The 142,736-nt window shown below is 51.8% G+C and overlaps 2 protein-coding genes across 2 annotated transcripts; both read right to left on the minus strand.

Annotated features, from left to right (window-relative positions):
- Window positions 1–3,131: 3,131 nt before the first annotated feature.
- ATP6V1B1 (ATPase H+ transporting V1 subunit B1) lies at window positions 3,132–79,834 on the minus strand. Its single transcript, XM_077814713.1, has 14 exons — window positions 79,726–79,834; window positions 47,884–47,939; window positions 35,360–35,458; window positions 28,834–28,927; window positions 20,333–20,410; window positions 17,452–17,591; window positions 11,504–11,605; window positions 10,303–10,400; window positions 8,740–8,863; window positions 6,302–6,452; window positions 5,156–5,238; window positions 4,593–4,697; window positions 4,005–4,134; window positions 3,132–3,298 (listed from the first exon to the last, which is right to left on the minus strand). The coding sequence occupies exons 1-14, from the start codon at window positions 79,832–79,834 to the stop codon at window positions 3,132–3,134; spliced, it is 1,536 nt and encodes a 511-aa protein (XP_077670839.1).
- Window positions 79,835–91,256: 11,422 nt separating this feature from the next.
- On the minus strand, window positions 91,257–141,897 carry VAX2 (ventral anterior homeobox 2). The gene is made up of 3 exons (XM_077814714.1): window positions 141,609–141,897; window positions 126,935–127,122; window positions 91,257–91,739 (listed from the first exon to the last, which is right to left on the minus strand). Exons 1-3 carry the CDS (start codon window positions 141,895–141,897, stop codon window positions 91,257–91,259), a joined length of 960 nt encoding a protein of 319 aa, XP_077670840.1.
- Window positions 141,898–142,736: the final 839 nt, after the last annotated feature.

The raw sequence follows: 142,736 nt of genomic DNA on the forward strand, positions 1-142,736 counted from the left end.
GTGGTCAGAGGCAGGGCCAGAGCAAAGGGTCGCAGCCGGAGTCAGGAATCGGGGCAGACGGCCAGAGCCAGGTTAACTACAGGGGAACAAGGCGGGGCAGGGTTGGAACAGGGCAGGCACAGGCTCTGGGCGAGTGCTTTGAGCAGCCACTGACCTGCCGCTGCTGGGCTCAAGAGCCGGTCTGCTGCCTCTTCCCACCAGGCGGGAGGTGCACCCGTCAGGCAGCCGACGCCAGGCCAGCTGTGCTCATCAGGTAGCCCGGAGGCTGGCTCTGCCGCAGGCCCTGGCGACGGGCACCTCACTCATTAGTGCTGGGCTTGATTTCATCAGAAGTCCACAGCAGGCGAGCGGCCTGCGGAGACCATGCTCCATCCAGCCCCTGAGCCGGCTCCCCTGGAAGTAGTCTGTGTGCCGATGCCTCCCTGCATCAGGTTATAGGTGCTGAGTTATTTGCAGAGCATAAAGTCTTAGGCCAACCTGTCAGGAGCTGTACGGTGCCCGCGTCCTCCTCCGGGCCAGGTGGCGTGGGCTTCTCCGCCACTCAGCTCCCAGGCCCACAGGCCCCCCGAATCGCAGCAGCCCAGACAGCATCTGCAAGCCCCGCATGGACCGACAGTGATCTCAGAAGCATCCCAGTCTAAGCACTGAACTGTCCTTGGGCTGGGACATATCGTGTGGCGCTGCAAGGGCAGGTGGGCCAGGGAGTATCTGGTCCCGGCTGTGTCTGGGGAGAGGCCAGCAGTGGGAAATTTGCTGATGGTTTTGTGCTGAAGAAGTCCAGTGTTTATAGGAAAGTCTCCGCCACTCAGATCCAGGGCCCTGCAAAGTCCTCTTGGTGGAAGGGGCTCGGGTCTGAGATGTTCCCTCATGCACTGCTCACACCGCCAGCTTCCCACGGGAGCAGGACTCCACATGGAAAGGGCCCACACAGTGGCATGTAGCCTCAGGCAATGATCCTATCACCCATCGGCAGTAGGTGTTCTCCCCCCACGTGCCACACCGTGCTTCTCTAACACCACAGCGTTCGTTCCTTTGCCCAGGAACCGGCCAGTGCGCCAGGTCAGGGTGGACACAAATGGCCAGGGCATCCCCAAGTTCTAGTGTGACTCCAGAGCAGCCAGCGCCAGCAGCTTTTGGAGCCCGGTTTCCTCTCCTTCGCTTCTGCTGTCACTCGGCAGGACTCTAGAGAGCAGGACGGGCTGGTGCGGCCTTGTTCCGACCCACTCCTGCTGCCAGGCCGTGGCTCTGCCCAGCAATTGCTGAGGCATCATGGCCTTCAGGCTAGGACCTGATGTGGTTAACCCTGGGCGGATGCGCTGCGGTCAGTTGGAAAGTGGTGTTGTGGGGTTAGCTGGTGAGAGCTGACCACCCGGGCAGGACGGCGCTTTTTGAAGACCCCCTAACGGCTGGGGGCCTCTCACGTCCCACAATTAAAGAGCCAGAGACGGATTTTTCCCCCTCGCATTTTTTTTACTGAAGGTTAATTATCCGCTCACCGTTGCGGGTCCTGGCCCATGGTCCATTGTAAATAGCGATGTCTGGTCAGGCCTGGAGCCGGTGAGGCCAGGGGGAGCGAACCGGGATTCCTGGCCTGGGGCACGGGGTGGGAAGCGATCTCGTTCCATGAGGAGGACACCTGGCAGGACTGTGCGGTACAACGGGCTGCTTTGCTACGGCTTAAGGCCAAGTGGGGACAGGGGCTGTGGCCATGTGGGGAAGACTGGAGCCAGAAGCGCAGGGAGGAAAGCCCAGGAGGGAGGGACCCAGGCACCCCAGGGCAGGGATGGGAGACACTCTAGGGCTCTTTTGGGGTATTGATTTGGACCTCGTTGCCCGAAAAGACCTTTGGTTTCCAATAAAAACAACCCCGCAGAGGAAGTGGAATTTTGAGGGGTGTTCTTCCTCCTTCTCTAATGTGGGATCCCCCCTCTTTTAACCCATTCCCTTCCCCAAAGAGCCCAGGCTGCTCCAGCCACCAGGCAGCCTGGGGGGGGGGGCAGTAAAACGACTATCCCAGATGGGAGTGGGGGGCACTCGGCCTGCCTGGGTTTGGGGGAGCAGCGCGATCAGCGTGCTGCCCTGACACACACCTCACCCCAGGCTCCGTGGGAGAAAGGCTTGGATCTCTGCCTCTGGCAAGAGAGGGCTGGATGGGGGCAGGGAACCGACACACGGGGGGTTGGGGGGGGATGGATAGTGGTGAAGAGGCATCAGTGCTGGGCTTAATCTGCTTCAGGGAAGGGGCTGCAAAGGTGGGATTGGTCTGGCCAATGCACTCTCCTAGCCCTGCCTTCCTGGCGAAACATAAGCCAGAGGGATGCAGCCCAGAGCTCCCTCCATCCCATCATCCCCAGTGCCTCCTCCCCACTGCCCTGGCTAGCTACGGATCAGAGGCTGCGGTGTGAAGCAGAGGGTCTCCAGGAGTTGGCAGAGCTTCCTTTGCACCACTCAGCCTCCTGCCGTCCCCGAGCAGAGGGAGCACTGCTGGGCAGGCAGCTAAGTTCCCAGCCTCTCTATCTCCGCGGCCTCTCCTGGGAGAGGGGACCTGGGACATGGCTTCGTTGTTAGCATAGGGACTGGTCATCTCACAGGGCCTCTGTTCCCCAGCAGCAGCTGCTGCTCTGTGCACTTGCTGTGGCTGCTGTGACGGGGCAGACAAACCCTGCCCCAGACAGGAAGGGGTTAAAGAGGGAATCTTTCATTTGCCGCATTTTTTGGCTTTGGCTTAAGGGACCTTGTCACCCCACAAAGGGTTGAAGGCTTTCCAGTCGCTGGGCCAGAGGACCAGTCACCTTTACAGCCAGAGCAGGCCGAAAATTGCCATGGGGAAACTGAGGCAGAGCTGTAGCATCACTACCTCCAGCCACAAGGGGGTGCGCTGGGACAGCACCTCTGGGACAGCATCACAGAAGCATGACAGAGCACAGAGCACACTAGCTGCCGGCTGTGTAAATATCACGCAGCCCCCCCCCAGCCGCAGAGCCACCCGGGAACTGCCTGGGAAAGTGCCATCTCAGCAGTACGAGGGGCTGTTCCGTTACATAAATACACCCGCCGAGGGGCCCAGAGGGGGTGACAGGAGCTGGTAACTAGGCTCCGAGCGAGGGGCTGGCCTGGAGCGGAGCAGGTGGTTACAGGGCGGTGTCGTGGTGCTGCGGGCCTGGCGCTTTGGCCTCCCGCGGGTAGTACTCGGCCAGGATGCTCTCGGGGATCCGCTTTAGCAGCTCCTTCGGGAAGATGCGGAGCAGCTGCCAGCCGATGTCCAGCGATTCGAAGATGGTTCTGTTCTCGTAGGGGCCTGGCGAGCGGGACAGAGGCGCGTTGGGAGACTGTGGAGACGGGCTGCAGACACCTGGGGCCCAAGGGTGGACACCTACACCACGCCCCAGGTGTCTGCACCCCAGCACCCTACGCTGGTCTGGAGAACGGCTAGAGATACATGAACCCCAGGACAGTCTAAAGGGCTAAAGAGCCTCACACCCCACCAAACTCTAGAAAATGGCCAGGGACACCCATGGCCCAGGAGAGACTTGAGAACAGGCAGGGCTCCTGGGAGGGGCTGGAGAACGTCAAGGAGACCCTGGGAGGGGCTGGAGAATGGTCAGGGGCCCCCAGAAGGGGCTGGAGAACAGCCAGAGGGCCCCAGGAGAGACTGGAGAATGGCCAGGAGGCCTCGAGGCGGGCTGGACAATGGGATTCTGGAGACTAGGGCTACAAAGTTTTTTGTGATAGGAGCTTTCAGCCCCTTCTGTCCTGAACTGGCTGTAGGCTGTGCCCTCAAAGCCCAACGTTGGCTCCACAGAGGGTACTTAGCACCACTCGTTTGCTGGCTCTCTGCGGAATGAGGGCACCGGGCCGCCCACAACGCCTGCCTGCGAGCCGCTAGCCTGTCCTCTGTAGCGAACACAGTGGCTTGCTTCAGCCGTGCCCTTCCCCGCCCTGCTGCAGACGTGTGGGCGCTGCGGGCCCACTGGGCGCGTGGATCTGGACGCTGGGCTCCTTACCCTGGGCGATGAACTGCTTCTCAAACTTCTGCAGGAACTCCAGGTACAGCAGGTCGTCTGCCGACAGCGCCTCCTCCCCGACCACGGCCTTCATGGCCTGCACGTCCTTGCCTATGGCGTAGCAGGCGTACTGGGGGTGCGACCGAAAGGATGGGCCGGTGAATGGGGTGCTGGAGAACTTGCAACAGGGGCGCGTGGGGAGAAATCCACTGAAGCCTGTGTGGTGCCCAGATACTACGGAGCTGGGCGCCATGTAAGATAGATTATCCCCCAGGCAGGGCTGTTATCTTCAATTTGCATGTAAAGGAACCGAGGCAGAGACTAGGTGACTGGTCCCAGGACACAGGGAGTCTGGGGCAGAGCAGGGAATTGATCTGAGTGTCCCAAGCTATCACCCTAACCACTGGGCCATGCTTCCTCTGGGGACATCAGCGCACTTAGCCCGGTTTACACCACTGGTGTAACTTGAGGGCAGCCTCCAGCTCTCCGTATGAAGGGGAAGGAGAGAGGGGTAGGGATGGAGAATCCCTCAGCAGGTGGGACTGATGTAGCAAATTATTCCTACCCCCGACCCATTGCAGCACTTACAAGCTGGTTGGACACGTCACCATGGTCTTTCCGGGTCATGCCCTCCCCGATGGCCGACTTCATCAGGCGGGACAGGGAGGGCAGCACGTTTATCGGGGGGTAGATCTGTGGCGGCAGAAAGCACACGAACACAACAGCCTTAGCATGCCCTGCGTGGAAGGCGTGTTAAGTGCCAGAGGGACACCCACTAGTGAACCCCCACAAGAAACTTCAGCAGGAGATGGGGATTGTGAGCCCCGTTTTACATACAGTGGCTGAGCGATTGGCCCAGGCTCACAGGAGCGGCCAGTGGCCCAGCTGGCATTAGACCGGCGGAGTTCCTGGCACCCAGGTCTGTGCCCTGGGCAGTAGATCTCGCCTCTCTGTATTATGTGCCCCCTCACTAGCCAGTCAGCACCCCAAATTCCCCAAAGCCACGGCTCCGTGAGCCCCTGCGGTTCCAGACTTGGGGTCATCTCCTTTGGCAGTGGCTTTCCCTGGCTGTGATCAGAGCCTGAGCCCTCTGCTCCACCGCGAGACACGGAGAGGGAAGGAAGGGCTCTCGGATTCAGGGGGTGGCGAACCTGTCTGTTATGGAGCTGTCTGTCCACGTAGACCTGCCCCTCCGTGATGAAGCCCGTCAAGTCGGGGATGGGGTGGGTGATGTCTGGGAAGGAAAAGACAGAGCCAATGGTAGCCTGGGAGGTCTGCAAACCAGCCAAGGGCCTTGGGCCAAATGAGCCCCCTCCGCAATGACCCCACCCTCTGACAGCTGGCATGGGACTTCACCTGGCCCAGGATGCCAGCCTATGCCCGGCCTGAGGAGCCAAAGGAATGGCTCATCATACAGAGGGAATTGCCATGGGCAGACCCTCACCCGCTCCCCCCAGAAGAGGGCAGACCCATCCTCCCCTGACGAGTCTCCGCCTGGAGCAGAGGGAGCACTCCACCTTCTGACAGCTCCCCCAGGGCGCCCCCCCATGCCACATTCGGGGACCATCCCCTCCCTCCCATGGGATGCTGATGGCTGGGGAGGGGGGTGCAGGCCGCAGCCTGCGTGATTCTGGCAGGCGAACAGGGGAACTTGTGGGACCTCAGGTAAGGAATTGGGAGGCAGGGACGGAGGTCATGCATGGGCGGCAGCTTCCCTCTTTCCATTTCCTGCTTCTCATGCGCCCGAGGGCCAGACGCTGCAAGGAGAGAAACAGCCGCAGTCTGGGTCCCCCAAAGGGCCCTGGGAGACCCGTGTGCGGCGTGCAGGAGCCAGTGAGCGGTGCTGCCCCCTGGTGGCTGGGCCACAGAGAGGATAAAGGATCTACCACTGCTAGCCGAAGAGAAGGGTGGCATCCATTAGCCCACAGCTGGTGTGTTGGGTGCTGAAGGAGGCCAGTTCTAGCCCTGCTCCCTGGGGGCCCAGCTGATTCCGACACCCCCACCTCTCTGCAGGGATCAAAACCAGCGTGGGGGAGAGCGTGGTTGGGTGTGGGCACACCAGCTTGCTGGGATCCCCCCCCAAACCCCCTCCCCATCGGGTGCATGGGCACAGCCGCCTGCTGAGATCCCTCCCCCCACCAGGTGTGGGTCATGGCCACCGGTTGGGATCCTGGCTGCTAATGCAGCATCAGCAAATCTCCGAGCAACGTGCTGATGCCCCCAGCAACCTCTGTGCCCTGACTGCCGTGGGGGCCATGGGCTGGCCCGCCGTGCGCCCTTTGCCCCACGCTGCTCACCGTCGTTGGGCATGGTTAGAATGGGGATCTGCGTGATGGAGCCGCTCCTCCCCTCCACGCGCCCGGCACGCTCATAGATGGTGGCCAGGTCGGTGTACATGTAGCCAGGGAAGCCCCTGCGGCCTGGCACCTCCTCCCTGGCTGCCGACACCTAAGGGGAAGAGCCAGGAGTGAGAGTTACTGCTGCAGGAGAGCTGCCATGGGGCCCACCCTCCTGGGATCCTCCGAGGGGCCCCGTGGGGAGGACCTGTCCCAGTTTTGCCCCACCACCACACTTTGGGTCTGTGATACGGAGCCGGATGCTCCCCCTGCCCGGCTGTCCCGTAGCTGCAGCGCCCCCCTCTGGTGGATCCCGGCTGAGGGAGCAGCGCCCCTCCTGTGCGATTCCGCCCCCAGGGCTGGTGAGCCTGCCCCCTCCAGCTCTCTGCCCAGTGGCACACTCCTGCTACACCTCGGATTGCATACCTGCCCCGCCTTTGGGTTCCCCCTGAGCTTAGTTCATCCCAGTTTCTTTCCACCCTCTCCCTTCTTCGGAGGGGACAACCCCTGCTGCCCTCCTCCCACTGCGACCCAGTGGGCTGGCCCCTTCCCCCAGCACCGGGTTCGCTCAGAACAGGGCAGAGCCCAGTGCTGGCCATTGTGTTTCTCCACGGCCAGCTCAGCCTGCGCTGGTCACCGTGAGCCCCCGCCACCGCTCGCTGGGGCTGGGTGCATGTGAATCGCTGGGTGCTCTGTTTTACAGGGTCAGATGAACGGCTCTGGGGCGAGAAGATGCCCTGGCAAAATAAAACCCAGCCCTTGAAGCTCAGCTCTGCCCCCGGGGAAGGGACACTGCCCTCACAGTGGAGACGGACGTTTCAAAGGACAGCAGGTCGCACCTTTGCCAGAAAGCTGCACTCTGCCCGAGCTTTGAAAAGCCTCCAGTCCCATCCATTCAGCGCGAGGATCCTGGTTGTGGGGCCCATGGAGCCCACTGACCCGGAGCCACGGTGTAACCCACATGCATGCCATTCCATTGGTGGGATGCCCCCTGGCAGGGTCACTGTGTGGGGACTGAACCCAGGGCCTCTGGTTGTAAAAGGATGGGGCCCGACTGCTTAAGCTATATGGCAAATTCCACCTTTTCTGTATGTTTATAATCTTCTTACTATAAGTTCCATTCTATGCATCCGATGAAGTGGGCTGTAGCCCTCGAAAGCTTATGCTCTAATAAATTTGTTAGTCTCTAAGGTGCCACAAGTCCTCCTCTTCTTTTTGCAGATAAACCCTGCTGATTCTCTCTGCATCTCACTCTGCCCCTCCTGCAGCCACATAGTAAAACTCCCCCAGGCTCTCCCCACCTGCAGCATCCTTCTCACCGGCCTCAACAAACGCTATCTTGTCCTGCTCAGGCCCATTCGGTGTCTGAGGCAAAGATCAGTCTCCCGGCCTGTCGCTTTGAGCCCCCCTTCCGCTTTGCTCCCCAGGCCCGTTCGCATCACACACAAGCTGCTTGTCTTCGCTTCTGAGGCTCCACTACCTCTCCTTTGCCATCATGCTGTCAGCGCTCAGCTCTGACGGGCGCACGACACCATCACCCGCCCCTCAAGTCTTCACCCCGGCCCCTTTGCGTTTCCCCCCGGCCGCCTCCTGTGCTTGGGAGGAGCTCCCCAGGAACACCCGCAGAGCGACCTGTTCTCCTTCAAACCCCGCCTGAAAACTCCCCTTTGCCACGATGCCTCCAAAAAACCTTGGCACTGCCTAGGACCCCTCGCAGCCAGCCAGGTGGTTTGCTCAGATTAGTGATCTCAAGGTTCAGGGCCCGAGGGAGGACACCCGACGGGAAACACAAATGTGGCCCCAGGACAGAGGCAAGCGTGAACTGGAGTCACTTTCCCCTTCCCCAACCCTCTGCAGTGCACGTTACCCTGCGGCCATTGGATGCCGGGTGCAGCTGGGGGGTGAGGCCCAAGGAGCCAGAAGGAAGGAGCGTAGCGAGGAAAGCGAGTCCCAGAAGGTTGTGGGAGAGAGTTGGCCACGTTCACCCCAACCTGCCAGCCCCTGGGGTGTACGTGACACCAGCCGAGCCTCCCGTGCATGCCAGGAGGTGGATGGGAGTGGCTCTAAGGGAGTGGACGGGAGCCTGACGCAGGCAAGGGAACGGGATCACGTCACCCCTGAAGTTTCCCGTTCGGGCCAGAGTCTCCACAGCATTTGTCTCCCATTTAGGAGGCCAAAGGAAGCAACTGGGTTTGATGAGGGCCTCAGCTCCCGGCAGCTCCCGCTGCTTGTTCACCTGCTTCAGTGGGAACTGCTGGGGGCTGATCGCCTGGGGACAATCTGGCCCTCCCCGGGCAGTGGGACCCAGTCCGGCCCGTTCACAGGTGCCTCCAGCCCTTGGGAAGGCTGTGGCCTGAGTCCAGCTGCGGCGTCAGGGTGGGAAGCGTCGCCGTACTGACCTCCCGCAGGGCCTCGGCGTAGGAGCTCATGTCGGTCAGGATCACCAGGACATGCTTCTCGCACTGGTAGGCCAGGAACTCGGCGGTGGTCAGCGCCAGGCGTGGGGTGATGATGCGCTCGATCCTGCGGGAGGAGATGGCCGTTAGCGGAGGCTGGTCTCGGACAGCTTCCCGCAGCGTCCCCTCAAAGCACGTACTCCGCAGCCATGCCGTTCCCCCGAGAGACCAGGTTACAAGGGGGCCAATCCCCGCTGGGCATCAGATGGCCCCGTTCCCGCTGACCTCGGAGTTCCCCATTCTCCAATGGCAAGCACCCCAACCCCGCGGATAGCATCGGCACACCCCCACGGGGAGCTGGAACGTCCCGGCTGCACCCCTGGGCCATGCAGATCGAGCCCAGAACCTCCTGCCCCCCAAAACCAGCCCCTCCCAACTGAGCTAGGAGACAACGCTCCCCTTGCTGGGAGCAGCAGCTGGCCTAGGATGTGTGGGGGAGCAGTTCTGAGTCTATCTCGCAGGGTGCAGCCGTGTGCACACACCAGCCCTTACGTTACACTCTCAGTAGGAACTGGGCCATCCCCTGGCCTGTGCACAGACATGGCAGGGGAACCTGCTCTGGGGTGAGCCATCCCTTGGACGCTTTCCCTCTCCTCCACTGGCCACCAAGCCGCATTGCAGAGTGTCCTGACCGCCCTACCCAGCCGGGGGGCATTGTGAAAGGGCTTGAAATCTGCAAGGGGCTGGGCAGCATCCACTCGAGCTGAAGTCAAGGGGAGCTGAGGTTGCTCCGCGCCTTGCAGGATTGGGCCCAAGCCTCTGCTCCTGCTCCCACTGGAGTCAATGCTAGATTGGCCCCTGAGCAGGACTGTGCCCCCGGCAGGAGGGGAGGCACCTTCTGGTTGTCAGTGGTTTCCTCCTGATGCAGGAGGAGGGCTGCCCAATGTGTAGCATCCACGTGGCATGCACCCAATGGAAAAGGAGTGTGAGCACCGCCCAAAGAGACGAGCTCCACCCCAGAGTGGCATTTGGGCCCGTAATGCAATGGGGGATTGGGCCTATTGACCTCTGTAGAATTACTCCAGAGATAACTAGGCCCAGTGGATCTGACCCTCCTCTCACTTACACCGGAGCAATTCCATCGACTTCCACAGAGTTACTCCAGCTTTACACCACCGTGAGGGAGATCAGAGCCAAGACAAGAATGTCTGTAGCCTCCCAGATCGCAGGTTTATTAATTGTTTGTATTACCATAGGGCCCAGGCGCCCCTGCCATAGACCAGAACCCTGTTGTGCTTGGCGCTGTATGGTTTAATTGCTATTCGGTGTATTACGGTAGTGCCCAGGAGTCCCAGCCATAGACAGAACCCCATTGCGCTAGGTGCTGTACAGTTTTATTGCTATTAGGTGTATTACGATAGTGCCCAGGAGCCTAGCCATGGACTGCACCCTGGTGCGCTAGGCGCTGCACACGTGCAGAACAAAAGGCAAGAGGCTGGGCGTGTTATGGTTAATGGGCCCTGATCTGGCGCAGTTCCCTTGATGACAGGCAGTGGCTGCACTCACGTGGGGTCATTGGCGAGGTTCAGGAAGAGGCACACGTTCTCCATGGAGCCGTTCTCCTCGAAGTCCGACTTGAAGAACCGGGCGGTTTCCATGTTCACCTGCCAATCACATCCAGCATGGGGTGGGGCTGAGCAACACAACAGTCCCCATTGTACAGATGGGGAAACTGAGGCCAGGGGAGGGCACTGACTCGCCCACAGTCCCACAGGGAGTCAGTGGCAGAGCAGGGACTAGAACCCAGGTGTCCTGAGTACCAGTCTCCGGTTCCCACCCCAGCCTCTTCAGTGTAACTTGGCTCTTTTAACTTCTTTCTGCTCTTACTCCTCTGGTCCCATGTCCCAGACCTTCCACCCTGGGGACGCAGCACGAGGGCCTGCCAGGATGGGGTAGGCTGCTGTAACACGGCGCACCTCGGGGCACTGGCCCGGCTGCAGGACACCACTCCGCGCGGCGCTGGGTATCCTGGCACCGTCTCCGGAGGAAGCAGCCTGTGCCAGGGGCAGGGAGCGGTGGGGGGCCCGGGAGCAGAGCAGGTTGCAAGGACACAGCTGTCCACCAGGGGGGAGCACAGTGCTGCTGATCTCGACCACCTGGCTCTTTACAGGGGGATTCTCCCTGTTCCCCGGGCCCAGCCCGAGGGGGCTGGGAGGCGGTTCCAGGGCTTAGCAATTTTCCCCACCAACCACTCGCTCTGCCTCGCCCTTCCAGCTGTCTCCAAGGAGCAGTTCCCTGGGACCAAAGCAGAACGTCGGATCCTCCCACGCTCGTGCTAATCCCCCAGTGCCTGGGCTGTCCCTGAACCCGCTGGCTTGGGCTCAGCCCCAAACTCTGGTCTGCAGGGATGCCCCTGCCCGAGGGCCCTGGTTCATCCCAATGCTCAGCCCCGGGGCCGTTCTGAAACCCAGACTCAGCCCCAAGCCTGAGCTCCCCAGATTTGTCCCCGAACCCAGCCCCAGCACCATGACTCTGACCCCCAGGTCCCGAGGCAAGGTCTGGACACCTTGCTCTGGGTTTGAGCCAAAGCCCTAGTCCAGGCTGCGCTCAGAACCTTGCTGCACGGGGCTGCAAGGGGCTCAGCTGGTGTCTCGGCAATCTCCAGCCCTCCGCCCCAGGACCTGCTGCCTGAGGCAAGGCCCTGCACGGAGCTGGGAGGCCTGCGCTGCCCCCGCCAGCAGCCTCCCCAGCTCCTGGCCGGACTCACCCCCATGGCTGCGAAGACGATGGCGAAGTTCTCTTCATGATAGTCCATCACATCCTTGGACTTTTTCACCAGGCCGGCCTGTCTACAGATCTGAGCGGCGATCTGCGGAGGGGAGAGACGCAGGGCTCAGACCCAGAGACGGGCACCTCAGCCCGGCCTCAGAGCCCGACGCCCGAGCCGCCAGCTCACTTGGGCTCTGGGTCCAGTTCTGCGGCCTGAGCCCCGTCTCAGATCTGGGGGGAGGAGGGGCGGTGCGTGCGAACTGCACGCTGGGGTAACTTCACTGAAGCCAACGCGTAACGCCGGTGAAGAATTTAGCTGACGGAGACTGGAGCTTGGTCAAACCACAGCAAATGCGGAGCCAGGGGGAACATGGGAACTGCCTCTGGGAGTATTTGAGGGATGTAACAGAAGAGGACCGAGTCACGGGATGTTGCTAAGCAGAGGAAAATGGAGGCTGAATCCTAATCTCCTCCCAACCACTGCCGTTCTCCATCACCGTGCATCCTGCCTGTCACTCAGGTGCAGAACCTGGGCCCCCTCTTTGGCTCGGCCGTCTCTCTGGGTCCCCCCTTCCAGCTACGTCTAACCCTGGCTGGTTCTTCCTGTGCCCCGTCTCTATGATGCGGCTGTTCCTGTCCCTCCGCTCAGCCAGAACTCCCATCACTGGGCGCCTTTTGATTGCTGCAACAGCCTTCTCGCTGGCCTGGCAATGGCAGCCGGCCCTGCTCAGCTCCACGCAGAGGCAAAGGGGGTTTGCCTAGCCTGGCACTGTGACCATGTCACCCCTCTCTTTGCCTCCCTCCACTGCCTCCCCCTTCTCTAGCTCAAACACCAGCTACTTGTTTTCACCGTCAAGGCCCCACATGGCCAATCCCCACCCTCCCTATCACCTCTCGCTCACTACTGAGATGTCGACGCTCGTCTCCAAACGGCCCTTGATGCCCATCACCAGCACTCACTTGCTACCTTTTCAGACAAGCCCCTTGGTGCTTCCTCCCCTGCTGCCCCACGTGCTGGGGAGGAGTTCCCCGTAAACAGCCCCGAACATCTCATCATCCTCCTTCTCTCCCCCGGCCCTGAAACTCTCCTTTGCAGCGATGCCTACAAAAAACAGGACGATGGCTCCGCTGCTGGTGCCTCTGAGGACATGACAAGAGGCAATGGGCTTAAATTGCAGCCAGGGCGGTTTAGGTTGGCCATTAGGAAAAACTTCCTGACTGTCAGGGTGGTGAAGCACTGGGTTAAATTGCCCAGGGAGGTTGTGGAATCTCCATCATTGGGGATTTTTAAGAGCAGGTCAGACAAACACCTGTCAGGGAGGGTCTAGATAATACTTAGTCCTGCCTTGAGTGCAGGGGATGGGACTAGATGACCTCTCGAGGGCCTTTCCAGTCCTACAATTCTATGATTGTATGCCACCATCTCTCTGTATCTGTCTGCTGTCTCTTGTCTTACACTGTGAGCTCTTCGGGGCAGGGACTGTGTTTCTCCAGCACCTGGCGCAGCGAAGGCCTGGCCCGTGACGAGGGTTTGCAGGCAGTACAAATAATAAATAACAGCAATAATAAAAATAATAATTATCCACAGGCCTGTGGGTGTCATGTGTCCTTCCCTGTGCCTGATCCACAAAGGGGACGAGTCACTGCCCCCTGCCTTCCCCTCCACGCCCCCCATCCACCATCACTGCCCCCTGCCTTCCTCTCCACCCCCTGCATCCACCATCACTGCCCCCTGCCTTCCCCCCACTCCCATCCTCCATATTCCCTAGTGAGATCTAGTAAGCCGCAGAAGAGGGATAGATGGGTGGGCTATTGAAACCGATGCTGGATGAAGCCCTGGAGAATGGAGGCCCCTAGAAGAGTATATTAACGTGGCCTGTCCCATCTCTAAAGCCTTGCTCCCTGTATTTAAACAGGTGTTACCAAAAAGGCAGGAACTCCAGCTAGAAATGCAGCTGAAAAGCTTTGGGAGCTGGTGCTGCAGGAGATGAGAGCCCTGCTCAGACCTGGCTGTGCCGTCTTCCCAACACGCCCTACCAGGTGGAACTGCGCTCCCCACCAAGCCGGCCCGGCTGACCTGACCTCGTTCAGGCCAGGGCTCAGGATGCTGCTTACCCATGAGATAGCCGGCAGCTTCGCCGATGCCCTACCCTGGTTTAATAATAATCATTCTGTTAACAGGGTGGGACCTTGCTGGGAACTGGTTGGTGTGTGAGGGGAAGGCAGGGGGCAGTGATGGAGAATGAAGGGAAAGCGGTGGACGTGTTATTCCTTGACTTTAGCAAAGCTTTTGACACGGTCTCCCACAGTATTCTTGCCAGCAAGTTAAAGAAGTATGGGCTGGATGAATGGACTATAAGGTGGATAGAAAGCTGGCTAGATCATTGGGCTCAACGGGTAGTGATCAATGGCTCCATGTCTAGTTGGCAGCCGGTATCAAGCGGAGTGCCCCGAGGGTCGGTCCTGGGGCCGGTTTTGTGCAATATCTTCATTAATGATCTGGAGGATGGCGTGGATTGCACTCTCAGCACGTTTGCAGAGGACACTAGACTGGGAGGAGAGGTAGATACGCTGGAGGGCAGGGATAGGATACAGAGGGCCCTAGACAAATTAGAGGATTGGGCCAAAAGAAATCTGATGAGGTTCAACAAGGACAAGTGCAGAGTCCTGCACTAAGGACGGAAGAACCCCATGCACCGCTACAGACTAGGGACCGAATGGCTCGGCAACAGTTCTGCAGAAAAGGATCTAGGGGTTACAGTGGACGAGCAGCTGGATATGAGTCAGCAGTGTGCCCTTGTTGCCAGGAAGGCTAAGGGCATTTTGGGCTGTATAAGTAGGGGCATTGCCAACAGATCGAGGGACGTGATCGTTCCCCTCTATTCGACATTGGTGAGGCCACATCTGGAGTACTGTGTCCAGTTTGGGGCCCCACACTACAAGGAGGATGTGGAAAAATTGAAAAGCATCCAGTGGAGGGCAACGAAAATAATTAGGGGACTGGAACACATGACTTATGAGGGGAGGCTGCAGGAACTGGGATTGTTTAGTCTGCAGAAGAGAAGAATGAGGGGGGATTTGATAGCTGCTTTCAACTACCTGAAAGGGGGTTCCAAAGAGGATGGATCTAGACTGTTCCCAGTGGTAGCAGATGACAGAATGAAGAGTAATGGTCTCAAGTTGCAGTGGGGGAGGTTTAGGTTGGATAGTAGGAAAAACTTTTTCACACGGAGGGTGGTGAAGCCCTGGAATGGGTTACCTAGGGAGGTGGTGGAATCTCCTTCCTTAGAAGTTTTTAAGGTCAGGCTTGACAAAGCCCTGACTGGGATTATTTAGTTGGGGATTGGTCCTGCTTTGAGCAGGGGGTTGGACTAGATGACCTCCTGAGGTCCCTTCCAACCCTGATAGTCTATATTCTAGGATGGGGGAAGAGGGGCAGTGACGGTGGGTGGGGAAGGACCTATAACTCGCCCTGTGATGAGAGTCCATGCTCTAACCTGATCCTTCCTGTAAGTACCTACCATGGGCATCCGCTCCCCTAACAGCCTTTAAATCCACTTCAAAATCACGGCAGGACCAGTTGGAGGCCTGGCTCTAACACAGGCACCCAGGCCTACCCGCGCCCCTTGGTCCCCCAAAAAGAGGGGCCGAGGAGGAGGCTATTTCCCTGCCCTCCTTTATCAGCCGGCTGTGCTCCTGGATCCCTCCCCACCTCTGGCTTGTGCTGCCGCAGCATCCATTGCACTGGACCCTGACTTTATTATATTAACTTTCGTCTGTCACTCCCGATCTGTCAGGCCGGGTTTTCCGTCCGATTGCCTCACTGTCTTGCTCTCTGGTGTGGCATGCGCTGCTGTTGTCAGAGGAGGAAGCGGATTGATTGCCTCTTGGGCCGCGGATCTCCGTTTCGTTGCCAAAGCGGCTGCACCTGTTGCATTTATAGATCGACCGGATATTTCGAGTTCATCAAAGTTCACGACCGAGGGGTTATGATCAGGGCTGATGCAGCTTGGCGTTGCGGCGCAAACTTCACTTGGCGTTTCTAGCGCAGTCCGGCTTCGCCGCTCACCGGCTTTCATGGTCTTGCTTGGTTCAGCACACAGGGCTGAGGAGTCAGTCCAGCCGCCACCCTGCCCTTCCAAACCCGGGGCTGGATTTGAGAGATTGGCCGATGAGTGCGGGCACCGGCGCCGGAGGTGCAGAGATACAAACAAAAATAACCACATCTTCCATCTTCCATGCGGACTCGCATAGATCCCAAGGCCAGAAGGGATGATCGTGATCATCTAGTCTGACCTCCTGTTTAGCCCAGGCCGGAGACCTGCCCCCCAGTAATCCCTAGAGCCGAGCTTTTAGACAAACCTTCTATCTTGATTTAAAATTTGTCAGCGACGGATAGTTCACCACGACACCTGGTAAATTGTTCCAATGGTTAATGACTCTCACTGCTAAAAATGCACACCTTATTTCCTGTCTGAATTTGCCTAGCTTCAGCTTCCAGCCACTGGATCATATCAGACCTTTGTTGGCGAGACTGAAGAGACAATTATCAAATATTTGTTCCCCATGTAGGTACTTATAGACTGTGATCAAGTCACCTTCAACCTTCTCTTTGTTCCATTAAATAGATTGAGCTCCTTGGGCCCATCACGAGAAGGCAGGTTTTCTAGTCCTTTCTTCATTCTCGTGACTCTTCTTTGAACCCTCTCCAATTCATCAACATCCTTCTTGAACTGTGGGCACCAGATCTGGACCCAGCATTCCAGCAGTGGTTACACTAGTGCCAAATACAGAGGTCAAATAACCTCTTTTACTTGAGATTCCCCTGTTTCTGCATCCCAGGATCACATTAGCCCCTTTGGCCTCAGCATCACACTGGGAGCTCCTGTTCAGCTGATTATCCACCACGATCCCCAAATCTTGTTCAGAGTCCCTGCTTCCCAGGATAGAGTCCCCCATCATGTAAGTACAGCCTAAATTATTTGTTCCTAGAGGTATATATTTGTGTGAACCAGGGGTCATCCAATTAAATTAACAGTCAACAGGTTTAAAAGCAATGTAAGGACGTACATCTTCACACAATGCACAGTCACCCCGCGGAACTCCCTGCCAGGGGATGTTGTGAAGGCCAAGGCTATAACTGGGCTCAAAAAAGAATTAGATAAATTCCTGGAGGATAGGTCTAATGAAAGGCAGTTCCTTTTACCCAAGAGTTGACAATCTAGACAGACAGGAGAGACAAGGGTGGAAGGGGAAGCCACTCGCTGGATGTCACCCAGCAGGTCGGAGCTGGGCCTAGAACCGAGGTCTCCTGAGTGCCAGGCCAGCGCCCTGCCTGCAGAACCAGAATGGCTGGCTGGTAGAAAGTGTTGCACTCCCAGGCTGTCGCCCTGACAAGGTGCCACACAGAACAGGCACCGCACTGGGCAGAGCCAGGGCAGGCTTCTCACCCGCACGGCTCTGCCCGGGTGTCCCGGCTCCGACTCAGGGGGACCTTCTCTAAGGTCTGGTTCGCTCTTCAGGGCTCACCCAGTTTTTGGCATCCCTGCTGAGGCTGCCAGAGGGGTGGGGGATTCCGTGGTGCTGGGGGGTTCTTGGGCCGGCCTGCTGGCAAAGGAGGCCTTGAGGTGCACCTCACCCGGACACCGCACAGCCAGTCAATGAGGGACAGCTGTTGGGAACAGCGAACTGGGCCAGCTAGGAACAGGGGAATCAAACTCCGGCCACCATTACCAATCTCCCGGGCCAGGCACCCCGCCCTGCAGGAAACGTCCATGGTTACCGGGGGCCCAGTGGTCCCAGCGCTTGCAATGCCACGAGAGCCCAACTTCCAGCCCCTCTGATGTTAGCATAAAGCAGCGATGCATCCACCCTCGCCCCATGTGCCCTGGCCGCCCCTGCTGCAGAAGGGGACGGGGAGGGATGGGCAGAGAGGTGAGGGCCTACCTCGTTGTGGGGGAGCCCGGCAGCAGAGAAGATGGGGATTTTCTGCCCCCTGGCGATGCTGTTCATGACGTCGATGGGCGAGATGCCAGTCTGGATCATCTCCTCGGGGTATATGCGACCATGAGGGTTGATAGGCTGACCTGAAACAAGAAGGCAGGAAGCGGTTGTTGCAGGGGTGCTCATGGACCTGGTTTGTTATTGTCGGGTCACTTAAAAGACCTGGATGGTTTCGTGGGGATAGGGAAATGAACGGTTAGATATGAAAAATACAAAAACCTCACACAGAGGGGGAAAATAGTCTAAATAGGGAGAGAGAGAGAAGAGCCCAGAAAGATGGGTGTCGTTCTGGGCCTGCTGACCTGGGCAATGCCCCTTTAAAATCTATAGGGCAGGGGTTGCATGGGGGTGATCAAGTGACTGAGCAGTCATCTCAGGTGTGCAGGAATCCAGATTCTTGTGGGGCAGCCTGCGTGTTATTACACAGGCATCACTTAGACACCCGTGTGTGAAAATGTGCCCCCTGGAGGTTGACATTGCTCCCCCTCAGACACATCCATGCAAATGTAACCACAGCTGGCAGAACACAGGTTCGGAGCTCCCCAGTGGCTGGGCCATATAGAAGTTTATGAGTCTGCTACCGCCTCTGAACTAACAGACTGGGCCCTTTAGATCAAGCAGTAGAGGCTTGTTCTTTTAGATCCAGGTTCAGTCCCCAGAGATGACCCACACAGTGGTGTCATTTCGACTGGGGGCCCATTGGGGGCTGTTCCACTGTGGGTTATGCTAGTGAAGTCAGTGGGAGCTGCAAGCACATAGCTGAGGGCAGTAAAGAGCTGGTTGTTGTTAGAGGGACATCGGCACAGTACAAATACATTGGCCAAGCCGTGTAGACCTCACTCAGCTTCACAGAGGGAGCTTTTACCTGAATAAAAGCTACGTAAGGGCTTCTGGATCTAACACCACCTTAGATTACGACAGCTGAAAGTAACGGAGAAACCTGACATACTGTTATGTTGAAATGTGCCAATGGTCACGGTCAGGGAGTCTATGCCCTGGTCTACACCAGGAAATTAGGTCGATGTAACTACACTTAGAGGTGTGAAAAATCCACACCCTAGAGCGACGTGGTTACACCAACCTACCCCCTGTTGTAGACAGCACTAGGTCGACGAGAGAACTCTCCTGTGGACCTAGCTACCGTCTCTCAGGGAGGTGGAGCACCCGCCAGTGGGAGACCCTCTCCCATTGGCATCGGTAGCAGCTTCCCTGAAGGCTACAGCAGCGCAGCTGCTGAATTTAAGTGCAGACAAGCCCCTAGATCCAAAGACAATCACGTACCTTGTTAAAGCCAGTGGTGCCGGGCTCTCCTTCTGACTCAACGGACGGAACAATCAAGCCCCTTTATATGTAGTAAAAACAGCTGCAACCGTGCAAGGCAACAGGCCGCATGGCAACATAGAGCTAACCCAGTTAGCTTCAAAGAGGTTTCGCTGATTGCAAAGGCAGAGGCTGGATATTCATAGAATCATAGGACTGGAAGGGCCCTCGAGTGGTCTTCTAGTTCAGTCCCCTGCACTCAGGGCAGGACGAAGGATTATCTAGAGTCAGACCATCCCTGACAGGTGTTTGTCTAACTTGCTCTTTAAAACCTCCAATGACTGAGATTCCACAACCTCCCTAGGCTGACTCTGATGAACTATTGATTGCGGGCTGTGGGTGCTGGAGACAGAGGGAGGAGCTGTGAGTGTCATGCAGAGAGGAAACAGAGGGACAAAGCTTCTTGGGCACAGAGCTGGCTGGAAGGGCAGACTTGGGGATTTCTGAGCAGGGGACCTGTTCCTGTTTGTTCCCACAGTGCTCTAAGAAGCAGGACTCTGCGTTCATTTTTTGTAAACAAACAACCCTTCACCGAAGAATATACCTGAGTCCAAGCTTCAATTTCTCATCGTCACTGAAACAGCCCAGGAGGACCCCAGATGTTGGCTAATCCCTGGGACTAAAGAGGCGACAGTATTCTTTGGAGCCTCATCTAACTCCCACTGGCCAGGAAGATCTCCCCACTGACTTCAGTTCCCTTCTTACCCTTCACTTGGTTTGGGCACTTAAAACAGCTTGGTCCATTTCATTGGTCCTTCTTGTCAGTCCCTAGTCAATTTCACCTGCAGAGTCTCATGCACAAGCCCAGTGCTGCAATGTTTGTATTGCAAACACCAAAGAACAATGGTTATTTGTTCACAAAAATAACTGTTCACATTGGAATTTATTACCTATTAACAAAAAAACCTTGGTAACTTGGTCAAATTCAAGCCCAGCAGCCTCTTGCTAACGTGATCTGAAACCTTTAGTGCTGGCTCACGTGGTCCAGGGACTAGGGCCTGGCCCCTGGTAGCCAGGAGACCTGGGTTCTTTGGATCTGCCACTGACTTGCTCTGTGATCTTGGTCGAGTCATTGCCCGTCTCTGTCTCAGTTTCCCCACCTGTCAAATTGGGATCTGCCTGCCCCCCTTTGCAAAGTGCAAACATAAGAACAGCCAGACTGGGCCAGACCAAAGGTCCATCTAGACCAGTATCCTATCTTCTGACACCAGCTGATGCCAGGTGCCCCAGAGGGAATGAACAGAACAGGGCAATTATTGAGTGATCCGTCCCCTGTCGTCCACTCCCAGCTTCTGGCAGTCAGAGGTTTAGGGACACCAGAGCATTGGGTTGCATCCCTGCCCATCTTGTCTAATAGCCATTGACGAACTTATCCTCCTTGGCCTCTCTGCTATGGCTGACAGCAAAAGGGCTGTCATCCCAACACACAGGAAGACATGGTCTCTGCCCCTTAGATCATGCGCACAACATCTCTTGCCATCTTAATTTCTTGTAATGGGCTTACCATTAATATCGAGAAAATCCTCGGCCATAACAGCTGGGCCTTTGTCAATGGGTTTTGCAGAACCGTTAAAAACCCGACCTGCAAATGGAAATAAACGTTATTTAATATTTTCACCAATGACCTCAAGGATAACAAAAAGAAAAGGAGGACCTGTGGCACCTTAGAGACTAACCAATTTATTTGAGCATGAGCTTTCGTGAGCGACAGCTCACTTCATCAGATGCATTCCAATGAAGTGAGCTGTAGCTCATGAAAGCTTATGCTCAAATAAATTGGTTAGTCTCTACGATGCCACAAGTACTCCATTTCTTTTTGAGGATAACAAAGCCATCACTGACAGAGTTTGCAGATGACACAAAGATTCGGGAAGCGGTAAATAATGCAGAGGACAGGTCAGTAATACAGAGAGAGCCGGACTGCTTGGTAACCTTGGCACAAGCTTGCCGGGGACACCCCCTCGGCCCTCTTGGGCTATGCACCCTTCATCGGAGAACTGCACAGGTTCCAGCTCTTGTTTCCTAGGCTCAGAAAAGCATTGAAACTTCAAGCTGCAGACCCAGCTAGTACACTTAACGTGGCTCCCATCCCCAGGTGGGACTTGCCCAGGGTCACACCAGAAGACCATAGCAGAGCAAAGAATCAAAGTGAGGTTTTCAGAGTCCCTAGCCCGCATCCTAACCACTGAGCCATCCTCCCTCTCACCCAGAGCCTGGGCTCTCCCCAGGGCTGGCTGAAAATGGAAGCCATTTTGCATGCAACACCTGCCCATCCTATGGACAGCGGTCAGCTGGTTGCTCAATGCCTGACCCACAACCCATTGAAATCAATGGGGGTCTTTCCTCCTATGTCGAAGGGCCCTAATGACCCAGGTGCTTTGTCTTACTTGACGTTTTCTTCAGCAGCTCACCCCTCCTCCCGCCTCTGCTTTTGCTTCGGTGATAAATTAAACAGCTGTGTGTCTAAGACAAATCGAGGCGCAGTGAATACCAAGGTTACTGACCTTTCATGGTCAGTGGCTCCCTCTTCCCAGCCCCATCTCGGTATTGATCTTTATCTGCTGTGACAAGGACAATGCTTTCCCTGGCCCTCTTAAAGGGCCGGAAGAGAGTCCTATAGGGCAACTGCTGGTGTACGGGGGAGAAAGGGCTGAAGTGGGGGGAGCAGTAACGCAGAGCTATCGATTCCCCAGTGCGGCAGGGGCTGATAACAGCTCTCTAATGGGGCTTCAGCTTGGGAGCGCCGGGAGAGTGTGCTCAGGAGAAAGAGGCGCAGAGTGCGAACGTTCACTCGCTACCTCGGGAGAGCACCTGGGGTTTAACCCCTGCATGCTGCGGGCACCTCGGGGCTGATGGGGCTTAGCTAGAGCGCCTCGTTCACTGGTCTAGAACTTAACGAGGGTCATGGAAGCCCAGGGGAAGGATGAGGAGGGTCACCCAACCTGACCCCTTGCTGGACTCCTCCCTGCACACCAACATGTAGCCCCCAGCAAGGTGGTTCTCCCCCCGCCAATCCAGGTCTCCCTCCGCTCCCTTGAATCTCCTCAGTCAAGCTGCTCCCACCACCATCTGCACCTTCTGGGAGGCTAAGCTTTTCCTGCCTTAGCCACAGCTCCTTGCCCCTTGGGTAGCTGTCTCTGGGGAGTGTACCCGTCTCTGGGGAGTGTACCCCTGCACCGTGTCGTTTCCCTGGCGGTGTGCATCCAAGGGGACAGCACAGGCCGTGGTCGTGTCTCAGTCTACACAGAGCCCTTCCTTCCCTCGAGTCCACAGCCTGAGCCCCCTGCCTCATCCCCCGGCCTTTGTGTCCCTTCTTTGTACGGTCTCTCATTTTCCTCTCTCCTTCCTGGACTCTCAGGATGAGCGAGGCCCTGTCCTGAGGCACTGACCTTGGCCTGGATCCTGGACTCTGCTGAGGCTGCCCTGCTCTGGTAGCGCAAAGCCACCGGAAACTTGGATCATCCAGTTCCCTGAGGACTTCCCCTCCGTATGGGAATCTCTGGGTGGCCAACGGCCAGTGCAGTGGCTGCTACACTGTTTCCCCTCCTGTCCCCCCACCCAGAATATGGGGGAGTGGCTTGGACACAGGGGGCATGTCTAGGATATCTCTTCATCAGATTGTCTATTGGAAGGGGGCCACTGGCAGCTGGAATAAGCTAGAGCAGCCTCGCAGCCAGGGGCTGGGTTTGGCACTCACTCACTGCAGGATCACGGAGCCACTCACGTTGCTTAATACCCCCCCAACCCTGACATGTGCCTAATCCAGCTCAGCCTGTCCAGAGAATCCAGACCCGAGGGCCCCAAATGGGCTGGCTCTGAGCTTCAGAGCAGCCCTGTAATGACCTTGGATTTACGTACAATTTCCCTGATCAGTTCGTCCCAGCAGAGCAGATTAGGGCTGAACCGGGTCCGTGTGGACCGCCTGGAGAGGTACACTGCCTGGACATACTTCACACTCTTTGCAGCACTCACAGGGACACCATCAGGATAAAAATAGTGGCCTACATTTTCAAAAGGGGCTAAGTGTTCTGGGTGCCCAGCTCCATGCACCTCAAAGAGGCCTGATTAGCAGAAAGGGCCACGCGCCCATCCTCTGGAAATCAGGGTCCTTTAAGGTGTCTCAACCTGGGCACCCAAAAGTTGAAGTCACTTTTGAAAATGGAGGCCAATACACAGCAGTAAAAGACACTTTCCTGTGTTACTAATAACAACCCGAGTCATCAATCCAGAAAGATATTTGGACAAATCACATTCACCTTTCAGCAAGGAGGCTGCTTGGCCGCTTTTTATCCTTCACTTCCGGTGAACAATGAAACCCACTTTCACTTTCTCTGTCTGATCACTTTCACGTCCTGATTTTCAGGTCTTGGCCCAAGGCTGTTGCACTTGGGTCTATCACACGGCAGGGGAAGGTTTGCATTTTTTAAACGAACCCCTCTCTCATTGAAAATGGTCGAGCTAATCCTTACTCCTGCCGTGTGTGCAGGGGATGGGACTCGATGGCCTCTCGAAGGCCCTTCCAGGCCTACAATTCTAGGATTCTATGAAAACCCTTGTAGCTCAGGCGATACGGGCTGGTGTTTATGGAACAGAATTAATGCAACTGTTTCAAATGAAAGAAAAACATGGCCAGTCATCAGTAGCAATGCTGCAGTTAACACTGAGAGGCACTAAATGGAGCTCAGGGGCCCACTGTGCTAGGCACTGTACATACAGAGGCAGATTAAGATTTATTGGGGTCCTGGGCACAAACAACATTTGGGCCAATCACACTCCCCTCACCACGGAGACCCGTCCCCTGCTCCTTCTTTTCCTAGGGTTGCCAACTTTCTAATTGCACAAAATAGAACACCCCTGCCCCGCCCCTTCTCTGAGTCCCCGCCCCCGCTCGCTCCATCCCCCCTCCCTCTGTCTCTTGCTCTCCCCCACCCTCACTCACTTTCACTGGGCTGGGGCAGGGAGTTGGGGTGTGGGAGGGGGTGAGGGCTCTGGCTGGGGGTGCGAGCTCTGGGGTGGGGCTGGGGATGAGGGGTTTGGGAGGGGGCTCCGGGCTGGGGCAGAGGGTTGGGGTACAGGGGAGGTGGTGCTGGCTTCGGGTGGGGGTGTGGACTCTGAGGTGGGGCAGGGGATGAGGGTTTGGCGTGCGGGAGGGGACTCCGGGCTGGGCAAGGGGGTTGGGGGGCGGGGTCCCAGCGGCGCTTACCGCGGTTCCCGGAAGTGGCCGCCAAGTCCCTGCAGCCCCTAGACACATAGGCGGCCAGGGAGGCTCTGTGCACTGCCCTCGTGCCCACAGGCACCGCCCCAGCAGCTGCCATTGGTCACGGTTCCCGGCCAATGGAAACTGCGGAGCCAGCCCTCAGGGTGGGGGCAGTGCATGGAGCCTCCCTAGCCGCCCATGCACCTAGGGGCCACAAGTACCTGGCAGCCACTTCCGGGAGCCGTGTAGAGCTAGGGCAGGCAGGGAGCCTGCCTTAGCCTCGGGCCCGCACTGCACCACCAGCCGGAGCTGCCAGGGTCCCTTTTCGACTGGGCGGATGCCCGGCAGCCCTACCTCTTCCCCGTGAGGTCCCACCCCTGGCCAGGCTGGAAGCTGGAGCTGAGCCCTGGGAAGAGCCACCCAGGGAGCCTGGGTTGCTGTGGGAAGCCCCGGACCTTCCACCTGCCATGGGCGGCGCACCCCAGGGGGCAGGGGCTGCTCTTGGGCACCCCGAACAGCTCTGGCTTCCAGCCTGGTCCGGGGGCAGGGCCTCGAGGGGCAAAGGAGGAGTGGGGGCGGGGCCTTGGGGGAAGAGGAGGAGCAGGGGCAGGGCCCCAAGGGAGGAGGTGGAGCAGGGGACGGGGCCGCAGTTCTGGCACCAGTCGCCCCGCCACTTCTACACAGGTTCCAACGCTCCTGCGAGGAACCCCAAATTGGCTGGGACCCCAGGCACGGGCCCCGTGTGTTAATCCGCCACTCTGTCCATACCATAGGTGCTGGAAGTAGGGGTGCTGCCACACCCCCTGGCTTGAAGTGGTTTCCATTATATACAGCATTTACAGATTGGCTCTCGGCACCCCCCGCTATACAAATTGTTCCAGCACCTCTGGTCCATACACGTGCTATGAGACAGTCTCTGCTCTGAAAAGTTGACATCTAGACAAGAAAAGAGAGGATTATTATGCCCAGTTTACAGATGGGGGGCTGAGGCATAGAAAAATTTTACCAGAGGTCACCCAGATAGTCTGTGACAAACTGGGAAGTTGAATTCACAGCTCCTGAGTCCCAGCCCAGTGTATTAACCATAAGACCAAGGGGGGCCTGGACTAACTCTAGGTACAGTCATGAAACATGCATAATAACCACAAGGCCTAATCTGCCCAGAATGCCCGTCTGCAATTGCACAGATTCTAAGGCCCGAAGGCACCACTGTTTTAGTCTGACCTCCTGCAGAGCACAGGCCCGAGAACTAATTCCTGTTTGAACCAGAGCAGAGCATTTAGAAAAAAAATCCCACCTGGATTTAAAAATTGACAGTGATGGAGAATCCACCACGACCCTTGGGAAGTTGATCCAGTGGTTAATTAACCTCAATGTTAAATCTCTGCACCTTATTTCCAGTCTGAATTTGTCTAGCTTCAATTTCCAGCCATTGGATCATGTTAGACCTTCCGCTGCTAGACTGAAGAGCCCATTTGCGAATTCTGTTCCCCCTGTACCCTGTAGGTACTTACAGACTGTGACCAAGTCACCCTTTCACCTTCTCTTTGTTAAACTAAATAGATTGAGCTCCTTGAATCTATCGCTATAAAGCAGGTTTTCTAATCCTCTAATCATTCTCGTGGCTCTTCTCTGAGCCCTCCCCAATATATCAACATTGTTCTTGAATTGTGGGCACCAGAACCGGACACAGGATTCCAGAAGCGGTCGCACCAGTGCCAAATACAGAGGTGAAATAACCTCCCCACTCCTACTCAATAATCCTGTTTAGTCATCCAAGGTTTGTATTAGCTCTTTTGGCACTGGGTGCTCATGTTCAGTTGATTAGCTAGCATGATCCCCAAGTCTATTTCAGAGTCACTGCTGGCCGGGATAGAGTCCCCCAGCCTGGAAGCACGGACCATCAAGTGCTAGAAAACGAATGGAAGGGAACACACCTGTATAAAACGAACACACCGCACATGGGCTTAGATGACTTTGGTGTCAGCTCTTGTTCCTGCGAGTCCCTAAGTGGTGTGCAGCAGGGAGTAGGTGTGGGCATCAATTAGGTTAAGCAGTGGGTGTAGCCTGCTGCAAGGAGCAGCAGGAAGCCTCCTGCACTCCTGTTCACGTCTTCACAAGGGACAAGTCAGGGGTGGAGAATGGGGGTGTCGGATCCCCACCATGCTAAGGAGATGCTTAGCTGCACATTCCAGTGTCACAGCAAGGCAGGGTCAGGTTTCCCCACCTACCCAGAACCTTCTGTGCACCAAAGCTCTGCACCTGGGCTGGGCACGATTAACTCTTTAGCGTCTCACTCTTTTCCCCTTCTTCCCACCTCACCAAAACCAAACCAAACCAAAGCCCAAACTCCCAGCTAGTATGAAAATATGACCTCCCCTCTGTGTCTCTGGGTAGCAGACACATCCTGGAAAGTGGCAAATATCCCAGCGCTGCCCCAGTGGGCAGGGAGAGGGGAGACAGAAGGTCTCCTAAAGTTTTCCAGCGAGATCAGAACAGATCCCTTAAGGAACCATCCACTGTCCAGTGATCACGTTACCCCAAGTTGCTGCACTGAAACCTGCCCCCTGCGTGGTGCTTTGCCCTTGACCATTGCCCTTTGAATACAGGTCAGTGGCCAGTTTTCCTATTGCAAGTCGACAGGAGAGTAAGATTGCATGAGACACTCTAGCAAATACTTAACTGACGTCCAGACAATGACACATCACATCTACTGAGTTCCCGACCCCCACTGATTTTGTCCCTGGGATTGGGTCTGCCCAGATCCATTCTTTACAACTCCCCAGTGCTGTTCTCACTGCTCACACCTCCATCGTTAGCCTCCAGGCGGTTACAGTATTGTTTTCCTCTTCACGTTTATTTTATTCCGTTACTAAGGATCAAAGTTAGATTTGCTGGATTGTCATTGCTCGGGCTCCTCTCTTGTGTAGCCAGTTTCATGCCAGTGAAAGGTGCTGCACTGGCAGAAGTTCTCGGGTTAGCCACAGACTGCGTACAGCAACGTACGCTTCCCCCCCACGGACCCTGTCCTACCCTAAAAAAGGCCCCGTCTACACTGGAGCTGGAGGTGTAAACTGCAACTCGGGCAGACGTACACGCAGCAAGGCCTCCCCAGCACAGACAGCGGCTCAGGGACACCCCTTCCGAGCTCCTAGGTACGCATTCAGGCAGCTAGCTCGAGGCTCTGTGGCCACACTTCTACGTTAGTAGGCTAGCTCAAGCTGGGTGGGAGGTGGGAATCACCTCTCCCAGCTGCAGTGTAGATGTCTCCAAAGAGGCCTGTGGCCAAGGGGATAGAGAACTGCAGTGGGAATCAGGTAGCCTTGGGCAAATTCCCCTTCCTGTACCTCTGTCTCCCTACCTTTATTTCTATTATGAGCTCTTTGGGGCAGAAGCGGTCTCTTACTATATTTATATACAGCGCCTTGCAGAATGGGGCCCGGATCTCACCTAGATTCACTGCTGCTGGTTCATTCACAGGAAAGGAGTTCAGGTTCTATACTTATTGCATCCTTGGTCACTCCTCTGAGAGAAAGGGGCCAATTATTTCCAACAAGGATGGTGCTATTTTATATATTTTTAAGATGCAGCCACCTATCATCCAGTAGGAACTAGACTGAGACCCAACAAACTCATTTGAAATAGGAGACAGGCCAATCATCAGATGGGTACCACCTTTAACTCACCTCCAAACCTAGACCAGATTTGAACTGGCCTGGAAACAAGAGACCCTGTAGCCCACCACCACTAAACCTTCCTGCCCTTTGCAGTCGTTAAACAATTTTACTGCCTTGTCTTCCTGTCTTGCCATTATTATTATTGCTGATTTCAATCCCTCCCTTGGCCTACTAGTGGGGCTGAGTTTTGTCTAGCGTTCCTGATCTATTCGCTCGAGACCAGCCAGAAGCAAAGCCCCAATTCCAACCCTGGGGAGCATCAGATTGCACTCTGCAGCTGGGCTGAACCAAACCCCAGGATCCAAACATCCTCAAACTTTGGTGGTTTAGAATCTGAATTTGAATAGGGATTTTTTAGCTGGTCCCTCTCTCTCTAATGCACCAGACACCTCCTCAATGTGAGATCAGATCCCAGCTCGTCACCTTGGGCCCACATGTGCCATCGGCAGAAGCCTGTTGGCAGTATTAATTCATTCTTGGGTTTTGTTGCCTTCCACTTTCCCCCAGCAGCCTCTATGGACGGTGTGACCTTCCCCATGTCTCCTCCCCCTCCCTTCTCCTATTCCATTACTGCTTTTAACCTCTGCTCGTGGGGCCGGTCCTGTATGGCACACACTGGCCTCTTCAGGAGCCTTTGGAATTTCCCTTTTCAGACTCACTGAGGGGTTCCCGTATCAAAAGTCACCCAGCAGCTGTTCAGCGGAGGCCAGGAGGCATTTCCAACAGCTCCAGGGGAATCGGACCAGCCTTTCAATCCATTTCCCAAAGCACTTGCTACTAGGGTGACCAGAGAGCAAGTGTGAAAAATCGGGACACTTTTTTCGGGACGGGAGCATAGTTGCATATACAAGACAAAGCCCGTAATATTGGGATGCTCCCGAAGGTATCAGGATGTCTGGTCCCCCTATCTGCAGCCCCTATCTCAGGGCAGGTGAAACAATGATAAATATTGACCAAAGGAAAGTGACTCTCTGTGCAGACAAATCAAACGTTGCAAATGTAAAATCAGCAGCAGGCTACAGGCTCTGGCAGCCCCTTGTTGCTGGCGCAGTAACTCGTTGCTGTTTATTTTTGCCACTGAGATCCGTGGATTGAGATGAATTCGCTCTCTGCTTGCTCTTATGGACCTACCTAGCATGTCCTCGGAAACAGGTGTGCGGAGGATGTCCCCGGTAAACTCGCAGGATGTCTTCTTGGCGTCGATCCCAGATGTTCCTTCAAACACCTGCACAGACCCGGGGACAGGAACCGAATTAGTGGCAATTAGTGGGGATTAACGGCAAATGGCTGGAGAGGGCCAGGCGGGTTCAAATGAACTGAGGGGAAGGGAATCTAGAAGATAATGTTATGTGATCTGCACTGTTTAAAAAGATGCACCAGACAGAGAGGGCGAGGGAGCCTGGGAAGGAAGGAAGGAAAGAAACTTTGGTATTAAGAAAACTTTCCACTTTTAGGACCTGATTGAAAGTCTGTCCACGGGAGTTTTCCCATTTACTTCAACGGGCTTGGGCTCAAACCCTTACTCCATAATGTAACTAGGTGCTGTGTGGATGTGTCTCAGCATGCCAGCTCTCTCGCTTGGCGTAGATGTGGAGCCTGTCCAATTGCCAGTGTATGGCCTCAATGCAGCAGCGCATGGATCTGGCGAACTGGAGCTCGCCTGGCTGGAGAGCACTAGATGCCACCCATCGGCATGGCTACGCCTCCATTTAAACCTACCATCTCCCTCATGTCTTACAGTGTAAAACCTCCGGGCTGCCGGACCACCCCAGTGAGATTTCTGTCCCTTTTCTGTACACTCACAGACGCGGCTGGCCTGGAGAACAATGGGGCTGTCGAACAGAGATGACTCTGTAATGCTGGTACATAATCAGTACTACGGTCGATTTTAAGTAGTGGCTGGTGATCTCGGCCAGCACGAGGGATTGAAGTGGGGCCCTCTAGAACTAAATACACAAATCTCTATGACATGGGCGAAAGAACCCACCTCTCCAGCTGCGATCCTGTGACAGATTCATCTCCTCCGTGGATCAAGTGCAGAGGGGGACAGGTCACCCACACTGACCAGTGGGTCACTGCTCCAGAAGGAGCCTGATCCGTAGCTACTGGTTTAGCTGATACCAGTGACGCTGGTCTGATTTACACCAACTCGGGACCTGCCCCCTAGATGTCCCTATGTAGACTCAAAAGCAGGTCACCTGTACATCCCCGCTCAGCGACCCTTCCTTCACCAAAGGACAGGGTAGCGCTCTGCTTGTTCTCCTCTGGGCGCACAGCTCTGTGCTAGCCACAAAGCACCCTGTGTCCTTTGCTTTCTAGCTGCTGCTATAATTCTTCTCTCTCCCAAGCTAAGCAGTGTAGGACCAGATCAGCACTTGGATGAGAGACCCTGAGGCAAAAATCCAGGTGCTGTAGGCAGTGGAGTGTGTGTCTCAATGGCTGGCGTTCTTGAGCCAAGGCTAAACTGGAGCCACTTTTCAGATTTGACTCTGGGGGGCTCAAGCCCTTGCAAGCTATGAAAGTCCTCAGCCAGGGATCTGCTGGTTGCGTCTGTGTGTGAAGAGCCAGGCTTACTCTCAGCACCGCGTGAGCGCGAACCACAGCTCCCCAGCCCGACCTGTGTCTTCAGTACAACACAAACCGAGCCCCTAGCAATCCGACAGGAAGCCAGCCCCTGTCGTGATTTGAGACACAGGAAATGGAAGTTGGCCTCAGAATATCCTGCTCCTCTCTGCATTAAATACTCAGTGCCCCGGTCACCAGTGAACTTTGAATCCTCAGCGCTGCACTACAGACCTTTGCCATGTGAACAAATGAAGAAACATCAGCTGAGAAGTCGACCACCTGCTAGGGGAGAAAATGGCACATTTGTTGCTCGCATGTAACGAGCTGTATTTCCTGCATCTCAAGAGTTATCATCAGACCAGCTATCCTGCTGGGAAGTTCAGTAGCGTATATGAGACACACACAGGCCCAGATTCTGCAACGAACTCACCATGGGTGAAGGGGTTCGCTTGAGCAGAGCCAACTTCAGGATCAGGGCCATATTTATGTATCACGCACATATATTATATAAACATTACACACTGGTATTTACATGCAATTTCTTTAGCTAAGAGATCACTGCAATTTTCCATTCGAACTCCTGCCATATGAGAAATAGTTCTTTTAAAATTGCTTTAAAATATAGATTTGCTCAAAGAAGGCAGATCTAAAGATCCCAGCAATTTCAAAATGAACCAGGGAGAGGCTGGAATAAAGAAAGCATAAAACAGTCTCATTAATGCAGTGGAGGTAACAGTTGGGTGGTTTAAGGGCTGTGTTTTCTCCCAGCTTGCTAACGAGATTCTACCAGAGCAGCATGCTCTAGCAGAGAAGGGAATCCAAAGGCACTTTGATTGGTATAATATTTGCCACCATTTGTATTAATTAACCTCCCGACCGCTGCTTTAATTAGAGCCGTGTGGCCCCTTGGAAAGGACTGGACTGTGAAAGAATGTGGCACATTCAAGCAGGCTCATTCATACATCTGCAGCTGCGGCAGCAGGGAAGAAAGGAAAAGGCTGCCCTACCCCAGTGCATGTGTGTGGGTCAGGCCCTTCCTAAGCCGCTTCTGCAAAAGACTCAGGTTTTTGGAGGCTGACTCCCTAATAGGATTAGAAGGGCACTGCAAAGGTCTCTGCGGCATTGGAGGAGTGAAGTTTCGCAGCTCGCCGGCAGAGGTCCCAGGCAGGTCAACTGGGTAGCTACCTTGTTTCATTAGGCTGAGCTCAAGGCGTTAATGATTCGAGAGGGACAAGCCGGGAGGGAAGCGGGCTGATTGGAAAGGACAGGGAGTTAGATTACAAAAGGTCAGGACGCTTTCAGAGAAAACTGTGACTTTTATTTTGGACGGACCCTGGTGCCCCCATGGAGACCTACAGAAATCACCCACATGGATCCCGGTGCAGGATCAGGGCCACAGGGCGAGACTTTTTGCGCCAGTTGTTGCGAGGGTGAGGGGTAAACTGGTGATTGTCAATGCACAGAGTTTGCTGTCTGGGCGGAGGGGTGGGGGGCATGGGACCTGAGAATGGCATTTCCAGGGACCTCCAGTAGGGGTCACTGGAGAGGGAAAAGCTCCAGCAGGGCCAGGGCCAAAGGCGCATTTTAGGGGGCAATGAGCTGACGCAGCAGGAACTGGGGAACAAACCAGCTGTGCCCATGGAATTAAAGGCTGTAGCCTAGGCCATGCACACAACAGGGGCAAAGTCTGTTTGCAGGAGGCAACTCTAATTCCGGCATTTCCTAACTTTTGAGTGCTTGACTTCGCCACCTTAATGCTGCGTTTTAATGTAGTTTTTCGTGTGTATTTCCTAGATTTTTGAAAAAAAAAAAAACAATCTGAGAAAACAGGAGTGCCAACTTGTGGAACCAGGCGGGTACCCACAAGGGTCACCGGAAGGGTGCAAACCGTTAGTTCCATAGCACAGGCCTCTGCCCCAGAGCAACTGACAGCACTAGTAGGTTGTCATCCCCAACATGAGCCAACCAGTAGATGGGGATGAGATACACACTTTGCCAGTGGGTTTCACTGCTATTGGCTGGCAGCAGAGGGATACTGAGACTCAGGAATCCTGGGTTCTAGTCTAGGGTCCGAGGGGAGCATCTACTCTAGTGGTTACACAGCCCCTGCCCTGCCTGGCCTGACTCCTCATGCTCCCGACCCTTCCACCCCCCCATCTCAAGTCCTCATTCCTGTCCCAATATCCCCCAGCTCCCTGGCCCCCTTGGCTCCACATCCCCACCCTCACTGGTTCCATGGCCCAGCAGCACACCCCAGCTCTTTGTCCCAATCAACCCAGTACCCCACACCCACACCTACCCGCTTTGCTTCTTGTCCCAGTTCCCTCAAACCCTCAGCTTCTCTTCTCCATGCTGCCCACATGGATCTTTGTCCCAGTCTCACCCACCACCTGTCTGGCCCCTTGTCCAACCTGCCCTCCCTCCACTGCCCCAAGACTCCTCTCCAAGCAGGCTGAGTCCTCTTCTCCCTGCTGCCTGGGTGCCAGCAGGGGAGTGGCCTTTGGGAGCACAGGAGACAAGTCCCTGCTCCAGAGCATGAAGGGGCTACAGCTTCTCAACAAAATGCTTAAGAGTTTTATTAACATGGGCAAAACAAGGGATTTTTCCTTAGTCTTGTTCTGAGAAACGGCTGAACCATTTTTGCTGGGGGAAAAAAAACTTCAGCTGGAGGCAGACACTCAGCAAGGAAAATTCCAGCCCGAACGGTTAAAGTTTGGCAAAGTTATAAGCCGCTGACAACGGGGTGTTATAACAGGAAGTGTTAACTCAGAGGCTCTGCTACTGCGCTGCATACAGTCCTGTAACCCTCCCCGTCCCCCTGGTGCCGGCCTGCTTGTACACCAAGAGCCAGTTGTAAGGGTGGTTTTGTGAGTGTGATGGGGCTGCCTCATCATAAGGAGCTGGAATCAGACCCCCCACCCAACTCCTTTCTCACAGAGACGCCAAACAGCCAGAGACACATCGATTCCAAGGGCAGACAGGACCACCGTGATCATCTAGTCCAGGGGTCGGCAACCTTTCAGAAGAGGTGTGCCGAGTCCTCATTTATTCACTTTAATTTAAGGTTTCGTGTGCCAGTGTTACATTTTAACGTTTTTAGAAGATCTCTCTCTCTCTAAGTCTATATATTACATAACTAAACTATTGTCGTATGTAAAGTAAACTAGGAGGAGGGGCAAGCACGCTTCATTTAAAATTAAATTAAAATGCTGATCTTACGCCACCGGCCCGCGCAGCCCACTGCCAGCCTGGGGTTTCGTTCACCTAGGCTGGCAGCGGGCTGAGCGGGGCCTGCGGCCGGGACCCGGGCTGGCAAGGGACTGGCAGCCAGAACCCCAGACTGGCAGTGGGCTGAGCGGGGCCAGCGGCCGGCACCCCGGTTGGCAAGTGGCCGGCAGCCAGAACCCCAGACCGGCAGTGGGCTGAGCAGGGCCTGCGGCCGGGACCCCAGCTGGCAAGTGGCCGGCAGCCAGAACCCCAGACGGGCAGTGGGCTGAGTGGGGCCGACAGCCGGGACCCCAGACCGGCAGTGGGCTGAGCGGGGCCGACAGCCGGGACCCCAGACCGGCAGCGGGCTGAGCGGGGCCAACAGCCGGGACCCCAGACCGGCAGTGGGCTGAGTGGGGCCGACAGCCGGGACCCCAGACCGGCAGTGGGCTGAGTGGGGCCGACAGCCGGGACCCCAGACCGGCAGTGGGCTGAGCGGGGCCGACAGCCAGGACCCCAGACGGGCAGTGGGCTGAGTGGGGCCAACAGCCGGGACCCCAGACTGGCAGTGGGCTGAGCGGGGCCGACAGCCGGGACCCCAGACCGGCAGTGGGCTGAGCGGGGCCGACAGCCGGGATCCCAGACCGGCAGCGGGCTGAGTGGCTCAGCCTGCTGCCACTCAGCCAGCTGCAGGTCTGGGATCCCGGCCCTGCCCACATAGAGTGGGTACCTACCTTCTCCCTGGTTCTGGCCCATTCTCTTCCTCTCTCTCTGCACTGAGCTGAGGGTGGGAGTGCACTGACCACAGGGCTGGGGGTGAAGAAGCAGGCTGGGGGTTGGGGTGCAGAGTCTGGCCAGGAGCTAGAATGAGGGAGGGGGCTCAGCCACTCTTGTGCCACTGTGGGTACAGAGCCTGACTTCCCCAAAGACACTCGCAATCCAATCTCTGCAGCAGCTGCTCTTATGGCCCTGTCCCGAGCGTGTGTGTGAGAGGAGAGGAGAACTGAGGGTAGGTCTACACGTCAACGGAAAACCCAGGGCTGGCCCGTGCCAGTTGGCTCGGGCTTGCGGGGCTGTTTCATTGCAGTAAAGGTGTCTGGGATCAGCCTGGAGCCCGGGCTCTAGGACCCTGCAAGGTGGGATAGTCTCAGAGCTCGGGCTCCAGCCTGAGCCCGGATGTCTACACTGCAGTGAAACAGCCCTGCATTCCAAGCACCGGGAGCCAGAGTCAGCTGGCCCGGGCCAGCTGCGGGTGACTAATGGCTGTGTAGACGCACCATGACCAGGTAAGTCCCCTGCACTCTCACAAGCTCATTGGAGCAGGGGTGGTTTTTCACTATGGGTTTGCGCAGCGCCCAGCACAATGGGGCCCTGATCTAAGTTATGGCCTAGAGGTGCTACCATAATACAGATAAATCGGTATCCTTCTCAGTTTCCTGAGCCATCCAGTCACTCTGACAACGTGCTTTGCAAAGAATGAAACTCATATGGAACCGAACTGGAAAAAGGAACCCACAGAGAATACAATACAGGTGCTCAGCAGCAGAATGGGCCGAGTGAGTTGTAGTTGTGGTGTATTGAAAACTGTGTTAAAACGATAAGCTACCACAGTGAGTCTCAGGGATTTTCGTGGTCTGTTTGCAAGGAGGCATGCAATCCGAGTTATCAACAAAGAGCCAGCCTAGAGCAAGGTGGGTAAATCCTGCCTTAGGGAGCAGCCTGCTTTGTCTCTATCTGGTTTTGGCTCTTGTGTGTCAAGGTTCTGGGTTTGAAGAACCAAAGTCGTGTTACATCGCAAGCTTCCAGCAAGAGGATTTCCTGGTTTTAGCTACCCCCCCGTGTGTATGCCGTGAACATAGTGACACACTGCATGCTGTGCACTCACCTGCACGATAGCTTTAGACCCCACCACTTCCAGGACCTGCCCGCTCCTGTTGGTGCCATTGGGAAGGGTGAAGTTGACAATCTCGGCATACTGGGCGAACTGCGCAGAGAGAAGCAAGGCCGGGGTTAATGTCCGAGCTGCCGCTGTACTGTGGGAAGCAATCCTGCCCTGGCTGACTTTTCACACCACAACCAGACTCCAGCGAGCTCCCCACATTGGTACAACTGTTGTGTGATGCCTGGCTCCCTCCCTAGCTCAGTGGGAATGTCAATCGGAGAGCCTGGGCCTGAGTGTAACCCCTTGGGCTGGCATCCCCGGCCCACACTTCCAGCTGAACGATCAGAAATATTTCTGTGTGTTCCTTTGGCAGCAGGAGCGCCGCCTGGGTGCTCGCTGCTTCGGAGCACGGCCCACACCGTGCCTACCTCCCATTCCTTGGTCCACACTTTCAAGGGGCTCCTCGGCTTCCCCATTGCCCCTTTGTGCTCATTTCTTCCTGCTCTCTTCTCCGCCCCCTGACCAAACATCCTGCACCTTTGCATCCTTCCCCTGTGCCCCTTTATGCTTCCTGCCATGTAGCCCCTAGGCCTGGAGCTCCCTCCTGCCCCACCTGGACAAATGTCTCTCTTCATTCCAAACCTTTCTTCACACTCACACCTCACATTAATCACTTCTACAGATAAGGCACCAGACTGGGACTCAGCAGATCTGGGGTCTATTCCCAGCTCTTCCACTGACCTACTGCGGGACCTTGGGCAAGTCCCTTCATTTCCCTGTGCCTCAGTTTCCCACCTGTAAAGTGGGGATAACAACACTCCCTTGTCTATTTAGAGTGTGAGCTTTCCCACCTAACTGGGGTGCTGCAAGGATAAATTCATGAGAATTTGTGAGGGGCTCAGACACTGGGGCAATGAGCACTGCTGGGCAGCCCGTAGACAAATAACTGGTCAGTCGTAGTTATTGGCTGATTGCTATTTAACATTTGAGTATGGCACTCCTGTCAGCGGGAAGCCATCAAAACCATGGCTGCAATAGATGAGGAGCCCAGATGGGACCATTGCGATCAGCCAGTCTGACCGTCAGCATGACACAGGCCAGAGAATTTCACCCGGTGATATCGGCATGCAGCCCTAGAGCTTGTCATTGAATTGCTGGCGTAGCCTCCAAGACCTTAGCCACTTGGTTCCGAAGCACTCAGCTCAACTCTGAACTCATCCCTGCAGTCTCTTTATTGGTATATGGTCAAACTACACTTGAGCTGCCAAGCCTCAGGCAGAGGGGGTGGATACAGGGCAGCAAAGTTACCCAGCAAACCTCTTCGTTTCTATCCATTTGCACATCACTGTGTGTTTACTGTACACTGCATGACACGTTGCTTGGTCACTTTGTAGGAAAACAATCTCTGTACAGCATGGTCTGGCCACGCACTCTCCATGCACGACCTGCTCTTTACCTCCTCTTACGTTCCAGGCTTATCTTACCCACTGGTATCTTGTCCATTGTCAGTGGCTCCCTGATCATAGCAAGTACAGACATTTTGTTCTCAGCCTGGTGCTCCATTTACTTCCCTCATCCAGTTTCCCAAGAAATGAGGCCTCCCTCATGTCCAATTACTCATCAAGCCAGGCCTACATGAACCAGAGCAGATCTTTTATGCAGACACCCAGTCCTGCTGGGGAAATGCCCAGCAACGGAGAAGCTACAGCTGTCCCAATGGTGTGTTAATTAGGTTGCTGCCCCCTCTTGTATGGCTAAATATGGGGAGTCCAGAGTTGTCAACGCAATGATAAGAATGTCCCTGCATACACACACTATGCTTGTGAGCGGGGATTGAACCTGGTACCTTCGGCACCAAAAATGCAGGCGGCAGCAACGTGGGCTGAAGGCTTATACTAGTTCTACGGGGAAATGTAACATGCGAGCCACCATTTATATAGCTGTGTTGTTAGACACGCTCATCCCAAGTGTCTGGAATAATGGGAGTTCAAGTCTTGTCTGAAGTGCCATTTTGTGCTGAACCGAGGCCATAGGCATATGCAGAGGGACCGTCAGCATCAGACATCCATACTCTTGTGCCTTGCACTAACTGGGGCACTGTCCGAGCTGTAAAGCTGTTCTTGCCCATGGGACTGGCCCGATGTCAGCATCCTAAGCAAGGGTCACCAGTGTTTCAGCAGCAGTAAGGAGGAGGAAACAGAGCGCAGTTAGGAACCAATTCCTCTTGACCATTAGTGAGAGTTGGGCCCCAAACTCCCCTTTGGGCCTTTGAAAACTGACCCCAACGTTCGCTCCTGCACAAACCCAAATGATTTAATTGCTGGCAGATTTAAACAACTTTTCTCTTGCCTTTAAGGCCAGCTCCCACTTAGAGCCGGGGGCCATTTGTGGCAACTGGTGTGGATTAAGTTGGCCTGGAGTTCCATCCATGCCAGCCCGGAGAAAAATGCCCTGCATAAGACGTCCAAACAGTTAAAGCTAGCAGGGAAACTGGCTCAGAATCACGGTCTGCGCTTGGACCTTCAGTCAATGCCAGGCTGGTGAAAGCCACCACATCAGAAAGCCTCTCCTTCTCCACAAAGCAGGGAGAGGATGAGGGCGGGTGCAAAGGGCAAGCTGCCCCCCCGCCCCACTGCCCTGCCCTCCCATAACCCCCATTTTGAGCAAGGGAGTAATTCACCTTCTGGCTACAGCTACATCCCCCGGACTAACACCCGTGCAGTTACACCAGGGAAGGATATGTACCATGGTTGCTCTCTACTGACCTGGCTTGGATTCGAACCAAGGGTCACGTCTACATAGCACATGCAGATTGCAGTGCGGGTAGGCTTTAATCTAACGAACCCAGGTAACGATCATAGTAGAGACGTGGTGGCTCAGATGTCAGCGTGGGCCAGCTGCCGCAGTACAAGGCTGCTGGGGACCTGGGTACGTACTCAGGTTGCTAGTCGGCTGTCATATCTTCACTACTGTTGTTACCCGTGCTAGCTAGATTAAAACTAGCACAGATGGGCCTATATCCCATTACGGCACTGTCCCACTGTCCTTCCCTAAAGTTGCCAAATTGTGTAAATTCCAAGGGACGGGCATTTTGCCAAACCTCCAGCAGCCCTGCTCCATTTCCCTTCCTTGCATGCACCGGCGACTGGCCTGCTGGCTTAGCCTCAGCCAGGACTGTACAGTTTCCCTGGCTACTGGGCATCTACGCCTGTGAACTTTGGACTTTAAATCTCCAGTAAAAACCTTCTTTTAAAATAAACAAACACGTGGCCCAGCTCTTTAACTGATCTTATTCATTTCCATCCTGCACATGTCAGAATGAAAGGCACTATCGCCATGATCCATGATGTTGCAACTGATCAACAAAGCATTTATTTATTACCAGGCATAACCCTTCCTCGGGATCCAGGGGCAGCTACGTATGGAATGCAGCTTTCCTGGCTTTAGTGTTGGCCGCTTTTAACTCAGGAGCTGCCTTATTGCCACTGAAGAGAGCCTGGACAGCAGGGTTCCAATAACAGTGAACTCACTCAGACAGGTGGGTTCGATCCCTGATCTCTAGACAAGCACTGAGATTGGTGACAAACACAGAACTCTGAACACCCAGTCCCGTGCCTGAGCCAGAAGATCATGCCCCCATCACTGAGCAAACCGGGGCCTGGTGTGAGGGGACGCACAACTCCAGCCCATCCATGTCCATGGAGCTTAGAGCTGGGCTGAATCTGCTCTGAAAATGCAGGATGACACACATCAGTGTCCACTAGAGGTCGCTTTGTCAAACCAAGCGACGGTGTTTCCCCCGTCTGCTAAAACCTCCGGGTGGCAGTAGCTACAGCCAACAGAGCTAGTCAGTTTGCACAAGGGATGGAACGGCCTGTGTCCACTGGTGTCAATGGGGAGGAATTTCTTTCAAAGACCACGGTGTCATGCCAGAGTTTCACTGCGGAGTCTGGCCTTGGGGAGATACAGGCATTTTACATAATGGGGATCACAGCCATATAAATCTCCCCACTGTACTTTCCACTACACGCGTCCAATGGAGTGAGCTGGAGCTCACAAAAGCTTATGCTCAAAGAAATTGGTGAGTCTCTAAGGTGCCACAAGTCCTCCTGTTCTTTTTGCGAACACAGACTAACATGGCTGCTGCTCTGAAAACAGCCACAGAGGTGTAGGTGAATACCTACATACACAGTGAGAAGGCAATTATATAAGAAAAGAAATCTAGCTGCCTTTGCAGGGTTAGGGGGAACACCACTATTTACTTCTCTCCATTCTGAAAACAGACCATTTATTCTTACCCTTTGTTTCCTACCTTTTAACCAGTTTCTGACTGATTCAAGAAGGCCAACAGCATATTGGGCAGTATTAGTAGGAGCATTGCCAGCCGATCGAGGGAAGTGATTATTCCCCTCTGTTCGGCACTGGTGAAGCCACAACTGGAGTACTGTGTCCAGTTTTGGGCCCCCCACTAGAGAAAGGATGTGGACAAATTGGAGAGAGTCCAGTGGAAGGCAACGAAAATGATCAGGGGGCTGGGGAACATGACTTACGAAGAGAGGCTGAGGGAACTGGGGTTATTTAGTCTGCAGAAGAAAAGAGTGAGGGGGGGTGTTGAAAGCAGCCTTCAATTACCTGAAGGGGGTTCCAAAGAGGATGGCTCTAGACTGTTCTCAGTGGTGGCAGATGACAGAACAAGGAGCAATGGTCTCAAGTTGCCGTGGGGGAGGTCTAGGTTGGATATTAGGAAACACGATTTCACTAGGAGGGTGGTGAAGCACTGCAATGGGTTACCTAGGGAGGTGGTGGAATCTCCATCCTCAGAGGTTTTCAAGGCCCGGCTTGACAGAGCCCTGGCTGGGATGATTTAGTTGGGGTTGGTCCTGCTTTGAGCAGGGGGTTGGACTTGATCAGCGGTTTTCAAACTGTGGGTCGCGACCCAGGACTGGGTACAGTCAGGCACTGGGTCGCGGTGGCTCTGGTCAGCACCGCCGACCAGGCCGTTAAAAGTCCCAGGCCGTTAAAAGTCCCATCGACGGTGCTGCCCAGCTAAGGCAGCTAGTGCCTACCTGTTCTGACACCGCGCTGTACCCCAGAAGTGGCCAGCAGCAGGTCTGGCTCCTAGGTGGGGAGGAACATGTGGCTCCACACGGTGCCCCACCCCAAGCACCGGCTTCGCTGGAGGGGGCGATGCCTGCAGGCGAGAGCTGGGCAGAGCCACTTCCGCACCTCCACCTGGGAGCCAGGCTGCTGCTGGCTGCTTCTGGGGCGCAGCGCGGTCCACGGTGCCAGGACAGGCAGGAAGCCTTCCTTAGCACCCCCGCTGCACCGCTGACCAGGAGCTGCCTGAGGTAACCCCGTGCCCCAACTCTGCATCCCAACCCCGTGTCCCAATCCCCTGCCCCTGCCCTGAGCCCCCTCCCAAACCCAGAGCCCCTTCCTGCACCCCAAACCCCTCATCCCCGGCCCTACCCCAGAGCCTGCACCCCCAGCCCAGAGCCCTGACGCCCTCCCCACCCCAACCCCCTGCCCAGAGCCCTGAGCCCCCCCAAACCCAGAGCCCCCTCCTGCATCCCAAACTCCTCATCTCTGTCCCCACCCCAGAGCCTGTACCCCCAGCCCAAAGCCTGTACCCCCAGCCCAGAGCCAGGCCCTCCTCCCACACCCTAGCCCTCTGCCCCAGCCCAGAGCCCCTCCCACACCCTGAATCACTCATTCCCAGCCCCCCCTGCAGCCCTCACCCCAACCCTCTGCCCCAGCCCTGAGGCCCTCCCACACCCCAAACCCCTCATCCACAGCTCCCTTGGGTCACGAGCATCAACAATTTTCTTCAACTGGGTCACCAGAAAAAGAGTTTGAAAACCACTGGACTAGATGACCTCCTGAAGTCTCTTCCAATCCTAATCTTCTATGATTCTATGAAAGAACCTTCCTTCTTGGCCCATGACTCCTTACTTTGCTTAAGAGCCTTTGGTGAGGGACCTTGTTAAAGACTTTCTGAAAATCTAACTACACTGTATCCACTGGATCACCCTTGTACACGTTTGTTGACTCCCTCAAAGATTCCCCAACAAATCATGTTCATCTCTGTGCCTGATAATTCTGTTGTTTACTATAGTTTCAACCAGTTTTCCCGATACCGAAGTCAGGCTTACTGGCCTGTAATTTCCGGGGTCACCTCTGGAGCCTTTTTTAAAAATTGGCATCCCATTAGCTATCCTCCCGTCATCTGGTACGGAAGCTGATTTAAATGGCGGGTTACATACCAGAGTTAGTAGTTCTGCAATTTCACATTTGAGTTCCTTCAGAACTCTTGGGTGAATCCCATCTGGTCCTGGTGACTTATTTGTGTTTAGTTTATCAATTTGTTCCAAAACCTCCTCTAATGACACCTCAATCTGGGACCGTTCCTCAGCTTTGTCACCTAAAAAGAATGGCTCAGGTTTGGGAATCTCCCTCACATCCTCAACCATGAAGACCAATGCAAATAATTCATTTAGTTTTTCTGCAGTCTCCTTATTGTCCTTGGGTGCTCCTTTAGCATCTCGATCATCCAGTGGCCCCACTGATTGTTTGGCAGGCTTCCTGCTTCTGATGTACTTAAACATGTTATTTTTTTTTTGCTGTTACTTTTTGAGTCTTTGGCTAGTTGCTCTTCAAATTCTTTTTTGGCCTTCTTAATTATATTTTTACCTTTCACTTGCCAGATTTTATGTTCCTTTGTATTTTCCTCTGTAGGATTTAACTTCTAATTCTTAAAGGATGCCTTTTTGCCCCTAACTGCTTCTTTTACTTTGTTGTTTAGCTATGATGGCAGTTTTTTGGTCCTTTTAATTTAATTTTTTAATTTGGGGTATATTTAATTTGAGCCTCTATTATGGTGTTTTTAAAACGTTTCCATTCAGCTTACAGGGATTTCACTTTCTGCTCAAGAAACTCCCTGAAAAAGCACAAGAACGAATCTGCACAGACACACCCCTAGAACTCCGACCAGGGGTATTCTATCTGCTACCCAAGATCCATAAACCTGGAAATCCTGGAAGCCCCATCATCTCAGGCATTGGCACCCTGACAGCAGGATTGTCTGGCTATGTAGACTCCCTCCTCAGGCCCTACGCTACCAGCACTCCCAGCTATCTTCGAGACATCACTGACTTCCTGAGGAAACTACAATCCATCGGTGATCTTCCTGAAAACACCATCCTGGCCACTATGGATGTAGAAGCCCTCTACACCAACATTCCACACAAAGATGGACTACAAGCCGTCAGGAACACTATCCCTGATAATGTCACGGCAAACCTGGTGGCTGCACTTTGTGACTTTGTCCTCACCCATAACTATTTCACATTTGGGGACAATGTATACCTTCAAATCAGCGGCACTGCTATGGGTACCCGCATGGCCCCACAGTATGCCAACATTTTTATGGCTGACTTAGAACAACGCTTCCTCAGCTCTTGTCCCCTAACGCCCCTACTCTACTTGCACTATATTGATGACATCTTCATCATCTGGACCCATAGAAAAGAAGCCCTTGAGGAATTCCACCATGATTTCAACAATTTCCATCCCACCCTCAACCTCAGCCTGGTCCAGTCCACACAAGAGATCCACTTCCTGGACACTACAGTGCTAATAAACGATGGTCACATAAACACCACCCTATACCGGAAACCTACTGACCGCTATTCCTACCTACATGCCTCCAGCTTTCACCCTGACCACACCACACAATCCATTGTCTACAGCCAAGCTCTGAGATACAACCGCATTAGTTCCAACCCCTCAGACAGAGACAAACACCTACATGATCTCTGTCACGCAGTCTTACAACTACAATACCCACCTGCGGAAGTGAAGAAACAGATTGACAGAGTCAGAAGAGTACCCAGAAGTCACCTACTCCAGGACAGGCCCAACAAAGAAAGTAACAGAACGCCACTAGCCATCACCTTCAGCCCCCAACTAAAACCCCTCCAACGCATCATCAAGGATCTACAACCTATCCTGAAGGATGACCCATCACTTTCAAAGATCTTGGGAGACAGGTCAGTCCTCGCTTACAGACAACCTGTAGCAAATACTCACCAGCAACCACACACATCACACAACAAAAACACTAACCCAGGAACCTATCCTTGCAACAAAGCCCTTTGCCAACTCTGTCCACATATCTATTCAAGGGACACCATCATAGGGCCTAATCACATCAGCCACATTATCAGAGGTTCATTCACCTGCACATCTGCCATCATGTGCCAGCAATGCCCCTCTGTCATGTACACTGGCCAAACCGGACAGTCTCTACGCAAAAGAATAAATGGACACAAATCAGATGTCAAGAAGTATAACATTCAAAAACCAGTCGGAGAACACTTCAATCTTCCTAGACACTCAATTACAGACCTAAAAGTTGCAATTCTTCAACAAAAAAACCCTTCAAAAACAGACTCCAATGGGAAACAGCAGAACTGGAATTAATCTGCAAACTGGACACCATTAAATTAGGCTTGAATAAAGACTGGGAGTGGATGGGTCATTACACTAACTAAAAACTATTTCCCCATGCTAATTTTCCCCCTACTGTTACTCACACCTTCTTGGCAACTGTTTGAAATGGGCCATCCTGATTATCACTACAGAAGTTTTTTTTCTCCTGCTGATAATAGCCCACCTTAATCGATTGGTCTCGTTAAGAGTTGGTATGGCAACCCCATTTGTTCATGTTCTCTGTATATATATATCTTCCTACTGTATTTTCCACCGCATGCGTCTGATGAAGTGGGCTTTAGCCCATGAAAGCTTATGCTCAAATAAATTTATTAGTCTCTAAGGTGCCACAAGTACTCCTCGTACTTTTCGGACTGTACCTTTTAATTTCTGTTTAACTAGCTTCCTCACTTTTGTGTAGTTCCCCTTTCTGAAATTAAAAGCTACTTTGGTGGGTTTCTTTGGTGCCTCCCCCTCCAGGATGTTAAATTTAATTATATCATGGTCGCTATTATCAAACAGTTCAGTTATATTCACGTTGTGAACCAGATCCTATGCTCCATTTAGGACTAAATCAAGAATTGCCTCGCCCTTTGTGGGTTCCAGGACTAGCTGCTCCAAGAAGCAGCCATTTATGGTGTCAAGAAACTTTATCTCTGCATCCCGTCCTGACGTGAGATGTATCCAGTTAATATGGGGATAGTTGAAATCCCCCATTACTATTGAGTTTTCTATTTTTATAGCCTCTCTAATCTCCCTGAGCATTTCTCAGTAACCATTACCATCTGGTCAGGCAGTCGGCAGTATATCCTACCGTGATATTCTTATTATTCAAGCACTAAATTTCTATCCATGGAGATTCTATGGTACAGTTTGGTTCATTTAAAATTTTTACTACATTTGACTATGTTTTCTTTCCCATACAGTGCTACTCCCCCACCCTCACGACCTGCTCTGTCCTTCCAGTGTTACCATGTCCCATGGATTATCATCATTCCACCAAGTTTCTGTGATGCCGGTTATATCCATATCCTCATTTAATACCAGGTACTTAAGTTCTCCCATCTTAATATTTAGACTTCTAGCATTTGTACATAAGCACTTATAAAATGTGTCACCTTTTAGCTGTTTACCAACACCCCCCACCCCCCATTTGCTTAGCATAGGATTTAGCCAAACACAAACTAAACATGATTTTGCATGTACAGTATTTGTGCCACATACCATGGTTACTTTCCAGCGTGGCTGCATCACATCATCCAGCCCGTGGGGAGAGCTCTAAGCAGGCAGCATGTGCCAAGGAGGGAAGGGGACAGAATACAGGGAGGGCTCCGGAAGGACTGTACCGCTCCCTTGTTCTCTGCCCAGCCCAACAGGGGTTTCGGCTGTGCCAGGACAGGCCGTCCCTCCTCCCCTTGATGAGTGTTAATTGAGACCCAGGGCCCACCTAGACCCCTCCTCCATGCAGGCTCCCACCCCTCTGGTCACAGGCCACCTGCAGCAGGTGCTGCTGGGCAACCCGTACCACAAACCAGCTGTTCCGATGCTGGGCGCAAGGCTCTGCTCCAGGGGGCGGGGGGAGGGAGGGCACTGCAGGGCTCCCCCTTGATCCGTCCACGCCGAATGGCCTCCAGTTGCAAGATCCATGACCCCCGCGCCCTGCAGCTCCCTTCCCCAGAAGCTCCCTTGGGATCTCAGGCCCACGTCCTCCAAGACATTTAGGCACCACCACCCCGTGGGAGTTTGGCATCTAAAAACCTTGGAGGACCAGTGCCTGAGAGACAGCCTAGCCCTTCTCCCTCTCCAGTGTCATCTCTGGGAATAGGGAGCTTCAGGGCACGCTAGGCCCCCAGAGATGCCCTGTTCTCCTCCTCCCCTCACTGCACCTGGGCAGGGTCCGGTTCAGCCACTCGGGGGCCCTGGGCATGACGCAAGGACTCCAGGGCCTCTGCTTCCCTCTTAAAGTGGTGGTGGCAAGGGGGCCCACCCCTTCCCAGAGAGCCGCCCTTTCCCCCAGGAGCATCAGGGACAACAGCTGGGGTTCATTCCCCCTGCCCCGCCCACCTTCAGGGGAACAGGAGCAGAGGTAGCAGGGTGCCTGCCCCGGACTTACCACAACAGTCAGGGGTGTAAGTGTTCGGGTGAGTGCCCCAGGCCCACTGTGCTGCCTGCAGGCTCAACTGCTGGGCTGAACAGTGGGTCTTGGGGTTAACCCTTTGCCCCTTGTGATGTATAGGGCAATTTCCCCCTCTCAGAGCTATTGGTGCAGGCTCTCAGCAGACTCAGGCAGATGCAGTTGATGCATTGGTTACCCTTAGGTCATATTTTCAAGCTTTCCTTTGCACCCATGGTTCACGTGACTCCAGGAGCCGGCACCCTTGTTACAGGCTTGTAATGCCTCGGCCTTAATCCACCATACATCTGTGCTTTCCCCCATCTTTCTGCCAGCAGCAACACCTGTGCCACCCAGCTGTCATCTGTGGGATTGACCGGGGGGCAGCGGGATCACTGACTGGAGCAAAGCAGATAATCCTAATGCACAAGAAGGAGAATCCAGCAAACCCCATCCTTCCTCCCTGGGCCCAGCCCAGCTACCCAGCACAGATGTAGATCAGAATTGGAGTCACTGTCCCTCCCCTTCCCACTCCTGCACACATGGTCTGACTCCCCCTGGGGCAGAAAGACCAGCCACCCAGTGGATCTGGCCCACCTGAGCCGCCCCTGGAATCACTAGTGGCAAAGAATCAGCATAGCACCTCTGTCTGCACCATACCCCCCGGGCAGCCCCAGGCATAGGGGGCACGGCTGTGGGAATGGGGGCATGGGCTGAGTGGCTCTGTGCTCCGGCTAAGCCCAGCGGCTGAAAGTGGGGAATCAGGGAGCTGCAGACCTGCTACAAGCCCCCTTGGCTCCCTCTTGCTCACTGAACATGGCTCAAATTAGGCCCCCTCTTATGGCCCTTTACACCCAGGGGAGACACGTGATTTTGTGAGGGGAGGCTGGGGTAGATGACATGGGGGTAACCAGACACTTTCCCCCCACACACAGCAGCCTGGCCCTCTGCCGGGGGTCCGAGAGGGTCAGGTTCATTCTTGTGCACTCCCTGCTCCCTGCACGGGGGGCAAACCCCTTGCTCCAGGAGATTGCGCTGCTGGCCCTCCTCGGCCAGCTGGACAAGCTAAGTGGGAGGCTCCCCATGCCGGGTCCCGGGCCGACGGGCTGGGTAGTCAGGGGAAGCGGTAACGAGGAGGCCAATCGCGAGGCCCTAGGGAGGCATCTGTTCATTATGGGCACAAACCCTGGAGGCAGCTTCCCTCCCACTTTGCGTCAGAGGGAAATGCCACACAGGGGGCCCGATCCTGATCGCGGTGAGCTCAGTGGCAGCCCCCACCCCCTTGGAATGCGATCGGGGCCGTGGGGAGCAAACCAGCTCTTCCTGAATGGTTCAGGGTTTCAAGAGCAGGAAACCTCTCCCCGTCCGAGGTCTGGGGCTCTCTGCACGAGGCTGCGGCTGGGTGGCTGCGGTGTCTTTGTGGCAGCGAATGGTGCTGAGCCAGGCACTGCCTGTGGGGCCGGGAGAGAAGGGGCATGTTGAGAAGGCATCAGGAATCAGCAGAGCTAAACCCAGCCCCGTCCTCCCACCCTAGCCCCCGAGTGGGGTTTGGCTTGTGGGCGCCCCTCTACCCCCGAACCCTGGGCTGGGGCTTTCAGTCATTCCAAGGAGGGCTGTAGAAGGGACGGGCCAGTTCCGGGCCTTACCGGCCTCGAGGGCACAGAGAGATGCCTCCCCTGGGTAACTCGAATACATCTCCCAGCCCCCCCGGCACTTGGCTTAGACTCATATCCTACGGTACCACTAAGGAGGGACCAGAGGAAGAAAACGGGGCCACTCAAGGGAGAGGCGGGGGCCAAGTGGGGTTGACGAGGGCTGTGTGTGAGCAAGGGGGAGAGCCCAAAGCAGAGGTGGGGAGAAAACATAGGGCTAACGCCCAGTCGTTTGACATAGGATAAAGTACCAATGAATGCATGCCTGTTACCTTCACATTGTCCAGCACCACGAGCGGCCCGTTGACACCGCACACGGTCCGGTACGCTGCAGAGCAAAGAGCACGGCATTAGAAACGGACTCAGAACAGGGCTGGTTCCCAGGATCCGGTAAGACAGGGACAGCCCCAGGAACATCAGTGCAGCATCCACTCTATCGAAGGGTCAAAGCTGCAAATCTTAGGAACTGCCAGAGTAGATTGAACCTTGGGTCACTGGTCCAGTCTCCTGCCACTGCCAGTCGCCAGCGCCAGAAGCAGGGTGTAAGAACCCCACAGCAGGCAGAAGTGGGATAATCTGCCCCCTGTTAAGATCTCAGCCTACTTCCTATGAATAGTATTTACATTGTGGTAGTGCCCAGCAGCCCCAGTCATGGGCTGGGACCGCACTGTGCTGGGTGCTGTACAAACACAGAAGAAAAAGACAGTCTCTGCCCCCCAAAGAACTGACAATGTAAATTAGAGATTAGTTCAAACCCTTAAACACAAGGGTTTATATCCCTTCCAAAATCTGTGTGAGTGTTAACTATGAAACAATTCTGGCTAGTCTAGTTGTCTAGCTTCTAAGTCCTTAACTGCATCTGGTGGCAATGAGTTCCACGGGCAACTTATACACGGTGTAAAAAAAATATTCCCTTTCATCAATTTTGAATCTACCATCTTTCAATTTCACTGAATGCCTCCCGGTCCTTGTGGTATGCGAATAAAAGCCCTTGATCGGTCTTCTCTAGCCGGTTGATACTGTCTAGGGAACAGCTGGGAGGGGAAGCAGGGGTCTCTGCAGCCTTAGAGCCGGCCAAAGGGGCCTCTTGTAGTCACTGCCTCTGGCATTCCCATCCCCAAGACGGGGTGGGGGGGACTTTTTAGCATCGCATGGGCCGAAGGGTCTGAGCCAGAGTCCTGACTGCAGCAGAGGCAGCTGCCGGTCTCCTCTCTGAACCACAGCGGGAGGGGCAGACGTACCACCTGAAACATTTCTCGGGGGACACCCCCCACCTTGAGATGTTATTGAAGTTTAAGTAAGAGGGGAGCCATTCTCTTATTTAATTGTCTGACTGTGTAACCCCACGACTGGCTTCACGGCTAAATCCTAAAGCCAGGATCAGGGTCTAGGACCTGGAATTATGTTCCTGCACGCGGCCCACGGAGGTGCCCCGAACCCAGCCCCCTGTGAAAAGGCTGGTGCACGACCTGTGTAGGCACCTGACATACGTGTGTGGGTGACAGAGAGCGAGCGCAAACTGCACTCTACTGGATAGAGTGAGAACGGGCCAGCTGTGTGTCATAGGCTCTGTACTGCCTGCGGCGGTTCTCCTTTAGCTCAAGCATGCAGGGGCTATGCTTTTGGAGCAGGGAGATTTATCCCCGTCACCCTCATGAAGAGTCAGGTGGCTGTGGTGTGCGGTTTAGCGATACCTGGGACGTTGCTAGGTGAGCAGGGATTTGTTCTGGGAGGAGAGATGGCTGCTTTCCTGTTAAAATCCCCACGCTGGGTCTGTTGTTGTATTAATTAGACTCTGCACCCCTTTCCCCCAGTGAACGAAAGCTAGCGCCAGAGAGCTCCTTCGGCAAAGAACTGCAGGGTGCGCCCATCCCCTTCCCTAGCTTCACGCGCACAGCCACCAGACCCAGAAATTCCTCCAGCAACGAGAGCCGCATTTGCACTGATCTCTTCCTGAATGTGCTCTCTCCCCTGCCCCCAGCCCGCGCCTTGCAGCGTCAAGTCCATTAGCCCTGACATGTATCGCCACCGTTTCTGTAAAGGTCACGACCTGCCCAGTAGGCCTTGCACATCTGGGAGCCCCGGGCCCAGGCTGCCCCCGCGGCGAAGGGGGGATGGGATCCCCTACCTTGCTATTTGCCAGATTTCAGACCCCTTCACCCAAAACCAACCCCGGCTGCAACCGAAAATCCAGGCATTGAACTAGCAAACGCTGCTGGAAGAGAAGCGAAGGCGAAACCTACGTCAGCCTCTCCCCCATGCCCAGGCCTGCCTGGAGTGTAATTAACGAGGGCGTACGGCCCCGCCCCCCCAGCCAGCTGCAGGGCTGTGTCCCATGGCAGGGCTCTGGTGACATCATACACCGTGACAGTGGCGAGACTGGGCGACAAGTGAGTTTAGCACTTCAGAAATGTCACTGTGTTTTTGTTGGAAGCTGTGAAAAGCGGCTCTCACTCTCTCTCTCTCTCAAAAAGAAATGGCACCTTCTTACTCAGCTGCTCCCTGGGCTCCTCGATGTCAGAGCCGCTGGCGCTTTGGTGGCTCGTTCCTCCTGCTGGAGCTAACTCGGTGAAAGACAGAAGGAGCTGCACTTGTGCCTCACCAGCAGGATTGTGTATCCAGCAGTCACGCCTGGGCAACCCCAGGACGGCGAGTGGAGGTGCACAGGTGTGGGCAGGAAGGCAATGGGGCTGCACAGGATGGAGGGGCGGAATGTAGCCTGTGGAATCTTTATTCCTGGTGGCGACCTGGGAGATGGAATGACACCAGCTTGACTCTCAGATCCCAAGGAGCAGCTTGTGGGGCTGGCCGTTAGAAGAAAACCAAACATTATTTGTATTATCACGGTGCTGGAGCCTTAGTCATGGCCCGGGACCCCACTGCACTAGGTGCTGTACAGACCCACAGCAAAAAGATGGTACCTGCTCCCAAGAGCTAACAGGCTAAGTATAAGACAAGAGACAACAGATGGATGCAGACAGATGGAGGGCTACATGTGAACAATGAGAATGCTGGTCAGCATGCTAGGGAAAGGTCTGGGCAGCCCGGCCAGGGGGAAGGTTGCAGGGCCAGCTGTTAGAAAAAAAAATAAAATAAAATCCATCTTTCTACTTGTAAATGAAACACACATGATCTGGCTTCATTGGGACAATCAGCACTGAGCCCCGCACTGCCATTTATACAGAGCAGACCCATCGTTTCAACCGAGCGTAGCACGGAGCCCAAGTGGGCATCTAAAAAAAGAGCCCAAAACCTAGCATAGCAGTTGAAATCTGGGCTTGGAGTTTGCAATGGGGGCCCATGTGGAGGTTGATAGACAGGCTGCAAGGAGGTCAGTGGTTCTCTGCAAGGCCTTTGCCCCAGTTTTGTTTCCCAGGGTTTATAGTCTCAGAGCTTCCCTGGGAATCTCAGGTTCTTTTGAGCCCAAAGCTCTGGATGCAGCTCAGCCCAAAGGACTGAGGAAATCTCAAGTCTCCCAAGGTTTTGGCTGGAGATGGCCCCAGACTGTCACCCCAGAGCTCTGGGAAAGTTCAGGTCCCGATCCTATCTTTGCAGCTGGCCTCTCTAATGCAATGGGCCAGAACAGATCCCCTGATCCAGACGCCCCTGGATTGGGAGGGAGGTTGGCTCTGAAGCTGAATTTGTGCCCTGCTTCCCTCTGTAGTCTGGACATGAAGCAAGAAATCGGCCCCTGGTTCTAACCCGGGCTACTTCAGCTTGTCAAAACCCTCATGGAACGAGGGGGGTTGCAGGCGGATATGGCTAGGTTGCCAGACATTTTCTTTGGCTCTTGTTGCTGATTCGCACTCCCAGGAGAGGAAGGGTGACCTTGCCATTAAGGTGCTAGCCGGGGACTCAGGAGATCTAGTTTCCATTTGTGTTTCTACCACAGACTTTCTGCCGTGACCTCGGGCAAGTCACTTGATCATGCTGTGCCTCAGTTTCCCCATCTGTAAAATGGGAATAATAATCCTTCCTGTCTCCCACCTTGTCTGTTCAGGCTGCAAGAGCTTCAGGGCAAGGACTGTCTCTTGTACCTAGCATATTGGAGCCTCAAGGTGCTAAAGTAACGTTCCCACAGAGCGGTGCTCTCCCTTTCTCTCTACCACTGCCCTCACTTCCCCTGGTGTACATTGGTCGTAACTCTGCTGATGCCAGTGGAGGGACAGCCAGGCGTAAAGCTGGGGTGAGAGGCATGTCAAACCCCAGGGTGCTTTCTAGCCCCGTCCTGAGCAGCAAGCAATGGCAAGGTGATGGAAAAACTTGCCCCTGAGCGATCTACACCAAGCCCCACTGGGCTCTTCTGTGCCTGCCACGTAATGGTCTCGAGGAGCCTTACAAACATTCCTTGAACCTTACAACACCTCCCTGCATCAGCGTGCACACACACACTCTACCCTTCGGTTGCAGGCCAGCATGAATCCAGAGGCTGTCAGGGTTTTGGCTACCTGACACGGGCCATCTATTTAGACCTGGGCCCTGCATGGTTGCTGAGCTGGTGCTGCCTTGTAGCAGACCATGGACTCAGCGGTGCGGCGCCTTCTGCTGGTTTTAGGAATTAGCTCAACTCCAGAGCATCCTCTGCTGGCTTGCCTGCCTCAGGCTCCCTGTCCCTCCGGGACCCCGGTGCCCCTTTACCCTAGGGGCTCTGCCCCCACAGCAGTCCCCACACTCTGGGTCTCCCCTCCCAGGGGAACCCCCAACCATCTATGCTAACCTCACCTCAGTGGCTACTGCCAGTCATCATCTAGCCCTGCTCACTGGGGCAAACTGCAGTCTGTAATGGCCGCTCATCACGGGCAAGGGGGTTGGACCAGCTGCCTTTGCCTATTCCCAGGCTGCACCTCTGCAGCCCCAGTACCTCGGTAGGCCTTCAACAAGGCCTCAGCCTGGGGTTTTACCAGGCTGGAGCTCCCCAGCTCCCTTCATCCTTCCCCTGCACTGCACTGCACTGCATCAGGTACCTTGCTCCCAGGCAGCCAGGCCCTTCCTACTCCAGGGCTAGGGTAAGACTCCTTCAGCTCCTGGCCCCCAGCCCTCTTATCAGGGCCAGCCGGGCCCTGACTGAATTGGCCACACCTGTAGCCAGCTACTCCCTCAGCTGCTCTCACTCCTTATCCCAGCCACAGCCCTCTCCCGGGCTGCTTTTACCCTTGTTCCACTGGAGTGGCCCACTACATGCCTCCATACACGGAAGCATGTTCTCGCTGGCAGGGAGAGCGCACACTTTGACCTTAGCCTGCTTCCAAGCTGGGGCTTGATGTCTCCTGCTTCTGAAAACTGCATCATTCAAGGTGGTTACCTGGGCAGGTGGCGTCGCTGGCAGCCCTGCAGGTGGCAGCCAAACCAGTGTCCAGCATGGCAGGAATATTGGTTTGCCTTTAAATAGCTTGCGAGCCCTCTACTGGCTCTCACTGGGTTCCACATTTTAGAAAGCAGCCAGAGATGCAGTGTGTCTATGTAGCTAGGCCTTCTCCATTGTGTAAGTCCAGCAAACATGGCTATTTGGACCCCACCATGGCTGCATTATGGTAGTGCTCTGTAAAGAGCAAAAGACACAACATTTGTCTTGTGAATGGCACACCTCATGCGTGGGGACATAAACCGATCCTCAGCTGGGGTCCGGAGACAAGGGCCCCATCCAAACCCCGTCTAGGCCAACGGGAGTCTTTCCAATGGCTCCAGGGGGGATTGGACCAGGCCTTCATTTCCTATTGCACAGGAGGGGTTATGCCTTCCTCTCAAGCGTTCGCTCCAGGCGTTCTCAGGGACAGACCAGCTGACCAGATGGAGGGTTTGGCCATTCTGGTAACACCTCTTTTAAAACGTATGCTTGCTCTGGCAGCTCTGCTCCAGGCCCCTGACCTGGGCTCATGCCCCAACATTTATCGTCTCCACGGCAAGCAGGATACCCATGTAAGTACGCGCAGGACTCAGACCTTTCCTCCAGCCCGTCCCTCCCACGCAACTGTCTGAGCGGCCACTTTCCCTTTCAAGTCTAGTCCCGCCAGATCTCAAACCCAGACTGATCAGTCCCACGCTGTTTTCTGTCCATCGCCATCACTGGCTCCGTCCTCTCACGCCCCTTTGGGTGACTCCACTTGGGAACAAGCTGCGGTCTGGGCGACACGACCCTGCTTCCATGTGTTACCTTCAAGATGTGGTTCATGTTGGGTGATATTATGACCACTTGACCTTTGAGCCACTTGGATGTATCCTAGAGGTTCCTGGCCCTCTTCCCAGAAGGAAATCCAGGGCAGCGGCTGAGCAGAACTTGGCTTGGCATCAGTGTCTGGTTTTTATTTTTTTTGCTATGTTACTATTTGGCATCAAATGAGGGAAGGATCCTGAAGTGCCTGGCTGGCAGAGCTGGGATCCTGCCATGCTCTTCCCAATGTCTGAGCAGTGACAGTATTGTGTTTTCTGCTCTTAAGTTTTCTGTACAGATGGTTTGACTTTTTCAGGTGTGCAAAGGCATGTTTCCTAACCACCCTCCTGTTTATCCCTGTCTATCCCCTATCAGTTCCTCCATCCCCATACAAATCCATCTAGATAAGAACATCAGAACAGCCAGACTGGGTCAGAGCAATGGCCAATCTAGCCCAGTATCCTGTCTTCCAACTGTGGCCAATGCCGGGGCTTTGGAAGGAATGAACAGAACAAGGCAATTATCAAGTGATCTATGCCCTGTTATCCAGTCCCAGCATCTGGCAGTCAGAGGCTTAGGGATACCAGAGCATGGGTTGCATATTTTTATACTATTCCTATGCTCACCACAGTGTCATAACACCTTATGGTACTTTGCTCCTTCTAGTCAAGGATCTCAAAGCACTGTCTTTCGTATTTCCCTTATTCCTGGCGTTTATTGGCTTCTCAGACTCTGCAAAGGAGTGAGGGATCTAATGGGGCAATGGAGACAGACCTGCCCTCTCAATCTTCATCCTGCCCCCGAGCCTTTGATGCTCGTTGACAATGGAGATCTGCTCTGCTGCTGCCTCTCATGGGCCGGTTCTGTGCTTAAATTCGCTCTCCACTGCGCTTCCGTGTCATGGCCACAGGAGCCTTAGTGACGTACCGATGGACAGATGGGGCTGCCAGTCCCGCTGGCAGGCCCCTTTTATCAACAAGGGATTCATTTTGATGAGCAGCAAAAGCTGACGCTGAATGGAAACGAAAGTGGGGCTCAAGGTAGGGAGACCGCCGAGTTCGCACAGGACAGCAGGCTCACAGTGTCCCCTTCGCAGAAAGGATCAGCAGGTTTGTAATGACTACAAGAACTCAGCATCTTGATTTGACACCTCCTCCTACAGAAAACATCTCCAGCAGCTAGCAGCACAGAGGGGCATTATCTCAGGACTGACTGAGTGAAGGGTTGCGGGGCTAGATGGACCATTGGCCTGACTCAGTTGGGCCATGCTTATGTTCTTACATGATTTCGTGTCAGAGACAAGGTGGGTGATGGAATATCTTCTGTCGGCCCCAAAAAAGCTACACAGAGCTCTGCTTCAGGCTTACGCCAACAGAAGTTTCTGCCTGGTTTCTGTCATATCCTGGGACCAACACGGCTACAACAACACTGCAAAACGCTACGGAAGATTTCTTGCAGCATTTAGGTTTTTCCTGGGGTGGGGACAAATCTCCCCTCCAAGTACTGACCTGGTTAGATTCCACTCCGCTGGGGAATCTGACACAGTCCCAGCATAACGTACAATGTCATCCAGTTTATAAAGATGTTTTAAAAAACACATGAATAATTGTTAATGCTTTTTGTCTTCCAAGCACTCTGTGAACTGACTGATCCTCGCAACACCTCTGTGGGGTAGTTAAATACCACAGTCCGCATGACAGGTTCTCTGCCTTGCCCATGATCACGGAAGGCATTAGAGGCAAAGCCAGGAGCAGAACACAGGGACTTCGCTACTGTCAGCTATGAGTACGTGCAATTTCCCCTGAAGTCCATGGGAATCGTGCTCCAGATAAAGCAGTTCCAGGTCTGACTTTACACTATAGAGGCACCTAGAAACTACATCTGCACCGTAAGAGACAGTCCGTGCCCTTCGGTGTTTGCAGTCTAAATAACCAAGACAAAGGGATTAGATTTAGCTGCAATTGGGGGATGGAGACCTCCGACAATGAGAGATTTATTGACTTGCCCCAGGTCACACGCATGTTTGTGGAAGAATTAGCTAGCAAACCTGATCCTCTGAGTACATAGCTAGCACCTTCGGCCAATCTCCCTGGACTCCCCTTTCTTGCTACCCCATCTCTGTTCTCACATAGCCAGTGGTGTCTTTGCTGCCTCCCCGCTCACTGTCGATAGCTCCAGCCCACACTCCCACATACCCTCTTTGAGGGAGATGCTCATATTCCCTTAATTCCTTCCATGTTTACAATTAGCCGTCTCTCTGTTACTCAGTTACCTCACAAGTCTGCCCAGCAAACCAGCCTCCCATTCTGCAGCCTGGGGGGGTTTGGGTGTTGCGGGGGCTGCTTCCCCCAGTCACTGGTCTCCCCTCCTTTGTCTCTTTTATTCCCAAAGTGACTATTCTTCCTATTATTTCACTCCCCACTTTTTTACAAATATCCTTTGCTGCTCTGGCCGCTTCCCTTCCCCAGGGAGGTTTTGTTGGGGCCTTTTCTTCTCTCCTTGCCTTTCCTAGCCCTGCCCGTTGTTTAGAAACCACCCACATGATACAGTAGTCGATGGAGCAGCCGGCCGGTTCAGTCCCTTCCTGTCTGTAAAAGCAGCCCCGGCTCCTAGCCATCTGGCGCAAACTGGCCGCCGTGACCCCATTCAGGAAACTCATTGGCTCCCGGGCAGCCGCAGGACTGGGCATCTCCTTCCAGCGGCGGTGTACGAGGGCTTGGGAAAAGGCCACTCCAACAGCAGCTACTCTCCCTTTGGGGCACAAGGACACTCTGCCCATGGCTGGCAGCAGCATTCCCTTTCCAAGCCTACAGCTTGAGATCATCAGGCCATTATATACCAGTTCCCACTTCCTATTCCTCATACGTGCTTCCTGGCTGGCTCCCTAGCTGCCCAGCCAGCTTCTCCATATGCATGTTCCATTGCCCCAAGCTTTGCTTTGGTTCCCCTTGCATCTTTGGTCTCTTCTGCCTGTGGACCTACCTGGCCCCCATCGCTGGTGTGCACAAATATAGCTTCCCACCTTCACTGTGGCTCAGGACATCATGAGAACAGCAGGTCTGTTTTCAAGTCCCTTCACTGGCTCCCAGTCAGCACCTGATGCCAGCTGAAGCCTTTTGTCTTAATCTTCAATGCAATTCATGGATCAAGCCCCAGCTAGAGCAAAGACCAAATTTCAGTCTGTGCAGCCCCACGACAGCCCAGGATGGAGCTTGTGAGAGCAGGGGACAAAGCGCTCTCTGTCGAGGGACTCCAGCTCCGGGACCATTGTCTGGAGGAGATCAGGCAAATTGCCACCTTTAGGAAATGCTGCAAAACCTTCCTCTTTGGAAAGACTTCTGCTCCGTAAGAATGACACTCCCAACGCTGACACCCCTTCAGCCCAATAAACCCCGCCAGCCATCCGACACATCCCAAAGGAAAGTAACGTCTTAAAGCAAAATCAGCAGCCCCTCCATTCCACGCAGGGTGATGGCCCTGAAAAGAGAGAAGAGCCCGAGATTCCATGAAATCCGCTAGGGATGTTGCTACTGTTGTGGATTTTACGTGCAAGATGCTCAGACAGAATGGGAATGGATGCCAGGATAAAACCCTTAGATAGACCTGGATCTTGAGGAGGGATGGGAAGGAGAAATGGTTTAAAGGATCAGTTCAGAGGGGGCGTTCCAGGCGTATGTGCCGTGTGGATGAAAGCACATGAAAATGTCGGTGGAAGAGGCAGACAAACAGCGGATGCAGGATGGTGGGAGGGGACAGGATAATCAGCTGGACAAGCGAATAAGCAGGGGGGGTAAGTGTGTCTTAGGGTGTGTCTACCTAGCAGCTAGGACGGTGCTGCCCAGTGCAGGTAGCCAGTGCCCAGGTACAAACCCACTTGACCCTCGGGGTACATAGTTGGCTGGCTAGTCTGAGCCGCTGCTGTGGCCAGACTTCTATTTGTAATGCACAGCTCATGTTCCCAGCTGCTGTGTAGCCGTACCCATAGAAATAAGGACAAAAAGCTTGGACATAGAGTTAGTCAAAAAGTGTATTTTCAAGAAACACCAAAATTGTTCTTTTTCTTCTAAAGTTTGTTGGTAAATTTTTCCGATTTTCACCAAAAAGCCAACTACAAACTTTGTTCGGTTTGCAGAGGTTGAAAACAAAAACAAATTGCCGAGCGACGAAACGGTTTGAGCCTTTCAGCCACCAAAGTGATATTTTGATGAACAGATCCATTTGTGGGACATGTCCCAGTTAATCAAAACAACCATTTTTCGCAGCAAAAAGCTTTAATAAAAAATTATCAGCCAGCTTGGCGTCAACGCAGTGGCTTGTCTGAAATTACACTCGCTTGTGCTATGTAACATGGTCCTTACTGTGCTGAATTCAAGCCTCTCTGACCCATCGTTGCTTTTCTCTAGGTTATTCTCCGTTATGGTCTCTGATGAAAAGCAGATGAAGAAGGGATTCTCCTCTGCTTGGGCCTACTCTCTTTTATCCACCTGTTGCATAGTCTCAAAATTCTAGATTGCGAGCATTGTGCTTTTGTCTGTACTGTGCAAGGGGGCCCAGATCTGCACGCAAATGGAGCGACCTTGTTGCAAAGAGGAAATAACAGCACCAGGCAAAAGGAAAAATGGACCTTGATCATGCCATGGTGAAAATCCATCGATGGGAGCAACAGTAAATGAGTGACAGGAAGAAGAGGGGAGGAAGAGAGAGAGAAGACAGAAAACACAGAAAGAGGAAGATGGAAATATATTTAAAGAGACTGAAACAGAATGAGTGATGAAAGGAAAGAGAGAGAGAGAGAGAGAGAGAGACCCTCTCCCCCACCGGAAAACACCAATTCAAATAATTAAGGGGTTGAACTGTTATGAAGAAAAGCCCGGCACTCCTCCGAGGAGCGGCTGGCTGGGTGGGCTGTGATTTTTATTGAGATGGGGGAGTGAGGGGAGAGGGGGAAAAGAAGCTGTTGGACGTGATTGCCAATTCCGCACAAGGAGGGGAGGGGAACAAATCAAAAAGAAAGTCTTTCAACCTGGCCTTTCCACACACCCATCCCCAAATTCACAGCTCCTGTCACATGTAATCTCCATTAGCCCTGACAATCATGCACTATTAACTCCCCTTGGGGCAGGAGGGGGGGGGGGGAAGCCAAGTGAGGGGGGTGGGGGGCGAAGTAGCAGAGGAAATTGACCATGCTGACAAAGAGGACAACTGGCCCAACTACACCAAAGCACTAATTGTTTCCAATCATCCATCCTCTCCCCACTCCCGTCCTCGCCCCCCTTTCCCTGGCATCTCTAGGGTGGGTCCTCTTTTCAGTTGGGGGGCAGGGGAGGCTGTACAGGAGTTTAGGGCTCTGGTGCAAAGTGCTCATTTCTCTTCCAATGGATGGGCCGAGTGGCTGGCTGCCAACAAATCTCAGCCTCCGGGCGCAGCTTGGGACTGGTTGCCTGGGTCACGAGGAAGTATGCCTGCTCCCCAAAGGGACGGTGGAAACTGTTTAAGCCGGAAGATAGATGACAGAAGATTGAGGAATCGGGGTTCCAGCTGTTGGTGCGTGACTCTTGTGTGAGCCTGGGCATATGTAGAGAGCTGCCGTTCCCAGGCATCCACGCCAAAGGGAACCTGGTCATGGAAATGTCACAGGGAGCGAATCATACAGAGTCCAACCAAACAGCCATTTGGGAGTGGAACCAACAGCGCTGGTTTGGGAGGGTCCCTGGGCAAGCGTGCGCACAAATGGAAACTCCCTGCTCTGCCTCGGACTTGACCTGCAAGGACCCCTTTGAGGGGAGGGATGGGCCCATCTGGCTTTGCATGGATGCACGCTGTGTCCCCCAAAGGGTCCCTCAGAATTTGGCCTATGTACCCCTTAAAAAAGCTCATGAGCCCTGATGAATCTGGGTGGGGGGAGAGTGGGGCTAGCGACTTACTTTCCTTTTTACACGAAAGCCGAGACTCTCACCTAATCATGTGACTCCAGCAGCTGGGGCTTTAGGAAAAACACCAAATATTGCATGATTCACACTAAAACCATAAGGACTGGCAAGAGGGATAACGGCCAAAAAAACCTGCCCACCCAATTTTCATAACTTTCCACGACACAGACAGATTTCTCATTTCCAACTATGCTCCCACTAGCTTTGTTACTGTGTCAGTATTTACTCTGCAGTACTCAGACGCAGGTGCCATGAGACGCAAGGAGCCAGAAGGGAGTGCACACACTGTTCAGGAGAGCGGTTGATCCAAGCTCGAATCCTGGCTCTGATGCGGATACGCAGGGCCTGAGTCTCATTTACACTAGGGCCTTGGTACATTTAAAGGGGAAGCACAGTGTGCGTCAGGGGCCCCATTTATTCTGCCAAAGCTGTGTAAAAAGTCTCCGTGTCAATGGGAAGCAGGCCCAATATCGGCTTTTGGGCTCACTTGCCGAAGCTCTCCATTTTGCCACCTATAAAATAGGGACGATAAGGGATCTGCTTCGCTGGGCTGAGTCATGTTTGCAAACATAAAGCATAGGACCAGTACCTGACGGTCACTGGGCTCCTCTATGAACAGCAGAAGTCACTCAAATAAGGCAGCAATGGTCATGGGAATAAATCTCAGACCTCCCTGCTCTGAAAACCCAGTTTCCTTCTACTTGAGCTACAAAGACAGCCGCCATTAGCAGTACGGGTCCCATGACAACCGTTTCCATCCTGCCGAGGGCAGCGGTGCGCATAGGCCCCAGCTGGCTCATCCCAGGGCTGACATTTCTTATTTCTCTTTCCTGGTGCTGGTGTTTAAGTAACATTTGAAAACCTTGAGATGGTGACAGGAGTGGCTCGCCGCGGAAAAACCTGTGTCCTAAGGGAGGTTGGAAACCACATCGGCTGCTCTGACTGTGCATCCCTCGCACACCCAAGCTGCCCACTGCCCTGCAGTCTTCACCCAGCACTGTGGGCAAAGTTTCCATAAAGCTAGCACCTCAATCCACATGTAGGCACCAGACACTTGGGGTACGTCTACACTGCACAAAAACACCCGTGGCAGCGAGGCTCAGAGCCGGGTCAACTGACTTGGGCTCACGCTCTAGGGCTAAAAATATCAGTGTAGACATTCCCGCTCAGGCTGTGAAACCTGGAGGCTATTTTTAGCCTTGTAACACAAGCCTGAGTCAGTTGATCCGTCCCCAAGACCTGCTTCGGGGATTTTTTTGCTGTGTAGACGTACCTCTGGGCTCTATCCCCAGTTTTGCCACTGACTGACTAGTGCCCTTGGGCAAGCCACTTCTGTCTCGCCGTGCCTCGGTTTCCCCCGCTGTGCACTGTGGAGAATGATACCGACCACCCTGTGTGAAGCACTGTGAATTCTATGGAGCAACAATGATACCCCAGTGCGGCCAACGCCTTAAATGCCAAAATGTAGCAGTTTTCAGCCCAGCAGCCAAATTCGGCAAGGAGCTGAGCACCCTTAGCGAACAGAGTTAAGGCCACTCAGTATCTCGCAGGATCAGACCCTCAAACCAGGGCCGTAACGCTGGACAATCCATTGAGACACGTCTCCTGCTCCACAGCTGAGATGTGCGCCGTGCCCACCCTCCCCTTTCCCGAGGCCCGCGCTTGCTGCAAACTTTTCCGACGCTCCCTCACTGACCAGCTTTCGCTCTTGTGCAACCTGCCCATTGTGCGACGTGTCAGTTTGTGCAGCGCTGTCAAACACATTGGCCTATCCAAGCCGACCGGACCCTGTGAAAGGCCCAGCAGGGGGTCACACACTATGCCACTAATTAGGGCCTGCAGTGGAGGGTTCCCAGACACACCTGCACGGTCATGTGACGGAGGCCCCCTGAATGGCAGGCTCGCCCAAGCGTGAACCCAATGAGCTAGCCTGGAAAATATGCTGGACTCGTTGTCGCGTTTTCTGTCAGACAAAACAGACTTGGGCCCTCGACCGGGGGAGTGGGGGGGGCGAAGGACCCTATCCCGGTGAAATCGAGCTCTGCCGGCGCCCAGGGTGCCGGCTTTGACGGGCTCCATGGAAGAGACAACTTGGTGTCACCGGATCCCGCTTTAGAAACAGGTGTTTAATGAAACCTGGGAAACTCCCCCCCCCGCCCCCGGTCAAAATCAGCCCCCCTGAAAGACCACTTTTCCTGCCCAGGGTGTGACAATATTGCTCAACATGCGGGTTAGTCAGCTGGGGATGTTCCAGGCAAAGCCGGCCTGGCCCAGGACCTGCCTGAGGAGCAGGCCCGTCTCAGCCAGGGGCCTCGTTGATGGTGGCCAGCACTGGCTGCTTTGGAAAGAAGTCCTTAGATTGTGCTCTGTGGGACAGGAAAGTTTGTACAGCACCTAGCGTAACAGGCTCCCAGGCCCTGGACACTGTGGTTAGACAAATAATAAATAGCATTAGGAGGAGTGGAGGGCAAACAGCCTAACTAATGTTTAGATGGAGTTTGATAAGTTTATGAATGGGATGGTATGACGGGGTTGCCTGCGATAGCAGGGGTCTGGGTTTGAGGACCCAGGAAGGCTCTTCCAGTCCTATGTTCCTATGAAGTGCAAGAAACCTGCCTTTATATAGCATCCTGAAGGCCCCCACAGCCCTTTACAAACCAGAATCACTCCGCCTGCCTCTGAAATGCAACCACTTCTGGGGACTGGAACACAGCAGCTGTTTAATAGCTCACAGCAGCACAACACAACAGTTTAGGACATGATGGGAATATGAATACAGTGTTCAGTATGACAGGGGTTATTTTAGGCCAGCAGGATGTATTTTCCCAAACTGGAATTTGGCCAGGACACTGGGATCCACCCTGCTGTCTTTGCAAAAGGATCTTCAGGCTACAAGTGGTGATGATCAAATGCACAGTACTCCACTTAGGAAGGAACAATCAATCGCACACATACTAACTGGGAAATGACTGCCTAGGAAGAAGTACTGAGGAAAGGGATCTGGGGGTCATAATGGATCACAAGCTAAATATGAGTCAACGGTGTAACGCTGTTGCAAAAAAAACCGAACATCATTCTGGGATGAATTAGCAGGAGTGTTGTAAGCAAGACACAAGATGTAATTCTTCCGCTCTACTCCGTGCTGATTAGGCCTCAACTGGAGTACTGTGTCCCGTTCTGGGTACCACATTTCAGAAAAGATGTGGACAAATTGGAGAAAGTCCAGAGAAGAGCAACAAAAATGATTAAAGGTCTAGAAAACATGACTTAGGAGGGAAGATTGAAAAAACTGGGTTTGTTTAGTCTGGAGGAGAGAAGACTGAGAGGGGACATGATAACAGTTTTCAAGTACATACAAATTTGTTACAAGGAGGAGGGTGAAAAATTGTTCCGATTAACCTCTGAAGATGGGACAAGAAGCAATGGGCTTAAATTGCAGCAAGGGTGGTTTAGGTTGGACATTAGGAAAAACTTCCTAACTGTCAGGGTGGTTAAGCACTGGAATAAATTGCCCAGGCAAGTTGTGGAATCTCTGTCATTGAAGGTTTTTAAGAACAAGTTAGACAAACACCTGTCAGGGATGGTCTAGATAATATTTAGTCCTGCCATGAGTGCAGGGTTCTGGACTAGATGACCTCTCGAGGGCCCTTCCAGTTCTACGATTCTATTATCTCAGTTTTACACAGTACCCCCGGAACTGTGCTGGGGCCACCAATCCTGAACTGACGGAGACAAGAACACACCCTATTGAAAGATGTGCCTGGATACCATGGGGAATGGCACACTCGAAGGAGATAACATAGATCCTCCCCATCTGCTGCAGCATCCTGGGGTTTCTTTGGAGATTTCCAAGCAGTTACCAGGCCAGTCCTGCTAGGCTAAATCCACAGTCTAGTGAATGCAATGCATTTGATGGTCTCTGTCTATTGTGCACCCTCACTGCTGTATCTGAGGGCCTGAGAGGGGTGGAAGCTGGAGTGGCCAAAGTAGAATCTGCTACTCAAATGCAGCCAATGTTGTTCTACAGAGCCCACAACGGCCCTCACATTCCATGAGGCGGAGGAGTCCTTTGGAAGCTATAGGTGTGATAAAACCCTTAACCACAGGAATGCTGGCTGGGAAGAGACTGGACACTGGCCGACGTCACAACCCATGTCATGGCTCAGCATCGCTATCCACCGACACTCACAGCAAATACAATACGACTGCTTCCGGTGTTCTTCCTGCTCGGTAGCCAGGCGGGCACGTTCTACTTCTGCCCCTAGAGGAGCACTGTCCACAGCAGTCCTGATGTCCTCACGAAATAGAGCTCTTTGCTTTTATTGGGACATTTTGGGGGTTTCTCTTGTCGGACTGACCACCGGGGTGGTTATGTTTAGAGCTGATTGGAAAATTTAGTGGAAACGGTTTTGACGGAAAAAAATGGTTTTGACAAAACTGAATTTTTTTTTACAAACTCATCTCTCTATTTCAACCAAATTACCCAGGGGCTATTTTTTTTTAAAAAAAAACACTGAATTAAAATGTGACCATTTTCCTAAAATAAAATGTTCTGAAATGGAAGTTTGGGGGATTTTCTGTTATACAGGATGGAAGTTATCTGACACTTTCTGCTTCTAACTTGCACTCCCACTTGCCAAGGGCACTTGGTTACTGTTCGACATTTTATCAGAGAAGTTCTTCAATGTCCTAGTATGTACCGGTTTTGTAAAACGCCCAGTATATCCTTTGAAGAATCCAAGGATAATTTTATGGAAACTTTCAAATTTGTTTTCATTTAGAAGTGTTTGAAGAACAACCAGGTTTTGTTTCTCATTCAAACTTTTTTTGCCATTTTTTTCTGATTTAAAAAATATTGAAAACATTTATCAAGACAGTTATTAAAAGTTATTTACCAAAAACCAGGGTTTGCTAAACCATCTCGGCAATGTGTGTGTGTTTGTTCATTTTTTGAAATAAAAAAGGCACAACACTTTGATCAAAAATGTTCCTTTCTTGCAAATTTTCATGGAATTTTTTATTTAAAAAAGACCATCTTTTACAAAACCAAACCAACTCGGATCCCTGTTTATTTAAAAAGTTTTGACTTGCTCTAACTTCAAGGTTAATTGTCCGTGGTGCAAGAAGGTTGGCATCAAATGCCAAGCTGTTGGCACTCAGATTTTTATCCTTCTGCCCATAAGTATCGGATACAATAAATCATTCTGAAATGTGTTGCAATACTCTCAAAATGCTAAATACAGATATCTTGACTTTGCTTGGGCTTCAAAATCAAGTCCTTTGTTATTTTTTGATAATCCACCTGACTGGGCCTAATAAGGGCTTGTATTAATGTATCAAATATAATGGATTAAGTGAAGTATTTGTGGATCATTGTAGGCCTGGCTTGGCATGCGGAGCTGGATATGGGAGAGGCCTCATTTCTCAGGAGACCAGATTAGGGAGGTAAAGGGATCAGCGGGCTGGGAACAGAATATCGGTACTAGCTATGATAAGGGGGAGCACCCAGCAAACCATGTTCGATGGACAAGCTAAGCCCGGAACATAAGATGAGTTAAAGAGGAAGTCCTGCATGGACAGTGCGTGGCCAGAGCGTGCTGTACGGGGATTGATTGCTACAAAGTGACCAAGCCAAGCCCAAACGTGTGGTGCAACGTATAGTCAGTGCAGTGTAATGTGTAAATGTCTGTAAAGCAAGAGGTTTGCTGTGTAACTTTGGGCGTGTGGTACGCCCTATACCCGCCCCCTACGCTCAAGTCTGATCAGCTGAGCATCGTTGTGTGGTACAGCACATCGAGGAACCTGAGGGATGAGGCTGGACCAGGACTGAATTCTTGGGGAACCGAGTGGAAGAGGTCTTGGGGGAGCTCCAACAACCAATATCTGTTATTAACTCATTCAGAATGGCATGGCAAGCTAACTACAATTTGCAATGTGCTATTAACTGCTGCTTGAGGAGTTGTGCAATAGCTTCACTGAACAAAACAAGGCTTAACAGTCCACACAGGAAATCTTCTCCGTTTAACTGAAGTCCACATGGGCCAACTTGAACCCGCTGGCACTGAACCAGGGGCTTTATTTTCTTGGCACCTCTCAGCTGGCACAGCCATGACTGCAGTATAAACAGTGGTGATCCGTCAGATCCTGGGCTGCTCGTGTCGTACTCTCTCTGCAGCCCTTTCAGATATCTGCGCTCTTGATTGAGAGTTTTTCCTCCCTCCCAAATTTTACACTCCTTTCATGGGCAATCAGGAAGCTTGTGTGGTATCAGTAGGTTTTTTGCATTCTGTTTCACATGTTTATTGTACGTACATGGCTGGTACCTTTTCTTTGACAGCCTCATTTATGCCTGGCCAGAGGACAAGTCACTTCCATGTGACATGTCTCAGTACTCCAATGGGTGCTGTGGGTTATGGTAAATATTTCCAGCCTTCATCCTATGTGAAATGTTCTTCACACACAATTGCATATGCAATCATTTAATCTGGTATAGATCCAGGATGTTTTTGTACTGAGAAGTGCTGGGCTTTTTTTTCTTTGCCATCCATCTAGAATTACTCTCTCCAGCTCTTGCAATGCCAGGTCATTTTATGTTTCATGTTTGAGACTTGTCAGATTTTGTTTTGGAAATGGTATAACTCAGTGGTTCTCAAACTTTTGTACTGGTGACCCCTTTCATATAGCAAGCCTTTGAGTGCAACCCTCCCCCCTATAAATTAAAAACACTTTTAAATATATTTAACACCATTATAAATGCTGAAGGCAAAGTGGGGTTTGGGGTGGAGGCTGACAGCTCGTGACCCCCCATGTAATAACCATGTGACCCCCTGAGGGGTCCCAACCCCCAGTTTGAGAACCCCTGGTATAACTGAATTATATTTACCTCTTCCTAAAGCATCCTGTTCTCACTACATCAAACACTGCTTAATGGCATCTCTCCAAAATGTGGCTTTTGCTGATTCGATGACTGCTATTTGAAACCAACTTTGTTTTCCGTTTTAACATTGGCGGGTCACTGATTTCCCTGTCTATGCATTCTGACATTATAATGCACTGAGTTTCAATATCTCTTCTGAGAGTCACTTTTCCTCTGTTTATTTCCAAAGTCCCTAACAGGGCCGGATTTACACCTTATGCACCCCAAGGCCCAGCATCTTCAGTGCTCCCTGCCTACAGCTCACCTTCGTGTTGCACACAGTTTTACAGAGGTAAGCTGCACCTAGAATGCTGGTGTCCCTTGGCACGTGCCTACTATGCCTAGTTGGAAATCTGACCCTAGTCCTAAACAATCTCTCATAGATCCTTGCTTTGAGAGCTGCTTGGAAATGTTTCCACAAGACTTTTTCATTGGAAAACGCCAATTCATTGAAACTGAAGCTATTTGCAGGAAAGGGCTGGTTTTCCCCATTTTGAAAATTAGAAAAAAAACAACCCTTTCTAAATTGTTAAAACGGGACTGTGACAAAGTTTCTCCTCTGCCTTGGTGGGTCCTACGCTTATTGGCGGATTTGCTCACCTCAGAGATTCACAGCAGCCCTCATTTTGGCCACTTTTGCTAGTGGCTCAAACCTGCAGTTCGCTCAGCTAACCTCATCACTGGCCAGCATGGGAAAAAGGAAGAAGAACAATCCCAGCAGTCTCTGCTGATCCACCATGTGGGTCGGGGAACAGCCCATAGACCTTCCCGTCTGGTGGAACCCACAGTCCAGGTCAACTCCTCCTGTGTTGGGTCAGGAGTTGGGAGGTTTGGGGGGAACCCAGCCCCGCCCTCTACTCCGGGTTCCAGCCCAGGGCCCTGTGGAATGCAGCTGTCTAGAGAGCCTCCTGGAACAGCTGTGCGACAGCTACGACTCCCTGGGCTACTTCCCCATGGCCTCCTCCCAACTCCCAACTCCTTCTTTATTCTCACCATAGGACCTTCCTCCTGGTGTCTGATAATGCTTGTACTCTTCAGTCCTCCAGCAGTATGCCTTCTCACGCTCAGCTCCTAGTGCCTCTTGCTCCCAGCTCCTCGCACGCGCACCACAAACTGAAGTGAGGTGCTTTTTAAACTCAGGTGCCCTGATTAGCCAGCCTGCCCTAACTGATTCTAGCAGCTTCTCAATTGGCTCCAGGTGTCCTAATTAGTCTGCCTGCTTGAATTTGTTCCAGCAAGTTCCTTCTTGTTCTGGAACTGCCCCTGTTACCTTACCCAGAGAAAATGGCCCTGCTTAATCTGGGACTAATGTATCTGCCTTCTAACCCTCTCCTGTAGCTGGAGTGTGAGTTAGGGCAGCAAAGCTGAACAGCTCAGCGATCAAGCACCCAGATTCTTGAGGTAGAGATCAAGGAAGTCATAGATTGAACAGTATGGGCCAGATCCTTATCAGGTGTTAAGCCGGATAGTTCCACAAAGGATTAATGAGGATATATACCAGCTGAGGACCAAATTTTTTTTACAAAAAACGCAAGCATTCAGTACAAATACATTTTTTGCTACTTTATTGTAACACTCTCCGGTAGCCATCTGGCCTGACTCTGTCACAGGGACTTTCAACATTTTTTGACAAAAACATTCTGTTGTTTGGGTCAAAATGACTTTTTGTTTCAAAATTTAATTGAATTTAGAGTAAAAAATGTAATGACTAAATAAATAAGCAAAAAGGTCAACATCAAACTGAAACATTTTTACTGGCAAAGCCTGATGTGGTGATTTTTTTCAGATTTTTGGTTCGTGAAAATGGTTGAGATTTCGATTTTTCTTTGTAATTCGACACGGGATTTTCTTTCTTTATTTTTTTTTTGTAGTCTCTGAAAGTCTTGTGGTATGGGAAACCTGTTTCCCAGCCAGCTCAGCTTGCTTTTTAAATGCATCGAGACCCGACACAACTCGGATTCTGCAGCAGTCACATCAGCACTGTGTCCTTCAGCTGTATGCTCATCAGCCAACCCACAGACACATGCAGCCCACTTTTGTGCAATCATTGGGCCTCTGGTCATTCCTCAATGAAGCCTTCAGGAGGGAAAAGCTTGGGAGCCCTTTGCTGTTCCTCTGCCTAGGTATGGTTCCAATCCCATGTTCACAGTGGGTCCTCCTAGGTGTTTTTGGCCAAACAGAAGTTCCTGGGCTCACTGCAGAGGGAACTGGAGGGAATTCTCAGGCCTGTGCTGTACAAGAGGTCAGACTAGATGATCTAGGGCCTCCTGGGCCTACACTTCATACATCTCTGAACCACTGAATACACCCCATTCTCAGTTTAAGCGTAATGCTAATGCACCGAGGCTGCAGCGGGCAAGTGCGGAGTCTAACGGAGAATGCTAGAGGGAGCTGTGGAAAGGAGTGAGGTATAGTGCTGCTTCCCCCATGCACAAATGCCTGCCTTGACAGGGGAGGGATACTGTACGCAAGCAATAGCCCTCGACTGCTGACTTCTTGGCTGTGTTACATGCCCGGCTGTTTCTCCTGAGATCCCCGGGAGGTATTAGCAGCTGTTTCGAAGCACCACCAATCCATTAGCAGGAGTGAGTGGAAGAAGCACTTATCACCTTCTGGCCTTTGGCTTGCTCTAGCTCGGAAAAAAACTGCCACCGGCACGTGGAGCCTGCAGCTGCCGATTTGCAGGGTCGGGGTTAGCAGTGCCCGAGCCAGGAGTAACCCCCAGCTCCAACCATTGCCGGGGGCTAACCAACAGGTCCAACGGTCAGAGTCCACTAGGCCCTGCGAACCCAAAGAGACTCAGAGATTCCACAGCCAGAAGGGACCATTGTGATTGTCTAGTCTGATCTCCTGCATAGCACAGGCCAGAGACCTGCCCCACAATAATCCCTAGAGCCGAGCTTTTAGAAAACCAGCCAACCTTGATTCAAAAATTGTCACTGATGGAGAATCCACCACGACCCTTGGTAAATTGTTCCAGTTGTTAATTACTTTCCCCGTCGAAAATGCCACCTTATTTCCAGTCTGAAATTGTCTAGCTTCAACTTCCAGTCATTGGATCGTGTTTAACCTTCCTCTGCTAGATTGAAGAGACTGTTACCAAATATTTGTTCCCCACGTAGGTGCTTATAGACCGTGATCAAGTCACCCCTTAACTTCTTTTTTGCTAAACTAAACAGATGGACCTCCCTGAGTCTATCACAACAAGGCAGTTTTCTGATCCTTAAAGAGTTCTCGTGCCTCTTCTCTGACCCCTCTCCAATTTATCCTCATCCTTCTTGAACGGTGGACACCAGAACTGGACCCAGCATTCCAGCACCAGTCGCACCCGTGCCAAACGACTGACGGGCTATCCAGGGATGCTGCTGGCCTCACCCGGAAAACCTGCATTAATTCAGCTCACCCACCGACATGCAATCGGAAACTGTCTTTAGGTATAAACTTGGCTGAACTTGACAAGTAAACAGTCACCAGCAGCAGCTGTGGTGTGAGAGATTCCCAGCAGCGCGTCGGCTCACTGGCAATAGCCACCGTGGTTTCTGAGAGGTGGCAGGCTGCGCTTCCCTGATTCCCTGGCCGCATGCTAAGAGACTGGCACTGTGTGCTGGCCAAGGGCCACGCTTCTTAGTGAGGCCACAGCAGGCTCTGTGATGCCACTGTCCTGTTTCCCGAGCAGAGCCGAGATCCCTCTGCAAGGCACAAGCTGATCCGTCTGCATGCACCTGGAGTGCCTGGCACGGCTCGCCAGCTAGGGCGCGGAGCAACACTGCTGGGCTGGGAGCGAGCGTTCAGCAGCCCAGGGGACGGCTGTGGGTTTGATCCGCATGACTGGTGCTGATGGGGATTGTGCCATTGACTTCAATGGCAGCAGGAGCAGGCTCTGTGTCACCATCCAACACGGCTCCCAGCCCCACTGTGAGCTCTTCTCCCCAGCCCAGCCTCTCTGACCTGAATCTGACCCCCAACCCCCTCCGCTCTCCTGACCCCCAATCCCCTCTGGCTCCCCTGACCCCCAACCTCTCTGGTCTTCTATCCACCACCTCCTGTACTCCCTCTGATCTCACACCCTCTCCCTCCGCCCTCCAGCCCCCTAGCCTGCTATCCCCCTACTCCCTTACTCATGACAGTTCCCTGCTGGTCCAAGCTAGAGTCAGAGTTTAAGGCCCGAAGGGGCAACCAGAGCACCCAGTCAGACCTCCTACATAGCACGGGCCCACCCGGCACCCGCACACGAAACCCAGCAACTGAAATGAGTCCGAAGTATTACCGCCTGCAGGAGACTGGCCGAGTATGTGCCCCAGGCAGGGAGTAGGAAGGACTGAGGCACACCAGTGCCCGAGGCCGCCACGATAGCAGAGAAATGGTTACATGAGCTAGACCCAGATAATCCTGGCAAGTGATCCGCACCCACACACTGCAGAGGAAGGGGACCCGCCCCCCCTGGCCCAGGTCCCTGCCAATCTGAGCAGGGGGGAGATTCCTTCCTGACCGCACACACGGTGATCAGCTAGACGCTGAACATGTGAGTAAGAGCTGAGCGAGAGAGACGTGCCGCCATCCCTGAGCACAGCCCTCCCCGTCCTGTGTCCCATGTCTCGCTGTGGCCATCCCTGATGGTTCGGAGGAAGGAGACAAATCAAAACAAAACCCAGAATACCCTGGGGTGGGGAGGAGAACACATCTTCCTGATCCCTGCAGATGACTAGCTGGGCCCTGAAGCATGAGATTTTAGGAACTTAAGATATAAGGTGGAAGGGACCCCACTCCCAGGGCTCTAGAGCCTCCCCCCCCCCAACCTCCTAGTCACCTCCTCATCCCTCTCCCCCATTCCCCTCTCACTCCAGCTTTGCTTGTTCTCTCCCCTTCATATAACTCCCTGATCAGTCATTTCACTTACACACACTTTCCCTCAGCCATCCATCTGGGACGTTTCCCCTTCCCCTGTCTCTCTACCATGTCCCAGCACACCTTTAGCTGGCAATTGCCTTTCTTGCTGGGCAGCGTTTGCATTGCAATGCCTGAAGAGAAAGGAATGGGGTCGGACAGGGAATCGCTGTCCTACCGCCAGCCCTGCTGGGCTTTCCAGTCCATGCAAAGGGCTGTAATAAACAGGCTCTGAGCTACCACCAGCAGCTGCTCAGAGCACAACAGTTCAGTTGCTGAATCTGTCGCCAGACTGAGGTACAACCTGTAACAAGTCATTTGCCTGGATTTCATGTGCTTTCAAGTGAAACGTTAGGACAAACACACACCAAGACCCCATATGGAGCAGGTGTTCAATTCTTCCTCCTGGTCGCTCTCGGTTTAATTGACCACAGACTGTTTCGGGGCTCAGGCAAAGACATGAAAATATCTTATGTTTCTAGAATGCCCTTCGCTCCCCAAAGCTCTTTGCAAACTAAAACCAACACTGTGATGCAGCCCCCTCTGGGGTGGAATGTGGCAGCTGTTTAACAGGTAGCACAACAGTTTTGGGTGGAAAGCGTAGAAAACTGAAATCGCAAGGAGCATGTGGGCTGGCAGAATGTCATTCCCTAGCCAAGCGTTTGGGCAGGGCTTTGGGATCACATTCGCCACCTTGCAAAAGGTGTTCAGAGGTACCAAGCTTATCAGAAAGGGCAGCAGCTCCAGCAGAATAGCGCCCCCAGACGCAGTACTTCAGCTGATAGAATAGTACCTACGGCATCAACAACCCCACTCACCCGCTAGCGCCGTGTGGCGGAGGTTTCCTATCCGGGTACCAAGCTGGCCTGAGTCACCTCCCTGAGCTTGGGAAAACTGCCTTGGTCACGAACCGAAGCTGGATGCCTCCAGGCAGACTAGGTCCCCATCCAACCACCATGGTCGGTTTGTGTTGGGTTCCAATTAACAGGCCGAATCTCTCCCTGGGGTAAACTGAGCGGGAGTCGGCAGAGTTGTATGTAGCTCTTTGCATTTCACAACTGGTGTAACTAACCGCGGCTGTCTTCTTTCTGCCTCCCCAGGGAACTGAGAGCTGGCCATTGCTGCCCGGAGCAGTGCCAAGGCAGGGGCACATCCAGGCACCAGTGGAAAGGGGGGAGCGAAATTTGGGAGGGAGGGAGGAAAAATGCTCAGTCAAGAGCGCAAATAGCTGACCAGGCTGCAGAGACTAGGGAACATGAGCAGGATCTGACGGCTCACCACTGTTTATACTGCAGTCATGGCTGTGCCAGCTGAGAGGTGCCAAGAAAATGAAGCCCCTGGTTCAGTGCCAGCTGGTCCTCTTGCCACCCGTCCCCTACGGGCTGGCTAAGCCCCCCCCTGTGGAAATGATGGCAAAGCTCACTCTGGGGGACCAGAGCTATAGCGGACAAGGCAACTTTGCTACAGTTATGGGGTAATTTCCGCTGAAGACACCCACTCCCCCTGAACCCTGAGACACCCCGCCCCTTCACCCAGTGCCCTCAGTCTCTGCTCTCCCTGCCCCCTCTCCTCCAGCCTCGGCTGTGCAGTGAGAAAGTGGCCCCTTTATGAGCAGGCCTGGAATCGGAAAGACACATTCAGATGCAGTTCCAAGCCCTTGACCCTGCAGAGCACATCCCTGTTAAGAACAGCGTGCGCCTTCACGCCTGGCAGACGGGAGGTCACGGAGGTTAGAAGCATGCTGCTGGGGGTACCAGGCGGATTGGCCCTGCCGAGCATCTGCAGCGGCCTCTCCGGAGCTAAACTTTCGGGGCACTGCAGGGCGGGTTGTGGAGGGAGCTGCTCATTGGAGGTGCCTTTAATGGCTGGGAGACCTTCAGCTGAGCCAGATGGAGGAGGAGGAGAAAGCAACAGTCTTATGGTGATCTCTAGCTCCATCGCGGGAGGGAGGGTCTGCACCAGGTTCCCAAAGGCAGAAGCCGGGGGGGCAACCAACTAACCAGATTGAACATGGAGCTTGACGAGTAAATGGGTGACATCAAGGGCTTGCCTGCGATGGCAGTGTTTGGCCTCGGTGGCCCAGGAGGCCCCTGTCAGTCCTGCGTCCCTGGTCTAGTGAAAAGATCCTCTCCTTATGGGTGCAGCGAGGCTCAGAGGGATCCCAAAGTGCCTTTCAAATGGCTTATAGAACAACTTAACCAACGCCAGAAATGCAGCCACTTCTGGGGCGAGACACAGCAGCCCCATGGCCACAGCACACAACAGTTTAGGAAGCAAAGGAGACTCCTCTATTCAGCTGAAGCCACAAGGGAAATCCAGAGAGGGAGAATGTAACTCCAGAATCTGGCCAAGGGAGCGAGGCTCCCAGCCCTGACCCCAGGGAAGAGCCAGGGGATCCTCCGTGGGCAGGACCTTGGTTTGCCTTCTCAATCACAACCAAAAGACAGGCCCTCCAGCAGCACAGTGCCCCCTAGCAGGGGGCAGAGACTCAGAGGAAGGAGCCACCCATGCCACGTCACCCACTCCATCTCCGGCAGCTGCTGCTTTTTCCTTGGAGAGCTCTCAGCCAAAGCCCTGCCCCTGCCCAGCCCGTCAGCCCAGAGGGGAGGCAAATCAGCAGGCTCGGGTCTGTGTTCAGCACCCGTTGTCACTGACGCACTAACTCCAGGGAAGCCTGGACTCCCAGCAGTGCAGCAGGGGCTCCCCTGGCAGCTGGTGGCCAGGATACCAGCCATATTGTAAAGCATCAACCGAGAGGCAGTGTTCCCTAGTGGCTACAGCCTCGGACTCAGGAAACCTGGATTTTAGTCCTGGCTGTGCCACTGACCTGCTGTCTGACCGCTGGCAAGTCCCCGCCTCTCTCTGGGCCTCAGTTTCCCCTCTCCCCTGCTGCCTGTTCAGACCGTCAGCTCTTCGGGGCAGGGACTGACTGCTGCCTCTGTGCAGGTGCAGCACCTAACCCAGTGGGGCCCTGGTCCTAGTCGGGGCCTGTCGCTGCTCCTATGATACAAACAAGAACTCAGCAGTGGCAAGTTGGTTTACTATTGAACTAGTGTCAGGGGAGCAGCCCGGAGGTCCAGACGGTCGGCCAGGAGAGGCATCCAAAAATTACTTTTTCTGAAGCTTTGGCTGAACGGTCAGAAACTTTTCAGCTTAGAAAATGGGCAGGAAATTCCACTGGGCTACACTCAGCGCCTCTCGCTCAGGTCCTCTGCCATCCACCCTCAGCCACAGCTCCCAGTGAAGCCAGCGAGTGAACCAGACCCCCGCATGCGAACAGCCTTGAGCGCTGGATCCAGATTGGGATTGGGAGCTAAGGCGTGATTAGGGAGCGAGCCAGGTGCTGCAGCCCTGGGCGCTCAGCCGCCACTAAACGCCAGAGGTGCGCACAAGACCAAGCGAGCCCCTCCTACCAACCTCAGTGACGGTGGTGAGGCCTCTCTCTCTTTCATGCTGTATGGCTAGCACTCCCCTACTGGCAGCTGTTTGGGGGGGGGGAACCAGCCCTAGGGACAACCAGATGGAGAGTGTGGGAACCCCCCAGTCCTGATAACCTGCCCCAGGAAACAAAAAGCTCTATGCAAGCAGCATGCATGGCCAACATGCCAACACGTCTGCCCTTGTTGCCAAGAAGGCTAACAGCATTTTGGGCTGTATAAGTAGGGGCATAGCCAGCAGATCGAGGGACGTGATCGTTCCCCTCTATTCGACATTGGTGAGGCCTCATCTGGAGTACTGTGTCCAGTTTTGGGCCCCACACGACAAGAAGGATGTGGAAAAATTGGAGAGAGTCCAGCGGTGGGCAACAAAAATAATGAGGGGACTGGAACACATGATTTATGAGGAGAGGCTGAGGGAACTGGGATTGTTTAGTCTGCAGTTTAGTCTGAAGAGAAGAATGAGGGGGGATTTGATAGCTGTTTTCAACTACCTGAAAGGGGGTTCCAAAGAGGATGGATCTAGACTGTTCTCAGTGGTAGCAGATGACAGAACAAGGAGTAATGGTCTCAAGTTGCAGTGGGGGAGGTTTAGGTTGGATATTAGGAAAAACTTTCACTAGGAGGGTGGTGAAACCCTGGAATGCGTTACCTAGGGAGGTGGTGGAATCTCCTTCCTTAGAAGTTTTTAAGGTCAGGCTTGACAAAGCCCTGACTGGGATGATTTAGTTGGGGATTGGTCCTGCTTTGAGCAGGGGGTTGGACTAGATGACCTCCCAAGGTCCCTTCCAACCCTGATATTCTATGATTCTATGAACACGCGTGACGAGGGACAGAAAATCTCTTCTGGGGTGCAGCCCTGAATGCTGCAGGACCTCATATTGGTTGGCGTGGAAGGATTCGATTTTTTGGGGATGCAAATGTCAATTTCATCGTACGCACACAAACCGGTGAAAAAAGGTCTCCACTGATAATCGTGGACATTTGTAGCGAGGTAAAGCAAGAAAATGCTCCTTGGGAACTTATTCGAATTCGATTTGAGGATATTTACTCTGTATATTTGGACATGGGATATTGACAATTTGTGTTTTAACTGTTATAAATCTTTAAAATCTCAGCATCTCCTCTCATTAAATAATTACTCTGACCCCCCCGCTCCATCTCCCACATCTGAGAAAACGAACATCGATCAAAATAGGGGAAAAATGCTTCTAAATGAACCTCAGCATTACCCAGCGACATTATAACAGAATAAAAATCGCATTCTGCTAAGCCTAAATATAGCCCACGTTGCATCCTGAAGGGAGGAGGGGCTGGTGGTGAAAACCTGGGATGGAGGACACCTCGGTCCCAGGGGCAGACCCAGCACGGGAGTCCCAGGTCCCGTCGGGCAAGGTCTGGGATTTTAGTGGATGACAAATTGTACTTGTTTTAGTTTTTCTACAAAAAATCCTGAAGATTGACTTTTCCTCATTGTTTGATCTCCCTTCTCCTTTGCTCAGGGGAAAAATGGAAAAAGGGGCAGGGAGAAAAAAAATGGGCGGGGGGGACTGAACCAGTTGCTAAAAAAATCAGGGTTTTTTTTAACCCTCTATCCCCCCCTTTTTTTTTAATGAGAATTTTCTCCAAAATTTGTCATGACAAACATAAAAGGAGGGAAGCCATTTTCCCCCAAGAAAAGTTGCCCAGTTTCCCCCTCCCCTGTGGAGCCTGAAGTTAACCAGCAGCAGCCTGGCCCTCGCCCTCTGCTGCAAACTGGCTCTGGGCTTGGTCTGACGTCCCTTTTGCCTCCTGGCTTTGAGCCTCCCTTCCCCCTGCGGCTGCCCAGGGCAAGGCAAAGCCCTCCTGGCTGGACTGGGCGAGGAGGGGAACCCTGCCTGCTGAGCCCGGCCCCTGCTGTTGACAGCAAACACCAGCTGCTCCGTGGGACCAGTTCAGCTCCGTGTGAGGCAGAGCCTGACTGGGGCGTTCTGGTTTCCCTTGAACTGGACAAGGAGATCGTGGCACACAGGGCAAGGGGGGCAGTCAGGCAAAAGGAAGCGTGTTTCAGGCCTTCCTGATCTCAGAGCAGCTGTACAGAACAGCAGCCGCAGCATCCTTCCCCCTCCCTGGCTCCTTCCCCCCACAAATCTGATACCACCTGACAAGCACCCAACACGTCCCGGAGACAGGGGCTGATTAGTACCTAACCCTACTGTACAGCGGGAGAAACTGAGGCATGGAGCGCTCCAGAGCACCAGCTACCACGCTGATTAGTGTGCGATGGCTAGCCAGCTAGCTTCCAGGTATTCATTATTGCTATTGCACCTAGGGCCTCAGTCACACACCAGGCCCCCTGGGCTCAGCACTGTACAAACACAGGCAGTCCGGGCCCAGAGGCGCTTACAGTCTAAGACAAGAGACAGCAGCTGGCGAAGGACAGACTGAGGGGGGGACAGGGGGCCCAAGGTACCGATGAGCCGATACGTGCCTGCCTGGAAAGCTGCTATCACAGTGCACACCCGCTGTTTAGCCGTAGGCAAAGAGAGCCTGTGTCTCCTCTCACTTCCACGGGTGTAAATCAGGAGTAACAATGGACTCACCCGAGCACAGAGCTGGTGGAAGTGCAAAGAGAATCAGGCCCAGCTGGTCTTTTTACGAGCACACTCGGGCCTGCGAAACATGCACCCACCGGTTTTGGCACCTGCACTGAATTACTGGGGCAGATTCGGCCCCTCTGCTCTGTGCCCACAACCCAGGGGGCTGGGTGGATAAAGTCTTTGCCCCCAGCTCATGCCACAGGTGGCAAGCAACTGGGGCTCCGGACTGGGACTGAGGAATTGAAGGCTCCCCCACGCTGCTCTGGCAGGGAGGGACCAGCTCTAGGGATGAGCAGGCCGGTCTGTCTCCAGAGGCCCTTTCTTCACAGATTGCCAACAAGGGGCCGTTAGTGCAAGGGGCACACCTGGACAGAGCCTCCCTCCCCTCCAGACTCAGTGCTCAAAGTCCACTCAGGAGCCATCACCTGTCTGGACTGATGGGCTGAGTTGGAACAGGTGCCTTAGAGGGGGAAAAGGCTCTGTAGCCCACCCTCACGCTAGCCAGGTCCCTGCAGATTCCTTCCCAGGTGACTGGTACCCCTGCATCCCTCGCCACTCAGCATTTCACAGCAGCAGAGCACACAACTCAGATCCTCCTGTTCCAAAAGCCACGCCTGTGGAGCATCTCCGGTAGCTGTGTGCAGTGCAGGGCCCATGACACACGCTTGAGCAGTTCTGATTCCATCCAGTGGAGGGTGGGGGTGCCGCATACACACAAGCCAGTCCATGGGATGCACGCAAGCAGCAGGGGCTGCTGTCTGAGTGGCTGGGGGGAGACTGGTTTTGTTTAAAGACTTCAGGTCATCTGTTGCTTCTGCTCAGGAAGAAGCCGTGAGCTGGGAGCTGTGGACATTTGGTGTCACAGTGCCCGGTCCAGGGCTGAGTATTACTCTGAGAAGCTGTCACGCTGGGCTGACGTCAGGCAGCCCGGAGCTGCTGGGACCTCTTCCGGGAGTTCTCCTTGGGCAAGGTTAGCTGGGAGCAATTGCAGGGCAGGGGACTTGAGGCGCTGACTGTGTGGGTGGGACACAGACACGCAGGTCTGCACACAGAGACAGCCACGCACACCCAGACCTGCAGTCTGCATGTGTCCAGAGGCAGAGAGGAAGACAGGCAAGTAAACACACACACACACACAACTAAATACACAAACAGAACCTGATCTCTCTCTCTCACCCACCCACAACACCTCAGGAGGGGGAGCAATGGTGGAGACTGCTGAGTACTTTGCCAAGTGACTTCTATACACAATTTGGGAGGAGAGAGACTCCTTTGCCATCTAAAGTTTCTCACTGAGCAATCCACTTTCTGGGCCTGATTCTGTTCTCATGTACACTGGTGTAGATCTGGAGTCACTCCATCGGCTTTGCTGGAGTCACTCCACATTTATGCTGGCGTCGCTGAGAACAGAACCTGGCCCAGTGCCCTTCTCTTTGGGTTAAATGTCACTCTTTACTTCAGTATGAAACAGCCTCCCAGATCCCGAGCCTCAGTGTGAACACCAGGAGTTATATGAAGCCAAGGGGTAGGTGACTCAGCCCCATTGCCACAGGGAAATGGTGCCCTGGCACCATGGCAGGGTCACTTCCTCTCAGCCATTCTGGGCTGAGGGTGCAGCTAATACAAGGAGGAGGCAGAAGACAGAGACTAAAAGGGTCCCTGTCCTAGAGGGAATTAAGGACTCCAATCCAACAGGCTCCATGTACACCCCAGGGGGGAAGGGTGACCCCCTGAGCTTGCGATACAGATGCCCTCAGTTGCCAGAGTTTGCGGAAGGATCCCTCCGTGACTTCCCAGAAACGTGTACCGGGCTCGGCACTTCACCTGAGGTGCTCCAGCCATTCAGAAAGGACAGGTGGGGAAACTGAGGCACAGAGCAGGGACGTGACTTGCCCAGGGCCATAGAGCAGGGGAAAGAACCCAGGCGTCCAGCTCCCACACCCAGCTGCCTGCTCTAAACACTAGATAACCAGTCGGATAGCCAGGGACAGCTCTGGCTTCACAGTCAAGGCTGAAACCACACAGGCCTTGGGGGGGCCTCAATGCAAAGAGCTCAAGTCCCCATAGCTTTCCCCCCTCCTTGCTAACCCCCCCATACACAGCCCCTGGCTGGGTGCTAGCGGGGCTAACATTATGGGGGTGGGGGGGTGAGAACTGCTGCGGGAGGGGGAGCGTTCTCTCCAGTCCCCTCCCAGCACAGCCCCCCTCGACGGTACTCACTCAGCCTGGGGTTGGTGACATAATTCCTGGTGACGGCGTGGGCATGCTCCTGGGCCCCTGCCAGCGCTGCTGGGTGCCCGCCGAGCCTCACCTCTACCTTGGCAGTCATCGCTGGGCACAGCTGGGGCGGGAGGGAGCTGGGGGTTTTTATAGCAGAGGGTTACGCTCTCCTGCTCATCCCTCCCAGGCCCACACCGGTCAGATCTGCCCTTTCCCGGCTGCTTCGCTCTGCCCCGCTGGCCCTGGCGTGGGTTAGACCTGCCCACACAGGCCCCTGTTGACTGTAAACTAGGGCAGCCTCGACACCTGGCTGGGAGCCCCAGACCCCGTGTGCAGGTGAAGGTCACCTGAGAGCTCCCACCTGGGGGTGGCTGAGTGAGGCCGCAGCTCAGGGCTCTGCACTGAGCTGTGTGTGTCAGGAGAGTTGGTGGTTGTGTGTGTGGCAGGGGGTTGTGTACCTGTGTACTGGGGGAGTAGGTGGTGATTGTGTGTGGCAGAGGTTTGTGTAGCTGTGTGTCGGGGGAACAGGTGGTGGTGTGTGTGGCAGGGGGTTGTGTAGATGTGTCTCAGGGGAGTAGGTGGTTGTGTGTGTGGCAGGGGGTTGTATAGCTGTGTACCGGGGAGTAGATAGTGGTGTGTGTGGCAGGGATTGTGTAGCTGTGTGTCTGGGGAGTAGGTGGTTTGTGTGTCGCAGAGGGTTGTGTAGCTGTGTGCTGGGGGAGTATATGGTGATTGTGTATGGCAGGGAGGTTGTGTAGCTTTTCGCCAGGGAGTAGCTGCTGTTTGTGCAGCAGGGGGTTGTATAGCTGTGTTTTGGGGAGCAGGTGGTGGTTCTGTGTGGCAGGGAGTTGTGCAGCTGTGTGTCAGGGGAGTAGGTCGTTGTGTGTGTGGCGAGGGGTGTGCAGTTGTGTGTCAGGGGAGTAGGTGGTGGTTTCATGTGTGTCAGGGATGTGTACAGCTGTGTGGCAGGGGAGTAGGTGGTGGTTGTTGGATAGCTGTGTGCTGGGGAGTAGGTGGGTGTGTGTGGTAGGGGGTTGTGTAGATGTGTGCATGGGGAGTAGGTGTTGGTTCTGTGTGGCAGGGGGTTGCGTACCTGTGTGGTGGGGGGAGTAGGTGGTAGTTGTGTGTGGTGGGGGGGGTTGTGTAGATGTGTGCAGAGGGAGTAGGTGGTTGTGTGTGTAGCAGGGGGTTGTGTATCTGTGTGTCTGGGGAGTAGGTGGTGGTTGTGTGTGTGGCAGTGGGTTGTGTAGCTGAGTGTTGGTGGAGTAGGTGGTTTGTGAGTCGCAGAGGGTTGTGTAGCTGTGTGCTGGGGGAGTATATGGTGGTTGAGTATGGCAGGGGGGTTGTGTAGCTTTTTGCCAGGGAGTAGGTATTGTTTGTGTGTGGCAGAGGGTTGTGTAGCTGTGTGTTGGGGGAGGAGGTGGTGGTTTCTTGTGTGTCAGGTGTGTGTAGCTGTGTGGCGGGGGAGTAGGTGGTGCTTGTGTGTGGCAGGCGATTGTGTAGCTGTGGCCAGTGAGTAGGTGTTGGTTGTGTGTAGTGTGGGGTTGTGTATCTGTGTCCTGGAGGAGTAGGAAGTTTTTGTGTGTGGGTGGAGTGAGAGTTGTGAAATTGTGTGTGTTTGGAGGAGAAGACAAGTGTGCATATGTGTGTGTGTAGGAGGTTTTGTAATTTGTGTGCATGCAGGGAGAAGGGTGTATAATTGTGTGTGCTTGTATAAGTGGTTTTGTGTGTGTGTGTAGGGGAAGATTGTGTAACAGTGTGGGCGAGAAGGGGATTGTGTGTGTGTGAGTGTAACACTGTGTGTGGATGGCAGCATGGTCAGTCTTTGTGGAGCTTTCAGCACGGCCCAGCAATCTGAGCACCGGCCCGCGAGCCAGGAATAACCCGTTCTGCCACTGCCTCCCTCTGTGGCCTTGGTCCAGTCACTTAGGGCTCAGTGATTCCCTGCCCCTGGCGGGCACAGTGGGCATGTGCCCTGTGCCAGGTCCCAGTGGTTGGGCTGCCCTGAGGGCAGGGCGGGTATGAGACCGAACTGGACTGGAGAGAGGATTGACGAGAACATAAGAAGGGCCAGACTGGGTCAGAGCAAAGGCCCATCTAGCCCAGTCTCCTGTCTTCCGACAGTGGCCAGGGCCAGGTGCCCCGGAGGGAGTGAACAGACCAGGGCAATTAGCGAGTGATCCGTCACATCGTCCTGGCCCAGCTCTTGGGCTGGGGCAGGCGGAGAGACAGCAGCACCTTCTCCAGCTTTAATTTCTACGGCCGGAGGAAAGCGTTGTGAGAGACCCTGCGTGTGTCTGCGTGTGTGTCACTGTGTGGATGCGAGGGGACGCGTGTTCTGCATTCTGTTTCCCTAGGACGGTCTCTCTGCCACAACAGGGCCTTAAAGACTCCGTCTCTTATACACACCCCCTACTCTGGCCCCACATCTCATCTGCCAACCCGGGTTGGCTATTGTCCGCTCACTCGCAAGCGCCGGCTGCACGCATTGCTTTGTTAGTGCGGGGTTGCACATGAGCACTGGGTTGCTCCGGTGTGGCAGGTTGACAGCATTTATCAGATTTTAATCGTCAAAAGTTGATATTTCGCTGAGCTGGTTTATAGGGAGGGGGAGGGGACATTGGGGACATTGTTTCCATTTTTTCCCCTTAAAAAAAGTCGAAGTGGGCAATGTTGCTGGCGTCCTGACGTTCAAACTGTGGGACTGGTTCACAGCGATCGCTTGCTCTGCACACTTGGAAAGCAAGGAGGAAAAGGCAGGGGGGCATCATGACATCACTTTTATTAACCATCAGAAACCACGTTGTTCATTAAAGTTTTACATACAGTACTTATTTTTTTCTTTTTCAAATTGTACAAGTTACGATAAATTTCCAGGATTTATCTCTGGTGTTCGAGACTGTTAGAACTTTGTGTGTGTGTGAGAGACAGAGAGAGAGGGCGGTAGGGTTACAGGGTTATTTCCTGAATGGTTGGGGTTGCAGATTTCAGATTTGATGATGATTCTTTGACTTGTTAAAGCAGACGTCTGAACATTTCTGGAGGGGATGCTAGCGACTTTGGAAGGGTCTCTGTGTGCAGCAAGGAATAAGCAGCAGTGCCAGCTGAGGGTCAGGATTTGAGCCAGGTAAAGATAGGAATTATCCTCTCCCTCCAGCCAGGAGTTTTAGGAAAAATATTTGCCATTTTGTTCCAGGTCCATTAGTGGCTTTCCTCCCCCAGTATATTACTTTCTGCAAAATCGTCTCCAAAGTATGGATGGTTTGTTGGTAGGGTTTTGGGGGGTTGGTTCGTTTGGTTTTTTTACATCCGAACTTGTGACATTTCAAATGCTCACAAAGCCTAATTTTGTCACAACATTTTGAAATTTCAAAAGTTTGGAGGCTCTCTTGCAAGAAAACCGGCCCCTGTTTGGGGTGAAAGTTGGCCCTTTCTTCCTCGAAATTTACAAGGACAAAAAACAGCTCTCAAAGTGCAATGTGTTAGTCACCAGATCAGAGCATTTCCCCCAAATTAGAACAAGACACGAGAAACCTTGCAAAGTTGTCAAACGTCCTCATGAATATTTCCCAGGCCCTTATTCAGGGTTTGGAACAAAGAGACTGCTGTATTGGAGACGACTATCCAGTCCTGGATCTTGTCTCATATAGGGGCCAGCACCAGAGAAATGTGTATGAAACCTGCAGCAGGCAGATATGGGATAATCTGCCCAAAAGAGAAGGTTCTGCTTTCCAGTGCCCCTCTGTGAGAGGATCCTGGCCCTAAAGCACGAGGATTCTATTTCTGCCAAGTTTGGGGCCTCCAGGCAAATATGAAATTCTTCGTATTTTAATTACAGGATCCGTGCACAAATTTTGCCAACGCGGCTGTGTCAAAATTCAAAAGGTCGGAAATACTCCTCGCCAGGAATAAACCATGAAATGCACTTGAACGTTAAAAGGAAACGGTTTGCTAGCATAAGGCCCCGATTCTAGGTGTTGGTTTTCCAGACAAACAGATTGCAAACAGAGCTGGAGGGAAAATGAAAAAGAAAAAAAAATTGCAAAAAAGTGTTTTGGGGGGCGTGTCTCGTTTTTTCCTGTCGAAACACCATATGTCAACCAAAAACGTAATAAAAAATGCTGAGCTTTGCAAACCTGCCCCGAGCACCAGAGCTTGAAGAAAAACATAGGAGGCAAAGTGTGCAAATGCTGCTGCGATTTTTTGTTGGTGCAAGTCAACCAAAAAGCCCAGTGAAAAGTCAGATTTGGGGAACTGTAAACCAGCAATAGTAACAAACCCTGATAAGAATAGAGAGATGTGGTCTAAGCAAAGGACCGGGGCCCAAATCCTCAAAGGGCATAAGGTGCACCTTTGAGGTGCTGGGGCTGGGACAGAGAAGCTCCTTATTCTGGGCTCTGCCAATAATGTCTATGACTTTGGCAACTCACAGGCCCTTCACTGTGCCTCTGTTTCCCCATATGTGAAAAAGTGATAGTGATACTTTCCTACCTCCCAAAAGTGCCAATTCACTAATATTTGCAAAGTGCTCAGACAGTGACATGCACGATAAATATTATTTCATAGATATTGATCTTTTTTAAAAAATGAGTGAAACCTCTTTATAAAAACATTTATTTTAAATATTTCCCTTCAAAATAGGGGGAGGAGTTTAACACACTGGCTAAGGGTAAGAGACTGGTCCATATAGAGGAAAACAAGTTACTCCTGGGAGCAGCTGTGGAGCTGGTCACTGAGTTAAAGCAGTATAGATCTGTGCTTTTAGTCCCTCATTCAGCAAAGCACTAAATCACATGCTTAACTTTAAGCATGTGCATAAGCACCCTTCCTGAACTGGGGCCTGGGGTTTGAAAGACGAAAGGTTGACCCCACTAATGACCCTATAGGGGTTTACAAACAGCAGTTAACAGGCATGGGTAGGAATTAATTTAGGCCAGAGATTCCTTATATGAAAAGCACCACAGAACCCTTGGCATGAACTGTACAGGGCTTTGCTTTTACCTAGAGCAGGTGGGGAAAACGCCAATCAGTTGCGGCCAGCCAAGTAACCGAGCTGTAAATATTTTCTATGAACCACTTCTGGGTTTTGACCAAAAAAATGGAACCAAAAGCCGAGGGAGCGTGGATTGAAATAATTGGTTTCTGGAAAAACTGTTCTGTTGTTGAAAAGCCAAAATTTTTACTGCACTTTTGTTGCAGGAAAACCGGGACCCATGCGAAAATTTTCCATGAAAACAGGCCCTTTGGTGGGAAAGCCAGTTTTGCAAAAGGTATTTCGACCAGTGCTGCATTGATTACCTCTCCAGGAAGCCCTTAGGGTTTTGATTTATACGCCCCAGGATGAGAAATTACCTTTCCACCATGTGGGGGATTTAACCCTGTAGCTTTACAGTTACAACCTAGAGTCTAGCCTAGGTTCACCCACTAAGTGACACAGGAAGGTGTCTCCACTCTCCAGTGCTTATTCCCCACCTGATTCCTGAGGGGCAGCATTTCTGGCACAGTGGACACGGCACAATACTATGAAATGGCAAATTTTCTACCCCCCCTCCCCGCCGCATCCTGGGCCCGTGGCAGTTGCTGTGCGGTAACTCAGAAGTGCCCCCGCTGTCCCAGCCCAAACACTGTAACAAACCCTGAAAGTGCCATGGCCCCATTCTGCTAAACACAGAGAGTGGAGCAGGGGAAGGGGGATGCAGATAGAGGATGGGGAGGGGATGGCGAAGGGGGGGCAAATGAAGATAAAAAGAGGTGATGGAGAGAGGGAACGGGATAGCTGGGAAGGGACAAGGGGATCAAATCAGACAGAGCCCATGTTAGTGTGTAGCTCAAGGGGCTCCTCCCATCCCAATTGCCACAGGGTGTCATCAATCTTGGTACTGAGGATATCACCTCAGCCCCCATTGCAACCTGTGTCACCGCACCGCCCCACCATGACCTCTCTCTCCCACCCGGCGGGCAGCAGCCCTCCATGCACAATCACTGACTGGATCGCAGGGGAAAGCCACCCACCCCCAAACATCCAGGGCAGATCCTGTCCATGGTGACAGTGGCATCACTTCCCTGAAACCAACAAGGCATTTGCAGCTGGGATCTCAGTGGGCACTGGGCAGGGTGCCAGGCGGGTGAGGTCAACTGGCACCTTGCTAAGGATTCCCTGGGTAGAATGCGAGCGTGTGGGTATCATCCGTCCCTCTAAGGGTTAATCTTTGCACACCCCTGCCACACACCCCCATCGGCTCCCACGACTCGGCATATATTGCACAAGGCTCCGTCTGGGTGAGCGAGTCGACATGGGTGTCATGAGATAAAGTGGCATGGGCTCCGCCCAGCGGGCTACGCAGTGGGATGTGCCCTAGACTCCAAAGTCCGCTCCCTCCTCATCACCCCAATGCAGGGGCACCCTGAGCACTAGCAGGAGTGCTGGGTTTGGGTGCTGTGGAAGGGGGGTGGCTGGATCCGACCAGGCCAAAATAGCAACAGATCTGGCTCGATCCATTCCTGCTTCCCAAAGCCGGGCCTTTAATGCGGGAGTGGGACAAAGGAGGCGCTCGACTATGCTCCTAAAGGTCACGGGTTCGAGTCACACCTCTCGAGTTCACCCAGCTGCGCAATGGCTGCCCGATCACACTGGGGAGAGCCGCCAAAGGTGGCTTGCCTGCTGGCCACATCATGCCCTTGCGTCCCGCTGGCTGTGAAACTGACGTGCCTGAACTGTGTCAGCCCCGCCAGCCATCGGCTCCGGGGGCCTTGACTTTGACAAAGGCGGAGTGGCTGGTTGATTTCGCTTGCCAGATACCCCAGAATGGGCTGGATTAGCAGGCTCTGGCCTCAGGCCCTGTGCTGCTGGCAGTGCAAATGCAGGCCCCGCCTACGGCCCTGATCCTGTGGGGTGCTGACCAAACACCGCTGCTGAGGACGGCAGATTTCGACGGGGTTCAAAGCCGTGCTCCTTCCCAAGAATCTTCTGCGCTTCAGCCCTCCGCAAAGCCAGGTTTCCTGGCTGGAGGCAGCCGGGGGACCCTCCTGGCCCCAAACCCATCTGCAACCTCATGGCAAAAGAGCCTTCGCCGGGACACTCAGCAACTTCCTGTTGAGCTCTGAGCCTGAGAGGTGGTGGGACGTGGGAGAGAGGGATGAGGTGGGGGGACCCCTTAGAGATAGCAAGGCCAGGCCAGGCCAAATGCCATGCTGAGCAGCAGACAGCAATCCAAGCACAATACGCCACCGGCCAAAGCCTGGCCTCATGGAAGCCATTGGTCTCAATGGGGGGAGCTCAGGGTGGGTAAAGTTGTCAGAATCGGGCCCTAGTTTACAATGGTGGGGGTGGCACCTGTGACTTGTCAATGGCCAGTTGAAGGCCGGTGGGGCCCAACCCTGCCATCAAAGCCACAGATGCCAAGGCCAGATGGGACCATGGGACCATCTAGTCTGACCTCCTGCATAGCCCAGGCTGGAGACCTGCCCCGAAATAATCCCTAGAGCTGAGTTGTTAGGAAAACATTCCGCCTTGATTTAAAACTTGTCAGTGCTGGAGAATCCACCATGGCCCTTGGTAAATTGTTCCAATGGTTAATTCCCCTCCATTACAAAATTTACACCTTATTCGAATCTGAATTTGTCTAACTTCAACTCCCGGCCATTGGATCCTGTGAGATCTTCCTCTGCTAGACTGAAGAGCCCATTATTAAATATTTGTTCCCCACGTAGGTGCTAAAAGATGGTCATCAAGTCACCCCTGAGTCTTCTCTTGGTTAAGCTAAATAGACTGAGCTCCTTGAGTCTATTGCAAGAAGGCAGGTTTTCTAATCCTTTCATCATTCTCATGGCTCTTCTCTGAACCCTCTCCAATTTATCCACACCCTTCTTGAATTGTGGGCACCAGAACTGGGCCCAGAATCCCAGCCACAGTCGCACCAGTGCCAGATAAAGAGGTAAAATCACCTCTCTGCTCCCACTCGAGATTCCTCTGGTTATGCACCCCAGGACCCCGTTAGCCCTTTTGGCCACACTGGGAATTCGTGTTCAGCTGATTAGCCACCACAACCCCCCAAATCTCTTTTAGAGCCGGTGGGACTTCAGCCGCTTGCAGGATCAGGACCTAGGTTTGCAAGGGAGCCAAGAGGGCAGGAGGAAATCCTGAAGCCCTTCCAAGTCGATTTGCATGAGGAAGCCTGTTGACATCCAAAAGGCTGCTTGCAGGAGCAGACGTGTGGATGCCAGGATCAGGCCCTCCATCTGTGCCCGATTCTGAGAGGTACTGATGCTGAGCGCCCACAACCCCATCGATGCTGCAGGAAGCTGCAAGTGCTAGGCAGGTGCTCAGCAGCCCAGCCCAGCTCCCACTGGTGTCGATGGAAGTTTGGCCCAAGTCAGGACTGCAGGATTGGGCCCATTGATAATAATGCACTTGTGCTCTCACAGCCATTCTTCCCTCCTACACAGCCCACACATCCTGGATTCACCTGCTTTCTGCCTTTTTATGTATCTATTTCCCTATTCCCAGGACACGGCTGGACAGACAGACAGGAGTCCTGGCCAGCCTCGACTCCAATCAGTCATGCCCATCAGCAGGACATCACACCCCCCTGGGTGTCTGTGGCAAAGCTGTAGAAGTCGCTTATTGCACCAGTTGCCTCGGCAAGGAGACAAGGCGGGAGCAAGGCCATGGTGGGGGGTTAAATTAGAAATGGGAGGAGGGAAACAGGGTGGCTTTGGCTCTGCCCAGGGTTCACTGGGCCTCACAGAACCAGATCAAGGGTGGTTTGAATCTGGGTTTTGTCTGATCTGAACTCCCACTGCCCGGGGCGTCAGGAGAAACGCTTCTGAGTCTGCAAAAAGAACAGGAGTACTTGTGGTACCTGTGCTCAGAAATGGGCCAGAACCAAAGTGCCACATTCCAATAAGCCTCAGGGCGCCTTTGAAACCCTTTCGTAAAGGCCTGCGCCCCGTGCCCGCTCAGTTGAGGGCTGAACCGAAACCTGGGTCTGAATTCGAGAGGGTTCAAAAGCTGGATCTGGATCCCAATTTTATCTCTTGATCCCACCTGTAACTTCCAGTTACTGGGGTACTATTCCGCCAATTTCTCTTCTCTCTGAAAACCCTTTACCCAGTCGTCACAGTAACCCCATGCAAGCTAGAACTGAGAGGGGTGAGACAGGGAAAAGAGTTCGAGTTTTGCTTTTCAGTTTGGTTGCTTCGTGCATTTGATACCAATTTCTGTACAGTCGTTTTCAGGCTGTCCCTGTCCAGGCACTTAGTCAGTTGCGCCTGTTGTTTGCCTCCCTCTTTCAGAGGTTTCCAGAACAACAAGAACAGGAGACTGAAATGGCCAGCGGCACATGGGGTCAATGTCGGGCCTGAAACAATGTTGAACGAGAAACACTCGACCCTGTTCAACCCAAGCCTTGCTGCGGGGGAACTTGGCTTTCTGTCCCTGCAGGGAGTCCCATAGGAAATGCCCAATTTCAATGGTTTGAGCGTTTCGTTGACCCCCCACCCCCGATAACTAAAAAGGCTAACTTTCTGCACCCAAAACCATTGTCAGCCAAAACCTGGAACGTTTTCATCTGGGTCAAAAATGTTCATGGGTGGACGGAGGAAAATTCCCAAGTTGCTTTGAACTCGGGTTGTTTGGAACTGACAAACTTTCCACAGGTGAAAAGAACAGGAGGACTTGTGGCACCTTAGAGACTTAGAGACCAAGGTGCCACACATCCTCCTTTTCCTTTTGCGGATACAGACTAACACGGCTGCTCCTCGGACACCTTTCCACAGGTGGCATCTCTTTAAGGCAAGGACCAGCCTCAATCTTCTGACACCATCTGAGTGATCTTAAGGGTATTAGAAAAGGTCTTGCTAAAGGCTTAGGTCCAGATATTCCAAGGTATTTAGGTGCCTAACTCCCATTGGCACCAAAATACCTTTGACGGTCTGGGCCTTAATGACTCACCCGCATGCTGTCACTGTTGGTTGACATGGAAATGTTTGGGTCTTGGGCTCTTTTCCCATGTCCCTAGTAGAAAAGCTGTAAAAACATGAGTCACGTTAGTTAACATCCCTGCATAGCCGTGTTTTCTAGCAGCCACATTGTCCAGGCTGGCAGCCGTCCTGGGAGCTGTGTTTATTATCCTGCTTGGCAAGTGGGCATGGACATTGGGGTGTTGGTGTGATACATAAATCGGTGACTATCCATAGATCGTTTGTTAAGCAGCTGTGTACAGTCTGTAGGGCTCCCCATTAATTTCCCATCTGGGCAAGCTGTCAGTGCTGTATATACCCTGTCAAAAGCCAACGGCCGCTGCTCCAAACACCAGACACCCCTTTTGGGGCTGGGGGGGACGCAATGATTTCGGTCAGGTCCATCCTTAAAGCTGCTGCTCTGGAACCTGTCTTTGCACTGCTGCAGAAGAGCTGCCAGAGGCCCCCAGGCCCGGCGTGTGCGCAGTGCTGGAGAAAGGTGAGAGGGGCTGGGATCCGGGCAAGGGGCTCTCTGAGTCCCACTCTTCTCTGTGCCAAAAGTGCTTGTGTGGGGGGGAGAGGGGGACTGAAAGCACCAACGCCAGCCTGTATGTACAGTCCTCATTATGCTTGAGGTGCCTGCTTCCTCCTTCAACCACACCCCCGCTATGTTGATGGGATTAACAAACCAAGGGAGGGTAGTGCTGACCCCATGTGCAACAGGGACAGATTAAGGCAAGATCAAAGAGACTAGACTCTGAGCCTCCCCCTCCTGCTAGGGGCTCCCCAAACTCCCCCAAGCCACCTAAACAAAGGAGCACAAAGTTCTTTACAGATGGGGAAACTGAGGCACAGAATGGGGACTTGCCCAGAGGCAGATCCAGGAATAGCACCCAGGAGCCCTGACTCCCATGTCTCTGCTCTAACCACGAGATCACACTGCCTCTCTAATCAACACGCAGGAGCGGGGATCTGCTCTTCCCAAGTCACACCCCGCCCCTGAATATTGTAACATCACAACCCCCCATTATAAAATCCGGGATTGGCTTTAGCTGCCTGGCACTTCCTGTCCCACTTGGCCTCCGTCCAGGTCTGGCTCCACATCCAGGGTACTGGGTAATTTCTGGAGCCTGCAATCAAACAGATCAGACAGCGACCGCGCAGTCTCACTCCGTGGCGCTTTGCTCAGGTGCGAGGATCATTGGCAAACAAAGGCAGAATAAAACACATGGTGCCAGCAAAGCTTCCCCCGAGCCTCACTCCCCACCCTGGCCCTGATGGCAAGAGACAGAGCATCTGTGTATAAATACTACCTGGCTGGCACCCTGAAGCGGGGCGCATTTGACCCCCGAGCAATCTGAGATGGGGCGAGGCCCACCAGCTGTGCTTTCCCCTGCGTCTCCCCGGGGAACCCCAGTGAGTCGGGCACGTCAGGCAGGGTGTATATGGGACACACAGTCACACGCAAGTCACCTGGGCATTTGTTCGCCGGCCTTTGAGAGTCCACAGGCAAAAGACCAGCCCCAGGTGGGAGACATGGCGCGGGGAACGATTTTGACCCTGGGTTTTAGTTAAAGGCTCGGCTTCTTGCTGGGGATCGGACTGTCTCTCCTCTCCGCCCGCGTGTAAGGCTCAAAGGCAGAGGTCCCCAGCCCGTAGCCACTGGGTAGCTCATGCAGGCTTCCCAGGAGCGGGCCGCTGAAACAGAGCGCGGTGGCAGGGAGCCGGGGTGAGGAAGAGGAGGATGCTAGAGACGGGACCTGCAGGCGGAAGGCTCCAGTCCCCGGAGGGCTGTTTCCACTCCTGCTCAGCCCGGGTGAGGTGGTGCCGGAGGGAGCCCGGCTGGCTCCGTTCCCGGCAGGGCTCCCGATGGGATTCGAGTTCGGAGAGAGCAAGTTGGAAGGGGCCGGCACGGACAAAAGTCTCCCTTGTTCCAGGAGCCGGAGGATGTTACACGTGGCGAAGGATTCGGAGGTGGAGGACGAGCGTTTCTCAGAGTCCCTGCTCTGGTCCTTCTTCTGCTTGGTGCGCCGGTTCTGGAACCAGACTTTCACCTGGGCGGGGGGGGGGGGAGGCAGACAGAGTGCAGCCGAAGTGGAAAAGAGAGCCAAACAGGGTGATGGAGGCGAGAGGGGAGAGGCGGGATGGGGATAGAGCACGCAACGGGAAGCAGGGAAAGAAGAAAGAGCAAGAAAGGCAGAAGGAAGAGAGGGAAGGAGGGAGAGAAAAGGAGGGAATGGGAAAGGAGAGAGAAAGACACAGCCACAATGTGTTAAACATCCTAGAGCAAATGGATTCACCCACCCAGTCACCTTCCCAGGAGCCAAAGCGACAATGGGGTGTCTCCAGCCACCAGGGGACAGCGAAATCTGGAGCGACAGACCCTCCCTGGCAAACGCTGTGTCCCTTCCGGGGAGAAGATGCCCTGGCTACATGGAGCCCATGGCTCAAGGGAGGGACGTAGCAGATGGAGGGATAAATGGATACAGCAGATCTACTCTCCCCAGGCTGTGTTTGGGCTGCCCATTGGGCTGTGTCCATCGTCCCTTTAGACCCAAGCTCTCTGGGGGAGGGATCCCATGAGCCGCTCCGCACATTTACCCAGAGTGCAATGCAATGGCCTGATAGAAAGAGCGAGAGAGAGCGATGGGGTCAAACCAGACCTCGGAGCAGCCCCAAGCTCTGGTGGATCTGCTTCCAGATCTGGAACTGACCCCTGTAGCTGACCACGTGCCCTGTCACAGGCCATGCCAAGGGACATGGCAGATTCTCCATCAGGGACTGTCCAAATCAAGATTGTCGTCTCTTTCTAAGACACACTCTAGCTCAACCACAAGATATGGGCTTGAGGAAGGAATCCGGGTGTGGCATTCACTGGCCTGTGTTCAGCAGGTCATAACAGCATCTGCTGACCTTAAAATCTATGAACCAGATCCTCGGTTTGGACTTGGCTGGACTCTGGGGACGTGGAAGCTCTCAGCACATCACCTCCTCTCAGTGAAATAAGGAGCGGGGCTGAGTCAAGGCTCAGTGGGCTACAGATACACCAAAAACAGAGGCTCTTCCTCCAACCCCTGGATGACACTTGCCCTTGGAAATCCCAAGTCTCTGTTTTCCCTCCCAAACCAGGCAGCCCAGCCACCCCAGAGTAACCAGCACCTCCTGCCGCTCTGCTTCTGACCTGTGGCCGACCCTCGGCCTGCTCTGAGCTCCCCGCCTAGACGCCAAAGGGCCGAGGACCCACTTGACTGTGCCCCTGAAAGAGAAGCGCGACAGAGCGAGAGGGGGGTACTGAGATGCCAGGAAGAGAGATGAGATGGAAAGCCAGACAGATAAGGGAGGGGTCTGTATAGGGAGATAGATGTGATGGAAGAGGCAGGGGTATGTGTGAGGACAGACGGATGGATGGACGGACAGTCAAACTGTAGACCTCAACTGCGTGTTTAAATTCTAGCACTGAGAGCAGTGAGCGTCTCACTCACCCATGTCATTGAGGAATCGCGCCAGCAGTGACTCGCGTCCTCATAACCTGCAGCCCTCACGCACCCATTGACAGCACAGGCCTGCTGCGCTGAGCTGCCGGACCACGGGCAAGGAGCCGGTCTTGGACCCTCCCCCAAGGTAATAGCGCGGCAAGTGGCTTAGCAGGCTTGGAGAAAGGCTGGGAGATTTATACAGCAGGAATAGCATCTGCAGTGACACCTGCTAAGGCAGGGGCTCCAGATCCTCATGCTCCTGGGCACCAGACCAGCTGGGGTCAGGAGGGAAAACCGTCTCCCATGATATAGCACAGTCTGATGCATGCTGGGGCCTGTAACTTCTATCAAAGCAGCATGCATTGGCCACTGTTAGGCAAACCCTGTATACGATACCCTCTGGGCTGAACGGCGCCAGGCTGTGGACAGAGGCTATAACTGCTGGGACAGGACCTCATGAACCGCACTGTGGAGGTCCAAAGCTCACCTGAAGGGCCAGCAGGTGGGTGAAGGGCACCCACCTGCTGCCCCTCCTTAGGACCGCCTAATGGCCAGTTTGGAGCTGCACTGAGATCTCTGGGAGAAAAGCGCCTCCTTCTGGCGCCAGCGGCATAATCCCTGGGATCAGCGAGGGGCTAGGGGGGTGGAGAGGGCACGGCAACCTGGGGAGGGGGAAATTCCCCTCGATTCATTGGGATCGGCCCTGGTTCCTGAGTGCCCTTGCCCACAAAGCAAGAGCTTCTTGGAGAATTTCCTTCTCGGGGCTGGGCAGGACCCTCCCCATTTCTAAGCAGCACTGGGGATAAATGGGGGTGGGAACGGGGGGCTCAGGAGACAAACTGAATAGGCCCCAGATACTGAGCCCCTTCTGGCCCCCCAGGCTTGGTTCCTCTGAGTCGGGGCAAGGAGATACTTTGGTTGGGCTGTGGGGGAGGGCGCATCATGCCCCACACTCTGTCCTTCCTGGGGATAACTAGTGGGTTTCATTTCCCAGGGCTCTCAATCCTGCCCCTCTCGCCAGCGTGAAACCCACAGGGAGCCCAGTCCTGCAAGTTGCTGAGTGTCCGGATACACTCCTGTTGAATTCAGTGGGAGCCCAGCACCACTTGGGGCTGGACAAACTTACAGATAAGGAAGCAAGGGGGTAATTAAAGATCTAAGCAGCTCATTCCTCGCGCCTGGCGATTTACATTCGCTGCTCCCATTAATAGCAGGGTGAGTGGATTTAGATCGAAGAAGTGATTTAAATCACCCATTTTAACCCTGATTTAAATCAGCAAACAGGAAACCTTTGTTTCTATTGATCTTTGCATTTGTGCTTTTTAGTTATTTTCCTAAAACCAGGTTTATTCATTGGTTGGTAACCATTAAAACACGACGATTTTAATGAAATAGAGCTTTTATACTGAACGTGGTGCTTCTTTTTGCAAACCAGGAGGATACCCCATATCTTGCTATATTTATTTAAGCAGTTATATAACTTAACTTACATGGACTTAGAGTCTTTTTTTTAAAAAAAAAAAAACCTGTTTTTATCCACCCTGATTAATAGGCCAGAGGCAGGGCATGGCCGGGGCTCGCAGTACAGTATGTGGTGGAAGGGAAGTGGTTTCTTCCCAAGCCATGTGTCTGGCTCAGTCATCTCTTTTCCTTCTGTTAGGAGGCAGATTCAGAGGCATGTATCTACATAAGAAGGGCCAGACTGGGTCAGACCAAAGGTCCATCTAGCCCAGAATCCTGTCTCCCGACAGTGGACAGTGCCAGGTGCCCCAGGGGGAATGAACAGAACAGGGAATCAGCAAGTGATCCGTCCCCTGTCGCCCATTCCCAGCTTCTGGCAAACAGAGGCTAGGGACACCATCCCTGCCCAGCCTGGTTATCTGTTCTTTGAACTGGCTAGATGGTGGTTGATGTCCCCTCTACCAAAGAGGGGAAACAGCCCTGTAGACAACAGGACTGAAAGGGATGCAACCAGAAGCTGGGGTGCCCAAGCTTGCATCAAATGTCACTGTTTAAAAAGGTCTTGTACATTTCAGTGTATAAATACAAAGTTTCCGCGCTCTTTTCTCCGGCAGGGCCAGCCTGGCTCACACAACCCCACAGTAACAAAAGGGCTTGGCTGAGCTAACCCTTCAGTAACGAAGCGACAGCCTTCCATGTGTTCTGACTCTGGATAACCTTCCAGTAGCACGCTGGGTGTGTCTACCCTGCAGCCGCGGGCGAGCTTCCACGCCCAGGTGGACAGACCCGTGCTCGCTGGCCTGGGGCTAGCGTCAGCACAAGGCTGGCTGTCAGAGTACAAGCCCGCCTGGTCCCCCGGAATCCTAGAAGATCAGAATCCTAGAAGATCAGGGCTGGAAGGGACCTCAGGAGGGCATCTAGGCCAACCCCCTGCTCAAAGCAGGACCAAGCCCCAGTTTTTGCCCCAGATCCCTAAATGGCCCCCTCAAGGATTGAACTCACAACCCTGGGTTTTGCAGGCCAATGCTCAAACCACTGAGCGATCCCTCCCCCCAATGCTCAGGTGGCTAGTCCATGCCACTGCCCGTGCCGCAATGTTTTAGCGCGCTAGGTGGGGCGGAGCTAGTGCTTGTCTGTCTCCCCAGATCGGGAGGCACGCTCCCCGCTGCAGTGTAGATCATCCCTCCTTCTGCCCGTTGTTGTGTGTAAACCTTTCAGCCTCAAGCCAGGACCCTGCAACCACCAGCTTGGTGTCACGAGGAAACCCGACCTAAACTGTGCACTTCCCAAGCAGCGCGGCTGAGCTCACCCTACCTTAACAAAGCGGCGCTCTTCAGCAAACTCTTCAACATGTGGCTATTCCTGGCACAGTCCAGGAGCTCATGGGGTGTAGCCAGACTGCAGCTGGCAGGGGGCGAAGGGTCTGCCCAAGCAAAGCCCAGGTTTACTACCCAGGGCTGTGTGCAGACTTTGCCTTTGGGTTTTGCACTGAGCACTGCTCTGAGTTTTCAGTGCAAGGCACACTCTGTCAAGTTTCACCTCCTTTTGTGTCAAGTTACAAACACCTCTTGGGTTTGATGCCAACCCCATCCGCTGGTTCCAGGTTTCCCTGCAAGGTTCACAAGCCTCAGAGAATCCCTTACTGAACTGGGGTCTGAGGTTTGAGATTGCCAACATGGGAAACCGAGGCACAGAGAGAGCCTAAGGCCAGATTTGTAAAAGTACTAGGGCATTGCTGCACACAGCGTCACAACACCTAACCAATTTAAGAGCTTAAAGCTCATTTTTTAAAGTGATTTAAGCCCTTAGGAATCTAAATGGACTGATTGTCAATGAGATTTGAGCTCCTAAATCTCCTTTACAAATCTAGGCCTGAATGACTTACCAAGGAGGCTGTGGTAGAGGTAGGAATTGAACTCACACCTGCAAAGCTGCAGGCTAGCATGCTAACCACTGGCCTGCCCTTTCCCTATGCTCCTACTTTTGTGGTGTTCACCAAACCAGTTTCACTGTGATATAGGGCTTGTAAATCAGTTTGTTGTCAAGGACAATACAAAGGCAAATGCCCTGTTTGTCTAGCTAAGGGGAAGCTCCGTACTGGGCACAGAAGGATCGGCGTTCTATCACTGTAAAGTCCAGAGAGGCCAAGGTGTATACACAGCATAGAGATACCTGTGAAGTCCTCTGGGCCAGGGATTTGTAACACTATAAATAGATTCTTGATTACATGAATGATGTGGGTCAATCAGATCTGAGAAGGATCGGAAGGCACTCCAGGAAAGGTTCACAAAGCCAGGGGAATGGGCAAGCCAGTGGCAGCTGAGATTCTGTATCGACAGGAGCAAAGCAATCCACACAGAACTGACCAGCTGTGTCGCTGGGTTCTAAATTAACTGGAACCCCCGAGGGGAAACACCTGGCTATCCTTGCAAACAGTTCAATGGAGACCGCTGAACAATGTACAAGGTCACTAAAAAATAACTTGGGAATGATAGGATGGATTCAGAAGAAGATAGTGGGTAACAGCATAGTTATTATAATGTCAACAGTACTGTCAAAATCACATGGGAAGAAGCTAAGGCTGCAGCAGGAGACCAAAGATGGAAGGCAGTGGGGAAGGGTCTATGCTCCATATGGACGGAGAGACAGAAGAGAGAGAGGATTGTCAAAACTGTGATCAGTGGACAGACAACGCACAAGGAGGGCTCCATTAGACAAGCAAGCGGTTTGCTATGAATAATTCACCTACCCCTACAAATTAATAGGATATAAAAAGAATGAGCTATTTAGGGGCAGACTTACAAAAGAGATCCGGAGTCAGAACATCAAGCTCTTGGTACCCACAAGTGGGGTCAGGTTTTAAAAGTGCTCAGAGTCAGCACCCATCATGCACTGGGCCTGTTGACCTGGTTTGACCATCTGGCCACTTCTTTTGGTCCCATTTTTTGCTTAAACGTTTTTTCACAGGAAACAATGCTGTCTCCTCAAAGCAGAAATGTTTCATGGGAAGATCTCAAAATTAACAACGTTTTTGATGGGAAGGTTTCTGAGGTTCAGGGTGAACTCTCTGGTCAGCTCCAGAGAGAGAGAGAAAACTGAACCTTTTTGATACCAACCCAAGACATTTTGACACAATTCTGTTTCGTTGAAATGTCTGAAAGGTTTCGGTTTCATTCCAGCGCAGAACAAAATCAAATCTCTAAACCTCGAAAGTTGTCATGAAACAGAGTCGTCATTCTCTGGGAACTCTAGTGCTAGGTGGGAGCCGTGATCTTTTGAAAGCAAAGCCCCATGTGGATAAAAATAATATCTGGCATATGAGTTAGAGTAAAAACTTTACAGGATGTCAGCCCTCATGCCTCAGATAATGCCCCATCTTCTGAAGAGCTAGTGTTAGGGTTAGAGCTGGTAGAAGATTTCCATCAACATTTTTTTTGACATAATGGATATTTCTGTGGGAAAAAATGTCCATTTTTGTCAAAAATTTGCTGAAAACACCAAATAGACTTTTTTTCCCGATTTTTGGCTACTGAAAATCAAAACTTTTCTTTTTTAACCCCCAAATGCTCCATTTTCAATGGCAATGATTCTCAGCATTTTGGGTTTTTCAATGAAAACCTGCCAAATTTCAGAGATAATTTTTGACGGAAACAAACGTAACAATTGGTTTGGGTTTTGGTTTCATGGGACTTGGATGTTTTTCAAAAAGCTCGTCTCTAGGGATTATTGTGGGGAAGTTCTCTGGCCTGTGTTGAACAGGAGGTCAGACTCGATGACTCCAGTCTATGACTCCATGAATATTTCACAGGGGAAAAAATCATTTCCCAGTCAACTCTAGCTCGTAAGAAACTTCCCCCATCAGCATATGACTTCATAACTGTCCAGAATGAAAGGGCTTCATCTCAGCTGGCTGGTGCTGGTCAGTGCTGGAGGCAGATTACTAAACTAGATGGACCCCTGATCTGATCTGGTGTGGAAATGTCTATGTTCCAATCGAGCAGAACCCACTTCTGATCTCCTAGATTGCTCTGAGCCTTGAGCAGCCTCTATGGGCTTCAAATGAAACTTCCCAAATAAAGAACATATGTCCCTCTTGGAATCAGCGCTTCATCCCTCACCAAAGGCTCTCATTGCATCCCCAAACACAGCACATACTCAGGTATGACACTTGTCCCTGACTTTATAATCTTTGTTCCATCAACATCAGCTCAGACTAATCCCTACAGAACTCAGTCCCTGCAATCTAGGCAACCACCCTGTAGCAATTCTTTAAAAAGGGATATTGTTCTGAATCAGCTATAACCCTCGAGCAAAAGCCCATGGAAAATTCCAGCTCAGACTGTGCCATGCACAAGGTCTGGGCTGGTAAATGGTGCTTACATGCCAAGGTGGTTGGAGATGCGGAAATAGATTTTTTCACACAAATATTTAAGTCACGGCTACACAGAGGTCTAGATCTGCAAGATATTGGGCAGAGAGCCGTGTGTGTGGAAGGCCCTGGGTCCATGCGACGGGTGGATGGATGGTTCGGTAGAAGAGGAAGGATGGTCCATTGGTTAGGATACTAGTTTGGCTCTTGGGAGACCTAGTTGAATTCTCGGCTCCATCGTAGACTTTCTGCATGACCTTGGGCTTAGTCTTAGTTAGTCTCAGTTTTCTCCTCTGTACAATGGGGATAATTGCACGGTTGGGCTGCAGTGAGGATCAGTACATTAAAGAGTGGGAGCTGCTCAGATACGATGATAAGGGGGCCAGATAAGTTTAGATACACTGCTTCAAGAATCTCATTTCTCCTGAACCCGTGGATAACTACAGAGCCAGCGGAATGCATAGCGAGCTCTACGTGACTTTGCACAGAGTAAACAGCTCGCTAACATCTGGCACTTTCTCAAAAAGAATCAGCTGTTCGGAAGAGGAATAAAAGGTTTCCTGAAAAGCGAATAATTCCAGTGCACTCAGTGCCGTTGAGATGAGAGAAACATTTGCCCAGCATCAGGTCAGATTTGTCATTAATGCTACTGAAAAGAAAAATTCTGTTTCCAAGGCATGTCTTGCCATTAAAGGTACACGCTTAAAAGACACAGAGATACAAATCTCGTTCTTGTTACGGGTTCAGAGGGGTGGATGATGCGAAGCATTCATGGCAGAGCTGTAGCCGTTAAGGTAGGGACTGGAACACGGCACAGTGTTTTTCCAAGGAAGACGTAGCACACCGTAGCTAAGGAAATGGTATGGAATTCAAAGGCAAAACTTGTTTCATAGTCAAGCTCTAAAATATCCATATAAAGACAACAAACTCTGACAATTGCTTTTAAAAATCGTACCTCTTTGGGGGAACTGGGCCAATAATTTTCTACAAAGTAAATGCACATAAACCACCTGGAAACCTGCTTACTTATGCAGTTAGTTAAAAAGATGTTTACTGGTAACTGCCAATGGAAAGTGTAGACATAGCCAGGAGAATTCTTGGATGTCAGAGAACACTTAGGATTTAGGGAAGAAGAACACGATTTTAAAGTCTGCATTCTGATCCCAGTTAAACTTCACCTAAGCATCTCTAGATTTGCACCCAAACAGACAAACCAGTAACTCTAACCCATCAAGAAAAAAATCCAGCCGGTGAAGTAAGAGTTGAATTTAGTAATACCGAGGAGAGCTACTGAAAAGATAAAACCCATATATTGGTGTAATTCTACAGCAGCAGATGAAAAGCCAAATCCAGTCTGGATGTGCATTTCTCCATGCAATTTAAATAAAATATGCCTGTTATCTCAGGCAAGCCATGGAAGCCGGGTCTGGTGCTTAAGGCACTGAATGGGGAATCGGGAGTGTTCAGCTGCCAGGTCTTCCACTTGGAAGTCAGCTCCCCATCTGTGAAACAGGGATTGTAGCTCCCTTTGCCTGTCATGTCTGCTGAGAATATATGCTCTGCGGGGTGGGAACTGCTCCTTGCTGAGTATCTATTAATATCTACCTGGGGAACAAATATGTAACAACGGGCTCTTCAATCTAGCAGAGAAAGGTCTGACATGATCCAATGGCTGGAAGCCGAAGCTGGACAAATTCAGACTGGATATAAAGGGGTACATTTTTAACAGTGAGAGTAATTAACCATTGGAACAATTTACCCAGGGCTGTGGCGGATTCTCCATCACTGGCAATTTTAAAATCAAGACAGGCTGTTTTTCGAAAAGCTCTATACTAGGAATGAATTCAGGGCAGTTCTCCAGCCTGTGTTATACAGGAGGTCAGTCTAAATGATCACAGTGGTCCCTTCTGGTCTTGGCTTCTATGAATCTGTACAGGGCCTGGCACAGTGGGCCTCTGATCCCCCTTGCTGCTTCCAAGTGCTGCTGTAATACAAAAAATAATACTGATACCATCAGGTAAGATCTCAGAAGCAAAAGCGTTCCCAGTTCCCGCTGTGGGACGAGTGCTGTGGCATGCAAAGTTAGACAACTCGTGTTCCGAGTCAGGGGCCTGAGATAATGCCCCATTTGGCCATTCTGGCCATATCTGCAGCTGGGGTGACACAACTCCTTTGCCTTGCGGGGAGTTGGACTGATTGACCCCTGCTGAGGATCGGGCCCTTCTAAGTTGGAGTGAATCCTATCCCATGCAAAGCACCAAGCTGGAAGAGACCCTACGTGTAGGCCCACACTCAGTGTGGTCATGGGCAGCCTCTCCTCTGCTACCAGACTGTTCTCCTGTAGCAAATTTCCAAAGGCACAGGGGGAAGTTAATTGCCCCCCTGACAATGACTTTCACTGAATACCGCCCCCCAGCTCTGTTCTATCGCCCTGTTCCTGAAGCCACTTGGGGGGAAGCACTGAGACAACACTGTCCCAGAGATCGACAATACCTAGGTGTCACCCGTCTCTGTATTTTGCTCACTTCTGAGGCCAGGACCACTCTCACCCAGCTGTCTCAGGGCTTAGCCCCAGGGCTCGATGTGGGCTTGTACCACCCACTCTGAAGTTCCTGGGGCCACAGCCTCACTGCTCTGTGGCCCAAGCAAGCTGGATTAAAGCTAGCTCAGGTATGTCTGCTCAAGCTGCATGCATGCCCAGTGACCGCACTCTAGAATGACCTGCATTCTGGATGGGAGCTGAGCGGAGCCAGCTCCATTGATGATCAAGAGGCGTGGTTAAAAGGTCTGCTCTGCAATCTGCAGAGATTTGCAAGGGATGACGAACTCTTTGACAAACCTCGACCCTAAACCGACGGACAGCCAATATGCTCCCCCAGGGGACGGCAGGGGGTTGACCCTGTCTGGCACTGGGCAGACCGATATCAGCAGACAAGCTGCGATTGTCGGCCTATCACTTTGAAAACCGTATGATTGCACTCGGCCCGTTGCATTGCCTACAGGTGCATCTCATGAAGGACATGGGTCCCTGGAGGTCGGCCACTGAAGTCTGTCTGGGGATCCCTAAGCCAGGCAGGCAGGAACGAGCGAAAGGGAGACTATGTTCACTGTGTTCAACTCTCGTAAGTTCGATCAGAAGAGGTATGTATGGGAGTATTCAAATGCCAAAGCCGCAGCTGGGGATAGGCGTGGCACAGGGGTATCCAGGCCACGCCCCCTTGGCGCTGGCTCCACCCCTTTCCCCTGTTCCACTGACAGCAAGACAGGGCGCAATAGTCTCTATGCTGTCAGAAAGAAAAGGAGTACTTGTGGCACCTTAGAGACTAACCAATTTATTTGAGCATGAGCTTTCGTGAGCTACAGCTCACTTCATCAGATGCATACCGTGGAAACTGCAGCAGACTTTATATATACACAGAGAATATGAAACAATACCTCCTCCCACCCCACTGTCCTGCTGGGAGGGCCAGTCACTTTCCCGCTCTGTGCCTCAGTTTCCCCTCCCAGACTTTGTCTGTCTGGTTCATTTTGTCTGTGAGCTCTTCAGGGCAGGGACGGTCTCTCATTAGGTGTTTGTTCAAAGCCTGGCACAATGAGGCCTTGATCTTTCCCCACAGCACAGGGGCGTTGTGAGGATAAATACATTAAAGATTGTGAGGTCCTCAGATATTACCAGAATGGGGTCAGATAAGTATTTAAGACAGACAGATAGATGGAGGTCAGTTGGGGCCTCCAGGCACTAATGTAATATAAATAATTAATAATAATAGTACACATAGCAGACACCCTGAGCAAGTGTAATAAGTAGATCAATATTAGCTGAAAGTGATACTGATTAATATGAATTTCATATACTGAGACCCAGTTTTGCATAGCTGGGAACACTGTGGGGGGAGGGGTCCAGAGGACTGGGAAAACAGCCAATGTGACAATATTTAAAAGGATAAATGGGGATGACTCTGTTAAATATAGGCCAGTTAGCCTGATATCGATCTCAGACAGAAATGTGGAATGGCTGATATCGGACTCACATAAGAACATGAGAACGGCCAGACTGGGTCAGACCAAGGGTCCATCTAGCCCAGTGTCCTGTCTTCCGACAGTGGCCAGTGCCAGGTGCCCCAGAGGGAATGAACAGAACAGGGAATCAGCAAGTGATCCATCCCCCGTCGCCCATTCCCAGCTTCTGGCAAACAGAGGGTAGAGACACCATCCCTGCCCATCCTGGCTAAAAGCCATTGATGGATCTATCCTCCATGAACTTATCTAGTTCTTTTTTGAACCCTCACACAATAAAGAATTAAAGGATGGTCACATCATTCATGCTAACCAACATGGTGTTGTGGAAAATAGGTCTTGTCAAAAAACTTCATATTGTTCTTTGATAAGATGATAAGTTTGGTTGAGAAAAGTAACTGCGTTGACCTTATAGACAGATTTCTGTAAGGGCCCCAATAATTTAGTTTAGTCCCAAATAATTAAAATATTAGCACTATGCACAATTAATGCCTCCCATATTAAATGGATTAAAAACCGTCTAACTGATAGATCTCAAGAAGTAATTGTAACTGGGGAATATCATCCAGTGGGGACGTTTCTACTGGGGCCCTACAGGGATCAGTTCCTAGCCCACTGTTATTCAATATCTTTAACAATGATCCGGAAAAAATATAAAATCATTGCTGGTCAAGTTTGCAAATGACACACAGATGAGTGAAGTGGAAAATAATGATGAGGACAGGTCACTTATACAGAGCAATCTGGATCATACAGTATGATGGGAACAAACAGCATCTATTTGAATATGGCCAAATGCAAGGTCACATATCTAACAGCAAAGAATGTAGGTCACACTTACAGGATGGGGGACTCTATCCTGGACAGCAATGACTCTGAAAAGGTCATAGAGGTCATAGTAGATAATCAACTGAACATGAGCTCCCAATGCGGTGCTGTGATTAAGAAGGTTGACATGATCCTTGGATACATAAGCAAGGGAATATTGAGAAGGAGTAGGGAGGTGGTATTATCTATGTATATGGCCACTACTGGGTGTTGTGTTCAGTTCTGTTGTCCCCACTTCAAAAGGGACACTGACTGGTTGCAAATGGTTCAGAAAAGATCTACAAGAATGATTCGAGGTCTGGAAAACCTGCCTTACAGTGAGAGACGTCAGAAGCTCCATCTATTTAGTGTATCCAAAGGTTAAGAGGTGACTTGACTACAGTCTACGGCACCAACATGGGAAAGAAATTTCTGATTGTAGAGGGCTCTTTAATTTAGCAGACTAAGCCAGAATGAGACCCAAGGGCTGGAAGCTGAAGCTAGATAAATTGAAATTAGAAATAAGGTGCAGAGTTTTAACACTGGGGGTGATTAAGCACTGGAACCACGGACCTTGGAATATGGTGGAGTCTCCATCTCTTCAAGATTAGATATTTTTCTAAAAGGTATGCTCTAGCTCAGCCAGACTTATGGCCTGTGTTTGAGGCTTCTGTCACTCCGGATTTATTAATTTCATTTTTCAGGGTTTATTTTTAGCAATGTTTGAGTTTTATGTAGATGTCAGGGCTCTCTCTTTGTATATGCTGTACTAACTAATGCATATTATACACACTGCTCATTACAAAAGTATATGCGCTAATGAGTAATCTCTTTATAACGTTCCCTTGTGCGTTTTAACATAGTACTCTTTCAAACAGCACTATATTAAAGCACACTAGGGAACCTCTAGTGTGCACCAGCAGGGTCTACACAGACCAATTAATGAGCAACATGTTAGTGTGCTTTAGAAATCACACCCCTGGAATCTGCATTACTGCTCCATGTAGACAAGCCCTTAGATACCAAAACCATCTGAGGTGCTTTTCCGCTGCTTTTTGGATAAACACTGAATTGTTATTTTATTTATTTTATATTGGGGATGTTTTAATAGTGTTCATGGGTTAAACCCTAAAATCAGAAGCCCTACCCATGTTATACAGGAGGTCAGACTAGATAATTACAATGGTCCTTTATGGTCTTAAAATCTCTGGAACTCTGAAATACATGACCCTCATGTAGGTATTAACAAATGCGAGCAAAGGGCAAGAGATATTTTGCTCCAGTCTGGACTGCGTGCTTAGATAACAGTCTCTTCGCTCATTGTGGTACGTCATCGCTTCTGAAGAATACAGCCAATAAAAGAGCCAAGCAAGGGTCATGGAGATCCTAGACAGACCATGGCAAAGACAGGACTTGTTTGACTTTACTGCTAGTTTGTTACTACTCTGATTTCATGGCAGTTTCAAAGTGAACAAATACAAGGATGTGGAATGGCAGCTGCCCACATCAAATCTCAGTATGTGGGAGGTTATATCACTCAGGTTCTGATCACTGACAAAGGACCTCAACTCTGACGAGTGAGCTTTCAGGAATTTGCTAAAACTTAGCCATGTCAGTCATCACCTCTTTGCCAAAATACTCACCGAGTAACTGGATGGCCCAGAAAGCCATTCAGACAAGGTGAGATCTCTTAATGCTAAACCTGGTGACCCACAGAAATATTCTAGTGGAAGGATTGGCTTCCCCAACAGAGATACTAATGAGCAGATAAACAAGCACTTTGCGTCCCACAAGAGTTATTCAAATCCACGCAAATCTAACTTACAAATGCAAGGGAAGAAGCATGGCCCAATGGATATAGCAGTGGATGGGGCGATGGGGAACCTGGTTCCCAGCTCTGAAACTGACCCACAGTGTGACCTTGAACGAGTTACTGTTGTGATAATTGAACCTACAAATTTACCATAATTGCGAGTTTAACTGTAAAAAGTGAGTGAAAGTTTATAAGCTGTCACAACCTATAACAACAAACGTTGATGGGAAAGGGTATGAAAAAGAGACAGAAAAGACTAAATCAGTCCCCAAAAAAAGGCCTCCTAACTGGTTATAATTCAAGGACTGGGTCAAGATCATGCCTGGTAAACAAGAACAGTGTAGAACCAGAAACCAATGAACCAAAATGGGTGTGTTGGAAACTAGACCTAACCGGTGGACAAAATAACGAGGGGCCAGGCTATTCCACGCACCGCTCCCTTTGTGGGGTCCTTAAAGAAAGAGACTTTGAGGAGAAAAAATGGCTACTGGCAAGAGCTTCGCCATCATGGCTGCCACCCCCAACACCTCCTGGGACTCTGGGCCTTTGTCGTCCTGATCCTAAGACATACCCTGACCAGGCCAGGCCAGGCCAGAGAGAGGGACCCAGATGACATCACCACCTCTACCAGCTCCAGCTGAAACCCAGCCATCACCTGGGATGAAACGGGGTCCGACTTTAACAACAACAGCTCCAGCCTGTCTCAACTCACTTCTCTTTCCCCCCGAGAAAGACAGCAATCGCCATCTTTGGTGCCATCTAAGAGGGTATCAAAGAGGGGAAGTTTCCTTCTCAAAACTCTCTCCAGCTAACGGGAGAGGGAACAAGGAACTACTTTAAATTTCAAAGGCTTTACCTGCTTCCCCTTCTTTTTCTGTGTCTTCAGTAAAAGGTTAAGGATTTTTAATGGTGCCGTGGTACTAAGCAGCCTAAAGTCTTTGTATGCCAAACCCCAGACCTTCTTTAAAACGAATATTGGACAGTGACTGGTTATGTTAACACCTTTAGCTGATATGTTCCACCTAAATTAACACAACTTCACTTCACCTCTGTTTCTTCTCCCACCCCCCTTCTAGCTGGACTCTGAGCTCTCGCAGCAGAGACTCCATTTGTCTCGCACAGTGGGGCAGCTGACCTCACAATGGGGCCCTGACCTATGCCACCCCAATACAAATAACAAAATAGCAACCACCGGAAGAAAGGCAAGGGAGGTAACCATGTTTCCATGGCAGACCTCGCCCACCTGAGGACCGATGATAACAGCCAGAAGCCAGCAAGACTTAGGACAATCATCAAAATACCGAGGAGCACCTGAGACGTCCCAGTTACCTCTCGCTGCAGAATCCATCCCCCCTGCTCTTCTAGCCCTGCCATAATTTGTTTCCCCGCCCCCAACCCCCGTTGTATTTTGTCATTAATTAAAACTTAGAGCTTCTCAGACCAAGGGTGGTTTTCCCTGTTGTCTCTGTGCAGCACCAATGGGGCCTTGAGCCCCAAGTGCTGGCCCCCAAACAACACCATGGTAACAATAACAGATGATGGGCAGCCTGGTGATGGCGGCAAGGATAAAGATCAGATGACTGATGATTCTCTGGTCTGTTCATTCCCTCGGGGGCACCTGGCCCCGGCCACTGTCGGAGGACAGGACTCTGGGCGAGATGGACCCTTGCTCTGCCCCAGCCTGGCTGTTACGTTCCTATGACGGCGACTGGCACCTCTCTGGCCCAAAATGAGTTGCATTTTTTAATATTCTGCCCACTCTCAATAAAGAAGAAGAAGTCATAGTTATGGTCACTGAGAGCTAACAGCAATGGGCGGCTGGAGCCGGGAGTCCTGTTATTAGGGTTGTTAGGACTGGTTGAGGGAATGCGTTTGGGGGCACACTGCATTCCCCCTGACCGGGAGCCCCAGGCAGACTCCCAACTTCCTTCCCTTCCCCTCCCCACCTCGCCCTACCATCACCTGGGGACACAGCAGAGAGGGTCGCCTTCTGGGGAGTTTCGTTTGAATTTCGATGCCGTGGAGTTAAGTGGCTCCATTATATTTTACTGTTGCGGGGAGGGTGTGTTGGGGGGGGAATCACTGTGAAAAGGGGCTTGTTGGAGTTAGCAACTTAATTAGGCATCGTTGGAGAGGGGAAATAAAGGCTGAATGGATAATTATTTCCCATTTTTACTGCCAGTGAAAAGCCCTTCCCTGCACTCCCCCATCCCCTGGTTCTGCTTCTAACAGATCTTTCCATTGATTGCTCTAGGGGGTGAGGGGGGAAATCCAATAAAAAATCAAGGGAAAGAGAGGGGCCAGGAGAGATCAGAAATTAAAACCGCAAGCGCCAGCCATCACTACTTCTGAAGAGAAGCACGCAGGAGCGATGTAAATTGTGTTGGTCCCCAGCTCGAGAGAAAGGCAGTGCTAATACCACATGCCCCTGTGCAGCAATTGCAGTAATAGGGATGTTCAGATTTCCAGTTACTGGCCTCTGAAAGCTTGTTTTTGTGAGATGTCGAATGGCTTGCTCAGAAAACCCAGCTGGGGGTTCGTCACTGGCTATTAGAAAGGAGCCACCTGCTGGAGTCTCATATTTAAAGCTATATGTCAAATAGATGAGGGAGGTTAAAATAACCCAAACTCATTGCTGGCTACTTTCATCAAAGCTCAGAGGCACCGGAAATGAGGGATATGCTTTGTCCTTTGAAAGGAGAGAATGAGAGCTCGGAGGTTCTGCTTACAGGGCACCTGTCCCTAGATCTAGAGGACACTTGATTTTATTATCATTTATAAAATAGGAGCACCTCAAGCCCCAGATAAAATCCAGACCCCTTTGTGGTGGCCACTGTGCATACACCCAGTGAGAGACAACCCCTGAGAGAAACAGACAAGGCAGAATTATTATCCCTTTTCTACTGACCAGGCACAGATAGATTTAGAACCCAATTCAGAAAAAAAATAATAAAAAATTTTTTATTATTGTAGCATTTAAGTCCCACTGAAGTTATTGACAAAAAGAAAAGGAGTACTTGTGGCACCTTAGAGACTAACCAATTTATTTGAGCATGAGCTTTCGTGAGCTACAGCTCACTTCATCGGATGCTGTAGCTCACGAAAGCTCATGCTCAAATAAATTGGTTAGTCTCTAAGGTGCCACAAGTACTCCTTTTCTTTTTGCGAATACAGACTAACACGGCTGTTACTCTGAAAACTGAAGTTATTGGGACTGTCCTGAACTGAGACCTTAAGTAACTCATCCAAGGTCACGCAGGGAGTCTGTAGCAGAGCTGGGACATGAAGCAGGTCCTGGTCTAATCCCCTATCCATCAGGCCATCTTTCCTATTCTTTTACCACTCATTCATTCCAAGACCTAGAACCACAGTTTGGTCCCTAAGAAAATCATGGCAGTGTCATGGGCCTCTGCACATACGGGTCTCGTTCTCAGCGTGGCTCAAAGCACAAGGCAGCATCATCATGTCCGAGCAGCAATTCAGCGGGGACATGGCAACCGGTTTTGTGTGAGCACCGCCCCTGCTTAGAAGACACACTACAAGCTGCACCAAGCCAGAGACTAGCTTACACAGATGCCAGCTTCTGCCTCCCCACTGAGGCCGTGGCTGCTTTTGTTCCAAGCAGCAACTGCTGCTGGGAAAATCTCGGGATTGGGCTAATTTACAATTTCCACACCGTCCATGAAAGTGCAATTGTCACAGGGCCCTAACCATAACTGCCCCATTTCATCACCACAACCCACTGCCCTCTCGTCTCCTTGTGTTAGCCTGGAGTCATTTGTCTAGGATCATAGAATCTTAGAATCATAGAAACATAGACATTGACAACAACTGCTGCTCTAATGAATACACTGAGTATTTATCTTATTTTCTTCTTGAAAGTGTCAAAGTGTCACACTGTTTCATTACAACACAAATAGGAGATACCCTGGTCTAGAACATAAAATATTTAAATCTGTGTTAAGCAGCAGCTGCCCATAACAATTTTAAAGTATAATAAAACAATATAAAATTAACAGAATACTTTGACTATCGTATTTTGTCATAATATGTCAGCAATGTCACAATATAACGTGACGTGTCATATTATGTACTACTCCTGACATGTCATGAAATAATGTAGAAATAATAAAAATAATATCAAAATGAAAAAAAATTGAAACACAAGTCTCATTTTGAAACAAAATTGCTTTTTTTTTTGTTTGTTTCAAAACGAACAATTGGAAACAGATTTTTCTTGGAATTTCTGTTGGGGAAATTTCCCTCTCCCTCCTCAGTGAAAACATCTCTGGATACATCGCTGGCAAGGTGGGGTGACAGCGGGGTGGGCAAGCCAAGTCCTGCTCCTCTGGGAAAGTGCTGGAGAAGCTAATGGGTTGTCTCTTGTCTGTCAGCAGACAGTGTGGGCTGGTAACATCCTGGGTTGGCATCAGGGCCTCCCATGCAGAGGGTGACTCCAGCTTTGCCTCTGACACCGACTCGAGGCAGTTCAATAAACACACGTACTCTAATTTTTACAAGTGTTCGGTGCCAAAGAGAGCAGAGAGCTGGCAGCTATAGGAGCTGGCTCCCCAAGACAGGACCAAACCCAGGGAGTATCAGCACGAGCCACCCCCACGCTGTTCCACCAATGAGCCCCACATCTGGGCAGGTGTTGGAAGGGAGCTCAGCCTCCCAGCTGCGAAAGTCAGTGCAGGGGCTTGTTGGGGCTTGTACTGGCTGTGCTGGGGGGTGTTGGAAACACCGATCCTATCCCAACCAGACAGAGGCCTCTCCCCCACCCACCAGCTCATCCAACACAGGCCACAGCGAATGGCATCATACGGTAACCATGTTCATGCAGAATCAGCTCATCCCATACTTAGCCAACTTCCTTGGGGCGTTCATGCCTACAGCCTTAGTCTGGGCTGGATGGAAGTGAGGGGGAAAGCAGACACTTCACCAGCTGGAGAGCCTTTTCCTGGTGACAAAGACAACTTAATCAGTTGGCAAGAGCAAACAGGGTGCAGAGGAACATGTGGGGAGCAAGCAGTGATGCCAGCCCCACGCAGGGAGGGAGGAAGGGCTCGGGCGCAGGGCAAGAGCGAGCAGCAAGGCCAGCTCCAGCCTTTGGAAAATATGGTCACCCTATCTAGTATGTGCATCGGTGCTCATCCAAGTTCTGTCTGCAGCCCCCCCTGGGGAGGGGGCATTGGGCGAGTGGCTTGGGCCAGCCCAATGCTGCAGGGATCAGGTGAGTGGCTCGGGCCAGCCCCAGGGGGGCAAGGAGGGGAGGCTCGGGCCAGCCCCACACACTGTCCTGTTTTCCCTTTGGGAAATATGGTCACCCTGCGACTGCACCCAAACCAATGCTGCAATGGAGTAGCGGGCCTGGTGGAAGCCTCGTCTTTCATCCGCGGCCTACGGCTGTGGTCCAATTTTGTCGGGGGTGCTGAGGGTGCCTGGGAACCCCCGTTCGCTCCTCTCCTGACGTGACAGAACAATCAGGGGAATCTACTTGAGGGCTCCAAACGCATCCCGCTCCAGGAGCAAGGCACAGGATTGTAGCTCCCCCTCTGTCCAGCTTCTGCAGGGTCACGGACCTGACCTGGGAGCTAGGCTGCAGCCAGTGCACTAACATACATGCTAGTCATCAAGAGAGAATGGGAGAAAGAGAACTGCCAGGAGAGAGAGAGCAGGAGAAAAGCTAGCCAAGTGGCAGGCAAGCCAGGGGAGTAACCAGTTAGACAGTGGGAGCTTAGGGCAAAGTGACAGTCCGGAGACAGAGACAGGCTGCCAACAAGAGGGAGGAAAAACATCATATGGACCCAAATCCAACTCCTGGCTCCCACAATACCCCTCAGACTCTGGGCAAGTTTGGATCCAAATTCCTTGGTGCCCCCATCTCTCCCTAACGAGCTGAGCTGAAATCTGGGAGCCCAACTTTGGAAACATTAGGGGCCATATCCAAGCTTTGTGGTCTTTGAACAAAGTCAATTTTAGTTACAAAACCCCTCCCCAAAAATGTTCAGATGTAAAAAAGGGCCAGATTCCCATCATGGTGAGATTGGGGAACGCCAGACTAACATCTCCGAAATCAGCGGAACAAATTCCATCCTCGGGGTCAGTCTGGAGCAAATACACCATCTCTAATGGATTACAACGGCAAGATTAACTAATGCCCATGCCTTTGAGAGGGGAGTTTCCATCCATTTGAAAGAAAGAAAGAAAGAAAGAAAGAAAGAAAGAAAGAAAGAAAGAAAGAAAGAAAGAAAGAAAGAAGACTTTAAGCAATTTCAAGTGTCACATGAAAGCAAAAATAGTCTAGATGATCAGATTCTCAGCTGGTGTAGATCAGTGAAGCTCCATTAAGTTCAGTGAGCTATGCCCAGTGACATCAGTTGAGGACCTGCTCTAGAGTTTATCTTAACACGGTTACAATAGCCTTTCACACACCACCATTGTGCTTATATATTACACCCCCCTGGTTCAGTCAGAAGGTAAGCTTTCACATGTGCCTGATCTTGCCGTATGCTGAACATTTACACGCCAAGTGTTTCCTCCAAGACATCCCCGTAGTGTCTCCCTTTGGGCCAGACTGGCATGGCGATTTGTACCAGCTGAGGATCGGCCCTCTCTCAATATATTTGGTATCATCCGATCTCCATTAAATGCCTTTTGCCTAGGCTGGCATTATCAGGAATGGGGCATGTTTCTATCTCCCCATCACAACCTGCACGCCAAACCGGACTGAACTTCTTTTGCACCCATCTCCTCCCTCCTCGTCCTATGTGACAGGCGTGTGATCCCTGCTTGTTAAGCCTTCTTTGCATGTCTTCCCCCTCCTGACAGTGACGGTTTCCTAAATGTCTAGGCCTTCAGTGTCTGTCTGAATTTTGCATCCTGACGGGAAGGTTACCCCTCATGGCGCCCGCCCACGCTGGAACTGACAATACGGCAGTTCACCTTGGCCACTGCTTTGTGAAGTGCCCAAGGCTGGGAGCAGCCAGCTCCGCAGCCCAGGCTGATGGGCAGAGCTGGGGAGGGTTTTTTGACGATTATTATTTAACAGGCTGCCCTGCGAATGACCTCGGAGGTTTAAAGCTCTCAGTGCCACGTGCTTGTCAGTCACTCCCTGCATCTGGGCTATTCATAGCTTCCCTCCGAGGCCTTTTTCCCTACCCGCTCCAGGATTAGCTCCTCCTGACAATCAGCTGACAACGGTTGTGGGGAGGGCGAAGGCTTGATCCATGCCTGCAGCTGCCACCTTTTAGCCCCATCACTGTTTGCCCTCTTCCCTCCCTGCCCCTCCATTCAGGGCTTGCTCTGGTGGGTTGGGTAGTGCTCTCAGTCCCCATGAATTTCAGTCGGAGTTGAGGGGGGCAGGACGTACTGCAGGATCGGGCTCTTAAGGCTGCATAAATGACCCAACATTTCCAGCAAGGCTGCAGCAGGGTCAGGAAGTTTTATAACCCTAAGGCTGCAGTGACTCAGAAGTTAGCTCAGGGCCAACAGCCCAGGTCCTGGCGGCCAACTTCCCGGGAACCCCAGAGTCCAGCTTGGCTAGCAGTGCAGAAGGAACTCCAGGGGGAAGGGGGGAGTGATGGTGACAGGAGGTCCTCAAAGGATCTAGGGTACGAAGGCTGAGCCGCAGTTCGTGGTCTGGAAATCACACAACAGCCGTCGCTTTAATGAGCAGAGAGGAATAAATGTTCTGACCAGATCTGAGCACTGGGCTTTTGCTTTGCAGCTATCTTTGCTCATGAGATTTCTGGTCCTTCCTGTTTGCTATTTCAGCCAGAATCTGGAAGCCAGGAACCGGTGGGAGAGCAGGAGAAACAAGGAGGGCAAATCCCATTATCCAAAATATTTGGAGCCACAGACAAGGTTCAGTTCAGCGGTTGACTCGAGGGCCGGGAAGAGTCTGGGACAAGGGACAAACTGAAATCATTTACCTGAACCTCTCAGAACTTTGTGGATCCCCGATGGGACCCAGCCCTGGTTTTACAGAACCACTACTCCATCCAACACGCTTCTGCAAAATCAATCTCCCTTTTGATGTAGTTCTCCTACCCAAACTGGCCCCTCCTGCCCTTCCTCAGCAGTCAGGTAAGCAGGTGGCTAGGAGAACTTTTTAAAATTGAAACAAGACTCCCCTGTTGTCTGTTTGTGGTTGTGCTCCCGGAGAGAGAGGACAGGGCAGAGCTATTCTGTGAAAAGCTTGGGCCAGGTATGAAAAATCATCAGTATCATACCAAGAAACTACTCATCTAAAACCCCAGCTATGGAAGTAGATCAGGAAATGTCTAGGAAGACGTGATTAGGTTTATCTCTTTTTATTTCTTTATGGCTTGTGGACTCTGCTGTGCTAATCCCAGGTGCTTTTGTGTTGCTGGTAACCTTTAAGCAGGAGCTCAAGAAAGTGATTCTTAATGCTTAATCCTTGTGGGTGTTGTTTTTTTAAAATCTAGCAAATGCCTAAATTCCCAGATGTATTTTCTTTCTCTTTTTTTTATTAATAAAATTTACCTTTTTTAAGAATGGAATTGGAGGTTAAGAGGTGTGTACATGTTGTTTAATTAGCTGATGGCAACAGCTGATTTCCTTTGTTTTCTTTCTCAGCTCTTCCCCAGAGGGGGGTGAAAGGGCTTGAGGGTACCCCAGAGGGAGAAATTCCCAAGTGCACCTTCCTGGGTTCTCAAAGGGGCTCTGCACTTGGGTGGTGGCAGCATCTACCCATCCAAGATCAGAGAAAAGCTGTAACCTTGGGAGTTTAATACCAGCCTGGAGTGGCCAGTATTAATTTTTAGAATCCTTGCGGGCCCCCACCTTCTGCACTCAAAGTGCCAGAGTGGGGAATCAGCCTTGACAGCATAACTCTGCCCTGTCCCCTCTCTCCGGGAACACAACCACAGACAGATAGAAGGGGAGTCTTGTTTCAATTTTAAAATGTTCTAGCCCTCCCATTGGCTCTGTTGGCCAGGTGCCTACTCACTTCCTTTTACCTATCCATAGCAGTGAGACTTTTTAACCCTTTACAGGTAGAGCAATTAAAGAACAGCTACTAATAGGGATTTTATAGCTACTAGTTGGCTGGGTGTCCATAAAAGGGAGCTACCCTCCCCCTTCATTTATCACAGGAAGGTTGCAGCGTAACCGTACTTTATTCCTTAGAATGCAGCACAACAACACACAAGAACCCCAAAACAGAGAGAGACAAAACAGGCTGCTCCCTATAACCTAGTGACACAACTCACCCCACTTTAGTCTAGATGGGCTGACTACACACTGACAGATGCTAGGCCCAATCACCACCTAGACTGCAACCAAGACCAGGAAAAAAACCCTGAAATTAAAATTGACAGCCTACAATTTTAACAGAGTTTTCAATACTCCACAGATACAATTTGTGCTCGCAATTATCTGCAGGCGCAGCACCTGATCTGTGAGCACTGTGAGGACAAACAGCCCAAATTTCAGACTCAAAAGCAGAGGCCGGAAATCTGTCCCTACATCTCTTTTGCCCTTTGATTTTGATACAGTTTCTGTTCCCCAGGAGAACATGAGATGCAGCAGGAGCCTGACAGGGAGGAGTCTCCTGAGAATGAGACAAATTTCTCTAAACAAAACACACTAGCAGCCACTAGTGGTGATGGGGCCTGGAGAGTGTGCCGGGAAGATTAAAACAAGTACTTGGCCATCTATCTCCTTGGTGGCCCAAGCAAGAGGCATCATGGAGAAGAGGGGCAGAAATGCTCTTTAAATTCTATTTAGCAGACTTGGGAAATGGGGGGGGCACCTCTAGAAGCTTCTCAGAGGCTTTCCTGAAAGCTGCATGTGATTTTAATTCTCCATCAGCACCACGGAGGATTCAATCTCGTCTTTCTCTCCCACAAGAGGCATTTGACTTTTAAACCATTCCCCGCAGCCGGCTTCATTTTGCTGCACGTACCCTGCTGAAGACATGGGGGCCACTTCCTGCTCTCAGTTACGTCAGTGTAAATCTGGAGGAACCCAAGGGAAGTCAGTGGGCTCCCTCTGAATTGACACCAGTGTAGCTGGAAGCAGGATGCGCCTCAGACAAATATATTCTGGGTAGTGCTGGCTGGATAGGGAGGGGAAAGCATGTGGTTTGTACTAGATTTTTGGTTTTTGCACAAGAGAGAACAGGCAAAAAGATTTAGGAAGAATAAAAGAATTACAGTAGAACCCCAGAGTTACAAACTGACTGGTCAACCACACACCTCATTTGGAACTGCAAGTACACAATCAGGCAGCAGCAGACACACACAAACACACACACACAAAAGCAAATACAGTACAGTTCTGTGTTAAGTGTAAACTATTAAAAAAATAAAGGGAATGTTAAAAAAAAAAGATTTGACAAGGTAAGGAAATTGTTTCTGTGCCTGTTACATTTAAATTAAGATGGTTAAAAGCAGCATTTTGCTTCTGCATAGTAAGGTTTCAAAGCTGTATTAAGTCAATGTTCAGCTGTAAACTTTTGAAAGAACCAGAACGTTTTGTTCAGAGTTACAAACAAGCTCCATTCCGGAGGGGTTTGTAACTCTGAGGTTCTGCTGTACATACAAACTGGGGGGCTGGGTTCTTGAGGTGCTATGGGCCTTCAGCACCCATTGGGAACCAAAGATGCTCAGCACCGTGCGGGATTGGGCCCCAGAAGAGGAAGTATTCAATATCCACGGCTGCCTTTCTGGATTCCTAGTAACTCTACAAAGACAGAAATACAGAGCGAGGACTGTCCAGGAGGGAGAGGGAAGGCTTCAAGCATTAGACCCAACACAGGTCCTAACTTGTACTAACAGCCTGTTGTAAGTGAGGGGAAGGGATGTTTGACAAGCATCTCAGGGCTCTGGAACATCAACAGGCTCCTGGCTTCCAACAGGGCAGGAAGAAGCTGAGGGCCATACACAAAAATGCCAGAGTATTTTGGGTGTGTGCCCAATTGCAAGCAAGCAAGAATCTAGCATTGCAGCCCCCCTGCGTATCTGTGCAGAGAGCTCTCCCCAAGTCACCCTAACCGCTTTTCATTCCAGCATCACCCGCTTGCCTTTGTCGCACTGCAGCTCCTGTAAAAGGAGCTAAATTTTAGGGAGAAGGCAGATTTCCCCAAGAGAGAAGGGAAGAGCAGGAAAGCAGCGTAGCGTACTGGGGTCAAAGCCCCACACAGCTAGTCTAATAACAGCCCCAACACACTTTGGTGGTCCCGGGAACCCGTCACTCCCCAGTAACCAGTGGGAAAGCAGAGTTGGACAATTCCTCCCTGAGATCCCTGACTATTGTATTTAGCCTCTCTGTTTAAATCCTGGGGACGAACTGAGACCCGCACAGCTCTCACAGGCCCTGATCCCGCAAAGCACTCCCGCATAAATATGTGCCAAAAGCTAAGTATTTGCTTACGTGCCTTGCTGAATCAGGGCCAAAGGGCACTGAAATGGGAGGCCCTGAGCCACAATGACCAAAGCCAGAAAATTCACATATGAGAAGCTGACTCACCTAGCTCTTTACTCCTGATGTGATAGATAGATAGATAGATAGATAGATAGATAGATAGATAGATAGATAGATAGATAGATAGATCTTCCAGCCAAGGACTTTACCTCCTTATACGTTTGTAATGGGCTTATCCCAATGGGGCAGCAATCCTGAACGAAGTCTTTAAACGTTGCCCTAATATAAGTAAATAGTATTAATGACACTAGATCAGTGATGAGAAACCTGCCTTGCAGACACTGTGGTCACTGGGGCTCTAGGAACCTCCTGCTTCCTGCCAAGCTTTTGCCTGCAATGTGATTGAAATGTATCATTTCTTTCCTCTGCAGTTTGGTGGAAGTCTATAACATGCACATTGTCTACCCCGAACACACCACAACAGCTCATTTGGAACTTTAACCTGGCCCCCCTTGGGAGCATATGTATCTCTGATCTGAATAGAGAAGTCTATTCCTTTCTAAAGGAACAGAGAAAAACTAATGTCCCCAGTCAACACATTCTGGGGTTTGACTGTAGGGAGCGCCCAAAATTTGCAGATCCAAACCTCAGGAGCACCTGATCCTCGTGGTCAGAGATAAGGTACATATTGTGCAGAACCTTAGCCACAAAGTTTGGATCAGGACCTGGATCTGAACTTTCCCAAAGATGTTTGGATTGGACTTTTTTTGGTTCATAGGCATCTTTAGTAAAAACCCCAAACAGTGTGCAAATTTATCTGAGTTTTTGGCCCAAATAAATAAGTAAATAGTTTTCATTTAAAACACATACAAGAATTGTGAATTTGCAAAATTTCGCTTAGGAAAAATTTCCACTTTCTGACCATCTCCCATTGTACTGTGTCTAGTCCAATGGGGCTTGGATCTCAGTTAGGTTCTCTAGCTGCTACTGTTAATTCATAAATTAATAATAGCAATGATAATAATATGGATCTATGGGTTTGGTTTGACTCTATCTCTAGTCTTTCACATTCTGATGGTCCACTGTGAAATGTGGTTTTTATCCACTGAAAGTTTCAACTTTTTTCGAAAAACCAAAAGTTTTTTGCTCGAAACCAGAAGTTTTCAGCTTTTGGCCAAAAGGTTTTGGGTTTTTTGATTTTTCACCAAAAAGTGAATGTTTAGCAGAAAGTAGAAACTTTTCACAACAAAAATTATTACTCAAAACCCCAATTTTTCATTGAAAACCAGTTCCACCAGCTTTAGCTGTGACACCCAGAATTAATTTGGGATTCTTGGACAATCACGTAAAGCAGACAGGCTGCAGGAAGTTTGCACCCTATAATCCTAAATTACTGACCAAATTTCCTGGTGATACTATAGAGATTAAAAAATTTATTTGGGCATAAGCTTTCATGGGCTAAAACCCACTTCATCAGATGCATGGAGTGAAAAATACAGTAAGCAGTATATATATTACAGCACATGAAAAGATGGGAGTTGCCTTCCCAAATGGGGGGTCAGTGTTAACGAGGCCAATTCAATTAAGGTGGAAGTGGCCTATTCTCAACAGCTGACAAGAAGGGGCGAATATTAACAGAGGGAAAATTACCTTTGCAGTGCTAACGAGGCCAACGCAATCAAGGTGGACGTCACCCATTCCCAACAGTTGACAAGTAGGTGTGAGTATCAGCAGAAGGAAAATTACTTATTGTAATATTTATTTATTTAAGCCCCGCAGTCTCCTGGGTGCTTTACAGAGCAAATAAAAAGATCTGATCCTGGCAACTAAGAGTTGACAATCTGGGAACCCGATCCTGCAAAGATTTACCCACGTAAGTCGATTTATTCACGTGAGTAAGTTTACACAGGATGGGGCAGGAAAGAGAGGAAAAAAAACGAGGTGCGAGTGAGTGCCAGGGTTACGCAATGGGGCTGCCCAGTGTCTCAGTTTGTTACAGTACGTGGGTGCCTTGTGGGACAAGCACTTAGTGCTACTAAACGTGCTAATCATCAAGTTTTATGGAAACCTTCTCAGCAGAAGCAAAAACATGAACATAAAGGGTCTATTTCTGATCTCATTCCAGGTTCGCGCTGTTGTAACTCCACTGACTTCAGTGGAGATACTCCCAGTGAGATCAGAATCCGGCTCCATGTTATCACATTTTCAACAGGTTTCAGAGTAGCAGCCGTGTTAGTCTGTATCAGCAAAAAGAACAGGACTCGTGGCACATTAGAGACTAACAAATTTATTTGGGCATTAGCATTCGTGGGCTAAAACCCACTTCATCAGATGCATGCAGTGGAAAATACAGTAGGTAGATATATATATATATATATACAGAGAACATGAAAAAATGGGGGTTGCCATACCAACTCTACAGAGACTAATCAGTTAAAGTGGGCTATTATCAGCAGGATAAAAAAAACTTTTGTAGTGATAATCAGGATGGCCCATTTCAAACAGTTGACAAGAAGGTGTGAGTAACAGTAGGGGGAAAATTAGCATGGGGAAATAGTTTTTAGTTTGTGTAATGACCCATCCACTCCCAGTCTTTATTCAAGCCTAATTGAATGGTGTCCAGTTTGCAGATTAATTCCAGTTCTGCAGTTTCTCGTTGGAGTCTGGTTTTAAAGGTTTTTTGTTGCAGAATTGTGACATTTAGGTCTGTAATCGAGAGTCCAGGAAGCTTGAAGTGTTCTCCGACTGGTTTTCGAATGTTATAATTCTTGATGTCTGATTTGTGTCTATTTATTCTTTTGCGTAGAGACTGTCTGGTTTGGCCAATGTACATGGCAGAGGGGCATTGCTGGCACATGATGGCATATAGCACATTGGTGGATGTGCAGGTGAACAAGCCCCTGTTGTTGTTGCTGATGTGATTAGCCCACCTTAATTGATTACTTTCACTAGAGTTGGTATGGCAACCCCCATTTTTTCATGTTCTCTGTATATATATATATCTATATCTTCCTACTGTATTTTCCACTCCATGCATCTGATTAAGTGGGTTTTAGCCTACGAAAGCTTATGCCCAAATAAATTTGTTAGTCTCTAAGGTGCCACAAGTCCTCCTCGTTCTTTTCACATTTTCAACTGGATTCTTCTGCAGAAATGACATGGTTAAGAGAACTGTACCGACACTTTGGCCTTAGATTATTATTGTTCCTGTCCTTAAAAACTCATTTGGTTCCTCACCTGCATCTTCCCACAGAGATGTCACACAGCTAGGAGATTTCTTTTAAAAAGAGGTTCTGTTTTTAGAAATAACCCAACCCCCTGATCTATGCACCCCACAACTTGGTGGTATTCGAAAGCCAAACCCGAACATTACGCTTGTGCTATGAGCCCTTCTATAGAGTTAATCAATCCAAGCAAAACACATGGGCTTGTTGATTGGCGCAGTTCAGCAACTGCCCATTGGGTAATCGTAAATATGGCCACAGCCAAGCATTGCAGTGGTTTAAAATTACACCCAAGAAGGGAAGAAGGTTCCTATTGGAGATTTATTAAAGACAACACTTCTCATCTAAGTGCTCCTACCTTTGTGGAGGACAGATGGACTGGCAAGTTAGATTACTGGATAGATTCTGTACCATCAAGAACCACCCAACGTTAGCTACCTGCGTAACGACATGATCGTCTTTTCATCACCCTCATGCGTTCTCCCTAATGTTTGTCACTCATTTTGCATCTTGTTTAGAATTAGCCTTTAAGGCCCGGATCCTTGAAGAGATTTAGGCCCCTGACTCCCATTGATTTCAAAGGCAGTTTGGCACCTAAACCCCTGTGAGGATCTGGGCATATGTTCTTTGGCTCGTCCCATGTGTTTGTACAACACCTAGCACAAGGGAGCCGCAATCCGGCTAGGAGCCTTGGGGCAGCACTGTAATATGAACACATAGAATCAGAGAATATCAGGGTTGTAAGGGACCTCAGGAGGTCATCTAGTCCAACCCCCTGCTCAAAGCAGGACCAATCCCCAATTTTTGCCCCAGATCCCTAAATGGTCCCCTCAAGGATTGAACTCACATCCCTGGGTTTAGCAGGCCAATGCTCAAACCACTGAGCTATCCCTCCCCCCATATTTATGATGACACACAGACAGACAAACAGACAGATGGACGGACAGAGCACTAAAGGCTGTTTAGCTATAGCACCCTGCTCTGTCACTTTCCTCTGTTGCACTGGGCTGGGGTATTCAATGCAGTGTATGGGTACTCAGCTCCCCACTCCCACTGGGAATTAAGAGGGCGGTTTCCAAAGACACAAGGGGCAATGAGGTACCCAGTCCCCACTGTAAGCCAATGGGAGTTGGGCACTTAACTCCCCTGAGTGCCTTTGAAAACCTCCGACCCAGTTCCTTAGGCTCCTGTGCTGACCCCAGACAATCATACTCTCCTGTTGTTTTGCTGCCCTTTCCACATTGTAGCTCTCGTGTGTATTGTCGTGGGTTCTCTGTGCGACGGGAGGACACCGAGCGCGGTTGCAGGCCAGCGTTTCATCATCTGGCTTGGTGGAGATTGTTAATTGTTAATGACTAGATGCGAGATTAATTTTTAATGGCAGCGTCTTAATTGTGGTGCTATAAATAGACCCCTTGCGTCTGTTTCTGGATTAGCAGCCTTGACAGGCGCACTTTGAATCACATAGAGGTTTTCCGGGGCCCCGTCCTCTATTCCTTACCGTGGCGAGTACTTCTGGCTCATGCCAATGTGGGACAGCTCAGGTGAGTCAGGAGTACTCATGAGAGCACCAGTTCTTTGGGCTCTAAGGTTCGGATTGACTCCTATATGAAAAAAACCCCACAGAGCAGTTTCCACTCCAGCATGTCATCCCAGCTGGGCGAGGCAGGGTGGGGCATGCCCTGAGGAGGACGAGATTGGGGAGCAGACCCATCCCCCTGGATATCCCATGCACCCCAAGAAATCTGCAGAGGAGGGACGAGGTATTTGCACTGCTCCTCAAGCACCCAATGGGACCACAGGATAGCAGCAGCCTGGGGGGTCTATGAATCTAGGTGACGGTGGGAGCCACTGCAGCTGCTTGGCAAGATTTCTTCTCACCACTGTTCGTGATGCGTTTGGACTGGATGCCCAGAGCTTGAGATGGACGTGTCTAATAACGGATGCCAGCCCGTGCATCAGACAGATCTAAGAGTCTGCATGGCATGAACGGGACTGAGATCCAGCACCTCATTTCAAGCAGGGAATAAGCACACAGCAACGGGCACCAGACTGGGTTTTGATTGAACTCATGACTTAGAAAGACCAGGCCACAGAACCCCAGGAGCCAACCATGCCCCTGCTTTCTTGCCTGAGGATTTGCGGGAATTATCCGCCTTCAAACAAACCTCTGTGACATCTCCACCTCCATGTCTTTGCACTAGTATCACACTTCCATCTCTCAGTGATGCTAAACAGGGGTCATTTGCACCTAATCTCTGAGAGTATGTTGCCTAGGAAAGTCCTGCTCTGATACCAGGAATACAAGGCCAAATTCTATCCTCATTTACACTAGTGTAAATCTGGAGAGACTCAATCAAGTCACTTGGGATTGACATAGGTGTAATTTAGAATCTGGCCCTCGCTCTAACAGATTAAATCCAGCCTATTGCATCTGGAGCTGTATGAAAAAATTCTCACTGCTGATGAAACTGGCTTAAAGTAGAAGGAGGACTTGTGGCATGTTAGAGGCTAACAAATTTATTTGAGCATAAGCTTTCGTGAGCTACAGCTCACTTCATCGGATGATAAATTGGTGAGTCTCTAAGGTGCCACAAGTCCTCCTTTTCTTTTTGTGAATACAGACTAACACGGCTGCTACTCTGAAACCTGGCTTAAATAAAAAGTCATTTCCATGGATTAGTAAAATAGCCAGACAGCTGTGGCCCCCCCGTCCAGAACGGCTCATGAAAGAGCAGACAGCAAGGGAAGCAGTTTTATTTGCCAGAAAGAACAGGTGAATTTTCCAGTGGAAACAGAGAAACAGGATGATTTAGTTGGGGATTGGTCCTGCTTTGAGCAGGGGGTTGGACTAGATGACCTCCTGAGGTCCCTTCCAACCCTGATATTCTCTGATTCTCTGATTCTATGAAACCAAAATAAATTCACACTTCCCTTCTTGCCCCCGGGGTTGGTGTTCGGATTTCACCATTTCCTGTGTGAGGGTGAGTAAATTTCATTTTTCTCTAGTGAAATTTGGTCCTGGATCAAACTGACAAGTACTCAGCAAAGAAATATGCTGAAGCGTTTAGAGAGGCAGCTTGGCCTAGTGGATAGGGTAGTCAAGTGACCTGGGTTCTAGTCACAGCTGTTCTACTGTGTGACCTTCAGCTACTCACTTCCCCTCTGTTTCTCTCCATCTCCTACTGATTTTATGCCCTTTGGGGGCAAAGACTCTCTCTTCCTGTGCACTGGTGGAGTGCAGAGCAGAGTGGGGTCTGATCTTGGCTGAGGCCCCTAGGGGTGAGCACCACTGTCCCCTATTCATCTGATTGGAGTCTCAGCTTTAAAACCCAGCAATGATGCCTCAGTGTCAACATTCATCCGATGAAGTGAGCTGTAGCTCACGAAAGCTTCTGCTCAAATAAATTGGTTAGTCTCTAAGGTGCCACGAGTACTCCTTTTCTTTTTGCGAATACAGACTAACACGGCTGCTACTCTGAAACCTGTCATTATGCAAGGCACTGCATTTAGCCGTATGGAGTGGAAATCTATCAACTTCACGAAAAAACTCGTACAGATACAGACAGATTTCATGGCCTGTGTGTATATAAATCTCCTCACTGTATTTTCCACTTTATGCATCCGATGAAGTGAGCTGTAGCTCACGAAAGCTTATGCTCAAATAAATTGGTTAGTCTCTAAGGTGCCACAAGTCCTCCTTTTCTTTTTGCGAATACAGACTAACAGGGCTGCTACTCTGAAACCTGTCATTTAATCACTGATCATTTTTCTTGGCTTAGATGGGAGAGTGAAGCCCAAGAGGCTGGGAATTAGGAATGGCCGAAGGGAAGGAAATGCAGCGAAAAGAGCAGAAAGGATTCACAAAAACCGAGCCGATGGAGAGATGCAGAGAAAGAGTTTAGAGAAGGAAGAGATAGCCATGGCTTGAAGACAGGGAGATTTTCTCACCGAGTGAAGAATGCAATAACGAGGCACGGAACAGTTAATAAATAACTAGACATTTAGTTACTACATAAAAGCCGCGTCCGCCCCTTGATCTTGACACAAACCTTCTACTGATACCAACAGGCATTTCTCGGGGCACTGAGAGGAATATATCACCTCAACTTATCCCCCAGCCTATGGGCTATGCCCAATCCTGGCTTTCAGCTCGTTCCTTAGAATGAGACTGACGCCCCGACCCTAGAACGAGTTGGAAAATATTCATCTCAAGGGTTATTCAGCGGCAAATGAGGTTTCCATCTACATTTGAACATTTTCAAAACGTGTGTCCATTTCAGCTGAATTGTGTTTCAAGACACCGCCTTCCGCCTGGCCGGAACACAGCGCTCCGATAATGCCGAAACGGCCCGTGTCGACAGCTGCGGAATGGAACGGGTTCGGTTTCCTTTTGAAATGACTTTTTGGAAAGAAATTCTTTTTTTGCAATTTTTTTACGTACAAAAGAGGTCAAAACTGGAACAAAATGTTGCCATTTTAGCAGAACAAAACATTTTCACGAACCCAAAACAAATTGGGGGGAGGGGGATTTTGTTCCATGTGAAATGTCATTTTTTCATTTGGGCCCATATCGAAATGGGAAAAAAGATGTGAAAATGCAACATTTCCCAGGAAATGAAAAACCCAGCGTGTGTCAGCTCTAATAGATACCCAGCGACAGCATGTACTCCCCTCAAAGTGGATGGGAATCTTTCCACTATCTTCAATGGCATTGGGTTGGAGACATGGAGAAACAGGCCCTTCCTCATACACACAGACGGTCCGGATCACAGCCTTTCGGTTGTCAGTTGCCGGGAAAAGTAACTTTTTTTTCAGATTTTTTTTCCCAAAACCCTGCAAGATTCCAAGGAAAATGCTCACCATCTCCCCTCAGGTTTAGCCTGTTTCGACACAAATGCCATTTTCTGGACAGAATTATTTTGTCAGTTCTACAATTGTACCTTTCCCACCCACAACAAACACTCTTGCCAGCGACCATGCAAGCTAGAACACTTTGCCCTTAACCCTACCACGGTTGTGCTCATTCTGGTCTCTTTTTTGCCCCTTAGGACACAAACCTACCCTACAAATCCATGATCACACAAACAACCAGCTGAAGGCAATCATTCCCCTCAGCTCCTGTAAGGCCTCGTCTTGCAGGCTGACTTAAGTGAGGCAGTCAGCAACTTTCAGGATCAAACCTTACGACTGTGTGTCGGCCAACTCTCCAAGTGCCATTAGACAGAAAGATAAAGAGTCTCCGCACATTCACTTCCTAGGCACAGATCATAGAATCATAGAATCATAGAATATCAGGGTTGGAAGGGACCCCTGAAGGTCATCTAGTCCAACCCCCTGCTCGAAGCAGGACCAATTCCCAGTTAAATCATCCCAGCCAGGGCTTTGTCAAGCCTGACCTTAAAAACTTCCAAGGAAGGAGATTCCACCACCTCCCTAGGCAACGCATTCCAGTGTTTCACCACCCTCTTAGTGAAAAAGTTTTTCCTAATATCCAATCTAAACCTCCCCCACTGCAACTTGAGGCCATTACTCCTCGTTCTGTCATCTGCTACCATTGAGAACAGTCTAGAGCCATCCTCTTTGGAACCCCCTTTCAGGTAGTTGAAAGCAGCTATCAAATCCCCCCTCATTCTTCTCTTCTGCAGGCTAAACAATCCCAGCTCCCTCAGCCTCTCCTCATAAGTCATGTGTTCTAGATCCCTAATCATTTTTGTTGCCCTTCGCTGGACTCTCTCCAATTTATCCACATCCTTCTTGTAGTGTGGGGCCCAAAACTGGACACAGTACTCCAGATGAGGCCTCACCAATGTCGAATAGAGGGGAACGATCACGTCCCTCGATCTGCTCGCTATGCCCCTACTTATACATCCCAAAATGCCATTGGCCTTCTTGGCAACAAGGGTACACTGCTGACTCAGATCATCTTATCTCAGCATGCACATGGAAAAGGTGAAGTTTGGCACCATGATGAATTATCACACTTGCTATCAGAGAGGAAATTAGGCAAAAAACCAATGTTCTGGTGTGCTCCCCTTCAGTACATCACCTGCCAGCTACACAGGTACAGTGCCCTCTCCAAATATGAGCTGCCCAGAGCCATACGGTAGATTCGAGGCTTTCTAAAGTCCTTAGAGAAAGTCTTTGCTTGCAGCAGTAACACCTCTTACAGGGCAGAGTTAAGGTTGTTTGGGGATCATAGCTGAGACTTACCCTACTTCCAAAAGTCTGAGTTTCTTGTAAGTTTAACCTTAGCTATGAATTTCCTAGCCTGTTAATGGGCATGTTTGGTAACAATAGCATCCTTACAATGAGTCTTACTTTTCTGTTACTAGTATGGACTTTTAACTTTACCTTCAAGGTTTTCTCTGGGAATGGCTTTATCAGTCCCAGGTGCATGATGGGTACCTGTCAGATTCCCAGCAGTATTTCTTCTCCTCCCAAAATGGTTCCGTTCCTAATGGGAACCTCAGACTCTTAGGAGGAGCTTCCCCAGAAAGTGGGGCAAGAATTTTTTGTACACCAACCCAGCCAGGCCATGGAGCAAATCGGTGGGAGCCCTAACACCCCAGCACTAGGAGCCGCCGGAGAGCTGTGCTGCAGGGTGCAGAGGGACATCCTGAGTGGTCCCCTGGGGTCTTGCCCCCATGCAAAGTGGACAGGAATAGCCACCAGAGCCCTTGTTTCTTACCTGTGTTTCTGATAGGTTGAGCTGCCTCGCTAGCTCCGTCCTCTCCCTGCCGACGACATATTGACACCGCTGAAATTCCAGCTCCAGCCTGTACAGCTGCTCGGCTGTGAAAGAGGTTCGGGTCCTCTTGGGCCGGTCCAGATCCAGCCCTTTGGGGAGAACAATCTCCCGGATGGTCCCTTTGGCATCTGTAAGTCAGCACAAGGAGAGCAGCGTGAAGAGAAGGCTCCTGGTTCTCAACGGCCAGGGTGGGGCTCAGCAAGGGCGCAGAAAGAGAGCCCTTTGAGTCTCTGCCCCGTTCCCACTGGCTATGCATAGCAAGAGCTTCGGAGCATCCTGCCCAGACTCTCTGTCCGGAGACTCAGCCCTTAAAAACCCAGTCCCCCAGACCCCAAACGGCAGAGCTAAGGAGACGGACAGTCCTGGGTATGGTCCCTTCTGACCTTAAAGTCTATGAGCTATTAAAAAAATACCAGTTTTTTTTTTCGGGGGGGGAATTGAAAAAAATAAATGCTTTTAAATCCAGCCCAGTTGCCTTTCTGGAAGATGCTTCAGTCAAACACTTTACTGGGCTCCATGCAAAGATAAGTGTGTGAAATTCTCTGGCCTGTTACACAGGAGGCTAATCTCATGATCCCTTCTGGCTTTACAATCTACAAATCTAGGGGGCGGGGGGCGAATCAGAATTTCCCATTAAAATTATTTGATTTCTGGATGAAAAACTTAAGCTGGAAGCAGAAAAATGTTCATCTTTTTTAAAGTGTTTTTGGTCAAAAAATTTGTGATTTTTGAAACCAGAATTTTTTGTATGAAATAAAGAAAATATTTCAAACAAACTGCTTTTCTTTTTAAGACCAAAAGCATTTAGCTTCTGGTTTCCACTTCTCACAGGAAAACTGGAACATTTTGTCTGAAATGAATATTTTTCGCACAAATGTTCATTTTTGTCCAAAACCCATTTTGGATTGAAAATATGTTCTGCCAAAAAACTGCCCACCAGTCCTAGTTGTGGGGTTTGTTTTCTTAGCTGCCTGTCTGGGGCCTTGGTCTGCAAGATGTTGCGCACTTGTTAGGATGTACCTGAGAACCCTGTGGTACCACTGAAAGCAATGGGTGGGGAAAGCAGCCAGCACCTTGCTGGATTGGACCTGAGGTGAGTTTAGGTCACAGGAGAGACCTAACCCAGGTCAGGAAAGAACAATGGCCATTATCCATATCTGTATCAGAGACTCCACCCCGCACTTGGAACCCTCTCATGGGTTTAGTTCAGACACCGTGTCATGATATAGGGAATAAGTCATAGTCTGTCTTACAAAGTAGACATTTATTAGAGAACAGCTATAAAATATAGACTCTGACACACCGGCTTCAACCCAGCTCAGTTTCCAGCTTTGCTTCCCTGGTTCAGCAGGGACCACACCCTGTCTGGAATTCTATACCAGGGGCTCTCAACCTGCAGGATTGTGAGCCGGTTTCAGGGATTTGTAACCACCCTGGCCTTCCCATGTGGTGCTAAATCGGAGCTAGCTAGATCCCAGCACTCTGGGCATGGAAGAGTGGGAGATCAGCAGCAAGGTAAAATAGATCTCACTTAAAAACCTGGGTGATCTTGTAACCTTCCATGTGCAGAGTCTGTGGAAGTTCTCAGCATGACAGGTTTGTGAGGCCAGGGCCAATGTTAGCTAAAGTCGTCCTTACAAAAAAAACCCTCACAAAAGGTAAAATTCCCCCCTGTGCAAAAGGCTGGTGTGTAACACGTAACACGTACAAGGCACGTAAGGGCGTATGTGGGACATATGTGATGCATAGCCCTTGCACTGGTCCTCCGTATAGGGGGAAATTTCCCCCTAAGAGATATCTGTGATCAGCTCCAAAATTGTGATACAACAGTAAAGCCCTCAGCAGCTAGGGGTAAATGTCGTAGTCAATCTCCCTTTTCCATGGACTGATGGAGAAAACACAAAGCTCGAGTCTCATTGGATTATATGTTCATTATTTACAGGGTGCCAAAAAAAGTGCATGGCGCTGGAAAGACTTATAAGGAGTGGAGAGTGGAAAATACCCAGACAATTTTCCTGAAAATATTCCCTCAAATCATAAAGGGCACTGGGCCCGTGTTCACTCCCCTTCCGTGTCTGCTTTCCTCACATATTCAACTCAGTGTATTTCCTGGTAAGACCATTCCTGGGAATGGCCAATGCTAAGCAAACACCAACAAAGATTGATAGACGGGAAAATTTAAACTGGAGATCATCAACATTCATGCTAGAAACCTGGCTCTAAAACTACACTCATCCAACCAGGAAGCAGGAGCAATGTGACTCGGAATCCAGATACCTTGGAGGCCCCCAAATACCACAGAGAGAAAGAGGGGACTTGCCTCTAAAGATCAAGCTAAGAATTTGCTCTCTGAAGCACCTAGTGCATGGAGGTGGGGAGAAGAGAACTGTAAGTTAAAGAGATAGAGAGAGATATTAGACAGATAGAGATCTGTGGATGGGGGTGAGAGATCTAGAGATCTATGTGACCGATCAACTCAAGCTCCAATTTTAAGCTCTGAATTATTGAGCGCTTACTGATAAGCTGCTCTCACGTGACCTGCAGCCCAAGAATTAGTCACAGAAATTACCTGGTGAACAAAAAGCATATTGTAACCTAAAAAGAGTCCCAAGCTGCTAGGGGACAGTTGTGAAAGAGGCTCAGGTCCCCGAATACTGGAACACCCGAATATGAAGGCCTCTCCCAGCTCTCCCGTGGAGACACGGCCCCTTCCCCAGCATGTTTGCCATCTAGCAGAGGCACGCACAAACCAGGCCCAATTTCTCCGCGGCTTGTGTCACACGGCTGGTGGAGTCTGGGCCCAGGATTTGTGCCGCCGGCTGTTGGGAGATACCCATGGTGCAGGGGAATAAACCCTTGGACAGTATTGGGATGTCAAAGCAGCTTCTATACCACCCTCCCTCCTTCCTGCTGGCACAGAAGGGGTGGCCGGGGCCTTCTGCAGCTCCCTGGATGCCATGTTGGCTCCTTTGTCGATGTAACTGGGACACTGACATGGCACAGAGCCGGACTCGGGTGAGGGGAGAGCATCTCTGAATCTCCTGCAAAATTTACTCTTATTCATTATGATGAGCCCGGAGATTAGGCTCTGGTTTCATCCCTCTTTGCTCCCATCAGTTATGGAGCTCAGCCCTGAGCCCTGGCCTTTGAACGTGTTGCTTGCTAATTCTGGTTGGGCCAGGAAGGGAGGAGATTGTAAAGCCAGCAAGGGAGGGCAGAGGAAGGGGACAGGGGCTCAGGGTGCAGACATTCGGGGAGGGGAGTGTGATGAGGTCGGGCTTGGAGCTGCAGCTGGAGGTGAGGCATGGGAATGTGGAAGGAAGAGAGCAGGGCAGGCAGGCTTGGAAGTGGAGTGGGGCTGAGGCAAGCACGGCTAGGCTAGGAATGGAGCTCGGGAGGCTGGTTATGGGGGGGCTGTGATGGGCACAGCGAAGTGGCCATCGAAGGGGGCAGGGTTCTGTCAACAACTGTGGCAAATCTTCTAAACTCTTCTCTCCCAGTGTCTGAGGCTGCAACAAACTCCTTCCAGGGGAACAGGTGTTACTGTCTTCGGTGGGTAGGGTGACCAGACGTGCAGCTATTAAGGGCTTTTTCTTATATCCGCCACTGTTACCACCGCCACCACTCCAGAAAAAAATGTCTCCCGACTTTTCACATTTGCTATCTGCCCGCCCCATCTGTGGGTCCTTGACTGTCCTCTAACTTGCAAGAAACGAGCGGCCCAAGCTTCCAACACATGGCGGCGAGTCCTCGCTTTCTGCATGAAGCCCTCATTTCCGCCATCAGTTGCCATGCCCACGCAGAGCCCAGCCTCATGGCCAGTGTTACAAAAACCCACAGTCCACTTACAGCACTGCAGGGTGGGACGGTGATGCTGTCTCCAGCTATGGGGCGGGGCACTGGCTACCTAAACAGGAAGTAACTAAGAGAGGGGGTGGAGCATAGCCCCACCCCATAATACTCTTCTGAGTAACCCAGTTAACCCCTGGGTGGCCATTTTCCTACAATAGGGTGGGAGGGATTGAGACTGGCTGACAGGTTAGAAATGGGCCAGGCCTGTGCAGATCATCTTTGGGGAGCCACCGGTCCGCCTCCTCCTGTCCCCCAGCCCAGCTGGAGCAGGAACTGCATCAGACCCCGGTGACCAGCGCCTGAACGATCGCCCATGGGGAAAGTGGTTTTAGGGATAACTCTAGCTGTCTCCAGAATCTTCTCCCTGCTCCAAAGCCCTTGTGTGCCGAGATGGCTCTAACACACTGTTTCTCAAACTTTTTGATACCGGGGACCGGCTTGCTGCCTTCCTAACCTGTGTCAGGGAGACCACAGGCCGTCCATTGGGACACACCGATCTAACGCCCGAAACAGCGAGGGGGGGCAAATACTGTTATGGGGGGAAATCCAGCTGCACCTGCAAAAATTCCCTACACACACGCACACTATATGTCACACTATTTGTGTTTAGTAGCTACAGTGTAGAGCGCACATACACAGATATAGGTAACACACACTCGTGTGTGTATGTATATATATACACATACTCACACACAATGAGTGTGTGTTGCCTATATCTGTGTATGTGTGCTCTACACTGTAGCTACTAAACACAAATAGTTATACCATATCTAGATATACCACAAGACATATCAACATATCGAGAAACACAATATATATATCAGAGCAATAAGGAGGGGGAGGTGATATCTTTTTTTGGACCAACTTCTGTGGGTGAGAGAGCCGAGGTCCTGAAGAAGAGCGCTGTGTAAGCTCGAAAGCTTGGCTTTCTCACCAACAGGAGTTGGTTCAATAAATCAGCGTCTTTCAACCTTTCCAGACTACTGTACCCCTGTCAGGAAGCTGATTGGTCTTGCACACCCAAAGTTCCACCTCCCTTAAAAACGACTTGCTTACAAAATCAGACATAAAAATAACAAAGTGTCCCAGCCCACCAGTACTGAAAACTTGCGGACTTTCTCATTTTTACCATATGTTATAAAATAAATCTCTTGGAATATAAACCTTATACTTACAGGTCAGTGTCTAGTATATAGAGCAGGATAAAACAAGTCATCGTATGAAATTTTAGTTTGTACTGACTTCGCCGGTGCTGTTTATGTGGCCTGTTGTAAACCCAGGCAAATCTCTAGAGGAGTTCCTGTCCCCCCGGGAAGACCTTTGCCTGCCCCCAGGAGTGCACCTACCCCCCGGTTGAGACCCACTGCAAAGATATTACATCATCCATCTTGCCTCCCTAATAGCCCGGGACCAACACCATCACAACATTGCACACCTATTTATACGCTACAAACCAGGGATTCTCAAACTGGCGGTCAGGACCCCTCAGGGGGTCGCAAGGTTCTCACATGGGGGGGTCGCCAGCTGTCAGCCTCCACCCCAAACCCCGCTTTGCTTCCAGCATTTATAATGGTGTTAAATATATAAAAAGATGGTTTTAATGTATAAGGGGGGGGTCGCACATATTTTTAAGATATATAAATATATACATATGCCTAGGGGATACATCACATACTGATGATGGGTGTGGGTGCATAGGGACCTAGGTCTAGACAGCTACACACATGACATCATAGCTTCCCTGCGGGTTCCCTCCCACACATTTGTAGCTCTTACAAGCGTTTATATATTTGTGTGTGTGTGTGTGTGTGTGTGTGTACACTCACACAAACATATACACACTGTGTGTGTGTGTTACAGCGTATGCATTAGGAATAGATAAGATAGCTCCTGTATCTTAAACATACATGCATATTGCACCATGTCAGGATATAACCCTCTACCGCAGTACAGACCCCAGCTGAGGCAGGCTTCGGGGAAATCGGGCCCTGTCTTTTTTCTTTCCTTTCCTCGCCTGCAGAACCAACGTGCTGAGTTGATTTCTCCCCGCGGGACAGACCAATATGGGATGGATCTAAGCCACCACCAGTAGATCAGGATGTCAGATGCCTGATGGGGATGTTGCAAACCTCTGTGGTTATCATGTCTCGCCCACCAAAGATATTAACGGGGTGTTTGTTTCTTGATTGTTTGTAGTGGGCTTTCTTTGGGTTGGTTGGTTGCTTGCTTTGTGAAATGCTTCTTTCCCTGGTGCACCAAGCACCGCGCGGACTCTCCCGCAGGAGGAGGGGAGAGGTAAGGGTGTGTCTGGGTTGGAGGAAGCAGTGGGGTGACTGTGGATGATCGCTCGTAAAGACCTGGGCGCCTCTCTAGGTACCCTCAGTCCCTCCCCTTCCACGCGTGTCTACACACAAATACACCCAGGCACTGAGCGTAGCCTCCACTCTCCCGCTAACCTCCCCCTGGCTCCAGCCCAGAAGCATCGACTCTGCTGGTGCACGGTCTAGCTTCCCCCGCCCGCACCCCAAAAGCAGCTGTCTCTTTAACGGCCCGAGCCAAGCGCCGCTCCTTTAACAGCAGACAGGCCGCCCATTGTCCGGCTGCCGGGTCTCGCTCCCCATTCATGCCAGAACCGAGCGTCTTCACAGCTCTTCCGCGAAGGGCGCACGGAACCCCCGGGCCAGCTGTGTCGGGGAGAGGGGACTGGGGGGGGGGGCCGATGGCTCTCAAAGTGCCCCGCCCTCCATTGCTACGATTAAGCATATTTTCTTTAAACAAAAAACAAAAAAAACCACCAGGCACCTTCCAACTTTCCCGAAGGCGGATCGTGCTAACGAGTCCACACACACCCACCACAACAGAGAACAAACAAGAGGGTTTGAACCGGACCAGTCCCTCTCACAGCGGCTAGGGCCAGGCCTCCCTCGCTTGTTTCAAGCCCGGTCCGATCGCGGCAAAAGCTCTGGACTCTTCCCTTCTCCTCGATGCCGGGCGATGGGGTGGCAGAGGGGAAACCCCGCCGCTTTGAGGAACTCCCCGGCGGCGCGTCGAAGGCTGCAGAGCCCAGACGTATTTCAAGAGGGAAGCAGTCAAGTTGCGCGCCGCCTTCACAAGGGAGCGCGCAAAGGGCTCCTCGGCTCCTCAGACGCGGTTTGTCTGCTCTGTGCCGTTCACACACACACTACGTCTGGACGTGGCCATACATTCACCCGCGCGTTGCTCTGTCTCGACAGATACCGATATGAACCCCCCCCGTCCCCCCCGGGGTGTGCGGTGTACCCGCGCGCACAGCGACCGTCGGCGATTGTCTAGGCACAGAAACGCGCCCTGTGGATTCATGCAAGTAACAACCCTTTCCCCGAATCCTATTTCCTATTTTGCATCTAATGTGAACGCGCGCCCCCTCCCCTCCCCCCCCGGCTTATCACACCTGTTCTTGTAAAGAGTGCCATTTAAAGGCGATCTAGTCAAACGAAAGCAAAAACCTGCCTTTGTTAGCCTGGTTCGATTCGATTTGATTTTTTGTATTGGCTTGAGGCCAGTCAGAGAGAAAACAGAGAGACCCGTTTTCCAACCCACGTTTCTCTTCTGCAAAGCCCCAAGCCAAGCCCCTTCCTAGAAAGGGTGGGGGGGGGGCGTTTCCTTCTCAAAACCCGGCTACATTTGCGCTGCTTTTTGACCCTTCTGACCTAAACCACAAGCAGCTTTGCTGCATGTAGAAAGCTCGGCGCGCCGGATTCCCTCCGGGCGCCAGGCGCGGGCGGCGCAGTGCGACTAGCGCCCGGCTCTACATTCAGACTTGAACACGTTTGAGGGCGACTCTTCTCTTTCTTTCCCCATTTTCCCTCGATTTCGCCCAGCCAGCCCCTGCCCAAACCGCTTTCTACCAACACCCTGGCGCGCGCAAAGTATTGACTGGTTGGGTTTTAAATGAAAGCTGCGAGGCCTGAAAATGGAAATGTTCAAAATACTGTATGGAGAGACTTCTGGGGGGGCTGAGAATTTTTTAAAGAGGAAAACATACGCTCTGACGTTTTCCTACCTGTGAGAAGCCACGTACGGTCCCTTATTTGTAAGACAGCCTGTCAGTCCCCTCAAGTCATCGTTGTTGACAGCTTATCCCCCCGAAAAGTGACGGGAGTTTATAAAGGATGGTCTCTGTGGCTGGGGGGATCCGCTGTTGCTAAGCCCATTGATCGCAGATAAATTACATTTTAAAATCTAAACGGGCAGGAAGCTCAAAACTCGTTTGCAGGTGAGTTGCACAGACGTGTGTAACATTTCCTGCACAAGATACTATGGGAAATATCCTTAGTCACGCTATGTACCATGTATATTTCATGCAGATACGGATCTTCAGAGAAGGGATCTTCCTCTGATTCCCCTTCGCCCTTCTATTTTTAAACCAACAATCTAGGTGATCAGAAAAATTAAGACAATTCGCTCTTCTCTTTGCTCAAACGGTATCACGCTAAGGGGGTTTAAACGGGATTTCCCCGTTTAGCAGCGCTCCTGAGATAACCACAGAAAACTTGTTCAAACAATCGTCTTTCCGACAAGCTGCCATCTCTTTTGACAAGTAAATTATTATTTTATAAATACTGGGTGGAACAAAGTCATGGGGTTGGGGGTTTTATTAAGTGCATTCAAATAAAGTCAAATCATTCCAAAGGACAATACATATAAAAGTCACACGATTCGGTCCGTCTCCTTTACCCCCTCCAGCCCCAAGTTACACGTCAACTTCTTCCTGGTCTGAGAAAAATATTTACTCCACCGCTCAATGAACAAAACCCCGAGCAGTTCCAGGAGCAATGGCCCATCCCATGCTACTCACGCCACCACTGCGATAAATACTGAGCCCCCTAAAGCCAGATCCTCGCCAGCTGCCCAGGGCAGAATTTATTTGTATTTGACCAGGTGTGTTCCCAGTGTTGGATTGTTAGGGGGCATGGTGCGGTTCTCATCAAATGTTGGGGGGATTTTTATTTTGTATTTTTTCCTGGCCATAGTTACTGTCTGATCAGCTGCTACTTTGGCCTGGTGGTTGTTGGTCTCTTTTCCTTTTGGGGAGGACGATCTGGAAGGGCTGCGGGAGGGGCGGGGGCAACATTTAAAATATTATTGTGCAGCTATTTCCCGACTTAAGGCTTCTGCCACCATTTTGTTACCGCAGTGGGGAAGGCTGCAAAATGGTGGAGCCCTGCCCAGCCCTAACATCCTACAGAGGAAGGTTTAGGCCCGCCACCGGAGTTGGGGCCAGGCACCCAAGGGCCCTCCGGCAGAGCAGGGTTTGGCTGGGTGGCTTTTCTCTTGCTCTGGAACAGGGAGGCCCCAGCCTGATTCCCCTCTGGTGCAGAACAGCCCTCCCAAGCTGCAAGAGCCTTTCCCAGCCTAAACCCCAGGGGTGGGGGGCCCGGCCTGCCAGGCACGCGGCCCAGTGCGGTCCCTGCCTCCTTGGTGAGCGGCTTAGCGCGGGGGTGTCAATCAAGGCCCGGGAGAAAGGGGGGGGGGATAGACACACTTTCTGACCCCCTGCTGACCCCAGCTTCCCCCGGGGTAGCCGGCGGGCTCGAACCAGCTTTCCGAGCCCGGCCCGGCCCGAGCGCGCACCCCGGCGCATTGCAAACTCCCCCGCGACTCGCTCGCTTGGCGTCCGCAGGGCAAAGCCCGGTGCACCCGGCTTATCCGGCTGCTGGGAGCGCCCAGGCCGACGGCCCCTTCCCCTGCCCTGCAGCTGCCGGGGTGCCAAAGCTTCTCCGGTCTGTGTTCCAAGGAGGGTAAGAGATACAGGGTCCCGCTCACCCTCCCGCCATTTGCCCCCATTAAACTCTGCTGCCCCCCATCCTAAGATGGCATGGCACCCAGAGACCCCTCCCCAATCACTCCCGAGTGCCCCCATCCGCGCAGGAGGAACCAGGCTCGGGGAGGGGGCGAATAATTAACCACCCTCGTGGCCTTCCCTAACAATCTGGAAGGGCTGCATAGATGTTCATGTATTAAACTTGACCCCCCCCCCACAACCCCTCCTGATCCCCGGTTTGGGCACGGGGAAACTGAGGCACGGGATGGCCTGCATTCTCATGGTTACATAATGACAGCAAAGGGACCGGGGCTAGAACCTAGGCGTCCTGACTCCTAACCCACCCCACCTCCTCTCCTTTCAGAGCTAGAGAGAGAACCCAGGAGTCCCGCGTTGGGCCGGCTACAGCCAAGCACCAAAGCGCTGACCGCCTAAAAGGCCCTAGGAAGTGGGGCACCATCCCTCCACCAAAGACAGAAAGGCAGCGAGAGACAGGGAGTATCTGCCCCCGCCCCAGTAGCGAATACTTGGGGGGAAACAGGGAAAGGCAGGACTGAGATGCCCCCCCCCCCTCTTGCTCACCACCTCCAGCCACTGACATAGAAAGATTCCGGGTCCCCAAGTCACTATGTTACCGGGTGAAGTTACACAAGGGTCGCCAGAGACTGTGTGGCTGTAACTAGCCACAGAGAGCTGTGTGTACATGTAATGTACATGTAATGTATGTGCCCACCAGCATAGACAGGTAGAATCCTGCATCTCTGGAGCGGATCTAGACACGGGTCTCTGCGCACACGTACACACACCTCATATTTGCGGACACACACGTCAGTTTCTGTGCATACACACACTAAATAAACACGTGGCAACATATGGCTAAACATATTTAGTTACTTCGCATACATGCATCGCAGACACCGTTATGGCGACGGATATTTTGCTTCTGTGTGTCTATTCACTGGCTGCGCACACGGTTGGCAATATATGTCGAGAAATACGCTTCGTTTCGTTGTATCCACGCACTGCGAACACATTCAGCCATGTCTGGGGATGGGTATTTCGTTTCTGTGTCTACATCCCCACTTAGCAATATGTGGCGGTGTATATTTTGCGTCTGGACACACATACACACGGCATAGGCATTTAGAAATACATAGCGGTGTCGAGCTGGCTTTTAGTGTCTCTCTCCATTACATACGCCGTTGGCAATACGTGTTTATACACGTGTGTTTCGTTTCTGTGTATCCGGGCTCGACGCACACCTTTAGCAGTAGACGGCCATGTGTATTTTATTTCTTGGTATATATTCGCTAAATACACACTGGGCAATATATGGGGATACGTGTATCTAGTTTCTGTGGCTACGTGAGCTACATAATCATCTAGAAATAATGTGTTTCGGTGTGTACCCTCACTACATTCACGTTCGGCGGTATACGCCGGCTTGTCAGAATCCGAATTTAATTGTGTGACGGTTCTCACAGATAAAATCGAGGTTTATTTGTAAGCATTGTTTTAATTTGTGTCCATTTAAATTTTCACAGTTGCGGGGGAAATTACGGGCCCGGTCAGACAATTATTTAACGACGGGAAATGTTGAGATTCAAATAGTGAAAGATTTCTAACCATTAAAACACAGATTGTCAATATCGCCTGCCAACATGTGCAAAGTAAATAGGCTTCACTCAAACTCTAATAGGTGCTCAAGCAGCGTGTGCCTTACTTTGCCTCGCTGTAATTTATTATTATTATTGATGGAAATATTTATTCTTTGGTTTGAAGGTCTACGGTGAAATTGGACCTTTACTGACATTTGCTGACAACAATTCCTCCTTCCAAGCCTCAGACGTGGTGCGCTAGATATGCCGTGTCTGTCTATAAATCCACCCAGAGCAATGGGTGGTGACTGGTCTCTAGATTCAGACACGCATCTCTTCAGATACACACACGTCTTTTATACTTTACTGCCTATGTTGTATACCCCCCCCCCACACAAACACTATGTAGCCACAAACACACACGCCCATATTTACAAACATTTCCACCTGCATCTGGTTTTCTCTCTCTCCACGCACGCCTAGGACTGTCAGATATGTGCACGCCGGGGTGTTTCTCCGTGTGGAGCCAGCGAGCGAGCTAGGTTAGGAGGGTTACAGTCGGCGCACATGCTGGGCTGGCAAAGATGCCCAGTGGATACAGAGGTTCAGATAATCCAGAACGTCGCAGATACGGGTACAAATAAAGCCCCACACGCCTCACGGAAAGAAATCTAAAGCTGCAAAACCCCAAACTTCCCGTCGTGCCGGTAGCGGGTTGTGCACCGGTCTTAGCCGGTGTTTTTATCGGAGACATTTCAAGCACACGACCTGATCTAAAAGGAGAATCTGCCTTACGAGCGGATCTTGCTGAAATGGGCAGTGTCTCCGCAGGACAGATACTATTGTCAAAGGGGCCGCTGCTTTGATGTCACCCCACAAGGTACAATCCAAAGCCGAGAGAAGAATTAGAATCGCCCGAGGCCTGTTCTAGCGGGACCCGCAATCGTTCTGGGTACGGACAAGTGTCTGAATCTCTGCTCTGCTTTCCGAGACTGCTCTGGGTGAAGGGGGAATGTGGCCCTGTTCACCCGGCTTTGGCTATCTGTCTAATCTATCTATCCCCATATACTCTATCTACCTATCACCACACACCCCCTCTGTCTGTCTATCTATCTATCTATCTATCTATCTATCTATCTATCTATCTATCTATCTATCTATCTATCTCCATACACTCTATCTACCTATCTATCCCCACACACCCCCTCTATCTATCTATCTATCTATCTATCTATCTATCTATCTACGCCCATACACCCCCTCTATCTATCTATCTATCTATCTATCTATCTATCTATCTATCCCCACCCACCCAATCTATCTATGCCCATACACCCCCTCTATCTATCTATCTATCGATCGATCGATCTAATCTAACACTTCAACAAACAAGCACCAAAAACAGGGTAGCCTGATGTCCTTTTTAAAAATCGATTTCTCTAGAACGAAGCGGAGGGGCCCCTATATGTCCGAGGGGGTCTTAAAATGCAAGACAAGGCAGTGCTTGGAATCTGTTTATAATTCTGCCTGGAGGATTGGAAAGAACAAATTTTTAAAAAGTATATTTGAAGGAAAATAAAAAAATCCCAAAGGAGGGGAGCTGGGCTGGCATATTTCTGACTATACAGCGAAAGAGGAGGGCGGATGTTTCGAATTTCTTGTCTGCCCAGAATTTCCCTTTCCTGCACGCAAGGCTCCCTCCAAAGCTGTGAACCCTGCTGCCATCTTAATTTAAAAAACAGGGACACAAGAAACTAGAGGCTTTCAAAGCCAAATCTGATGGCAGAGGAGAGTTGCCCTCCATAACCGGACCGGCTGCTTTCTAGCCAGTCCGCTATTGTTATTTTGAATAAACAGTCACGGAGAAAGGGACTGAACTAGCTCGGGCGGCTGGATCCTCAGCTTTTACACCCCTCGCCCTCCTTTCACACACAGAAATCTCCCGGGTCTCGGGGCCCGAGCTCGGGGCTTTCTCTGCTCAAGCCTCTCGGCGCCGACAGGCGTCGATTGAACACATGGTTGGAAGGGTCCCGGGGGTGCATTTATTTATTTATCTATTTATTTCCGTGGAGCAAGGGCTGTTCACAAACCCTCTTAACTCGATGATGCTTCCGTGACGCCTTTTCCCTGCGACAAATGTTTAAAACCCAAAGCAGCCCCCTGGGATTCTTTCCCCCTCCTCCCCCCCCCACCCCGTGTGTTTATTTCGGGGAGAGGGGTCCCCTGCCCCCACCAGAGCTGAATGCATCGCAGAGACCGACCGTTTAAAAGAGAAGAAGATAAAAACGAAGGACTGGGGCAGAAAGGCTCGGGGGGGGGCGACCCCCCCTTTTCCGCACCCCTCCGCACACTGGCGGGCGAAGCCCTCTCCCGAATACACGCGGTCTCCCAAATCTCTCAGTGGAGCCCCACGGGAGCTGGGAGGGAGGAAGGGGGATGCCGGGCGGCGCAGGGAAAGAGGCAGCTGACAAGCAGCCCCCCCCACACACACCCACCCCGGGTCACCACCATCCCTTTTGCTTTGGTCCTTCGTGGGCAAGGGAGGCCACCGGAAAGGGACCGGGAGGGGCGCAGCCTCGCTCGCCCGGGCCCAGTTCGCCTGACATGTACCAAAGACACACGCCGCTTTCCCCTTCCGGGCTGCTGTCTGCCGGGGGGGTGGGTGCCGGGGGGGGGCGCTGGGATGGGGAGGGAGAGGACAGGCCCCGGGGCAGGGAACGGGAGGGTTGGGGGTTATTATAGGGCTTGTTATTATGGGGGGGGGGAGGTGGGGATCGGTGCTGTTTCGGGGGAAAGGGAGCGAGGCTCGAGGCGCTTTATATGGGGCGGGGGTGGAGATGGAATTGCCGGTGAGGGTTGGATTGGAGGCCCGGATAGGATGGGTTTACCGGGGGTAGGCTGGGGTGCAGAGAGTGGGGTATAGGGGATGGGATACAGAGCATGGGGAGGTGCAGGGGATGGGGTACAGGGAATGGGATGAGGTGCAGGGGTTGGGATGTGGTTCAGGGGGTAGGGGTACAGGGAATGGAAGGGGTATAGGAGATGGAAATACAGGGGCAAGATGGGGGACAGGAGATGGGGTTGCAGGGGGTGGGATGGGTTGCAGGGGATGGGGGTACAAGGGTCGCAGGGGATGGGATACAAGGGGTGCAGCGAATAGGTTGCAGGGGATGGGGGTACAGGAGATGGGGTTGCAGGGGATGGGAGTATAGGGGATGGGGTGCAGTGGATGAGTTGCAGGGGATGGGGGTATAGGAGATGGCGTTGCAGTGAACGGGATGGGGTACAGGAGATGGGATACAGGAGATGCGCCCTAAGGGCTGGGCTGGGGGCAGGGGCTGGGGCCGCGCTCCCCTTTTACCTCGCACCAGGATCCGGCGGCAGTAATCCGCTTCTCCTCCCCCGGACTGGCTGTCGCTCTCCGGGACGCACTCCTGGGACGAGCCGGGGCTGGCAGCCGAGGTCCCCGGGACTTCCTTGAGTCCGTGTGCGCCGTCGCCTCCCCGCAGCGCGCTCTCCAGCTCCCCGCGGGCGCCGCTCTTCCCCCGGGCTCGCTCCGGGGTGCCCGGCTCCCCCAGCAGCAGGGGGCTTCTGCCGGCCTGGGCCCCGCCATCGCTCATGCCTGTGGCCGCCTCGGAGGGATCAAACATCAAGAGACAGAGAGCGGGGCGCTGGAGGGGGGAAGGGGGCAGCTCCCCTTCTGCCCCCCAAAACCAGGCGGGGATCAGCGCCCTGGCGCCGGCCGGCGGCAGCCCCGGGGTGCAGCTAAGGAGCCCTCCCCCAGGGTGAGCACCATGGTCGGGAGGACCCAGCGAGGTCCCCCCGCTCCCCTTCTTGCTCTCTCTCGCCCTACTCACGGAGACTTCCCTCCCGGGCTGCGGGGCAGCCTCGTTCCATTTAAACAGCCCCTTCCCCGGCCCCCCTGCTGCTTCCCCCCCCAGGGGAAAAATACCCCCACCACCAAATTTCAATGGAGAGTCAAGAAATGCCCGTGCCCGCCGGGCGCCTGGGGCGGGGGGGGGGGAGTTAAAAACTTTGAGAGTCCTGGTCCTTTCTCACGTACCCCCCTCTCCTCCCCCCTCCCCCCAGCACCCCTCTTCCTGGCAAACTTCAAGAGCAGCCCCTGCCTCCTGCGCGGACCGCTCCTTCCGCGTCTCCTTTCGCTCCTGTCTCTCTCTGATGAGCAAAAAAGCGAGGAGCAGGCAAGCGAGCCAGTGTCTCGCCAAGCCCTGCCTTCACAGCTCCGCCAGCGAGGCGGGCCGGACTTTCACAGCTCATTCGCGTGCACAGAGATCGATCCTGCCTTGGGAATGTGGGTGGATTGGGGGGGTGGGGAAGGGGAGGGAGTGAAAGGGTAAGGGAAGGGGGGGGTGATTAATTAAAATAGCCCAGGATATTTTTCAGACGCCCCCTCCTCTTCTCCATCTCTCATCCCCCGGCCGATAAATACGAGAACAGCCAATCATCGGCGCTAATCGAAGGGGTGAGG

The sequence above is a fragment of the Eretmochelys imbricata genome, chromosome 4, assembly GCF_965152235.1.
Source record: "Eretmochelys imbricata isolate rEreImb1 chromosome 4, rEreImb1.hap1, whole genome shotgun sequence".
In the NCBI taxonomy this organism is placed as follows: Eukaryota; Metazoa; Chordata; order Testudines; family Cheloniidae; genus Eretmochelys; species Eretmochelys imbricata.

Bases quoted from the DNA above. Each gene is read 5' to 3' on its own strand.
- ATP6V1B1 (XM_077814713.1), bottom strand. From the start codon at position 79,834: ATGACTGCCAAGGTAGAGGTGAGGCTCGGCGGGCACCCAGCAGCGCTG. The intron at 28,928-35,359 runs GTGAGTGCACAG...GGGTCTGTGCAG, and splicing joins GGTCTAAAGCTATCGTGCAG to GTGTTTGAAGGAACATCTGG. The intron at 8,864-10,302 runs GTGAGTGCAGCC...CTCCTCCCGCAG, and splicing joins AACCTCGCCAATGACCCCAC to GATCGAGCGCATCATCACCC.
- VAX2 (XM_077814714.1), bottom strand. From the start codon at position 141,897: ATGTTTGATCCCTCCGAGGCGGCCACAGGCATGAGCGATGGCGGGGCC. The intron at 127,123-141,608 runs GTAAAAGGGGAG...GCTGACTTACAG, and splicing joins CCGCCGGATCCTGGTGCGAG to ATGCCAAAGGGACCATCCGG. The intron at 91,740-126,934 runs GTAAGAAACAAG...CCCCCCGCCCAG, and splicing joins TCAACCTATCAGAAACACAG to GTGAAAGTCTGGTTCCAGAA.